Genomic DNA, 108,661 nt, shown 5'->3' on the forward strand with positions numbered 1-108,661 from the left:
TGATGGGATGTTCACCTGTTCTGTAACATCCTTACCCAGTCCTCTGTGGCTCCAGCCACTCCTAAAGTGCTTCCAGAGCTGAGGAAACCAAAGGCACGTTGCCCTTCCCAGCGGTGTCTGTGTTGTGCCTGTCAGATCTGCAGGGGAAGCCCAAACGAGGGGCTGTGGTTCTGCATCGATGCGCAGCGGGGCTGACAGAGATTGCTTAGTAAACATATTAAATATTCATCTTTTCCTGTGCTGCAAGCCTGGTGTTTATCACTGAACTCTGCAGAGTGGTTCTGCCTCCTGCAAACCTTTCTGGTGTGAAGCAGAGTTTTCATCCACAGGTTTTATTTCTGTCGTGTTCACCTGGAGGGGGAGTTCCCTGTTCCTGTGCCGAGGTCTGGGCCCGGTTGTGTCCCCAGGGCCAGCCCTGTGCCAGGGGGGCTCAGCCAGGTGTGAGTGGTTGTGCCCCCCGAGCAGGGCACCCTGCAGCTGGATCACTGCTTCCCGTTCTGTGTCCTTATGGAAAGCACCTCATCCTATTTCCAAACGGAATGGTTTCCTGTGTGGTCTCTGCTGGGTTGTGGTGACCTCCGTGTCCCGTGGATTCTGTTCCACGCTGGAGCCCCTTGTTCTGGCAGCATCTCCCAGGCCTTGGTTTTCCCTGGAATGGCCCTCGCCTCGGTGTCACTGCTGCGCCACCCTGGATTCACTCCCTGCCATTTCTCGTTGCTTTTGGATGTGGCAGGAAGCCTGGATGTCCCAGACTGGTCTGGGAATCTCCCAGACCTCGAGTGGTGTCACAGTGAGAGGAGCCCTGAAAGTGGAGCTGAACCTCAGTGGGTGCCATGGGTGACCAGAGCCCTGCCCGGCACCGAGAGCCCTGCCCAGCACCGAGAGCCCTGCCCGGCACCGAGAGCCCTGCCCAGCACTGAGAGCCCTGCCCGGCACCGAGAGCCCTGCACAGCACCGAGAGCTCTGCTCAGCACCCAGAGCCCTGCCCGGCACCGAGAGCCCTGCCCAGCACCGAGAGCCCTGCCCGGCACCGAGAGCTCTGCTCAGCACCGAGACCTGCCCAGCGCCGAGAGCCCTGCCCAGCACCGAGACCTGCCCAGCACCGAGAGCCCTGCCCAGCACCGAGAGCCCTGCCCAGCACTGAGAGCCCTGCCCAGCACCGAGAGCCCTGCCCGGCACCGAGAGCCCTGCCCGGCACCGAGAGCCCTGCCCAGCACCGAGAGCCCTGCCCGGCACCGAGAGCCCTGCCCGGCACCGAGAGCCCTGCCCAGCACCGAGACCTGCCCAGCACCGAGAGCTCTGCCCAGCACCGAGAGCCCTGCCCGGCACCGAGAGCCCTGCCCGGCACCGAGAGCTCTGCCCAGCACCGAGAGCCCTGCCCAGCACCGAGACCTGCCCAGCACCGAGAGCTCTGCTCAGCACCGAGAGCCCTGCCCGGCACCGAGAGCCCTGCCCGGCACCGGGAGCCCTGCCCAGCACCGAGAGCCCTGCCCAGCACCGAGAGCTCTGCCCAGCACCGAGATCTCTGCCCAGCACCGAGAGCCCTTCCCCAGCACCGCGCCTCTCCCCAGCACTGCTCCGGCAGCAGTGCAGCTCCGGGGCTGCAGCGGTGCCCAGGAATGCATCGAGCCCCGGGGCCGGAGGAGCAGCAGGAGCGGAGGAGGAGTTCCTGGTACTTTCAAAAATGTCATTGTACTGATGGGGCTGAATCTTGTAAAATATGATGGGGAGAGAAGTCCTGTGATGGATTTCTGTTTCTTCTGCAATTGTTTCTAGTCTACAGAAGTACAAAATTTAATTAAATACTTACGCTCTGGATTCTGTTTTCATGATTTTTAGCTGATACCGTCCTTCACTGAGCCTCTGTTTTCTGTAAGTCAAGACATTGCTCCTGTCAGTTTTCAGCCTTGAAATGGAAGGGAAAAAATCGGGCCTGTGTTTTACTGTCAAGGAAAAATTTAAATGTTCTGTGTAAATCCTTAGAATTCCAAATTACATATTCCAATATTAACATATTCCAAATTACTGCACAGTTCCTGGCAATTCTGTGATTGTCCCCAAGGCACTCTGAGCCTGTGAAACTGTACATTTGATGAGGATGTAACTCGTGACATTGTTTGATCAGTTGGTAGAGCTCTGTTATTATTTATACTGTCTGGTAAATGGAGAGCAACAGGAAAAGGATGACAAATTTGGAAGTCTCTATTTTTCCTTCCCGTTTTTCCTAGACACATATGTGTGATTTATACAGCTGTATACAGAGATCATTAATTCGTTATATGAAAGACACATCCTAAATTTATTATCTTCAGACAAAATCTAGCCTCCTTTTCCACTTACCGGAGTTCTCACAGGAATTGGGAGCTGGCAGTGAAGTGAACAATTCCAGCTTTTCTGTGTTCGATGTTCTGGACACAGAGGGAAGGAGAACCTCGCGCCCTGATGTGGAGAAACCCGAGCCCGGAGCACGGGCAGGTCCCGGTGCGGGCAGTCCCGGTGTCCCGTGTGCCCCGGCAGTCCCGGTGCGGGCAGTCCCGTGTGTGGAGCTGGGCCCGGCTGTGCCGCCGGTGCCGGGTCGGTCCCCGGTCCCTGCGCTCCGGGCTGTGCGTGCGGCGGGGCCGGGGCGGCTCCCGCGGCTGCGGCCCCGCGATAGCGCCGGGCGGGCACTGCCCGGGACAGCGCCGGGACTGCGGGTGGGGCAGCGGGATGCCGGTCCCAGTGCCGGTCCGGGTCCGTGCCCGGGTCCGGGTGCCGATCCCGTTCCCGATCCCGATCCCGTTCCCGATCCCGTTCCCGTTCCCGATCCCGATTCCCTATCCCGATCCCGCTCCCGTTCCCGCTCCCGTTCCCGATCCCGTTCCCTATCCCGATCCCGTTCCCGATCCCGATCCCTATCCCGATCCCGCTCCCGTTCCCGCTCCCGTTCCCGCGCTGCCCTCAGGCCCCGCCTCCCGGGGGCGTGGCCGGGGGCGTGGCGGGGTCGGTCCGCCGCCGTCCCGGCGTGCCCCGCGCGGCGCTGCCCGGCGGCCGCGGTCGGGGCAAGATGGCGGCGGAGGCGGCGGACTCGTGGGGTGGGTGCGGCGGGGCCGCGGGGCCCGGGGCCAGCGGGGGCCCCCCCGCGCCGCTCCCCGCCCCTCACCCGCGCTCCTCTCCCCACAGACGCCGACAGCTTCGAGGTGGTGGAGCCGGTGGCGAAGCGGCTGGTGCCGGGGGTGGCCGGGGACCGCTGGGCCGGCGAGGATGAGGAGGACGACGTGAAGGTGCGGCCGGGCGGGCCCCGCCGGGGCGCGGCGGCTCCGGGGCCCGGTGCGGGGGCGGCGGGGCCCGGTGCGGGGGCGGCGGGGCCGGGCGGGCCGCTGCCATATGGCGCCCGAGCGCGGGGCCGCGGGCCCAGACGGGGCCGGCGCTGGGGCGGGGGCGAGGGGCCCCGCCGGGCCGGGCTCGGTTCCGGGCTCCGGGCCGGCCTCGGGCCACGCCGGGCGGCAGGGCCGGGCCGGACACCCCGGGGCGCCGGCGGCTCCCGGCGCGGCAGCGACCCCGCGGTCGGTCACGGTGACAAGTGCCAGTGCCAGCAGAACCCGAGCCGGCCCTGGCCGCGGCCGCTGGGGCTGGCAGGGCAGGAGGGCTCGGACAGACGCTCCGGAGGAGGCACCTCCTGCGCTCTGGGGGAGCCACCTGCCGCCTCCCAGGCCTTAGGGCGCCTTCCCCTCACGTCCCGCCGCCTTTCGGGCCCTGAGCTGTGAGCGGGGTGTGCTGGGGAGGCGTCAGGACGGGTTTAATGACGGCGGTGCTGCGTTGGTGCTTCTGCTACTGACCAGACACTCCTGTGCTCTACCAGCACGGCTTTTCCACCTGATCTCGCTGCTTCTCCATACACAGCAGGCGGGTTTTGCCGTGTTTCAGCGCGGTGTCTGCCCAGGAGTGGGAGTAGAGCGTGTGGATGATCATTCCTGGCGCTTCTGAAGGCAGAGCTCCCTCAGGCTCTGCTCCTGCTCGGCTCCAGCTGCCCTGGCAGGGAGGAGGTGCCACAGAAACCTCCCTTTGCTCTGTATTCGTGTGGATAATGCAAAGGGGTGCCAGGGAGTGCACAAGGAACACACCAGATGGGTTTCAAGGCCAGGCTGACAGGGCTGTCCCTGCCCACGGCAGAGGGGGGATCTGGGTGGTCTCTGAGGTCCCTTCCCACCCAAACCATCCCTGATTCTGTGAGTAGAATAAGGCAACTAAAAAAGACCTTTTTGTTTCCTCCAGCGCTGGGACATTGTAACACTGGGTGAGGACTCGGGGCTGGTTTTGAGGACACTGTTACCAGAATCTCTGAAAAGCACCAGGAGTTCTTCTTGGGGCTCAGGTGGAGTTCTTCTCATAAACATTACAGAAAAAGTAGTTCATCTTCTGTCATTCTGTGTGTAATTTTCCCTCTTAAACTGAGTGGTAGCCACAGCCCAGGTCCCAGTTGTCACATTAGAGCAGCAGGACAAGGACAGCTGTGTGTGAGCAGCAGCTCCAGGCACTGGGAGTGGGTGTGGAAGTGACCCAGGTGTGTGTGACTGTCACAGGTGTGACTGGCAGCTGTGTACAGACACCTGGAGCTCAGACTGTTGTGCATTTGCTTTTCCTCCTTCCTTAGGAAGTGAGAAGCTTTCCTGCTGGAGGGAATGTGTTCAGGAGAGCTGGGCCAGAGTGGTTCTCCTGGACACACCTGAGGCCTCTCTGCCTGTTTAGTAAGGGAACAGATATTCCCACATGGAGTCCCAGAATGGTTTGGGTTGGAAGGGACCTTAAAGCCCCTCCAGTGCCACCCCAGCCAGGGCAGGGACACCTCCCACTGCTCCAAGCCTCATCCAGCCTGGCCTTGGACTCTGCCAGGGACCCAGGGGCAGCCACAACTGCTCTGGGAGTTCCATCCCGGCCCCTTCCCACCTCCCAGGGAACAATTCCTAATTCCCAGTCTCCCATCCAGCCCTGCCCTCTGGCAGTGGGAAGACATTTTGCATCTTACACGTAGTAAGGATGCAGCTGCTTAACAGTTTCCAGGGGATTATGTGTTTAGTGCCAGAGCTGCATCTAGAGAGGATCCAGCAAAGAAAGGTGTTTCATTCTGGTTTATTTTCCTTTGATTTGCTCTTCCTGCCAGATCCCCAAGGGCCCCTGCCCAGGCTCTGGATCCCTCCTTGTGAGGTCTCACCATGGGGAAATCCCCCATGAGGGAAGTGACGTGGTCTGGAGTAGCAGCACAAAGTGTTTTGTGACCATGGCGTTCTGAAGGCACCTCTCATTTTGGGATGTGCTTTGTATCTGCAGATCTGTGTTTTGGAAGATCTTTTAGTAATGAACTTGCAGTAACTGTTAATTTGGGAAACGTCAACTTCCCGGGTTTAAAATTAGCAGCTTTGGTAACAAAACTCCTCTCAGTGTTCCCCAGCACACGTTTCCCAGCAGTTGGGCCTCCTGCCAAGGAATTCTCATCTCTTGACTCAGAGCTGGCACAGCCAGAGTGGGGCAGTGCCTGTCCCCAGTGCCAGTCCCTGTCACCTCCCAGCCTGGCTGGGGCAGGATGTGCCGGAGCCCTGGGGGGGTAAGGACACAGAAACAGAGCAGAAATGCTGTAGAGTAAAGATGTGCTCTGAGAATCACTGCAAGGACAGCTCTGAGGCAGTGGGCTCTTCCTCCAAGAGAGCTCCCTGGGTTTATAAACCAGGCCTGGCTGGCAGGACTTGGAATTCCCTGGTTTAGGCCTGGCTGGCAGGATGGGGCCGGGCAGGTCCCACGGTGTGCAGTCCTTGCCCTCGTGCCCTCCCTCAGTGAATCCCCCATTCTGCAGTGCCCTGGTGAATCCCCCATGCCAGGCTGCCCTTCCTCTGCAGTTTGTGTCTGACTCCAGCCTGGCCAGGCAGGGCTGAGGCAGCTCCTCAGTGCTGAGTGGAGCTGCTTAAGCAGTGGGTGTGACAAACTTAATTAGATGGGAGCTAAAATAACGCTGCTCCAGATTCAAGTCAGCTCTGTGGAATGTGGAAGCGAAGCCGAGTCCCCTGCAAGTGCCAATTATCGGGGTGAGCTGGTGCAGGGACTCGGGTGTCTCCTTGCTGGGTCAGCACATCCCGGTGGGACGTGGGGCTCTCACCACTGCCTCTGCTGTGGGCTCCCAGGAAATCCCTGCAGCCGTGGGAATGCTTCTCCCAGCACAGGAGAGGGTCCCTGTGCTGCTGTGGGACAGGACAGGACAGGGCAGCCTGTGCTGGTGTGGGACAGGACAGGACAGCCTGTGCTGGTGTGGGACAGGACAGGACAGCCTGTGCTGCTGTGGGACAGGACAGGACAGCCTGTGCTGCTGTGGGACAGGACAGGACAGGACAGCCTGTGCTGCTGTGGGACAGGACAGGACAGCCTGTGCTGCTGTGGGACAGGACGGGACAGGACAGCCTGTGCTGGTGTGGGACAGGACAGGACAGCCTGTGCTGCTGTGGGACAGGACGGGACAGCCTGTGCTGCTGTGGCACAGGACAGGACAGGACAGCCTGTGCTGGTGTGGGACAGGACAGGACAGCCTGTGCTGGTGTGGGACAGGACAGGACAGCCTGTGCTGCTGTGGGACAGGACAGGACAGCCTGTGCTGGTGTGGGACAGGACAGGACAGAGCAGCCTGTGCTGGTGTGGGACAGGACAGGACAGCCTGTGCTGGTGTGGGACAGGACAGGACAGCCTGTGCTGGTGTGGGACAGGACAGGACAGCCTGTGCTGGTGTGGGACAGGACAGGGCAGCCTGTGCTGGTGTGGGACAGGACAGGACAGCCTGTGCTGCTGTGGGACAGGACAGGACAGCCTGTGCTGCTGTGGGACAGGACAGGACAGCCTGTGCTGCTGTGGGACAGGACAGGACAGCCTGTGCTGCTGTGGGACAGGACAGGACAGGACAGGACAGCCTGTGCTGCTGTGGGACAGGACAGAGCAGCCTGTGCTGCTGTGGGACAGGACAGAGCAGCCTGTGCTGCTGTGGGACAGGACAGGACAGGACAGCCTGTGCTGGTGTGGGACAGGACAGGACAGCCTGTGCTGGTGTGGGACAGGACAGGACAGCCTGTGCTGCTGTGGGACAGGACAGGACAGGACAGCCTGTGCTGGTGTGGGACAGGACAGGACAGCCTGTGCTGCTGTGGGACAGGACAGGACAGGACAGCCTGTGCTGCTGTGGGACAGGACAGGACAGCCTGTGCTGGTGTGGGACAGGACAGGACAGCCTGTGCTGGTGTGGGACAGGACAGGACAGCCTGTGCCTGGGCTGCTCTGTGGTTCCAGCCGGGCTGGGGGTTCCAGCAGGGCTGTGCTGTGCCCATCCCTCGGTGGTGGTCATTGTCCCGTAATACCAGAAATGAGAATGCAGTGCTGTTTGTGTGGGTGCTGTTGGACTGCTTGTGACCTGGCTGTTGTCATTATTGACACAAGCCGACAGTTTGACCAAAACCTGCCTTTTTCATGGTGATAACTGGCCCCAAGACTTTGGGTGGGCAGCCCCAAAACCCCCGAGGGAGAGCTCCCGTGGCTCCCTCACTCTGACACCAGACCAGGGCATTTGTGGGCACTGCAAGAGGCTGCAGGTGTCTGTAAAGGAACCTTCATTGTTTTGCAGGATAACTGGGATGATGAGGAGGAAGAGGAGGAGGTGAAGGAGACAGAGGTAAAACAAGGTGAGGTTTTATGATAACCCCTGGCTCTGTATCAGCCTGGGAGCAGACGCTGGTTGTGTCTGGGGGTGTGTGGGGATCAAACCTGAGCAGGGCTGGCTTTAACAGAAACCTCTGTAGCTCTGTGCTCAGGAGCTGGGCTCGGGGGCTTCCAGTGTTCCTGTGGTTGTGGGGGGAAAAATCATCAGACTTCTGAGAGCTGTTTGTTGTTCCACCTTCTACAGAACCGAAAGTTTCAGAAAAAAAGAAAATAGCAGAAAAAATCAAAGAAAAAGAAAAACTACAGAAGAAAAAGCAAGAGGAACTTAAAAAAAGGGTAACTCCTGATTTCTTCTGGGTCACAAAAAATTCAGAGGGCAGGTTTGATTTGGGTGTTTGGAGGTTGAGCAAGATCTGAAAAGATCTTGATTCATCTGATAAACCAAACTTAGGTGTTGGATGTGATCCTCTCTGGGGCTGGGAGCTTTAACTCCTGTCTAATTTAACCAGTGATTGGATCAGTGTTGTATCCCAGTTCCTTTGTGTGCAGGAGTGGGAGTTTGGTGCTCCTTCCCATTCCTTGTGAAGTGAACAATTTATTGAGGCTGCAGGGGATGGGTTCCAGGTTCCCTGGGCCGGGGCAGCAGAGGGGATCCAGGGGCTCTGGAGGAGGCAGCAGAGGGGATCCAGGGGCTCTGGAGGAGGCAGCAGAGGGGATCCAGGGGCTCTGGAGAGGGCAGCGTGTCTGACGTGTGCTCTCCCTGCAGTTAGAGGCGCCCGAGGAACAGAAGGAGCTCACACCAGAGGAACAGTTGGCAGACAAACTACGGCTAAAGAAGTTACAAGAGGAGTCAGACCTGGAGCTGGCAAAGGAAACCTTCGGTGAGCTGAGGCAGCAGGAAATAAACCCTGCAGAGCCTGAGCAGGGCTGGCTGAGCACACAGAGCTCGTGGCACTGGGAGCAGAGGAGCAGCGAGGGTGCTGATGCACAGCAGCATTCCCCAGACGTGGAAGCGTTTCCTTGGCAGTGCTGGATGATTCAGCTCGGTGCTCAGGGGGGCTGTGCTCAGTGAGCAGTGCTTGGGGGTGTGCACTGCATGCAGCTGCAGAGAACAGCTGAGTTCTGCACTCAGGGGTTTGAGGCTGGGATTGTTTATTGGAGGGAAAAAGGGGTTTGCACTCAGGGGTTTGAGGCTGGGATTGTTTATTGGAGGGAAAAAGGGGTTTCCTGGTGCAGGTTGTGCAGAGAACAGGAATAGCTGGGTCAAATTCCTGAGTTTGACTCAGCTTCAGAAATTGTTGGACAGAGACTTTGGACAAGGGTGTGGAGTGACAGAACAAGGGACAGTGGCTTTCCACTGGCAAAGGGCAGTGTTAGGTGGGACATTGGGAATTAGGAATTGTTCCTGTGAGGGTGGGCAGGCCCTGGCACAGGGTGCCCAGAGCAGCTGTGGCTGCCCCTGGATCCCTGGCAGTGCCCAAGGCCAGGTCAGATGGACTTGGAGCAGCCGTGGATAGTGGAGGGTGTCCCTGCCCTGACAGGGTGGCACTGGAGGGGCTTTTTAATCCCTTCCAATCCACACCACTCAGGGATTCTGAGACATTACTGAGTTTGCAGCAAACTCCCTTCCTTCCTGTAAGGCTGTGGATGGGCCCTGGCTGTGGGGGTAGCAGAGCACAGGGAGGTGGGAGCCGGGTCCCTTCTGGGGCTCACAGCTCTCTGTGACACCCCCGCCTGTCCCTGCAGGTGTAAATAGCACTTGTGGAATAGATGCCATGAACCCCTCCTCCAAAGATGACTTCACGGAATTTGGGAAGCTCCTCAAGGAGAAGATCACGCAGTACGAGAAGTCCTTGCACTACGCCGGGTTCTTGGAAGCGCTGCTCCGGGACATCTGCATCTCCTGTAAGTGTGCAGAGAGCCCAGCACTGCTGTGAGCTGATGGTGCTCACAGGGATCCTCTGCATCTCCTGTAAGTGCAGAGAGCCCAGCACTGCTGTGTGAGCAGCTGATGGGGCTCACAGGGATCCTCTGCATCTCCTGTAAGTGCAGAGAGCAGAGCCCCAGCACTGCTGTGTGCAGCTGGGGTGGGCACTGCTCTGGTGGTGCTCACAGGGATCCTCTGTCGGCTGCACTGAACCAAGCACTGACCTGATCCCACCCCCACAACCTCCACCAAGGAGCCTCCCCTCGTGCAAGGGCTGTTCTTACTGCACGTTGAGGCAGTCACCCAAAAAGTGGGAATTTTTATGCTGATCTAAACCCTGCATGTTCTTCTTGAAGCCATTTCTAAAATAGTAAGAGTGAATTCTCTGAGGTGGATAATTTGAGTACCTCATTTGGAGGGAAACTATCACAGACTTGAGTTGATGTAATTCTGGAACTGCAGATTAACTGTGCTGGAATTCAGCATGTGGCTGTACAGAGATGAAGTAATCGAAGCTCCTTTTCCCAGTGCCCTGGTGGCTCAGCAGGGGCTGGGATGTTCCCTGCCTGTTCCAGCTATCCTTCAGTGAGAGGTAACTCAATCCCAGTTGGAGCTGGGAACATCCCTCATCCCAGCTGGCAGCTTCCATCTCAGAGTTATTGATAAACATAATAATTTATTGTTAATCCAGTGCTCCTTTTGATAAATGTTACTGTTCGAATGTCTCAGTAAGAATCTTGTGTTCAGTTACTTTATTTGCAAGTTTTACTTTCTACAATGCTCAGGCTTCCAAGGATGCAGCAGAATCCTTGTTGGGATTGTAGGGCCCAGAACCACCCACTCTGTGTTCTGCTGATTTAAATGGAGTAATTGCCCATAGTTACACTAATGCTGATTTCTAGTTTTAGAGACTGTGGATGTTATTTAACTGCCTTATAAGAACAACATTGATCAGGAATCTTTTTTCCTTTTTTTTCCCTGATGCAGTGGAGGTGGACGATTTGAAAAAGATCACAAACACTCTGACAGTATTATGCAGTGAAAAACAAAAACAAGAGAAGGTAAGACTGGGGCTGCTCCTCGGGGACCAGAGCCCCTGCTTGGGGCTCCCCTGCGTTTATTAGTTACTTGTTGAGAGTGCAGGGGAAATAGGAGGAAAGGCAAAAGGGGGCAGGGCTGTGGTGCAGGGAGCTGGGGACAGCTGGAGCTGGCACAGCTTTCCTAGGAAGAGAAAATGCGTGGGGTGGGAACCATGGGCAGGGCCACGCTCACTGCAGGGGCTGTGCCTGCTCAGTGCCCCCGGGCTGGCCCCAGCTCCCAGCTAGGGTGATGAGAGAGCCCTGGGCCTGTCCCTGTAACCATCCTCGTCCTCTTGGCACAGAATAAAGCCAAAAAGAAGAAAAAAGGTGTTGTGCCTGGCGGGGGGCTGAAGGCGACGATGAAAGACGACCTGGCCGACTACGGCGGCTACGACGGCGAGTACGTACAAGACTTCGAAGACTTCATGTGACATTTATCTCCCTTCTGTTGTCTTTCTGTTGCCCATAATCCCTTAAACATGTAGCACAACCTTTCTTCCTCTAAATTCTGCCAAATGCTACAATCAGAATTGCAGTATCTGTGTGCTGGGGGCTGGAGGTGCCGGGGCCGGGCGGAAGCTCCGGGCGGGGGTGGAACAGAAAAGGTCTGGAAATTGCAGTTAAAAACCCAAAATTCTGATAATGGGCACTGCTGCTGTTTATAGCAACAGCCACTAAATTGGGAAGGAATTGGAACAAAGTGAAGGATTATAACCAGCACAGCTCCATGACATGGCCTTAACTGTCCCTGCTCCAGGGCCAGGGTGAGCACGAGCAGTTTGCAGCAAGGGCAGGGTGTGCACGTAGAGCTCCAGTCGCTTTGTCTTGAGTTAGAGCTTGAGGATTTCAGTATTTTGGGAAGGGAACTGCTAACCTCAGTGTGGAATACTGCACCTGGGAGCGTATCCCTGGGACAGCCACTGCTCCAGAGCCTGCCCCTGAACAGCACCTGCTGGGGCACAGCAAGGCAAAACCCACTTGTGTCTCGAGGATGACGTTTAGTCCCATTCATTTAAATTTCTACTAATGCAGCTGTCTGGGTTGGGTGTTCTTTAACAGTTAATTAAGGGGTTAAGTGTAAAAGAAAAAACCAAACCACACGACTTCCTTGGGGCTCTCCTGGGTTGTGGTGGGTGTCTCACAACTCAGCCGTTTTCTTTCATTAAAAACCAAACTTGCTTAGCAAACTGCAGCAGTTCCTACAGTTGGGCAAATTGTTATGTTAACAATTACAACATCTGCAATGTTTTATAAAGCAACTAATTTAATAAAAATCACTATTGAGGACTTCACCAGGCTGGCCTTGGAGCAGTTCTTTTGGGGCCTGGCAGGAAAAATACCTGAAGAGGGAGAGTTGCAAAGCGAGCTGTGCTGGGCCTGGAAAGGAATTTGTATTTAATAACTGTAAAAATACATTTGCACTTGGTTATCTCTTTTACTCCAAGACACAGGATTAGGAATGTGCTGTTCAAAGCTGTACAAGACTTTAGAAATCAGACTGGACTCAAAGGACACATTATTCTACTGGGTACCTGAAACCTTCAGTGATCCTGCCCATTCCACCCCCTTGGCCTGGCCTCTCTGCACACCCGTTTCAGCCTCTTTGGACACAATTCCTGGGTGCTCCCTGCCCCTGATTTAAAGAGCTGCTGGATCTCTGCTTCACCTGGGCCAGTCAATGTTTGCTGGTGACTCAGGTAATTTATAAACCATAAGATTTACAGATTTATTATACAACACAGAATTTTAGGATTTACACAGTCTCAGCATTTTAAGTACTTACAACCCTGTGCAGTTTTCTGGAGTAATTTCTGCGGAGCAGCAGCGCCCTGTGAGCAGGACACTGATAAAGCCTGTGTTAACAGCCCTGGGGCTGCCCCGGGCTGGGCTCAGCTCAGTGGGACAGGAGGTCGTGGAGGCAGCAGGCGCTCTGGGGGTCCCTGAGCAGGGAGTTCACCACGTCGTACAGCTTGTGCTCGTAGGCCAGCCTGTAGCAGGTGGAGATGTCCTCGCAGTGGGTGAGGAACCGCCTCAGGTTCCTCAGGGCAGCCTCTGCAGGGGGCTGTTGTTTGACCCTGCAACAATTGCACACGGGACTGGCACACAGAGCCTTCAGGCCCCTGGGACTCCTGCTCTGGGCCTGCAGGAATGGCATTTTCAACAACAGGTTGCACTCAACACCTGCATTTGAATCTCCTGGTTGTTATTTGCTCTGATTGCTTTTAAAGATTTGCTCTGCCCAGCCCTGAGTTCCCTCCTTGTCCAGCTCAAGGACAAGGCTGGATCAGAGGAAATTCAACGCTGTGCTCAGGAACCAAACCCACCAACAAATCCTTCCCTGGCTGCCCCTGGATCCCTGGCAGTGCCCAAGGCCAGGCTGGACAGGGCTGGGAGCAGCCTGGGGCAGTGGGAGGTGTCCCTGCCATGGCAGGGGTGGCACTGAATGGGATTTAAGGTCCCTTCCCACCAAAACCATTCTGGAGTTCTGTCTCAAGTCCCCCCCCCGTCACAGGCTGAACAGTTTAACCCTTTCCTCCCGCCCCCCTGGGGGCCCTGTGCAGGTGCAGGGTTTGCCCCGAGCCTCTCTCACCTCTTGGCCACCTCCTCGAAGAGGCCGGGCCGCAGCGGCCGCTGCTGCCTGAACTCGTCCAGGTACACGAAGTCGCCCCTGGCGATCACCTGCTGGAACAGCACCTCGGCCCAGTCCGGCACGAACTCGTAGGCCTCGGCCACGATGGCTGCCTGCAGGGAGAGCACAGCGGGACTGCACACAACACCCCAAACTCACTGCTGGGATCCTCTGTCCTGGAGAGCAGCTGTGAACAACTGTGAACAACTGTGTCCTGACACAGCCTGTGAACAACTCACACAGCCTGTGAACAACTAACACAGCCTGTGAACAACTAACACAGCCTGTGAACAACCCTCCCCGAACAGGGACACCTCCCACCGTCCCAGGCTGCTCCAGCCCCATCCAGCCTGGCCCTGGGCACTGCCAGGGGTCCAGGGGCAGCCACAGCCTGTGCCAGGGCCTGCCCACCCTGCCAGGAACAATTCCTGCCCCATACCCGATCCAGCCCTGCCCTGTGGCAGTGGGAGCCATTCCCTGGGTCCTGTCCCTCCATCCCAGGGGACACAAGGTCGGGGTGACAGTCCCAGGGCCCAGAGGCCCGGGGAAGGAGCCCAGCCCAGGCACTGCAGTGTCCAAGTGCTCCCCTGACAGAAGGGCCCCGGGGGAGCCCAGCTCACCTGGTAGAACCTGGGCAAGGCCAGGATGGCCCCCGGCAGCTCCTGCCTGCCCAGGTTGATGACCCTGGTGCTCTGGCCCGAGCCCAGGAAGTGCAGCTGCAGCGTGAGGAGCCGCGTCAGGCGGCGGCAGCGCAGCGCCTGCCGCACACACGAGTCCTGCAACAGAGCAGCAACAGCAGCCTGACAGCTTAGGGGAGCTGGGAACGTCCTGAGAGCAGCTGGGAGCTCTGCAGGGACCGACAGCGCTGCAGCGTCACAGTCAGCGCATTCCATCAGGTAAACAAAGCTCCATTCCCACTAATACCTCCATCATAATTACACTTGGGTTTAAATACTCCATTTGTTCTGTCCTTGCTAATTAAGCTCATGGTCCCTGCTCTGGGGAGCCCACCTGTAACCCCAGGGGTTAAAGCCTGAGCAGGGGCCAGCACAGCACACTCAGACACAGCCATGCTGCTGCTGCTGCTGCTCCTGGTGCTGCTGTGCTGCAGACACAGCTCCCTGCTGCACTGGGCCCTGCACACCCTCCCAGCCCAGCCCACTCCTCCTGGGCTCCCAGTGCTGCCCCCCAGTCGTTCCATTCCACCTCACTTTACCTTGGAGTAACTTTCTGCTGCATCAATGAAGAGAGTCACAGCTTTCAGCAGCAGCTTCTTTAAATTTGCAACATCCTGAAGAGACTCCTCTGGAACAGGAAAAAAGAAGGAATAACCAATCATTTATAAAGGTGACTAAGTTACAAAACTCCCTCCCAGTGCCAAGCTTGTCCCTGGTGTTGTCTCATAAAGCACCAGCAAACGAAACCAAAACTTATCCATTAAAAAATCAGGAAGGAACACAGTGCCTGTTCAGTTAGTGGATCAAAGCTTTGCTAAAGCCTGGTTGAGTGATTGGAGACTAGAAAGAAGCCCCAAGCACACATTAGTGGCAGATCCCAGCACTGACCATGGCCAGATGCACTCAGAAATCCCTGGCACAGCTCCTGGTGCCGCTGCCCTGACCGCACCGGCTGCGCATGCTGCAGAGCTCACCCCATGGGTGTCACACACAGACACACACCCAGCACCCCACAGAACCCTGAAAACCACTGTGGGCTGAGGGAACCTGCCCCTGTCTGCACCTGTGGGTGCCACGGGAATGTTCCAGCAGGAAAGAACCCCGAGTGTTACCCCGAGTGTCACCCCGAGTGTCACCCCAGAGCCTCCCTGGGCAGGGGCAGCCCCGGGGCTGTGTCAGGACCTCCCCAGGGCCCTGCTCACCCCAGGGCCGGCTCTCGATGAGTTTGAGCTGGGTGCAGGCGGCAGCCTCGTGGTTCTGGCCAATCTCCCTGCACATGCTGAAGCACAGCACGATCATGTTGTGCTTCTCGCTGTCGCCGGGCCGGCAGCGCTTGGTGTAGTCCAGCAGTGCCGCCTTCAGCGTCCCGCTCTGGGCACAGGGGACAGTGACACGGCCTCTGCCACCCCCTGCACCTGCACTGCACCCACCCTGCCCCTCGAGTGACCACTGCACCCCAACCCAACAGCACCCTCACCTCCCAGCTGGGTATGAAAATCCACCCACCCTGCCCCTAGAGTGACCACTTCACCCCAAACCAACAGCAGCCTCACCCAGCTGGGCAGGAAAATCCAGCACCTGTGCGTTTCTTTACATACAAATGTCAAAATGTGGCATTTCTTTGTCACATTATGACTTACATAAACAAAGCTATAATATTTATGACTTTTAAAACCCCCACAAAATCTTAACTGCAAATAAAAGCAAAGCAGGACGTGAAAACTCTGACAATGCCAAGTCTGAGTTTCAATGCTGCTCCTGTTGTAGCCCTGAACTAGGGTTAGTCCTGAATTAGGAAAAAATGGTTCAACTAAAATGAGAATAAACCCCAGCATTAATTTATGTCTATGAAACCTGACTCGATTCCTGCACTCAGGAAGTAAAACCCAGACAATTTCACCCTGTGGAAAGGCTTCTGATGCAGCCACAGAGCTCCCTGCACCCCTCCCATACCTGGTCCAGGTTCTTCCTCATGAGCACCTCGAAGTAGTGCTTGTGGTGCAGCAGCTCGAAGATGTAGGTCATCTCCTTGTACCTGCCAATGCCCGTCAGCAGGCGCACCTGGGGATAGCCAGGCCCTCAGGGGACAGGGACAATGCCCTGCAGGGCAGCCAGGGCCGTGCCAGGCACCCCGGGCTGCACACCCCCCCTGGAGCCACGGGGGCACTCCTAAACCAACCCAAACTGCCTCTTTTCCACAGGGGAGTGAACGGGCATCGTTTCAGCACATAAAAATGATAAAAATGGCAGTGAAGCTTTTAGCACCAGCCCCATTCACTGGGCACGTCCCAGGCTCCAGGAGCTCCTTCAAGGCACGAATTAAAGATGCCCAGGGACACAGAGCAGCACATTCCCAGCAGCTGAAGCAGCCCTGGCAGCCCCCCTGGCCCACAGACACTCACCAGCAGCCCGTACTCCTCCCTGGGGGCCAGGTGCTCCTCGGTGAGCAGCCTGGCCGCCTGCAGCACCCGCGTGATCCCCTCCATGTGGCACGTCAGGCTGAAGCAGCTGTGGGCCAGGATCAGCAGCTCTGTGACTGAGGAGCACAAGAATTGTGGTATCTCAGTCAAGGGGCTGAGGAAATGAAGTACTGCCTCTCTCCAGAAGAGAAAACACAAAACGCACAGAAATCACAGAATTTCCAGGCTCCTCCAGCAAAAGCTGACAAATGTGTGACACATCATCACTGCACTGCCTGCCAGCTCTGCACTTGGGAAAGGAAGGGCACGAGTTTTGCATCTGGGTTTGAAAAATTCAGTGTCTAACTGTGATGAACATGAACAAAGTCACACTGCCCCAGGTAACAACAACCACGACAGCTCAGGTCACCCCCCTGGCTGCACAAAAGTCTGAATTTTGTTTGGAAAATAAACCCTGAAGCAACACCATTATCTACTGTGCATATCCTCAGCCTGACTAATTGAAATCCAGTTTGAGATCAGCAGCAGAGCCCTCCCTTCGAGCTGTGGGGTGAAGCCAACGTTAGTTACACACAGGTTACACCAGGCAGGATTTGCCATTTACTCACTGCACGACAGCTCCCCACAGGGCACAGAGGAGATTTTATCCAGTAACTTCATCCCCACCAGGGTGTGATCCTGGCACAGCTTGGCAAGCTGCAGCAGGGCCTGGCTCTCCACTGCAGGGTTCCAGGCCTGCTTCTGCCCTGTGAGAGAGAATCATGGCACCGCTACTAAATGTGCAGGACAGGACTCCTGTTATTTTTATCATTAATTAACAAACCCCAAACAAAGCAAGCTGACGTCACCCAGACTGAGGGAGGACTGGGGACTACAATCCTAAAGACACTTTAGGTGTTCTTGCTTAAATTTAACCATCAGAAAATGCTTTTTTGGCAGTTCAACGCAACAAAATCCTGGACAACCATACAGCTGCCCCTCATTTCCCAAAGGAAAAAAGAAAGGGGAAAACCTTTAGTCATGTTTTACACAGGGAAATGCCCATGATATTCCCAAGTCAGATGATGTGCGGCAGCAAAGACCACGGTTAAAAATCTTTTTTTTAAAAAAATATTGAATTTATGCCCATAAAAACACAGCCTTAACTACTGCAACCCCACACTGGGCAGAGGAATAATGACAGATGAACTCTGTACAGAACTTTACAGAGAGCAGAGCTGCTCAGACACCCCTGGCTGTGCTGAGCCCCCGGGACTGAGTGCAGGGGCAGCTTTGGGACACACAAATCCTACCCAGGGACCAAAGCCAGGCCTGTCCCCACTGTATCCCTGTGCAGGGACCAAAGCCAGGCCTGTCCCCACTGTATCCCTGTGCAGGGACCAAAGCCAGGCCTGTCCCCACTGTATCCCTGTGCAGGGACCAAAGCCAGGCCTGTCCCCACTGTATCCCTGTGCAGGGACCAAAGCCAGGCGTGTCCCCACCTCCTCCCTGTGCAGGGACCAAACCCCAGCAGAGCCCAGGCGTGTCCCCACCTCCTCCCTGTGCAAGGACCAAACCCCAGCAGAGCCCAGGCGTGTCCCCACCTGTTCCCTGTGCCAAAGCCAGCAGCTCGTGGGTGATCTGCTGTGCCAGCAGCGGGGCCACGGTGTCGGGGCCCAGCCCGTGGCAGGCGATGAAGGCCTGGGCCCTGCGGCCGCGCTCGGGCCCGCGCCGCGCCAGGACGGCCCCCAGCACCTCCCGCGGCTCCCGCGCTGACACCTCCGCAAAGGAGCAGCCCAGGTCCTGCAGGGCACCCAAAAACCTGTCAGAGCACCCCTGGGACACGGCACATCCCTGCAGGGCACCCAAACCCCTGTCAGAGCACCCCTGGGCCATGGCACATCCCTGCAGGGCACCCAAAAACCTGTCAGAGCACCCCATGGACACGGCACATTCCCGAAGGAGCAGGCCAGGTCCTGCAGGGCACCCAAACCCCTGTCAGAGCACCCCTGGGCCATGGCACATCCCCAAAAGAGCAGCTCAGGTCCTGCAGGGCACCCAAAAACCCCGTCAGAACACCCCTGGGCCATGGCACCTCCCTGCAGGGCACCCAAAAACCCCGTCAGAGCACCCCTGGGCCATGGCACATCCCCAAAAGAGCAGCTCAGGTCCTGCAGGGCACCCAAACCCCTGTCAGAGCACCCCTGGGACACGGCACATCCCTGCAGGGCACCCAAACCCTGTCAGAGCACCCCCGAGCACCCCTGACCCTGGCCAGGCTGGCAGTGGAGCTCCTCTCAGCACCCCATGCCCAGGACACCTCTTGCCTTTTCCCACACAAAGGGTTGGAATTCCACCCTCTGCAGCTCCTTGAGGGTCCCTGCTGAGGATCCTCCCCCCTGCCCAGCCCAGCTCTGTGCCCCAAGGCTGACCTTGGAGAGCTCGTAGAGGCACAGGACCTGCCTGCAGTAGCCCCTGCCATGGACACACTCCTCTGCCAGAGCCTTCAGTGCTGCCACCACGGGATCCTCCTCACACGGGGCCCCCAGAGGGGTCCAGTCCTCCAGGCTGGATGCTGCGAACAAAAAACCATCAATTCCTATCTCACAAAGGCAGGCAGCTCCCAAACACCTGGGCAAGACTCCCAAGTCTGCAGCAATTCCATAAACTTTCTCAGGCTTTGAAAACTGAGCTCTTAACACTTCTGACTTAAAATTTTACATTTGTTTCGGGGTACAAACAATGTAACAGAACACCAATATCCTCAGTAATGTCTCAGATATAAAACTTCTAAGCATAAGATTGAGCAAGGGTCCTGCAGCCCTCCTGCTGGGTTAGGATCCATTTATGCTCTTCTGTGTCTATTCAGCTTTACACAGCACTATCAGAAAGGGATGTTCCAGCTGAAACTCACTCAGAGTGCACAGACTGCAGAGAACTCTACAGAAAATCATTCTCAGCCTCAGCCTTGCTATTAAACAAGAAACACTAAACCCTTCATAATGCACAAATGAGTCAGAAAAATATATTAAAATTAAATAAAATTAAATAAAATATATAATTAAATATATTAATTAAAGCATTTCCTTGCTTCAGCTATAGGACAAAAAAATTGCAGAGAGTGCTTTCTAAAAGCAGGACCAGGGACTAAAGCCCAGAGCTGCTTTGCTGGGCCAGAATTGAGAGGTGCAACAAATGCAAGGTTCAGGATGTGTGGCAATTGTACGCAGAACAAACACCCTGCAGAGCACAGGGGAAATGTGCACTGCAAGGCTTCAAACCCCTCTCACAGGAGCACTAACAAACCAGGGAGAGAAAACAGGGAGAGAAACCAGGGAGACAAACCAGGGAGACAAACCGGGGAGAGCCTGACTTGTGCAGAGGTTCTGGGGAGGTGCAGAGGGAGGCAGAGCAGGTGAATTCAGGGGGCACTCACTGCTGGGGGCTCCGCTGGCCGCGCCGCCCTCGCCGCCCGCCCTGGCCGCCAGCAGGGCCCGCACCTCGGGCTGCAGCTGCTCCAGGCCAGCCTCCCCCGAGGCCAGGGCTCTGCAGTGCAGCACCAGGGACACGTCCCTGTGCCACAGCTGGAAGTAGTGGCACACGCGGGTGGCCTCCAGCACGCTGCCCTCGTCCAGCAGGGCCCCCAGGAGCGCGGCCAGCGCCTCCCGCTCGGCGCGGCCCAGCGGCGCCCGCGGCTCGGCGGCGGCCGGGGCCTGCAGCCCGCAGTGCCGGGCCGTGTTCAGGGCTGGCAGCCTGGCAAAGGAGAACTGCTGGGCCAGGCTGCCGAAGGACAGGGCCCTGCCCAGCCCAGCGGGGCCCTGCCCCGCGCCCTCGGGCGGCAGCGCTCGCTGGGCCACGCGGCACTGCCAGATCTGCTTCTCCACCTCCTCCAGCTCCTGCACGGCCACCTCGGGCTCCTTGGCCAGCCAGTGCCCGGCCAGGGTGAGCAGCAGCTGTCTCTCCATGATGCTGGTTGTCTTCTCCTGCCCCGAGGAGCTCCACACGTCGTCGGCCTGCTGCAGGAAGAAGCCCGCTGCGGCTCGGCTGCAGACGGAATGTTTGGTGAAGGTGTCGTTGCACTTTGCCCAGAACTCAGCTCTTGTCTGGGGCTGATGCCACTGTCCAGAGTCTCTTAAGTGATGCAGATCTCTCAGAACCTGTTAAATCCACAGAGGTTTATCACAATTACCTTTCCAAGAAAGAAAACTCCAACTCTCACAGAAGGGCCAGCACTGAAACATTGGATTTAGGTAAGTGCCCCAACATGCAACAAGTCACAGAATTGGTTTGGGCTGGAAGGGACCTTAGAGATCATCTTGTTCCACCCCTTGATGGACAAACCCATCTATTTTCCCCCTAAATAAAACTGATTGCATACAAATAAAAACAGTGAGAGAACTGGGACAGTTGTACTGTACCCTGCACCTCAGCTCTTACAGTTTGGTGCACTGGCATGTAAAATAAAAGATTACTTAACAAAACATTAACATTTCAGGAAGGCTGAGAAGCTGCACCCTCAGTGCTGGCAGCAGCAGGAAGAAGAGGTGCCTGTCACTGTACCTCGTGTGTGACAACGCTGTCCACGGGCAGCCCGGCCAGGGCCGCCACCTCCCGAGCCAGGCTGAACATCCCCTGCTCCTGCAGCTGGCCCAGGATGGAGCTGCACTCCCCCTGGAACGCCTGCAGGCTGCAGGGGCTCAGCAGGGAGCGGCTGATGGAGATGGAGGAGCCCCTCAGGGCCTCGCTGAGGGCACAGAGTCTCCTCACATGGGGGCCTGGGGTAGAGAGGACAGGCAGCTCAGAAAGCTGGGTCTAACCCCAGGGAAGGCCGAGCCTCCCTCAGGACTCAGAGGGGCTGGGATTCCTCCTGTCCTCACCATCCAGCAGCAGGTTCTCTGCTGCAGCAAGGAGCTGCAGGAGCTTCCCCAGCTCATACTGGGTCTGGCACTGCTGCAGCATCAGCTCCAGCAGGAACAGTGCCTGCGCCTCCAGCCACGGCAGCGGCACCTCGGGGGCTGCCCCTGCAGCTGCCAGCTGTGGGAATGAAGGGGTTAACGCTCGGGGGGTCCCTGTCCTGGGGGTGGGAATGGAGGGGCTGCAGCCCTGACCCCTCAGGGAACAAGGAGCTGCCACTCCCCAGGAGCACTGAGACATCCCGAGGGGGCTGCACCTGGGAGTGAACATTTCACAGCAGGGGACACCAGGGAACAGCAGGGACAGCCATCAGAGGACACCCAGCGGGGTGACAGCAGGGACACCCAGCAGGGGACACCCAGCGGGGTGACAGCAGGGACACCCAGCAGGGGACACCCAGCAGGGACTGCTGAGAGCCAAGGGGCAGAGGAGAGATGTGAGCAGGGTCAGCAGTGGTCAGACAGAATGACCTGTCAGACAAACAGCCCCTGTCGCTGCTGGAGCCCTCCCAAGCTCATCTGCTCATGAAGGGAAAGGGGCCTGAGCTGCCTGAGCCCCAGCCCAGGCAGGAAAAGCACTCCTGACAGGGAGTGTCAGCCAGCAGCGTGCCCAGGAACCACAACACTGGGATGGGAAGAACTGTAAAACATCAGCACTGAGAGACAAGGAGCAGAGTGTGAACAGCCCAGCTGCTAAACCCCAGCAACGACAGCCAGAGAAAATCCATTTCCTTACTTCTGTGAGGCTTTCCTGAAATTTGTCCAGTTTGGTTTTAGCTTCGTTGTACTTTTTACAGTTCATGCACAGTTCATACATCTCCAGGATGTGCAGCAAAGGGGAATCCTTTAAGACACAAAACCTGATGATAATAAATTCCCAAAAGTACCTCAACAAATATATCATATTTTATAAAATCATCTATTATGTCATTCAGTAAATGTAGAATTTGTCTTCCTCAGCAGAACAATGAAGTTTTGATTTATTAAAATTGCATGCACGATTGATGTAGGGTCTACAAATCTGTGATCATTGGAAGAATTTCCAATTTGACTGGGAATTTCAGTGGACAGCCAGGTTATCCTTGGCACAAAGCAGGACAGAGGGGGATTTACAGGCCCAGAAGGTGAGACACATCAAAAACACCCCTGAAACCACATTCCCTCACCTTTAGAAAGAGCTGGAAGCCATTCAGAAGCGTTTTACTCTTTTGCTTCCTCAAGAAGACTCTCCAGATGACAGCCAGGTCCTGCAGGTCCCACTGGGCACTCTCCTCCCAGCCCCGGGCGTGGGCGGCTGCCTCAGCCCTGGTGGCCTCATCCACAGAGGTGATGATCCAAACACAGAGGCAGGAGATGGGGTCTGCACCCTGGAAACGCCAAAGGGATGGGTTCACCCCTCACCCCGCTGGTGGAGGGGTCAGACTGTGCTCAGGCAGCACAGGAACACGAGAGCAGACTGAGTGCACTGCAGGGCACCCTGGCACAGCGCTGGCACAGAGCATCACTCATCCCCAGGGCACTGATCCCAAACACGCAGACTCACCGGGCAGCAGGCTGCCAGCACGCTCAGCACGGGCGCCCGTGCCCGCAGCCCCTCGGCCAGCAGGAAGCAGCAGGGGCTGCGCTGCTCCTGGCACTGCAGCAGCACCTGGAACAGGCTCCCTGCGCCGGCCCTGCCGCGCTCAGCGCACGGGAACCGCCCCAGGGCCAGCGCCAGGTGATCCCGGACCACGGCAGGGAAAGCCTGCAGCAGGGGCAGCACCTGGGGAAACAGCACCACAACCTCGTGAGGCCCAGAGAGAAGGGGCAGGAGGATGGAAGCACTGAAAACACAAAACACTCCTCAAATTCGGTTTTTAGAACAACTTTGGAGGGGAAAATGGGTTCTGCAGGTGGGAATTATTCTAATGGAAGACAAGCTCATCCTTTTCCACAAAGCTCAAATGTGTCCTAGAGAGCCTCAGTTCTGTTCTCTCTTGTGTGCAGGAACAGAGCATGAAAATGCCCTGCTCAGGTGCTTTTGTGGAGTTACATATTCTACAAAACACCAAGGAGATGCAAGCTAAAATCCTAGGCCTGCTAAACGTCATCTTACCTGCAATTACCCAGTGAGCTTCCTCACATGACTTTTCCCAATTGCTTTTACTGGAGTATTTTATTCATTTTTAAATCACGTTCAAAACCAAAGGTGGAAAATCTGGATTCTCAGAAGTTTAACTGTCTTTACCAAAAAATCAATTTGAGCTTTGAAAGGAAAGATAACTGGCTTCACTGTAATTTACACTGAACATCTGGCAACTCTTCAATTAAAAAAGAGCAGTAACTAACAGAGTTTAAATTAAATTTACAAGTGTAGCTGCAAGGGGAGGGCTAGCCCAGTCCAAGGGCACAGATATCCTGAGAGAACAAAAAGCCAGAAGCTGAGGCTCCTGTTGTCTCCACTCTGGGACAGGCTCACACAGCTCACACACACACACAGCTCACCTGGGCTGGCTGGTGCCCGTGGAGCTGGCTCTGGATCAGGAACTGCAGCCACTCGTTGGATTTGGCACATTCCCGCAGGAAGGACGTGCTCAGCTCCAGGTTATGGAGTTTGCAGAACTGCATGACCAAGGACCACTGCCTTCTGGAGTCACTGGATGTCCTGCACGGGATTCAGAGAGCTGCAGATGCACTGAACTGCAACATCTGCAGCAGGTGTGAAGTGACCCTGTGACCCAGAGCCACTGCAAACAGCACCAGGACACTGCCAGGGTCACTGCAGAGGGGCCACATCCCCCTAGGAGCTTCCAGCAAGGCAGGCACTGCCCTGTCCTGCCCTCTTGGTACCCTCTGACACACAAATAACAAAGGCCAGTGCTCAGTCTCCATTTCCCAGATAACCCCTCAAACCTGTGCTCACCTCTTTACTCCCTGGTGCTCGATGGCAGCCCAGAAGGCCTCTTCCAAGGAGGTCAGCACTGCTGCTGCTGCTGCTTGGTCACCATCAGCCAGCCTTGTTAACTTCTCAGCTGTTGGAAAGAGCACATTCCTGAGGGGCTGCCTGGGATTAGAGCATTTCCAAGAGCACCGGGAGCTTCCCAGTGGGGAAAGCAGACACCTGTGGCCCTGGAGTTAGCAATTCAACTTTCTGAAGTTATTTCTAGGATAAAGTTAACTTCCCCACAGCTTCCAACACCTGATCCTCTGCAGATGTGGGACAGTTTTCAAACAGGAAGGAGAAGGGAGATGTGGCAATGGACTTTAACTCTGTAATATTATTACAATATCAGCCTTAGGCAGCTGCTGGGCAGTGTCTGTTAGATCCTGATAGAGGCTGTATCACTCCTCCTGCCTTATTTGACATGACAGGATAAAATAGGCACTTCCAAATTACTACAACAACAGGAGCAAAAGAACAGCGAAGCCCTCAGATGCTGTTACTGCACTGCTGAGGCCCCGGCAGCACCCCTGCAGCCCTCCCCAGAGCCCCAGGGCAGAGAGGAGCCCTCACCCAGGCAGTCCCTGGCGGGGCGCTGCTGCAAGGCCTCGCTGCCCAGGATCATCGCCGCGGCGCCGAGCTGCACGCGCAGCCCCAGGCTGTCCTGCCCCAGCAGCTCCAGGAAGCACACGCAGGCTGCTGCCACCGCGGGGGCACCGGCGCAGCGCAGCGCCAGCGCCCGCGCATCCCGCGCCGCCCGCCGCATCCTGCAACGACAACGCACGGCTGTGTCACTGCATCCTGCAACGAGCAACGCACAGCTGTGTCACTGCATCCTGCAATGAGCAATGCACGGCTGTGTCACTGCATCCTGCAACGACAACGCACGGCTGTGCCACTGCATCCTGCAACGAGCAATGCACGGCTGTGTCACTGCATCCTGCAACGAGCAATGCACGGCTGTGCCACTGCATCCTGCAACGACAACGCACGGCTGTGCCACTGCATCCTGCAACGACAACGCACGGCTGTGTCACTGCATCCTGCAACGACAACGCACGGCTGTGTCACTGCATCCTGCAACGACAACGCACGGCTGTGTCACTGCATCCTGCAACGAGCAATGCACGGCTGTGTCGCTGCATCCTGCAACGACAACGCACGGCTGTGTCTGTGCCCGCCGCATCCTGCAACGAGCAATGCACGGCTGTGTCACTGCATCCTGCAATGACAATGCACGGCTGTGTCACTGCATCCTGCAACGAGCAATGCACGGCTGTGCCTATGCCCGCTGCATCCTGCAACGAGCAGTGCCCGCACCGCTCACTGGATCCTGCAACGCGTGGCTGTGCCTGCTGAATCCTGCAATGCGCAGCTGTGGTGCTGGGGAGGATGAAGCCCCTCCCCGAGCTCAGCTCTGGCCCTGCTGAGGACACTCACAGCTGCCGGGGGGTTTTGCTCCTGGCCAGCTGCTGCCCCAGGAAGGTGCCGAAGGCGAAGGCGGGGCGGCCGTGCAGCAGGTAGAAGAGGAAATCCAGCCTCTCCAGCACGGCGTGCCTGCTCACCAGCTCGGCGCTGGAGAAGTGGGGCAGCTCGCTCCAGGCATCTGCAACAGGAGAGCAGCACCGTGAGACACAGCAGAGCCCACACAGCAGCAGCCCCGAGCTGCACAAGGAGCTGAGACCCAAACACGGCTCCTCTGGCCCTAATTCACACCTTGGCACGCCCCAATCCACACTGAACATCAGAGCTCTGCTTGCTTTAAAAGAAAACATTGGGTTTTCTACCTTATATTTGGAAAAAGTTCTGCCTGTGAAAAGCTTAATGCAAAATTCCAGAATTCTAGTTCAAACCCCAATTTTAGTAAATCACACTATTTTCTTGTGAAAGAAACGGCCTTTTAAGTAAGTTTATCTGCCAAATAATTCCCCTGGAACGTATTTCACTTGAGGTGCCCAGGCTAGGAAAGCACATGAACCTTGGCAAGAGACGTACCTGACACAGCGAGAGTGTTTGCTGACTGCCAGCCAAATAACTTCGTGGGGTCAAAGGGCATCAGTGACTGAAAGATCACAAACAAAATATATTGTGGCAGCTTAAGAATTTCACATCACTGTCCTTTAACTCTCAATTTCTAACTCTCTTACTGCTACAAACATTTTTAAATTTAAATGTTGTGATTCCTGCAATATTAAACACCTTGCCCACTGAACACTGCAGGAATATCCCTCCCTGACACTCCTGCACTGCAAACTCACAGGGTCTGAGGACCACTTGAAAAAGCAGCTCAGGACGAAGCTATGAACTTCAGCTCCACATCAAGAACCCAAAGAAACAGCCCCTGGCCCCCAGCCCCAGGCTTTAGCTGCAAACTTCTCTTCCCTCGTGCCCTTTGGCCCTCGTGCCAAAAGCGCTTTGTGTACCTGCAGAAGGTGGTAGAGAGAGATGTCAGGAGGCAAAATTCCATGAGCAGTGCAGGAGGGAAAGAGAGCAGCCTTGAGCTTGGGGTAAGGGGTCAAGGCCATTTTTAAGAGCTGTGGATCAACTTTCTTCAGAGGTTTCTCTGTGTCTTCGTTCTGAAGGACCTACATTGCAAGCAAGCAAAATTAATTAGAGAAAACTGCATTAAATAACAACAAAACAACTTTGGGGTGTGCCAGTCTACCCCACGGGAATTTGACATGCAGAGACAACAACATCTTTTGGGCTGTAAAATGCTTTTAAGTTGTATCAGACCCCTCTTTCCCTGCATAGATGCTGCAGATGACTGTGCTGTGGATCAGGACACTCTGGTCATTCCAGCAGGACTGGGGGGACAGCAGGGCTGGGGGGACAGCAGGGCTGGGGGGGACAGCAGGGCTGGGGGGGACAGCAGGGCTGGGGGGGACAGCAGGGCTGGGGGGGACAGCAGGGCTGGGGGGGGACAGCAGGACAGGGGGGAGAGCAGGACAGGGGGAACAGGGGTGCCCCAGGCAGTACCTGGTCGATGCCCCCAGGCCCATACACCGTGGTGGCCAGGGCCAGCAGGGTCCTGCCCTCCAGCAGGATGCTGCTCACACCCCCCTGGCTGCTGGGAATCAGCATCTGAGCGTTGGCCAGACTCGCCTGGAAAATCATCTTGGGATCTTAAAGGAAAAAAGTGACATTTAATTCCATGCCAAACCAGGATTAAATCATCTTAATGACTGGGATTCCTACCTCGGGGATTGCTGGCAACCCCTCGGCACTGCACCAGGAACTCAAACCAGGGGTGAGCTTCGTGCAGCTCCTTCTTGTCCAGGATAGGGCAGTTTGAAGGGGTTAAACTGGAAATAAATGAGCAGAGTCAAAGCACAGGACTGGTGACACTGGTGTAACACAGCACTAAAGGTCTGGAGCACCTCAGGGGTGTTATGCCAAATACAAGTGGTCAGACAAACAACCAGAAAATGATGTGCAGGCTTCTTTTCTGATCCACTTCTACATTCCTGATAATTCCACTGTTAGACTGGAGTTAGAGCTTGGAAATTTTAATTGCCAAGTACCCATTAAGTGGGAAATATCCATATAAGCTCCAATGCCTAATATTGGCACCACTTTCAAATCCCAACTAACCCTAGTTCAGGTGGGAACCAGCAATTCCTGATCTGTGAACATATCAGGAGTCAACTCACACTTGTGCTTAAGAAAGGTTCTCAATTCTGTGTATTCTGAATTTCTGAAGAGCAACTTGTCTTGCTCATTTAGGATTGTATTGCTTATGGCATTACACTAATTACAGCTGGAATTGTTTCATGACTGACACACAAATTAATATTAAGACAATCTGAATAAAGCTCCAAAATACAGCTTAAAATCTCACACACTGCCCCAGAGTTTCTGTTCAATGACACTGCCAGAGCTGAGGAAAACTCTCCCCACCAGCTGCTCCAGTTGTGTTTCCCTCTTTGACTCTGGGATCCCTCCTGGGATTTTGGGGATGGGAAGCTTTCCCACCTGTAGTAGTCCAGGTAAGTGTACAGCAGGTACTGCAGGCTGTGCTCCAGGCAGTGCAGGACAAACTGAGCATGGAAATCCAGGCCACTGGCAGTGCTGTATTTTGGAACAGGGTGAGGGTTCTGCAGGACTCCTCCAAGGCACGACAACCTCTGAAGCAGGAGCTCAAAATCTTCCAGCTCAGAACAGACAAAAATTCCCTTTCTGTCAGAAAAAAGCAGACACTGAGCACACTTTGACACAGAACTCTTTGACAAGTTCTGATGGGTGTTTTCAGCTCAGAATTAGAGCAGACCTTTCCCTCCCAGGAAACAATTCCCCTGATTCTGTGCCAGACTCCCTCTGCCTGTGTCCCAACAACGCTGTGGTCACTGCAGGCCATTGCACAGAGCGAGGTGTGAGCAGTGAAATGCTCAGAATTTCCTCCCTTGCTTTAAAGCTGGAGTCAGGAATATAACACTGGGAAACTTCCAGGGGCTGAGGGAGGAGTGCTCTTGCTCTCATGGCTCTTACTGTTTTCAATAACTGAAAGCAGAAGACTCAAATCACACTTATCACTGGATTCGTGCTGTTTCCAAAAGGAGCAGTATAAAAATCAGTATGTATCATGGATTTTATTTCTAATTTGGCTTCATACAGGAAGGAGAGAGAGTGTGAAGCCCTGGGGCCCTACCTGGCCAGCTTGTTCAGGATGTCCTGTCTCATGTAGGTACTGCACAGGGTGCTCCTGTCCACGATGTCAGGGCTCAGGGGGGGCCAGGCAGCACCCGGGGCCTGGCTGGGCTCTGACTCCTCAATCCAGGAACAAATGCTGAACCAGTCATGCTGGGCTGTCAGGTGCATCCAGAGAGCCTCAGCACTGCAGCTCTTCAGTTCTGTGTTCCAAAAAGGCAAATGGATGAAACCAGCACACACAAACTCTTCTGAGGGAAATACTGATATTTTCTTACACAGAATTGTGGAGTGGTTTGGGCTTAAAGAGCACCCAGTTCCTTGGGCAGGGACACCTTCCACCACCCCAGGGTGCTCCAATCCCCATCCAGCCTGGCCTTGGGCACTGCCAGGGATCCAGGGTTGCTCTGGGCACCTGTGCCAGGGCCTGCCCACCCTCCCAGGAACAATCCCTTCCCAATGTCCCACCCATCCCTGCCCTCTGGCAGTGGGAGCCATTCCCTGTGTCCTGTCCCTCCCTATTTTTAATGAACAGTTGCCAATGTGATGCTGAGATCAAGGATGTTGTTCCAGCTTTTGGAGCCTCCAGTTGGCAGAGCTGGAAGGGATCCCCCAGTGCAGGGAGTGGGACAGGATGTGGCACAGGGTGGCACAGGGTGGCACAGGGTGGCATTCACACGTGGCCATGCCCCAGGCAAGTCCCTTCCAGCCACTTCCAAACCCTCCTCTACAGGAACAGCCCAGACCCAGGATGGAAGAGATGAAACCCATCCTTCCCCACTTTCACTGACAAAAAGTGCCCTCTGTGACTGTGCCCATGGCACCCCCACACAGGGGCTGTGTGCTGTGCCAGAGAGATCTTCACTCCCTTCACTCCCAGTCCAAGCCCTCAGTACTTGCCTTGGCGTGGTTTCCTGGGGAGCAGAATCATCTCCTGCAGCAGCTCATCCCACCAGAGAGCCCAGTTCAACATCACCCTGAGCCTGCTGCTGCTGGGGCTGCCCAGCAGGGCCTGCTGCCTGCACAGCTCCTGCTGCCTGCACGGCTCCTGCTGCCTCCTGCAGCTGCTGAAACTGGAACTGCAGAAGGGGCAGGGGTTAGCAGGGCTCAGCAGGGCTCACAGCCCCCAGCCCCACAAACAGCAGCTGAGCAGGGCTCAGCAAAGCTCCCAGCCTGGGCTGCCACAGGGACTGACTTCAGCTCAGGGGCTGAGAGCTCAAGAACTGCCTCGTTTTTCCAAAGCTGACACATCAAATTGTGAGTATCACAACAGTTTCACCATTATTTAACTGTAAAATGATTTTTCTGGGTTATTTAGTTTGCTGTTACAGACATCATAGATCAAAAACAGAGCAAACATCTGAACACGAATAACTGACCAGTAATTCTATTATTATTATTAAAAAGCTTCATTTGAAGCAGCAGAACTCTGTCACCCTCACAATAGTTTGTCATGACTCACACGACAGTTTGTCATGAGAGAACACAACAGCAAGTGCTACATTAATGAGAAAATTACTCAGTCCCCACACTGACTCTGATTTCTGCAAACAGAGACCAGTGTGAAATTAATGGAATTAAAGACTGTATTTGTTAGTGCAATAAATCTCACAGGATGTAGAATCCAGCACATTTTAAAACCTATTAATGGTATTAATTATTAATTAAAAGTAATAACCCACATTACCTGCAAAGAGACTGGGTCTCTTCATTTTCCTGGAAGGATTCTGAGTAGAAGCTTTCAACCTGATGCACAAAGTCTATAATTTTCTTCTCTTTTTCAGAAAAATAATTTTCTTCTTGTAAGACTTTCACCTTTAATTCAAATTAAAGTGTTACCTCCAACTGTTAAAGTATTGCCCCCAATTGCCCCCGGTTTTCATCTATCTTTAATATATTCAAGTTGTAAATGATCCTGCAAGTGCAAACAACCAACCAACAGTAGGAAAAAAATGCTGGAAGCAGAGGGCCATACACTTAAATGACAAGAGGACTCCAGACCAGAGCCAGGACAAATAAATGACATTTTAACAGCTCTGTGCTTTAACTGCAAATGCAAAGGGACAGGGATGTTCCAGAGCTGCACTGGGAAGACGCAGGCACAAGCCCTGGCTGTGTCTGCTCTGGGGGTCAGGCCAGCCCAGGGGTTTCTCCAAGCACAGCAAGGCTCTGGGACTCGAGCAGGCTGTGCTGCACTCACCAGCAGCTCTCTGACATGTCTGTCCTCTGTGTGGAAGCAGATCTTGTGCAGCTCCTGCTTCACGTCAAAGCCCTGGCACAGAGAAGACACTCACTGTAAAATGTGCCCACAGAATACACCAGAAAGATCAAACACAGAATAAACCCAGCTACTTTCCCTCCAAAGCACACAGCCCTGTTACAGGCTCGTGACAGCCCCTGCACCAGCTCCTCCAGGGGTGTCCCTGATGGGACAAACCCCGGGACACGTCCCAGGCAGGGCCAGCCTCGCCCTGCTGCTCAGCACCTCAGGCAGCACACAGCCACAGCCCTGCTGCCCAGCACCTCAGGCAGCACACAGCCACAGCCCTGCTGCCCAGCAGCTCCTCAGGCAGCACACAGCCACAGCCCTGCTGCCCAGCACCTCAGGCAGCACACAGCCACAGCCCTGCTGCCCAGCAGCTCCTCAGGCAGCACACAGCCACAGCCCTGCTGCTCAGCACCTCAGGCAGCACACAGCCACAGCCCTGCTGCCCAGCACCTCAGGCAGCACACAGCCACAGCCCTGCTGCCCAGCAGCTCCTCAGGCAGCACACAGCCACAGCCCTGCTGCCCAGCACCTCAGGCAGCACACAGCCACAGCCCTGCTGCCCAGCAGCTCCTCAGGCAGCACACAGCCACAGCCCTGCTGCTCAGCACCTCAGGCAGCACACAGCCACAGCCCTGCTGCCCAGCACCTCAGGCAGCACACAGCCACAGCCCTGCTGCTCAGCACCTCAGGCAGCACACAGCCACAGCCCTGCTGCCCAGCAGCTCCTCAGGCAGCACACAGCCACAGCCCTGCTGCTCAGCACCTCAGGCAGCACACAGCCACAGCCCTGCTGCCCAGCACCTCAGGCAGCACACAGCCACAGCCCTGCTGCTCAGCAGCTCAGGCAGCACACAGCCACAGCCCTGCTGCTCAGCACCTCAGGCAGCACACAGCCACAGCCCTGCTGCCCAGCAGCTCCTCAGGCAGGACAGCTTCCACTGCAATTCCCCCTGCTCTGGTGGAACAAACACCCCCCAGAGCCGGGGAGCTCCCGCCTCGCCAGCCCCAGAGCAGCACCCTGAACCCCTCTCACCATGTTCCTCAGCAGCCCTGAGGCCTCCCTGGCGCTGCCCCTCAGCAGGCAGGCATAGACCACGTTCAGCCCTGTCTGGATAAACTCCTGCAGGCTCTCTGCAGGATGCTGCTGCCTTCGGAAGAAGATTTGGGCCTCTGGGATTTTGTTGTTTAGGATGGCCTCAGCAACGACTTCCTGAGGGGAAAAACATGGAACTGACTGATCTGCATCATCCTAACTTTGATTTTCCTCCCCAGCACTTTAAGATATTCCCACATAAATGATCTCTTTATATAAACTTCACCACAGAGGTGAAATCTGGGTTGCCCATGCTCACCTCTGGTGTCAGCTTTTCCCACTCCTGGCTCTCCTCTATCTCAGGCAGGTCCTCATCCAGCTCAGCTCCCGTGGGCCCTGCAGGGAGCGCTGGCCGAGGGTATTTCCTCAGGAATTTCCTCAGTTTGATGATGTAATCAGTTAAAATATCTGCAGCCTTCTGCAGGAACTCATCAGGTTCTGCCAACAGCACCCAAGACATCAGTTAAATGAAGAGACAGGATTTTAATGTTTGGCAAGGCTGAGTTAATAAATGTGCTGATTAATAAACAGAAACCCCTCAGAGGGAGGAGCACATCAGCTCTGTCCCCTGCAGAGGCAGTGACAGCCCAGCACTCCCAGCACCCTGCCAGGACACAGCCACAGCCCCACACTGCCCTCACTGAGGGGTTTTCCAGGAAGCAGGAATAGAGAACTGAAATTTCGTATTAATCCAACCAATTATTACTCAGTTAAGTCCAATCTAAAACACACGGATTAATATCTTTCATGCACTTAATTCTAGTATCTTTATGTTAATTCCAGGCAAATTTAAGCTTTTAATTAGAAGAATTAGCTGTTCTTACATACTTAAGCAATGACACATTACTAGATATGACCCAGCAGGAGTGATCTTACCCTCTGTGTGCACAAAGATTTCCTCCAGCTGCCTGGTAAGGAAGGTCAGGGTGAGGTTCAGGAGCTGCTCAGAGAAGGGTTTGCTGTGAGGCTCCATATCATTGTCTTGGATTGCTGAGCAGAGCAAGTTCAAGGCTGGCCTGAGCTCCTCCAAATCTGCAATGGTTCCAAAAAGAGCTCACACATCTGCATCCCACACACAGCACAGGGAGAAAGGGAATGGAATAAACCCTGGGCAGGTTCTTCACTCACTTCTCAGGTAGGACTGGGAGGCCTCACCCGCAGGGTGCTCAGGGCAGGGTGCACACAGACTGAAAACACTTTCTTTGCTTTTCAAAAACAAGTCCACTGTGTCCAGTTGGCGATTCTCCAAACCTGCCTGGACAAACATGAAACAGAACAATTAAGCACGGATTCTAAACCCACACATTGTGCACGTGCTGCTGGGATTCTTCCTCCATCCTCAGTGACAAACTAGACATGCAGAAAACCAGAAGAGATTTAAGCTCCTGGAATAACAAGGTGACCTGCACAGTACCTGCCAGGCTCTGCTCAAACCCTGCCCTGTATCTTCACACACAAAATGTTATTGCAGCAATACGAAGTAAATACCATGAGAATCAGGATTCTGAATAAGCTTACAGCAATTTTATGAGAACAATACAACAAACCCAGAAATCTAGTTCCAAGGATTTCTTTTCATATTAAACATTTTGCTAGAGGACAAAAACTGCTGCAGAAACTGGCAAAGTTGCTTTTGGACCCAATTAAGAGAGAATTTGGACCACTGTTTTATTCTCTTTTATTTTATTAATGTGCATTCACTTTGCTGCTGGATTTCTTCCTTCGGGTTACTCATCTGCTTGGGGTTTTACTGTTCATTTAATAATTAAACCACTTCCTTTTGCCCCCAGGTTTGAGGCACACTTTTAATTGTGTCTAAACCCGCACTGACATTGCCAAACTGCATTCAACACTTGAAATACAGAGTTTATTATTTGCAGGACAGGAGCCAGCTCTCCTTACCTGGAGGGCGTGGATGGGGATGGAGCACCTCTCCCACCCATTGAGGCGACACACGGAGTCCACGGCGCCGGCGCTGCCGAACATCATCAGCCTGCTCAGAAACTCCTCCTGAGTTAATCCAAACAGGACCAGGCACAGGCCACGCTCTGAATGATAGAAACAACCCACAACTAAAGACAGAGCAGCCATTTCTTGGGCAGCAGCATTTCTACCCACTGCTGCTTCCGAGAGTGAGGCAAGGCTGCAGCGGCTCCGGCTGGTTTCACCCGAGCAGGAATGCCATGGAAGCCACCCAACAGCAGCCAGGTAAAACACCACAAACCCCCCCAGCAGCTGTCTCAGGACAGCTCATGGCCCCTCACCCGTGAGCAGCAGACACAGCGGCACCTCTGCACTGCTCTCCACATAGACACTGCCTCTGCCAAAGTGGGAACACGTCACGTCCTGGGACTCAAAATCCCAGAGCACCAGAGACAGCCCCGTGTCCTGTGCCAGCACCACGAACACAGCTTTAGCTGCAGTCACCACTTTACACTCCAGCTTCGCCCCTTCCTGGGCTGCTCCCACAGGGATTTGTGCCCACTGCTGTCCTGCACCCCCAGGGGCTGCACCCTGGCTTTGGAGCGCTCGCGACGCCGCCCACGTCACAGCCCGGGGAACAAAGGCCACCATCCTCTCGGGATCCTCACAGATTTCAGGATCGTGGTCTTCAAGATGGGTAAAAAACTGATACCAAGGCAAATTTGAGTCATCCACCAAGTCTGGAGAAGCTGGCGTTCTTCTTCTCCTTACTCTGTCCCACAGTGAGGACAAATGTGCCTTCCAGGACCTGCGGAGGGGACAGAGGCACCTGTAACACCAGGTACTACTCCAAGAACAAGGCAGGTAAAGCCTTCTCAGTAAAATAAAATGCACTTTGAGCTTATAAAACCCATCCAGCATCCTGCATTTTAACCTTACCATGGCCTCTCTATTGGCATTTAAATACTCCCTGCAGCCAAGCTGAGTGACCACAGCTGCATCAGCTGACAACGTCCATGTTCAGCATTTTTAGTAAAAAGTTTCTTTTCCTCATAGAAAATGCCCCATCAATTAAAAAACAGTAGAACAGAATTAATTCCAGAACTGAATCTCTCTTATCTGTAGATCAAGTTACAATTGACATGTTTTATTAGTATCAGTACTCTAAGACATAAAGGTAACCCCTAAGTAGCAATTCCTGTCTGCCTGCTGTTCAATGCCATATGTAAGGATGTCTTGGTCTACCCTAAATTCAAAAGGTTTACAGCAGAATGGGCTGATTTTACCTGTCACAACTACAACTGAAAAAACAAACCAGCAGTTTATTATCAGTGATCCAAGGGAGGCAAAGCCCAGCCTGAGCAGGAGGCTCTTCCCTTCTGTACCTGTCTGTGCGGAAAGGCGACGACAGGAGCTCCATGCTGTGCTCAGAACTGACCAGGTCATCCTCATCCACACCCTCTGGAGGCTTCACTGGAAGATTTTCAGGGTCCCTCTTACAGAACAAATGTTCAGGGAACCGTCTGTAAAGAAATAAATACGAAGTTTCACTTTGCTCAGATGATTGAAGATGTTTTTTCATGTTTAACTCCTCCAGGAGCTCTCGCTGCAGTTTTCTCTCAGGATAACAGGTGAGCCATCAAAACCTGATGTTCTTTCCTCTGAGGTGGACACCACCACTTAATTACCACCTGTACCTAATTTATCAAGCTAAATCAGTACAGCTGTACCTGTAGAGTTTGAAAATTCCATGCCCCACAGTATTTCTGAAAGGTGCCACCACCCACCCCTGGCACTGCCAGCACCTAATCCTCCTGGAAAAAACATGAAGGGCAAGCAAAGTTTATCTGCTTGTTACCGATTAAAATAAAGAGATGTGATAGTTTCCTTTGTGAAAGTGACAGAGAATAGATTAGAGCAATGAAAGGACAGTGTCTAAACAAAGAGGGAATTTCTGCTCCAGCACAGAACTCAGAGTGGAGAGCTGCCAGCCCCCTGATGAGTGCAGCCCCCAGGCTGGGCACTGTGAGGGTCAGCTCAGCCCCAAGCCCTCCCCAGAGCTGTACCTGAAGTAGGAGTTGAGCTGCACAGCCAGGGCACGGTGGCAGCTGTTGGTCACCACGGCCGTGCTGAGGTCAGGGGACACTGCCAGGCCAGCCAGGGGGGACACAGGGCCTTCCCCCTGCCCAGCTGCCAGGGCCACACTGACCTTCCCGAGGGTGGCACCGTCACAGCAGTCAAATATGTCTGCAAACAGCATCAAGGAAAAGCCCCTGGAGTGCCCAGCAGAGGAGTTAATCACAGGAAGGTGCTGGATTCTGCCTCCAAGAGGAGGGAAAGGCAATCTGGCTTTATTGCACTTTAATGTGCCAGGGAAGATCACCAGGAACAGCTTAAATCCAGCTGAGCCCCCACAGCACACAACCCTGCCTCCCAAGCTCTGATTCCCTGTGTGCCTGCAGATCATTTCTGTTCCATTCAGCACTGAGGTGACAGTAGAAGTCAGCCTGTTAACCAGAAAAATGAATCAAACCCCTTAATGAAGCCCAGGAATGCAGTGGGGAGCTGGGAAACCCTGGACACAGCTATGGCACTTCATTGCAGTCACCAGGATCTGGCTGCACGACCTTCTTTGCAGGCATCACTTCAATGCTTTGAAAACATTTCTGCTCAGCCCCCCACAGCAAAGAAAAGCAACTTTGTTCTCCCAGGCGATTTTCCCTCCTGCAAAGGATACAGATGCAGCCAGCACTGTCCAACAGGAACAGGATCCCCCTGCAGAACTGGGAGTCTGCAACTCTCCCCGCAGCCTCTGGAGGCAGAGCCAGGGGGAAGCACTCACAGGACTCCAGGGGTGAGTCCTCCGCAGGAAAGCTCAGGTGCATCAGGATAAACTGGTTGAGCAGCAGTTTGCACTTGTTGTTTCCAAAAGACAGAATCTTCACAGAGAAAATTGAAGGCAGACCTGTAAATTTAAAGATGTTTAAATTTCAGGCTACAGCCAGCTGGGACTTTTGATTTGTAAAGGAATCCCAAGAAAATGACAGCTCAGATTCATTGCCCCAGTTACCATCCTAACAGAAGCTGGGGTGCTTGGTTTTAAACCTCACTTTCTGTGCCAGGGCCACTAATTCTAGAGCAATTTCCCCAAACTTTTAATGTGGCTTTTTCAGTGGACAATAATATGAGGAACATAACAATCCAGCACAAAATAGGATTTCAGTCAGCACTGAGAAGAAAAGCTACAAACTTTGGAAATAAAATCTAGGAAGGAAGACTGTTTAAGAACATGTCAAACACCAAATGCTCATTCTTACTATGTTTGCTAATCATAAAATACAAGGTTAAATGTTTAATTAGTCTTTGCAGGGTTATTGATGAGCTTGTCTCTCTTTCCTTCCCATCAGTCCCAATATTAAAGTTAAAATTTGAGAGAGCGGGGTTACATATATTTTATTAAAATTTACTTTTAACTTCGTGTCACTCAAACATGACCCTACAAGAGTTTAATTATTTCTAACAATGTCACCTTTGGGTACAGAAATGTCCCCATTATTTGTCAAACCCATGAATCCTGCTGATCACATTGGATCAGTGTGGAGGTACCTGAAATTCCCTAGAGCTCAGCCCCACTGCCTGATCCATCCCAGCAGGAGCAGCAGAACCAGAACTGCAATATTTCACACATGCAACACACTGAAATTTACTCACTAATGCTTTTTGCTTCCAGGAGTTTTTTGAGTGTCTCTTCCTTACAGCTGTGCAGGGAATTGGGGTTGTGTTTTCCATCCTCTACACTGAATTCGTAGACAAACAGGTCATGGCTTTGACCAAGAGCCAGGAGCCTTCTCTTGTTTGATTGCAAACCATCATCTTCCGTGCTGTCCCACATGAAGCTGAAGATAAAACGTTCAGGAGGGTTACTGGCTTTATTCCCTTTCCCCATCCCCATGCTGAGCAGTTCTGGATGTGCACTGATGATGGACAGCACCTTCCATCAGCACCTCCCCTCCAGCACTGCGGGCTCTGCAGAACACACTGCCCATTCCCAGATTTCCCGGTTTTTGGTGTGTCACACCCGCTCCGCGGTGACGGGGAGGGGACAGAGCGGGGCCAGCTCAGCCCGGGGCAGAGCCGAGCAGCGAGCAGAGCCCTGCCACAGCACCGGAGCACTGCCAGCCCTGGAACGAGCCCGGCACAGGGCAGGGGTCCCTGCCCGCCCAGGGAGGAGCGGGACGGGCTCTGCGGTCCCCCAAGCCGAGGGGGTTCGGGACTGTGCGAGCCTGAACAGCGCCGGCGGCGCCGGGCACCGCACACGCTCGAACCAAGGCGTGCCCGCGGCTCCGGCTCTGCAGGAAGCTGCCAGAGCTGATGTGAAAGGCACCGTGTGACCGAGCGTCACCGCGGGCTGCCGGCTCTGCAGGAAGCTGCCAGAGCTGATGTGAAAGGCACCGTGTGACCGAGCGTCACCGCGGGCTGCCCCGGGGGGCTCCGGGCACGGGGCAGCGACACCAACAGCGACACAAACCCCGCTTGTCTGCGCTGCCTTTCCTTCCGTGCGCACACCCCGTGAACGGGCACACAGCACCCCGCACCGGGGCCCCGGGAGCGCTCCCCCGCCCTGCCCGGCCCGACCCGCACTCACTCGGCCCAGGCTCCCGGCAGGACGCTGCCCCGGGCCCGCCCGGGCCCGCCCGACCCCAGCGCCTCCAGGCGGATCCCGCCGGGGAGCAGCACGGTGCCCAGGGCGTCCCGGGCTCTGCTCAGCCGCACCCGCGCCCATCCCCGCGGCTCCGCCGAGCGGGGCACCAGCAGCACTCGCAGCTCGGCCGGGGCCCCCGCCGCCGCCATCCTCCTCCTCCTCCTCCCCGTTCTCAGCGCCGCCCGCCCCGAGCCGCCGCCAGCTCGGCGGGGCCGCCCCTCGTTCCGGTCAGCCGGGCCCGAGCCGCGACTACAGCCCCCAGCAGGCACCGCGGCCGGCAATGCGCGCTGGGAGCTGTAGTCCCCGCTGGCCCGCCACGGCCCTGCGGGTCTTTAAGCAGAATTCTTCTTAAGCAGAATTCTCTGTAACTTTTCTCTGTCCCTGTCCTTTCCTCTGATCTCTGTTGCAGATGGATCCCCACGGCATTTCTGTGTGGTCACCCTGGACTAGCCCAGGAGGTCCCTCTGTGTCCCCACTCTGTGACCCGGAGCTGTCCCGGGGGTTCCTCCGTGTCAGGGGGGTTCCTCCGTGTCAGGGGGGTTTCTCCGTGTCCTCACTTTGTGTCCCTCTGTGTCCTAGGGGTCCCTCCGTGTCCTGGGGAGCTTTCCCAGGGTCTATCTATGTCCCGATTTCCCTCCGTGTCCCCACTCCGTGTCTCGGGGTCTCTTTCTGTCCCCACTTTGTGTCACCCCTCCGCGCGGGGACACCGAGGAGCAGGCGGCGGCGAGGCCCCGCCCCCGCATGTGGGCGTGGTTTCCCGTCCTCAGCCCATTGGTCCCCCCTGTCCCCGCCCCGTATGTGGGCGTGGTTTCCCGTCCCCCCAGCCCATTGGTCCCCCGGCCCGGCCCCGCCCCGCGCGGAGGTGCCGCGGCCGCGGGCCCATGGCGGAGCGCGGCCATGGCGCTGGTGTTGGCGCTGCTGTCGCAGGCGCTGGGCCGGGTGTGGCGGAGCCCCGGCAGTAGCGCCCGCCATGCGCCCCCGAGCCGCGCCATGGAGCACGACAGGGCCATGGAGGTCTACGGTGACTGCCGGGGGCGCGAGGGCCGCGGGGGCTGGTCCCGGTTTGCCCTTGGGGGCTGAGGGGGGGAACCGCGGCGGGTCCTGAGGGGCTCGGAGCCGTGAGGGGGCCCCGAGGGGCTGGGGCGGGGGGAAAGGGCCGGGCTTGGCTTCTTGGGCGCGTTCCTGGTGGCTCCAAAGAGGAGCAACATCACAGCGCTGGGAAGGGTGTGCTGGTGAAAATACCTCTGGTGAAACCCGGGAAGATTCCTTACCTTGCTCGCTGTCTCGTACTCAGACATAATCCGGACCATCCGGGACCCGGAGAAGCCCAACACTTTGGAAGAACTGGAAGTGGTGACGGAAAACTGCGTGGAAGTGCAGGAGATAGGGGAGGAGGAATATCTGGTCATCATCAGGTTTACACCAACAGTACCTCATTGCTCCTTGGCCACTCTCATCGGTGAGAGTCCTACAATTAAATCAGGAACAAAGAGCACCAGGTTAACTGGAGGCTGTCTGGGTGCCCTCAGTCCCAGTTCAGAGCCAGTCTGGCCTGGCTGTGTTGGTTTGACCAGGAATTGCAGCCTGAGAACCCAACCACCAATGCAACCAAACCAAACACCAAACCAAGCAAAAAACCCCAAATCCAGGGAAATGGGGACACCCATCTGTTTGTGCCATGATAGGGAAGCTCTTCCAAGAGAACCTCTCAGAACTCTGCTGGGAAGTTGGACAGAATTCCTTCTTTGTATTCTCTAAGTTACTTCTTTAATGTTATTAACTGACAATTTGTCAGCTCTTAAATTAAAAAGAAAATACAGCTTTCTGCTTGTCCCCTTTCCTCTGTGGCTTGTGCTGCTCAGAATACAAAAGCACATTGCCAGTTACACTGATTGTTAAACATGGATTCTCTGAAAATGCACCTCAGACCTTGAGTTTTACTGGAAGATCTCTTTTGTGTTCTGTTTTAACAGGCCTTTGTTTAAGAATAAAACTTCAGAGATGTTTGCCTTTTAGACACAAGGTAAAGTGGTTTGAAGCCTACTCTAAATTCCATGAATGAATGGGAAGCTCTCTAAATTAACACAGTTATTCACAGACCTTTAGAGACTTGACCAAAACAATTTAAAGAATACATCAACTACCTCAGGATTTCTGCCGTTGATTTTTGGGCGGTTGTTCTGTTTTTGTAGCTCCCAGCTGAACACTTTAAGGGGGGTTTCCTGCCACCAGTGCCCGGGTGTGGCAGCAGGGGTGACAGGTGACAGGTTGTGGGTGTGGGGACAGGTTTTCCTTGCAGGAAGGAACTGTTCCACTGCCCTGGTGCTCCTAACGCTGCTGCTCTCCCCCCAGCTGGAAATCTACATTTCTGAGGGCACACATTCCACGGAGGAGGACAGTGAGTAGAGCTGTGCATGCTGCTGCTTCTGCCCCTCTGTGCTCTGCCCTCTCCTCCCCTGCCTTCCCAGGAATTAATCCCTGTGAGAGCCTGAAAACCAAATGGCATCAAGGTGTTCCCAGGGCTGTGGTGATCCCCTGCTCGTTGCTGGTGGGGTTTTGTAACAAACCCCCCTCAGTTCTGCCAGGTGTTGTTTTTGTATAAAAGGAGGTGCTGCTGAGTAATTGCCATGAGGAGCTGCCTGTCTGGTTGATCCCACTGTCCTGAGACCAAACCTGGATCTTTCCAGGTCAGGTTTTGCAGGACATGGGTGTTGTTTCAGAGCCAGGCACTGCCCCAGAGTCCCAGCAGTGCCCTGGGCTTGAGCCTTCAGTCTCTGCCAAAAATGGGATATTTTAGTTAAATAGCTACAAACTGAACCTGGAGAACCTGGGCTACTAATTTATCCTGAATTCCACTCCTGATTTCAGGACATGTCACCAGAACACCTTTCATCCTTTTCCTGAACCAGGAAAGTGACAAAAATCCCAATTTCCGAGGGTTGTTTGGGTGTGACTGCGCTTTCCTTTGCCTGTTCCCTGTTTCCCAGTACCCCTCCTGGCAATGCCCTTTTCTCCTGAGCACCCTGGGCCTGGGGTGTCCCTGGGAGCCCCTGAGCCCTGCCCTGGGTGTTTTGCAGTCAACAAACAGATCAACGACAAGGAGAGGGTGGCGGCGGCCATGGAGAACCCCAACCTGCGGGAGATCGTGGAGCAGTGCGTGACTGAGCCCGACTAGGGAGCCTGCCCTGCTGCACCTGAGCTCAGTAATAATAATCAAGGCCTTGAGTTGAATACTTGAGTTCTTTTTACCTTCTTTGTGTTTTTTTTTTAAAGAGAAATTGTTTATAAGATAGATTTAAATTATGAGCGATCTGTCTCAAAAGAAAGTCCAGTGTATAGTGCTGGAATTTGTAATTTTTGATGTCCAGAGGAATATTTTGTGATTCAGAGCAACACATCTGCATTGCCTTCTGAGAGACGTTGTGAAATAAATTGTTTTGCAAGTTAAATTTCTACATTGTTTCAATCACTGCACTGTAAAAATAAAACAGATTCTTGTACTGAAATGCTGCTTTCTGGGTCCTGAATTTGTTTTGTTTTTTTTTTCTCAAGGATTAAGTTTAGATTTCTATCAGAGAAATAAATTCCATTGAGCTTCTTCAGTGTTGATAAATATTAAAGCTGAAATTAATTCAGAAAAAGAATTTGGAGCTGAAGGACTGGACTAGAACAAGGAGATTTTTAGTGGGACACAATTCCTGCTAAATACTTGTGCTGTTTTTGCTGTTAATGTTAGACATTTTTGCCTCTGGAAGCTTTGCTTTATAACCAGCCTGAGGTGAAGTTTCCCTGTGGATGAGAACTTGATCCTGCTCTTCCTTCTGCCTTGGCTGCAGTGTGGGAGGTGAAAACATTCCCCAGCCCGTCCTGCTGCTGCTCCCTTTGTCCTGTCCCTGCTCCCTCACTGATCTCCCCGGAGCATCCCAAACCTTTCCAGCTGTCCCGCCTTCCTCCCTGGGGACATCCCCAGGGTTCCTTTCCTGCATCTCTGGGTCTGAGCATGGATTTACCTTCCCTGGGATCCAGGCAGCTCCTCCCAGGTGTTCAGGATCTGCTGCGGTGGCTCCTGAGGATTTCGGGAGTGCTCCTCCCTGGAGTGCTCCAGTGCTTTGTGGCTGACTCCGTGCTGAGAGGTCCCTGGAGCAGGGCAAACATCTGTTGGGATTTCAGGGATTTGTGGCCGTTTTAATAATCCTCATAAAGCTTCCCTGGGGGCATGGAATGATGGACGGGACTCAGCATTATAAACAGGGGGAATATTCCCCCTGATAAACCAGTGAACTGCTCTGTGGCACAGCAAGGCCCCTCCCCTCAAGGGCCAAATTAGCTGAAAAAATTAATTAGAGGAGGGGCAGAAGGGGGAGGAGAACAATCCCCTGTTTTCCACAGGTGCAGGTGTGAAAAAATACTCCTAACTCCAGTTACTCAGCTTCAATCAAATTTCAGTTAAATTTCAAACTCCTTTGTACCCCCATGGACAAATGTGCCTCATGTGCCAGCACAGGGGACACGTCCTGCGTCCCACCCTGCTGCTGGGAGGGGGCCCAGGCAGGTCCCTGCTGCAGGGATGGACCGAATGCTCCAGGCAGCCTCAGCTGCCATTACTTCTTGGCTTCTTTCCTGGAATTTGACTCTTTTTTTTTTTTTTTGTCCTCCGGCAGGGGGGTTGGTGTTTTCTTTTCAGAGTGCAGATATCTCTGCCAGCAAGGAGGTTCTGTGGGTCCTGGGGCCACGAGATAGCAGCTCCTCTCCTTGGATGGGCTCCCTGTGCCTGCTGCCCCTGCACAGCCCAGTGGCACCACCAGAACGGCAATCCCAGCTCTGGAAAAGCCTGGGGGACAGGGAATGGGGTGCTCTGGTGACAGTAAGGTGACTCTCCTTGCTCCTGCAGTGCCCTGGGCTCCTTGGCCCAGGCACCGAGGCTAGAAGTTCTTCTCCAGAGCAACAATTCAGGGAAATGGCCAGATCCCAAACCAGGCCTCTGAAACCCTGGAATATTCCCAGTTCCTGGGCAGTGGATCATTGCTGGGGCACTGGGACGTGGCTCCCCAGGAGCTGCTGCACTTCCCAGAGTTTCCATTTTAACTGGGCTCGGGATCTTTGTCCATCCCCGTGGCTGCTGCCCCACAGGCCGGGGTGGGCAGAGGCCTTGGTGGGCTCTGGGGACACCGGGGGTGACACAGGAACAGGCAGGGAGCAGCAGGCACCGGGAGCTGGGGACAGGCAGGGCAGGGTTGGAGGTGCTGGAGGAACTGGGGATGGTCCTGGAGAAACACGGGATGTTCCTGCAAACCCGGGGAGACACACACGGGCTCACCTGGATCAAAAAGTACCAAAGTTGCTCCTTCGGATTATGAATCCTCTGCATTTACAGCAGGGAGGGACAACTGCAGAGGGCAGCAGCGACCCACGGCACTGCTGTGCCGGGAGGAGCCTCCGCGCCCGCCGGGCTCCATCCCGGGCACCGGGAGAGCCCCGGGGCCGTCCCGGGAACCCCGAGAGCCCCGGGGCCGTCCCCGGAACCCGCGGGCTCCCCTGAGCCCGGCACCAGCAGCCCTGCGGCTGCGGAGCCAGCCGGGTGTTTGCTGGAGAAGCTGCGGCCGAGCTGGGAAGGAACGGACGGGCGAGGTTTGGGCTGAGCTGTGGAGGTTCTGCTGTTTCCTGGGGTAAATCGCGGAATACCCTGCTGGAATACCCTGCTCTGGAAGCGGCTGCAGCCTGTCCCCGCAGCGCTGTCCCGGCAGAAGGGTGCGCCCCTGGGCTTGCTCCTCTGCAGAGGCTCGGAGCAGCCCGGGAGGAGCAGAGAGCACAGCGAGCCCCCAAACCCGGAGCCGGGGTAATTCAGCCAGGGCAGCTCTGGCGGGCACCTTCCTCCCCATCAGACGGCCCCCGAGCAGGGGGGAGCTCCCCGGGCCCAGCTCAGCTCCTCAAACCTCAGCGCAGAGGCCGTGCCCGCTCCGCTCCCCCGGCACAGCCGGCGCCGTCCCTCGGCCCCTTTGCCAAGGCATCACAGCAGCCTCGGCACTCCCAGCTGGCGTTCCCAGGGCTGGAATCTCGTCACCATCCCCGATCCAGGCTGCGAGTGCGGAGGAAGAGGCTCCGGGCTGTTCCCCTGCCCCAGCGCCGTGCACAGGGCTCGTGTTTGCACACACTTTACTCGGGGTGTAGCTACTCACCGCAGATGGCAGCGGAGCAGTCGAGCGTAGAGAAGAGCTATTCTTAGCCCGTGGACAATTCTGAATGTTTACACCCGGCCCAGCCTTCCCTCGGTGCGGCCCGGGGACCGGGGCTGCGGGTTCGTGTGGTTTGTTCCCCTGCCTCCCACAGCACACGGGAACAGCCTGACCGCGTTTCCCAAGCCAGGGGCTGCTCCGGGGAGCAAACACGGCGTGTCCCGGTACCAGCTGAGGAGGGGGCAGCTCCTTCCCTGCTCCCTTCCTTTCTGTGCCTCACTTCCCACCGGGAATGCCCCTCTGGAACACGGTGAGCTGCTGGAGCAGGGCCCGGGCTGCAGCCCCCCGAGGTGGGTGGGTGAGGGCTGTTCCCTACCGGAGCAGCTGCCAGGGATCAGCTGCCAATTAAACCCCAAACAAAAAGATAAACCAGTGACATTTTTCAAATCCTTCCCTTGTTGTCCTGGCTTTGCCTCCCCTCTGTGCTGTGCCTGTGAGCCCTTTCTGTGCAGCACAGGGAGGATTTAAGAGCAAGAGGAAATAAACCCATTTGTTATTACTCTCTGAAAGGGCAGGAGGGAGCTGAGCTGCTCCTGGCCCCGCTGGGTTCGCTGCCCTCTCGCCTGCCCCGGCTGGGGCCGTGCCCGTCCCCGGTCCTGCAGCTGCTGAAGGACCGCTGAGCCCTCCGGCTCCCCGGGAATTAAAGCTTCCAGCCCAGCCCTCGGGCCATGTAGCCCATTAAGGACCGCTGAGCCCTCCGGCTCCCCGGGAATTAAACCCTCCAGCCGAGCCCTCGGGCCGGGCACAGCCCCTGGGTGGGCGCTGGGAGCTGCCCGGCACAGGCGCTCTCTCGGCAGGGCGCTGGGAGCGCTCCGAGGATCAGAGACACAAAAGAGCTCCTCCAGCTGCTGCTGCCCGCTCAGCGAGCTCCTTTTCCTTCCTGCCTCCAGCCTGGAAAAGTCCGGAGGGACCGAGGCAGGCACAAAGGTCTGACTGCTGGTCTGCAGCCAAAAGAGCCTCTCAGAGTCCTCCAGGAGCCCACGGAATCACGGAATGGTTTGGGTGGGAAGGGCCCTTCCTCCCTGCCACGGGGAGGAGGAGCAGGACGGCTTTGAGGGCCCTCCCCACCCAAACCATTCCATGAGCCCATTTCAAACATCTTTTGATCCACGAGCCCTTTCCTCCTTTCGCCCCACTGCAGCAGCTCTGTCTGAACAACATCCTGCTTGTGTTGAGACAATAAAAGCATCTTCAGAAGAAAAAAGGCATTTCTCCATCCCATCCACCCTGCCCTGTGTCCGTGGGAAGCCATTCCCCTCCTCCTGTCACGCCAGGCCCTTGTGAAGAGCCTCTTTCCAGAGACACTCACTGGAGGTGTCTCACTGAAAGAAAATACTGCAGATATTTAAGCCAGCTGTGTTTTATTGTCACTGATAATGCAGTTTTTGTGCTGGTGGGAGGCCTGGCTTGTTGTGTGGCTAAGAATGGCCTGGTGTCCCACAGGAGGGATCATCCTGTGCACAGCCACATGTGGAAAGGCACCCCTGGAGGGGTCACCAGATCCCGTACCCCAAATAAATTGATTTACAGAACTGATTTACCCCATCCACCCAGCTCATGTTTTAATCAACAAATCCCCGTTGCAAAGGCAGCTGTGAATGATTTTCGGGTGCAAACTGATCGTTCCTTCCTGCTGCCAGTGCCTGGACCATCTCCAAATAACTGAAAACCTTTGGAATTCCCCCAGGGAAGAGAAAATGGGAAACCCACCTGTTTCCTTTGGTAACTGTTTAATTTAACACACTCATGAGCTGTGGCCATGAGACCCCAACACGAGGGTTGTCCCTCTGCAGTCCTGGGAGGGTGACAGGGGGTGGGACAGATGGTGCTGGGGGCAAGGAAACCAGGACTGGACACAGGTTCTTGGACATAAAAACTTTACAGCACCTCGGAATGGAATAAAGCACAAACGGTGAAGTCATGGCTTGTGTTTTACATACAAATCACACACAGGAATTTCCCCTCTTGGACCGAGCGCTGCTCCCTGGATGCACCTGGAGCTCTGCAGCCCGGGATGGGCTCCAGCTCACTCTGCCCAGTGCAGGGAGGTCAAGGTCCCCCAGGTTTTGGGCATCCTCCACAGCCTGCAGAGTAATAGGGAAAGGAATTCCTACCTAAATGCTCCTGTCCTCCTCCAGAGACCAACCTGGCAGCAAACCCTCCCTGGGACAGGGGTTCATTCCCTCACCGCTCCGGGAGCAGGCAGGAGGGGCTGTGCCTCGGAGTAAATTGGATATTCTAGTTAAAAATCAGCTAACCTTAACAGAGGAGAATCTAGATAAGCAGGGAAAAAAAGGTTCAGCCTGTCAGGCCGCAGAAAAACACCTTAACCAAGCATTACACTGCTACACATGCAGAGCTCCAGGGACTGAGCACCCGGCTGCCCACAGGGAGGGGAGGTGCCCCCTCTGCCAGGGCAGCTCCCCTCTCCTGCCCAAAGCACGCAAGGGAACGAGCTGGGGCTCCAAACCTCGGCGTCCCTGGAGGTGCCCTCTGCCCCAGAGGGACACAGCAATGGGGAGATGGGGTCTGGAGCCCTGCACAGCCCCAGCTGAAGCTGAAACTTTATTCCTCCTGTCTCCACTTCTTAAATTAAATCTATTTAGCTTCAGTGCGTAAACATTTTAATGAAAATTACAGGAATGGGGTGCCAGCTTCAAGTCCCTTAAAAGAAAAACAAAAACCTCTACCCTATAGGGTCGGCAGGGCTGGTGGAATGCTGGATGCTCACCTCAGAGATATAAAAATAATAATAAAAGTCGAGGTTTGTGCTGGCCAGCCAACACCTGTGAGAGGCTGCACATGTCAAAGGATAGCACCATAAGCGTTTCTGAGAGCTCTTCCCCGAATTATTGCTGCTTTCAGTTCCCCTTCCCCCTCTGCCTCCCCGCGGCTCTCCCAGGGCAGGGCGGCCCCGGCAGGTCCTGGAAGGTCGGTGGGAGCCGCGGGATGGTTTCAGCACCGTTAGAGATTGGCACGAGTCGGAGCCCACGGGCACCCCCGGGCTGTGCCACAGCCACAGTCCCGGCCGCCACACGGGTCCCGGCGCCTGGGGACAGCCGTGTCACCTCCGGGAGAGGCGCTGGTGGCCGCGGGGCGGGCCGGGCAGCCCGTGCTGGCCGCAGCTCCGGCAGCACTGGGCGCGCACCGTGGGCAGGGCGCACCTGCCCAGCAGCCGCAGCGTCCGGCAGAAGGCGAAGGTCAGGCGGTCGCGCTCGCAGGGGACACCTGGGGGGAGCAGCGACACGAGGGGTCAGTGCCAGCGTCCTCAGAGCCCCCGCACGGCTGGGAGGGGGCGGTCCTGGGGGTCCCCTCCACCCAAACCACCCCGGGGTCCTGTGGAAGCTGGACCGGCTGCAGGGACACGGCCGGTGGGACAGGGCACCCCCGGCACAGAGCCCTCCTGCCCCCGGGCACAGGGAGTGTGTGCTGGGATAGCACCTCCACACATAAAAACAAACAAATACAAACAAATTCCACCTCCACACATAAAAACAAATAAAAACAAACAAATTCCACCTCCACAAATAAAAACAAATAAAAACAAACAAATTCCACCTCCACACATAAAAACAAATAAAAACAAACAAATAAAAAACCTAACAAATTCCACCTTCACAAATAAAAAACATTCCTTGAGGCAATGGATAGGAAACATTACTGAAAGCAGACTGCACTAATTGCAATGATTATACCAAAGAATCTGATTGTTATATACAGTGTGATGAGGAGGAACATCCTCAACTAAAGCTTGATCTTCTCCTGTGTAATTAAATTTGGCACAAAAGGTCATTTTTACAGAGCTGAGGATTTCTAATTCTTGGGGTTCAAAGGATGCCTTGGAAGGTGAGGTGCCATGTCCCACCCTCAGCAGAAGCCTATGCTGTGCCAGCAGCTCCAGAGCATCCTCCCAGGGCAGGGACACTCCCAGGGAGCACAGGGGGGTGCAGGGGACAACCCCCCCCTGCTGACACCTCCTGCCAGTCCCCAGCCCCCAGTGCCAGCAGAGCGGCGCCAAGGCCACCATTCCTTCTTCTCTGAATTGTCTGGGTTATTTTGAGAACCTGCATCATCTGCTTCTCTTCCTGCAGGTGTCCTGCAGCCCTGAAAACAACTCTGGTTCTGAGGACGGGCTTTGTCTTGGGAATGGCTGCTCCAGAGGCAGCCCAGGCTCCAGCAGGCCCCACCTGGGCTCGGTCCAGCAGCACAGACCCTTCACCAAACACACAGGGTTTATAGGAACACAGGGTTTGTTTGAATTTTTGGTTTCCTCCTTCTCTACTTTATCTCAGAGCAAGGCACAACTCCCTGAGCCTGGGAGTGTAGGACTCAGTTAAATTACATCAACTCAGAAACGAGCCTAAGCTTAAAATCTGTGATCCTGCAATTCCCAGATTACCTCCTGTACCAGCAATTAAAACAAATGTCAGATTTCTCTGGAAAAGGGCAGAGTGGACGCAGGATTGCTTCTCTCCCTGGGCACCCTCCCCCAGCACCATGCAGGGCAGGAACAGGAACGGGGCAGGCAAACGGGCTTTTCTCTTCCTCAGGACACTCCTCTGCAGGGAAACACCGTGAGGGAGCTCTGGCTGGCCACTGTCCCCTCTGGGGACAAGGGCAGTGCCAGGGAGCGGCTGCTGCCCCCATTCCCACAGGACGAGCAGAGGATGAGGCAGATGAGGAGCAGACTTTTCCCCCGGTTTGGGATGTCAGTCACAGCCCCCTCCCCCAGCCCAGCAGAGAGGAGGTCACTACACTGCTCCCAAATTCATTTTGTGTTTCAGCTGAGGTGTTCCCTCCCTGCCTCCCGAGCTGCAGCTCTTTGTGCCTGGCCAGAGCGTCCCTGTGCCCCAAAAAGTGATTTATCACTAAATCCAGCCCTGCTGGGTCCACCAGTGCTGACAGAGCGGGATCCAGGGGGTCCCAGCCCACATCACAGCCCCAGGCTGGGGCTCGCTCCAGCCCCTGCCTGCTGGGACCCCGTGGGTTTCCCTGCTGGGTGAGCAGGGCAGGTCAGAAACCCCTGCAGAGCCCAGCCAGGGCTGGGCCAGGAGTGCAGCACAGCCCAGACCTGCTGTGAGAGCACCAGAGCCACAGAAAATGGGAATTGTTTGTGGTGCTCTGCTCCACGGGGCTGTCAGGATAAAATTCCCTGGGAGCATCCCCTGAGCCCCCAGGGCCGTGTTGCACTGGGACACTGGAGCACAGAACACAGGGATTCCCATTTGCTGCAGGACAGGGGTGGCTCAGCAGGGCTCCTGGAGCACCTCAGGGTGTCCCATGAGAGTGGGAATGAGCCTGGATGCCCATGGATGGGTGGGAATGTCCTGGGCGGGGGATGCTCTGCCCGGGCAGACCCTCCCAGCCCCTCAGTGTTTTTAGCACTCACAGCTTCCTAGAAAGTTATTTATGGATCACAACCAAGCTGCCTGCTGCCTTCCTTAGAAAGAGCAGGGAGGGCTCACACTGGGAGCTGCTTTCCAGCCTTTTCCCTGGTTTGGCTCTTTCCTGATCCCTTTGCAGCGGGTCAGCACCCCGGGCCCGTCAGGAGATTCCTGTCCCTGCCCCTGCCCAGGCAGCACCGAGCCCACCCTGCCGGGGGTCCCTGAACCCTCCTCCCCCATCCCACACAGGGTGGGACTGCTGAAAACAGCAGGGATGGGCCTGGGGAGGGGGAGAAGGGCCCCCAGCCCCGGCTGGAGGCTCTGCTGACCTTGCAGGAGACCCTGGCAGGACCCCAGGGCTCCAAAGCCAAATGAGCTCACACACCATAATTAATCCAAACTGGAAGGGACCCACAGGGATCATCCAGTGCAGGGCCTGGCCCTGCTCAGGACACCCCCACGACCCCACCCTGTGCCTGAGAGAGGTTCCCAAGGCTCCCTGAACCCAGTGAAGCCAATGGGAGCCGTGGAGGGGTTGAGTTCCCAGCACTTCCCCAGATCCTGCTGCAGTCTCAGGGTGGATCCGTGCGGGGTCAGGCTCAGGTCTGAAAGTCTTGGCTGAGCTTGTGATTCCTCCCCGGAATTTGGTCTTGGGCAAGGGAAGCTGTAATAAGCACTTAATTTGTCAGCTCTTCAGAGAGGCACCCACAGAACCCACCCAATTTTCATTTAATCCTTCTACTGCTATTTCTTTCTATTAACTTTTTTTATATAATCCTTGCACTTCATTTGGAAACACGTTCCATAAGTCCATGCCAAATTTTAGGCTAAAGAAATAGCTCAGAGCAGGGCTTTAAAAATCCAGGCTAAGTCAGCACATCAGAGACTGAAAAGCCCTACTTTTTTTTGGGCTGTTTTTTTAGGTCGGTGTGGAAGTCGCTTTAAATTTCATTTAAGCTTCTGCCAGCCAGACCTAAGCTTTTACTTTTATTCCTGGGAAAAACAAACTTCCTGGAACACGTTTTGTAAAAACAAGGAAAGGTTGAGCTTGGAGCTGAGCTAGCAAATCCAGGGAATTAGGCTGCTGACCTCTGGCCCTGGGGATGCTCTCGGAGCCAGGGCCGAATTTAACACGTAAATTATCCCAGCGTCCTGCCCAGGGCTGAGCTGCTCCCTGCGGTCTCTGGTCGGGATGGGATGGGATGCAGGGGATGCAGGGGATGCAGGGGATGCAGGGGATGCATCCCCAGCTGCCAGCCTGGCCTGCACAGGCTGCCACTGACATGGCCACAGCTGGGAATACTGGGAGAAACCCACAAACCCCACAGTTTTCAGGTGTCAGCCTGACTGCAGGCAACACCTTTCTCCTACATTTGATCAAAACAGGGAGTCCTTTCCAGAGCATCTCCTTCCCACTGACTCTTGTTGTTAATTAGCAGTTAATTAATTGCTCTCCATGCCTCACTCAGCAGCATCTCCTGGCCTCACTACTTGGATAGGGCCTTACATGCTCAAATGACTGAGAAATTGGGATTTGCTGCAATTATTTCCCACATGGATCCCTTGTGGGTGAACTCTGTGACTTGCAGAGCCACGAAGAATTTCATTTCCTTGCTCAGAGCAAGCAGGAGCACCACGTTTAATTGCCAATTAATCCTGTGGTGACTGGAAATGCAGCCAGGCCTGGATAATGAGCCGGCAGATGGGAGCAGTGGGCAGTGAGGGGTGTCTGGGCTGGCCCCAGGTGAGCAGAGCCCCCACTCCTGGGACCCCAGCACGGGCTCCCACAGCCCCAGCAGGACCCCCTGGGCTGGGCTCCATCCTGCTGCTGTGTCCCAGGGGAATGCACCACGTCACACACTCCTGTCCTTGAGCCACTGAAGCCTTTACCTCACCCCTCTGGAATGCCAAGCCCACCTTGGAACAGCCCTGTCTGCTGCTGGAGCCAAGAACGGCCCCACCACCTGCCTGGGGCAGTCTGGGGAATTCAGCTCTCCCTGGATGGAGAAAGGGCCATGAGGGAACGGATTCATCCCATGGCATGGCCACGATGAGCCCTGGGGCTGCCCTGCTCTGCCCTGGGCAGGGATTGTCACCTCCACCAGGATGTGCCCAAAGCTGTGCCCAGCACGGCCCCCACCCTGCACTGACCAGCTCTGCTCACCCTCCTCCAGCACACAGCAACTCCCACTTGTCTGCTGTAAATCTGTCTCATCTGCTGGGTAAACTGCTGCAGCTTTCTCCAGGCCCTCACGCACACCTGGGGCTCAGCTCCTTCCCAAGACAGCCCAAACAATTCCCAGACAAATGTCCCCAGCCTCTGGAGCATCTCTGGGGTGCCCACGGCTCTGCAGCTCCCAGGAGCCATCTAAGGACACACTCACAGCTGGCTGCAGCTGTAAGAAAACAGCCACATTCAAAAATAACCTTGGTGGAATCTTCAATTAATTTATAACCTGGCAACGGCCCAGGACTCTGGTTCTAATTAATCCCAACCTCCTTTAATTGAGGAGCCGATGGCTGTGAGATGTTTGTTTGTGCTTCATCTGTTCCATCTCTGCTCAAAATCCATCTGATAATGGTTTGAACATTTAAACCCTGCTGGGGTTGTGGGCACTTCTGTGTCCAGTGAAGACATGACCCCTCCCATCCCCAGCCCTGGTTCTGCTGGTACCAGAGCACCTCATGCCACAGCAGGGAGAGGCTCCTCACAGAAACGTGGATCGCTCAGCCCGAATCCCTCTGCTGCAGCAGAGATCCCCTAAAGCACAGGAAGGGGTTGGAATTACATTTGTGTCTTTCTGGGAGCCTTTGCCTGTGCATTTACACATCTGGGATTTCCTGCCATGTGAAAGTTTTATTCCCCTTCATGCTTTGGCTGGAAACGTTTGTGTTTCCAAGAGGCGTTTCCTGTGCTGGGCTGCAGCCAGAGCATTTATGTCATTTTTGATCCAGGGTTTTACCATTTATTTGTGTGCTTCCTACACATCTCTGTGGTTATTCTGGTCCAGCCTTGGCTCCACAGCTCTCATCCCCAAGCCTGGCACGGAAATTTTCCCCTGACCAAAACAGCCGGAACCGCGCATCGCTTCTTAAGCAGGGCTGACTCATCATTTCCTAAATGCTGGAGTGCCCCACGGCCCTGCAAATGCTCCAACAAGGAGCAGATTAAAGGCTAAAAACATCCTAATGGCCAACAGTGCCAGTGCCAAACCCCGCCTCACCAAAGGCGGCGCTCCTGCCTGCTCTGGAATAGTGTCAGGAGGAACACACCGGGCACGGATAAACAAAAGGAGCTGGAAGGGTGGAATGGGTGTCCCAGGCTGCAGAGGAGCCCTCAGGGGTGTGTTGGGCATCCACAGATCCGGCTCCTCCTCCTCCACCAACTGCTGCTGCCCCCCTGCCCCATCTCTCAGCCCTCCCTTTGTCCAGCAAACCTCCTGGAGGTCCAACAATGCTTTCTGGGCAGAGAGCTTTTCTTTGCACAGACACATTAAAAAGATAAAGCTGATAAGTGACTGACATGCTGATATCAGTGACATCTAATCCCTCATTATATTGCTCCTCTGTGAGTGCTGTTAACCCTTGCAGTCCCCAGATTCCTGTCTCCCAGGGAACTGCCTCGTGCTTGGGATGTGAGTGGAGGAGGGAGAAGAAGCCGAGTGAGTGCCCGTGGTGTGGCCAAGCACTGTGGCTGCAGCTGGGGCAGGTAAATGACAAGCAGGTTAAAATGGGGCTGGCTCCCTGGAGCATTCCTGAAGATGCTGGAGAACTGCTCCTTTATTCCATTTTCTGATGCTGGGCCCAGCTTGTTTCACAAGCCCTGTGTTCTGGGACTTCACCACTAAACAGCCTATGAGACCTCCATCACCGGGTATCGCCTCTGCCCTCCTTTTCCTGAACCCCTGTTCCCTCTGGATGGGCTCCCTGGGGTGTCCCTGTGCCGGGTGACACTGCTGACCCCAAGCAGCACATCCCAGCTCATACCCGCGCCAGCAGAACCCTGCTTGGCCCCTTGAGGGACGGAGGCTTCAGACATTTACAGAGGGTTACAACATTCCCACTTCATTACCGATCGGCCAAGCCAGCCTTGCACAGCCCCCGCAGGAGACACCGGCTCCCCTTGCCCGCACCGCTCCCCTGCCTGCATCGCTCCCCTGCCTGCATCGCTCCCCTGCCCGCACCGCTCCCCTGCCCGCACCGCTCCCCGGGCCGGTCCTCCAGCATCGCTCCCAGTGCCTGCACCGCTCCCGGGCCGGCTCTGCCCGCACCGCTCACCCTGCTCGCTGCTGTCCTCGCAGTCCTGCGGGTTGCACTTCTGGGTGCTGTCGGGCCAGGGCTGGTGCTGGCACAGGCTCCCGTCCTCCTGGGCCGCGCCCGTCCTGGTGTCGATGCACTTCACCTGGCGCCGCTGGATGCCGCCTCCGCAGGGCGCCGAGCACTGCGGGGCCGCGGGTCAGGGCGGGCACAGCCCCGGGACCACCCCGGGCACAGCCCCGGTCCCCCCGGCCGCTCCCGCGGGTCCCCGCTCACCTGGCCCCAGGAGCCCACCAGCCAGGTGGTGCAGGGCTGGCTGTTGCAGGGCCGGGTGCTGTTGGGCCGCGCTGCCTCCTCGCAGCGCCCCGGCTCCGGGCACGTCACCAGCCGCGCCTGCTCCCCGCCGCCGCACGGCTCCGAGCACTGCGGGACAAACGCGCGGGGGCTGCAGCCCCTCTGCCCACAGAGAGCTGGGGGGGCTCACCTGGAGAGGAGAGGGCTCCAGGGAGAGCTCAGAGCCCCTGCCAGCACCTAAAGGGACCCCTGGAGAGGGACTGGGGACAAGGGATGGAGGGACAGGACACAGGGAATGGGTTCCCCTGCCAGAGGGCAGGGATGGGTGGGAGATTGGGAAGGGATTGTTCCCTGTGAGGGCGGTGAGGAGCTGGGATGGAATTCCCAGAGCAGCTGTGCCTGCCCCATCCCTGGAAGTGTCCCAGGCCAGGCTGGACAGGACTTGGAGCCACCTGGGACAGGGGAAGGTGTCCCTGCCTGTGGTGGTGCCTTCAGTTTTCTCTTCCCTGTATTGCAGGCTCTGTGCTGCCCAGGGTGCAGCTCTGAGCTCACACTCAGGGTCACTCAGCTCTGCACACAGCAGGGACACAAAACAAATCCTTTCCTGCTGCACACCAAGGACAACTTTCAGCCCCAAAGCACAAACAAGGGGGGCTGCAGGGAGGAACAAGGATGGGACCTCCCAACCTGCAGCTGCAATTGGACAATTAAACCCCAATATGCAAATAGACCAAAACTTATAGAAATGTAAGACCTTGTGACCGGTCAGCCATTTAGTGATCATTGTGGGTCCACCTTAGGTGTAGCCCTGGCCAGGCCCTGTCCTACCCAAGGTGGATCCTGGACACCTTTCAATAAACCCCTGCTCTGTTCTCCAGCTCTACCCAGTCAGTTCCAGCTCAGCCTCCCCAGCTCTCCCTGGCGGGTCGGGAGGGCAGTGCCCCGTACCTCTCTCCAGGAGGACGTGTACCAGCGCAGGCACGGCGCGCCGTGGCACGGCAGCTGCGCCGGCGGCTGCGCCCGCGCCGCCCGGCAGTGGAAGGGCCGCAGCAGCCGCTGCTCCCGGGTATCGATGCAGTGCACATCCCGCATCTTGGTGCCCCCGCCGCAGCTCCGCGAGCACTGGGGAGGGACACAGCACCGCGGTGGGAAGGGCAGCACGGCCGGAGCACCTGCGGGGCTGGAGCTGACCCCAGGGACACGCTGTGCCTGGGGCGGGGTTCAGCTGACACCCCACCTCCACCTCCTTTCCCCTCTTGCTCCAGGCCAAGCTGGAGCAGAGTCTGTGCAGCTCTCTGTCAGTGCCAGCCCTCTGAAACCAGCTGGCTTCCAGCTGTAACAGGAACAGCCTTTACTCCTTGAAGAACTGATGGCACCAGGGAACAGCGACCACTGAGAGCAAGGAGGGCTGTTCCCTATCACCAAACCTACCGAATTCACTCACTGAGAGCACAGAGGGCTGTTCCCCACCACCAAACCTACCAAATTCACTCACTGAGAGCAAGGAGGGCTGTTCCCTATCACCAAACCTACCGAATCCACCCAACCCAGCTGCAAACACCCCCTGGCAGTGCAGAGTGGCCAGAACGTTGTCCAGAGACAATCACAGAACCACAGAATGGTTTGGGATGGCCCTCAAAGACCTCGTTCTGAGCCCCTGCCATGGGATGACACCCACTAGACCAGGCTGTGCAGCCCCACCCAACCTGGCCTTTCACCAAATCACTTTGTTTAGCTTTTGCCAATTCCTGACTTTTTTACCAGCCCAAGAGCAGGGAAAACGGAAACCCTGTGGGATGAGCAGTTTAAACCCGTGGCAAACGCAAACCTTTACCTATGTGAGCCACGGGGCAAGAGCCATCCCCAAGGGCTTTGTGTTAACCCCTCCCTTGACCCAAACCCTGAAACTCCACCCCCAGTATGCCCTGTAAAACCCCATGACCCTGCCTTTGATGAGCCTTTCGTCTTTACCTCCCCTCCCTGGCAGTAAATAAATGGATTCTCCAGCTCAAATAAAGGCAGACCCGTCTCGTTCTTTCCCCTGCTGGTGCCAGCAGCTGCACCCCCCGGACACGATGACCCCCCTGTCCCCACGGGTTTGGGGACCCTCTGTCCCCGCAGGGCGCTCACCTTGCTCCAGCTGCCCACACGCCAGGCCGAGCAGGGTCTGAGGGAGCACCTCCGGGCAGGGACCGGCCTGTCGGCCGCGGCACAGGCACCGTCGCTGCCGCCGCTGCAGTGCACCGGCCTCCACACCGCGCCCACGCCGCACGTGGCCGAGCACTGCAACACAGAGAGCTCCTGCTGCTGCTGTCCATCCCTGCAGCACAGCCCTGCAGCACAGAGACCTGCTGATGCTGCTGTCCACTCCTGCAGCACAGCACTGCAGCACAGAGACCTGTTGCTGCTGCTGCTGCTGCTCACCCCTGCAGCACAGCCCTGCAGCCTGCCACTGCAACACAGAGACCTGCTGCTGCTGCTGCTGCTGCCCACCCCTGCAGCACAGCCCTGCAGCCTGGCCACTGCAACACAGAGACCTGCTGCTGCTGCTGTCCATTCCCTCAGCACAGCCCTGCAGCCTGCCACGGAGCCGGGTCAAACGCCCCTGGGCACTCAGCTGCTGCCCGTCCCCTCAGCCCCCACGCCAAGGGTGCTGCTGACCCACCAAAGGCCCCTGGGCACCCAGCTCCTGCCTCTCCCGTGGGCACTGGGGGGTGTGGGGTGCACTGGGCTGTGGGGTGGTGTGGGGACAGGACCCTTCCCCTCCCAGGGGGGGTCATCAGGCAGCGCTCAGCCCAGGGAAGGAGGAGGAGGAGGAGGAACACGCTCCTCCATGGCACATTGCAGTTGTTTCTGTCCTGGGTGGGACTAACCCTTCCTCTCCCTGCTCAGTGTTTGCTCCCAGAAGGATTCTCATGGGAGCATCCTCACCCCATAAGGGGAAAAAAGGGGCAGCACCCAGGGGCTGGGGGTGCCTTTAGCTTTTGGTTACCAGTTGTTTCTTAATTAGCACTAACGACCCCAGCCACTGACTGCTGCCAAGAGCCAGCCAGGACAGGGAAAGGTCTCACATCCATCCTGGCCATGTCACCCCTTCAATGGGATCACCACGTACCTCACTCCAGTTCCCGACCTCCCAGCTGGGCTCGGCAGTGGCTGCTGCACTGGTCGATGGTGGAACCAGAGCCTCCTCTTCTTCCTCTTCCTCCTCCTCCTCCTCCTCCTCCAGCCTCCTCTCCCAGACCAAGGAGGGCAAAGGGGTGGGCTGGGACAACTCGTGTCCCCTGGCACTGGAGACAGGTGTCCCTGGGGGTGCCCATGGTGAGGGGTCCCTCAGGGGTGTCTCTGGGGGTGTCCTTGGGGCTGTCCATGGTGAGGGGTCCCTCAGGGGTGTCTCTGGGGGTGTCCCTGGGGGTGTCCCTGGGGGTGCCCATGGTGAGGGGTCCCTCAGGGGTGTCCCTGGGGGTGTCTCTGGGGGTGCCCCTGGTGAGGGCTCCCTCGGTGCAGTGACGCTGAGTGGGGTCCCATGGGAGGTCAGCTGGGTGTGGGGTGATGCTGGACCTGGGTGCTGGGACAGCCCCTCTGTCCCCCATTCCAGGGGGGACCCTGCTGTGTGGGCAGGTGGGCCATGGGCTGGGGCAGTGGGCATGGCTGGCACCAGGGCATCCTGCTGGCTGAGGCCGCCGGAGGTGAGCTGGGAGGCTGGCCCGGGTACGGCAGGGGACAAGGACACTGGAGGGGCTGTTGTGGCCACCCAGAGGGTTGAGGTGGGTGCCGTGGGGGTGTGGAGCCCTGGCTGGTGCCCTCCCTGTCCCACGGGAGCCCCATCAGCACCCGCAGGAGGGGGACTCCTGGCAGGGTGGGGGCTGCCAGCACTCCCTGCCACCTCCTGGCTGGGGACCCACAGGGTGGGCATGGCAAGCCCTGTCCTCTCCATCCCTTGGGACTGCCCCCCTGCCTGTGTGCCCAACACCCCCCCTGCCACCCCTGCCCGCCCGTGCTGCTCCGTGGGCTGTGGGGCTGCACCATCAATGTCACTGCTGGTGGCCACAGCCACTTCCCTGGGGTCCTGGTGGCCTGTCCCTGCAGACCTGGCTGTGCCGTGCCCCTCTGTGCTCACACGGCCCTGTGCACCCCCACTGGCACTGCCCCAGCCCGTGGGCACTGCCGCGGCTCCGTGGGCACCCCAGGGCGCGGGGCCACCCTGCGCGAGGCTGCTCCAGGTGGGCACAGCTGCGGGGGGCTCACCCCGGGGTGGGTGGCCGTGGCTTGCAGAGTCATGGCTCACAGAGCCCTGGGCGGGCGGGCGGTGCTCAGAGGGGGGCACCAGCGCTGTGTCCTCCTGCTCCTCACCCGAAAAGCCTGGGGTGCTGTGTCTGCCAGTGGCAGGTCCCACATCCTCGGGGACCACGCCCAGGAGGTCATTGGTGGCTGAATCCCCGGGCTCTGTGTCCTGCTCGTGCACAGGGGCAGAAGTGTTTTCCTCCTCGGTGCCTGGGTGCTCCCGGCTTTCTCCTGCCTTGGTGGTGAGCAGGGCCTCGGTGGGCACCTCCCAGGGCCCCTCCGTGCCCTCAGTGCCCGGCTCTGGCGTTGGCTCCTCGCCTTTGGGCTCCTTCTCCGTGAAGGGGTAGTAAGACAGATCCTCGTGGAAGTTGATAAAGTTATAATCGTAGTAAAAATCATCAACAAAGACATTTCCTTTCCTGGCTGAGAAATCCTCCTCGGTGATGACGTTGACGTCGTTGGACTCTGGGATGTTTGGGACCATGGGGTTAAATTTTGGGATGTGGTTCGGGATGTAGTGGATTTCATTCAGGATCTCCCTGCTGGAGGAGCCGCTGCCGGACCAGTCGGCGTTGGTGTCCCAGTCCTGGTGGCACCGGGGCAGGGAGCAGGGCCTGTCGGGGCTGGGCCTCTGGGCAGGGTCGCAGGCGGCCCCGCTGCTGTTGCTGCAGAGGACAGGGCGCCTCTGGGTCCCGTTGCCACAGGTCACGGAGCACTGCAGGGGACAAAGAGGGACAGGGCTGTGGGGCAGGGCTGGCAGCAGTGCCTGTGCCCTCCCTCTGTGGGAGCTCCACTGTCCCCTGTGCCACAGGGCTCAGTGTCACTCTGCCAGCTGCCACCACCCACCCGGGCCCCTGGACAGCTCCTGTGCCAGTCCCAGCCGTGCTGGGGTGCTGCTCACCCTGTGGGCAGAGCTTTAGTGCCCAAATCCCCCTCTGGAGCTGCCCTGGACACTGTCCCAGGGCAGGGCTGGCGCCGTGGGGACTCTGCTCAGGGTGAGCCCTTGCCCGCACTCCAGGCAGGAACAGTTTTCCCGGGAGATAGAGGCTGGGCAGGGCAGGGGTAAGATGAGCTAATGGGCCCTTCCTGTGGCCTCTGGCCATGAATTGCATCTCTCCTTCTAGAAGGAGGGAGCAACAACATGGGTGTTGTCCGAGTAGGGAAAAAGCAAAGGTCAGGGAGGAGCTGTGCTGGGGACACCCCATCCCCCCCACAATGGGCTCTTTGAGATGGCTCAGCACAAAGGAAACAGAGGGGCTGGAAAGGAGAAAAGCAGCATTTTCTGCTGCATGTGGGGCTTGGGGCAATCTGGGCTTGTGAAAGGTGTCCCTGCCCATGGCAGGGGGCTGGAACCAGGTGAGCTCTGAGGTCCCTTCCAGCCCAGAGCATTCCAGGATTCTCTGGTGACACCACCTGGCATTTCCAGGGGCTGGAATCACACACCAACACCTGTGAGAGGCTGCAAGGAGCTGCTCCTCCCCCGGGCATGGCACTGCCAGACCAGGGAAAACAGAGATCAACCCCCAGCAGGCTGGAACTGCCCAGCAAAGGCCTCCAGCTCCATGCAGGAGATAACTCCAGCTACCACAGCGCTTGCAGGGGCAGGGAGGGAGGTTATTTACCAAGGCTGGGCTATCAGGGACACAGATAAGGAGTGAGGGCTGCCAGGAGCCCTGTGTGGGAACACACCGGGCTCGATGGAGGGCTCAGCCTTGAGCAGGAGGCATCAGGGCTGGCTGGCACGGCGGGATGGGCTCCTGCCAGCACACAGCCACCCCGATTGGGAGCTAAAGAACAACAAGGCAGCCTTCTGACTGCACCAGCTGCTTTGGAAAGTCCTTACACTGATGTACAGTGCTTTGGGGCAGGCACTGAGCCCCTCTGGGTGGCAGTGCCAGGTGCTGCAGTGCCAGCTGGGCACACGGGCTCCTGCCTGGGCTCTGCAGGGACACAGCTGCCCCACCCTGCTGCTACTGCTGACAGAAGGACCACGGGAAGCTTCCAAGCCCCTCCAATGCCCCTACTTATGGTGGTGGTGGAAATGGAAAAGAAAGAGGGCTCTGCCTTTAAATTAAGGGACAGAAAAATTACAGAACCTCAAAATCCCAAACACATTTCTCCTGGGATCACAAATCCGTCGGTGCCAACACCACAGAGGATTGCTGTGAGGGCTGGGGCTGGCCCTGCCCAGCACTGACCCACCAGCCATTTCCCACCAGTCATTTTCCTGTTAAACCATTCCATCCATCTTTCTCAGCCCTTAATTGTGGCTTTTGTGGGCCCCTAGAAAAATATTTCCAACTCTCTCTCATCTAGCCTTCAAATTCTCAGTTCACATTTGATTCCATTTGTTCCTTAGCAACAAGCTCTGTTCCCAGGCTCTCTCCTTTCTCTCCTGATATTTGTCTTCACTCTGGACACTTTTGGAAGGGCTGCTTAAATTAGGAGTTATCATTTTCTGGTTGAAACCCTGAGCCTGTGGCTAAGCTGATTCACACAAGCACAAAAATAAATCCAGGTTACAGAGAGTGTCACCATCAGTCACCCCCTGGAGTCATTCGGGTTGGAAGGGACCTTGAAGATGACCCAGCTCCACGCCCTGCCATGGGCAGGGACACCCTCCACTACCCCAGGCTGTTCTGAGCCACGTCCAGCTGGAAATCTCATCCCTGCCCTCCTTGTGCCAAGCACGGGGCAGGGCCTCACCCTGTGAGGGAGCTGCAAGCTCAGAGATGGGGCAGAGTTCAGCTCCTTCCTCCCCCCCAGACCTCCCCAGGCAATGGAATTCCTGTCTGTGGGCGCTGCCAGAGACATCCCTGGAGTTGTGTGAGCAGGAGCACACCCACGGCTCAGCTCCCACCCTCTGCAGACCCCGGGGCGTCCCCCTCACCTCAGACCAGTTGCCCACGGCCCACGGGGAGGGGCAGGGCACCTGTGGGTGGCAGGGCGCGGTGGCAGCGGGCCTGGGCAGGTGCTGGCACTCTGCCGGCTGCAGGGCCCGCTGCTCGTCCAGCCCCACGCTCTGGATGCACAGCACCGTCCTCTTCATCAGCCCCCGCCGTGCCGCACGGGGACGAGCAGGGCTGCCACTCGCCCCACCCACCACCTGTGAGGAGAGGGGAGAGAGTGGAGAGGGGAGAGGAGAGGGGAATGGGGAGATGCGGAGATGGGGGGAAGGGGAAAGGGAGAAGAAAAGAGAAAAGAGAAAAGAGAAAAGAGAAAAGAGAAAAGAGAAAAGAGAAAAGAGAAAAGAGAAAAGAGAAAAGAGAAAAGAGAAAAGAGAAAGAGAGAAAAGAGAAAAGAGAAAAGAGAAAAGAGAAAAGAGAAAAGAGAAAAGAGAAAAGAGAAAAGAGAAAAGAGAAAAGAGAAAAGAGAAAAAAGAGACCTCAGCCAGAGCAAGCAGCTGTGCCCCAGGATCCATCCCACTGCCCATCATGTAGGGGAAAGGAGGATCCCAAATGTGCCAGCCCAAGGTCTGGGAGCTCGGACAGAGGGGCAGGGATGGGGCAGTCCCTGAGCTGTGCCAGGGTTGTGTGCACAGAGGCACAGAGGCGCATCCTGCCAGGATGGCACCTCCCTTGAGGCTCAGCTGTGGGCAGGCAATGCCCTGGGGCTGTCAGGGATGCTGCCGGGGCCCAAGAGAGGGCCTGGCACCATGCCCGGGCTGAGGGCAGGGCAGGGCAGGGTGGGCACACCTGGCGGGGCAGGGCTCCTCGCTGCAGGGGCGCTGCTGGTCATCGGGGCGCGTGAGCGCGTCGCAGAACCGCTCCTCCACCAGGCCCGCCAGCCTCTCCACGCAGTGCACCACCTGCCGCTGCATCCCTGCGGGGGAGGGACGTGAGGGCACCCCGGGGCACCCCCGGGCACCCCCGGGCACCCCCGGGCACTGCCAGGCACCCCCGGGCACCCCCGGGAACTGCCAGGCACCCCCGGGCACCCCCGGGCACCCCCGGGCACTGCCAGCATGCGGCACCAGCACGGCGCTGGAAACCTGTACCCCCCAGCACCCAGCCGGTGACGGGAGGCCCTTGGTGAACCTGAGCCACCACGACAGCAGCACAAAAATGACACCACCACTGGGAGCCGCGAGTTCATCTGTGCAGAGGGTGCAGCGCCCTCACAGAGCCCCACGGCACCCGTGCAGCTGGGGCAGGAGGGCAGCTGGAGGTGCTGCAGCCATGGAGCTGCACTGTCGTGGCACCACTGCATCCTGCAGTGCTGCAGCCCCTGTGCCCTGCGAGTTCTGGAGCTGTGGGGGGCCGAGGGGCAGCACTCAGCTCCTCCGGCAGCCCTGCCCCAGCCCTGCCCCAGGGACAGAACACTGCCCCGAGCCTCGTGTCCCCAGGCTGCCCACAGGGGTTTGAGGGTGACCCCCCCCACACTGCCTCGCTCCGGCCTCTGTCCCCGTTTGTGTAACACGTACTTGACCTGTGACACGCAGAGCTGTCACCACAGGCTCAGCTGAGACTGACAGAACCCTGCTGAAGCTGCGCTCTGGCTCAAGCACTCGGGAGCTTACAGGGCCCTGGGGCTCAGCAAAGGCTTGGTGTGAGCTCTCCCAAACGCACATCTCCTCTCACATCATCACTCAGTGCAGGAAGAGGGGCTCAGCCTCCTCCAGCTGCTCACCCTCACCCGACTCCTGCCTGATTCACTCCTCTATTTCCCTTCTGTTCTGGAAGCCAAGCACTCGAATCATACAAAGGAAAGCTGGTTTTAAACAAAGCCCATGTCCTGGCACTCTGTGTTACCTAGAAAGCACGAGTGTCCTTGAATTCCCCTTTTTTCCAGTGCCAGCTGCTCTCGAGGAAGTGCTGCTGCTCCCAGCCTCCCCCGGCAGAGTCCAGAAATATCCCTCTGCCCCAAAGCTGCCCTGGGCTCCCCGGGACACCCAGCCAGTGCTGCACTGGGGCAGGGTGGGGGGCAGAAATGTCCACACACAGACACTGCAGGACCCCGGTGCTCTGTAAAACCCTGGATATCCCCCCCTGGAGAGGCCCAGGCAGGCAGGAGAGCGGCCCTTCCACACTCCCCGAGTTCTCTAAAGCTCCTTTGTCTCCATCCCCTGCAGGGTAACAGGACACCGAGCCCGGAGCAAAGCGCTGATAAAGCCCTGGGGCTCCTGGCGAGCACCGCGGGGCCACCGGAGCGTGACCTCAGCAGATGTCCCTTTCTCCTTCCCCTGGGACCCCGGGAAACCCCAGAGCCAGGAATTTCCGAGGCTCCCCGGGGATGCTGCACTGCTCGGAGCGGGGCTGCCCTCACCTGTCCCGCAGGTGGCCGTGCAGGTGGTCCAGGAGCCAAAGCGCCACAGGAACTCGGGCTGCTCCACCTCGTTCTCGCTGTCGGCCGGGCGCTGGATCGTGTACTGGTACCGCACGCCGGGGTTGGTCTCCTGGAACAGCAGCTGGGGACACAGGGGACAGGCAGGGGACACAGGGGACAGGCAGGGGTGAACAGCAGCTGGCGACACAGGGGACACAGGGGACACAGGGGTGAACAGCAGCTGGGAGACACAGGGGACACAGGGGACACAGGGGACAGACAGGGGGTGAACAGCAGCTGGGGACACAGGGGACACAGGGGACAGACAGGGGGTGAACAGCAGCTGGGGACACAGGGAACAGGCAGGGGTGAACAGCAGCTGGGGACACAGGGGACACAGGGGACAGGCAGGAGGTGGCCGGGCAGGGCAGTGGGGAATGGCAGTGCCCAGCAGGGAAGGCGCTGCCCAGCAGGGCCAGAAGGACGTGGGCCTGTGCCCAGCTCCACACCAGAGCTGGATGGGGCTTGGATAACCCGGTCTGTGGAAGACCTGTCTGTCTGTCCCTGTCCCCAAACTGCCTCCCCCTCCCAACGGGCTCCTGCTGCTCCTGTGGTTGACACGAGCCCTGCTCCAAGCGCCTCCCGCACCCGCGCTCACCAGGGCCGGGAGTTCATCCCTGTTTTTCTTAGCCTAAGCACTCCCATTATTGCCAAAGCTTTGTTGTTCTTGGAGCTCTGGCGGGAGCCAGGGCGTCTTTCCAAAACCTCTCCATGAATATCGAAACATTCTTGTCCAAAGGTTTTAATTAGGTTATGAAGCCCAGGCAGTGATCTGTGGGTTCTGAGCACGCCAGCATTCCCATTAACAGCAGCCCTTGGCAGCAGCAGCCCCAGGTCCCGCTCACATCCCACCCCAGGCTGCTGCTGAAGGAAGGACAGGAGGAGATTTTGGCTGCTCGGGGTGGCCGAGCTCTGTCGAGCCCGTGCAAAGGCAGGGATGCTCCGGGGACTGCCTCGGGCTGCCAGGGCAGGGGGTCCTGGGGGTCCCCGGGATGCAGCTCCGTGGCCATCACCACCTCTGCACCACGAGGGAGCTCAGCCTGGTGCCAGCTGTGCCATCACCTGTGGGATGATGCCCACAGGATCTGTTTCTCCAGAGGAAGGCTTGCCCTCACGGTCACAGGGATATCGACTCCCACCAGCTTTGCCTGAACTGGCAGCTCCCTCCCCCCGACTGTCCCGCCCAGCCAGAGGCACTGGGGCTCTTTCCCTGCCGGTGATAAGATACGGGAGAGGAGCCTCAGGCTCCTTCTCCTCACGCTCCCTTCTCCAGTGTAAATATTTTGCAGAATGCTGCGAGGGAGATGAGGCTCAGCTGGAAGCGGTGTGGGCTGGAAACACCAGAGGAACACACCCTGAGGAGGTGCAGAGCACATCCCTGGGTGCAGGGAGGGGCCGGGAGACACATGGAGCTCAGCCCCACAGGGAAGGCAGGACCCATCCTACCTGGATCCACACGGGCTCCACGGTCGGCCCCGGAGAGGTGAGGTTCTCCCAGTTCCCTGTCCTCTTGTAGGTGAAGGTGGTCCCTGCCACCCTGTAGTCCCCGTTCCACTGGATGGTCCAGCCACCGTTCAGGAAATATTTCTCCGGGTCCTCGCTCCGCAGCGCCAGGAAATTCCCGGCTTCTGCCACTTCCTCAATCCGGATCTCCCGGGCTCCCACGGGAATAATCCCAATGTCAACGTAACCTGGGAATGGAATCGATGTCTTGGTGGGGTCAGAGGTGTCCGAGATGATTTCTGTCCTCGGGTGCTGTGTCCCCCGGGTGCCAGCACTGTGCCAATCCTTACACCTCTGCAAGGCACCAGTGGGCACCAAACCCTCCCTGAGCCTACCTGATCTCCCTGCTGCCTTATCCCCAAAAAATCAACATGCTGGAATTAAACTCCCCCTCCAAAGGAGCAGCCCAGCCCTGCTGGACCAGTCAGGAGGTGCCCTTACCCAGCCCCTCGCTGTCCTCGAAGGTCTTGTGCACGGTGTGGCAGGTGGAGCCGTCCCCGTGGCACACCCCACAGCGATCCTCCACCGCCTGCGAGTCGATCTCGTAGTCACAGCCCACGTTCTGCAAGGGAGCCCCGTCAGCCCTCACCAGCACCCCCAGTCACCCCCAGCACCGGCTGTATTGTCTGCAGGGGACTCACGGGGTCCTGCCACGGCTTGGGTTGGAAGGGACCCTAAACACAACCCAGTCCAGCCCCCGCCACGGGCAGGGACACCTTCCCTGGGACCAGGTTGCTCCAGGCCCCGTCCATGCTGGCCTGGGCTGTGCTCTGGCTCCTTGGGGCCGGCACAGAGGCTGGCACAGCCTGTTCCACTCACCCCAGGGGATCAGGAACTCTCCGAGCAGGGACTGGCCAAAGGAGCGAGCTCAGCACGAGAGGGAGGGGACGCTGAGCACCCAAGGGTGGGTCCTGCCCCCAGCCATGCTCCCCAGCCCCGGGGTGTCCCATCCCCACCTTGCAGATGCCGTTGATGCAGACATCGCGGCTGCCGTCGCTGTCATAGCAGGGCGTCCCGTCCACCACGGCGTCCCGCAGCTTCTCCGCAAAGTACTCGTGCTCGGGCCGGCAGTGCAGCTCGCAGGGGTTCACTGGGGAGCAGCGCAGGCTCAGCCCGGGGCCGGCTCCCCCAGCACAGATCAAAGCCCAGCCACGGTGTAAAACACAAACACCGCGGGAAGGGGCTGCGAGGAAACGCCGGCACAGCAACAGCCCCAGCGTGCCCAGCCTGGGGCTCTGCCCTGCACTCACTGCTGTTGGGCACCGGTGTCCACTTGTAGAGCTTCCCTTTGTAGGGCATGGGGTTGAAGTGGCTGCACTGCAGCTGGCGGAAGGACGGCCTGCCCGCGGGGCAGCGCCGCACGTTGCAGATCCGGAACCGCTTGCGCTCCCCCAGGCAGTACCGGCCCCCGTACTTGGGCCTGCGGGAGGGGAAACGGGGTCACACGGGGGCTGGGGACTCAGGATCACAGAGATGGGCACTGCTTGGGTGGGAAGGGACCCTAAAGTCCAGCCCTGTTCCACCCAAACCTGTCCAGCCTGGAGCCCATGCTGCAGCTGCTCTGGGGAGCTGCTCTCCATCCCACCCAGGGAGCCCTCCTGACTCTGCTCCTCTGCTGCCCCAGGGAATGGCAAAGCTGACACTGGACTTTTTAAAGCAAGAGAGACTTGAGAAGCATCAAGAATGATTTTCTCAGGTGCCAGCAGACCCTCACAACACGGCCACCACCTCCTGCCACGCTGCCTGCTCCTTCGGTCACATCACTGTCCATGGCCCATGGCCCAGTGACCTTGTGAAAATTCCTTCTCCTGGGCACACTTTGCTGAAGAGAATGAAGACAATGATTATTTTAGGGCTGTGTTTACATGCTCTGCCCTGAGGAATGGCTGTGGGAGGGGGGGGATGCCCAGCACACATTTTCTCACATTTCATCCCAAGGGCAGAGCTGAATATTTACCTCCCGTGGCCAAAGCAAACAACTGCCCGGGAAAGTCCCAGTGTTTGCTCTCCTGCCTGTGCACAGCTGTGTTTGGAACACTCCAGAAACCACCACAGCACCTCTGCCACAGAGTTTATGTCAAACACCAACCCAGGTCCTGATCCAGAGATGACAGAGCACTTCCCCCAAGAGCCCAAGAGCACTGGCCAGACTGACCCGAGCAAGGGGATGGGCAGAACACATCTGGCAGGGCCAGGAGCTCACTCCTGGGGCTGCCAGAGCTCCCCAGGACATGGAAAAGTGACTCCCCTAGAACACCACTACAAAGCCCTTTTTATCCCCATCCCAGGTGCTCTGACACCAGGGCAAGCCAGGGGTTTGCTAAATCCAGTGCAGCAGTGATTTGGTGAGCAAGGGGACATGTGGGGAGCAGATGGGTGAGCCCAGAAACCCCAGGATGGGGATGGCAGCTCCTCCAGCAGTGCCCAGACACTCCCAGGCAGGAGCCAGCGCTGGCTCATGGAATGCAGAGGGTGATAAACTGCAGCAGGATTATTCAAAACAACTCTGAATCAGGCTGCAAGAATGCCTGGTCTGCTGTCCTGTCACTGCAGGACACTGGATGTGTTCCACATCTCCGAGCTGGAGTCTCTGCCCTTTGTTTGAGTCACTGCAGCACTGCCAGGGCAGGGCTGGAGCGAGGTCCCCTCCCACCCATCCATCCCCGCTTTCCGTGGGCTGGTTGCAGTGCAGGGGCAGGGCAGGGGCAGTGCAGGGGCAGGGCAGGGGCAGTGCAGGGGCAGTGCAGGGGCAGTGCAGGGGCAGTGCAGGGGCAGGGCAGGGGCAGTGCAGGGGCAGTGCAGGGGCAGTGCAGGGGCAGGGCAGGGGCAGTGCAGGGGCAGTGCAGGGGCAGGGCAGGGGCAGGGCAGGGGCAGTGCAGGGGCAGGGCAGGGGCAGGGCAGGGGCAGTGCAGGGGCAGGGCAGGGGCAGGGCAGGGGCAGTGCAGGGGCAGGGCAGGGGCAGTGCAGGGGCAGGGCAGGGGCAGTGCAGGGGCAGTGCAGGGGCAGTGCAGGGGCAGGGCAGGGGCAGTGCAGGGGCAGGGCAGGGGCAGGGCTGCTTACGTGGGGTGGCTGCAGTGCCTCTCGGCGCTCTGCACGCCGGCGCCGCAGCTGCGGGAGCAGGGGGCCCAGGCGCTCCAGGGGCTCCAGGCGCCGTCGATGGGCTCCGGCCGGAATCCCACGGGAACGCACTCGCCATTGAAGCACCACTGCGGGCACGGGCAGGGGCACGGGGTCAGGGGGGAGCACCGGCCCCAGCACACGGATTCACAGCCCAGGGTCAGCCCAGGGGCTCAGAGGGGCCTCCCCTGCAGTGGGGAAAGTCCCAGGGAGGAGCACCCACGAGCTTTGTGCTCTCCATAGTCATTAACCGTGGGCTTCACCTTCCCAGGTGAGTCACGTCCCCCGAGGGCAGTCCCTGCTGGGGGCACTGGGATGAGCCCACACCTGCACTGGACCCTGCACAGCCCCCATGAGTGCAGGACTGGGGTCCCCAGGGCCACGCAGGGTGTCCCCCCTTACCTTGCTGTCCCCACACGCCGTGCCGTCCACAGCTGCGTCCAGCTTGGAGTGACACGTGTTCCCCACCGTGCACCACAGCGTGCTGCAGACACTCTGTGGGGAGCAGAGGGACACGGTTCCTGCCTGGCACAGACCAGATCTGTCCTTTGTCACAGACCAGATCTGTCCCTTGGCATAGATCAGATCTGTCCCCTCGGGCACAGATCAGATCCATCCCTCAGGCACAGATCAGATCCATTCCTCGGGCAGGGTGAGCACAACCCCAGCCAAGCCCCACCCAGCGCCCCCGGGGCCCCCCCTGCCGCCCAGGGCCCCCCTTACGTCCATGTCGTCGCAGAAGGTGGAGTAGGGGCCGTACTGCAGCCGGCACTGGTGGCTCACGTCGTACAGGACACCCGGGGGCACCAGGGGAAAGTCCAGCACCTCCCGGGCCGGGGGGTCATCCAGGCACAGCCCCCAGCCCCGGCTGCAAGAGACGGGTCACAGCAATGTCACCACGGGCACCCCGTGGGCACCCTGCACCTCTGGCAGTGTCACCGGGGCACCCCACACCCCCGGCAGTGTCACCAGGGTACCCTGCACCTCCGGCAGTGCCGGGGACAGCCGTGCTCGGTGTCCCGGTGAGGAGCAGTCAGCGCTCCCCACTGACACCACCCTGGTTCTGCAATCCCGGAGCTGCTCTGCTGTGCATGGGCACCTCTGGGTGCCTTCTCGGGGTGGGAGCCCCTCAGAGTGACCCCCCCATGTCCCCCCGGGGTGGCAGGATATGGCAAAGGTGAAGGGACAAAGACAGAGGGGGCAACAACCATCAATGTCCCGGTGGACCCACAGCCTCCAGAAAGGTCCCTGACAACAGGAATAAAGGAGATTCTCCGCAGCCAGCCTCGGTCACCCCACGGCAGTGCCCACGGCAGTGCCCACGGCAGTGCCCACGCCAGGCCGCACAGCATTTCCCCGGAGCAGGGTGGGAGCTCAGCGCTGCCTCCCTGCCCCAGCTGCTTTCCCCGGTTCCTCCCAGCACATGGAGCTGCCGGCTCGGCCCGCGGGGTTGATTCAAACTCGTTCCCAGCCAGGCCGAGCCCCTGGCAGGGCTGCCGTGGCGGATCAGATTACTCGGGCTTGTGGTTGGGAACGGCTCTGAATTAACGTGAAATGAGATTCCCTTTTAACCCAAACCAGCAGCACGGAAAGAAGGGCTGCAAGCAGTAGAGCTCCTGCTTTGGGGTGCCGGCACTGCCGCGGGGTGACGCCCAGCAGAACCAGCACCCCCCTCCTGCCCTTCCCATCCCACCCACTGCGTCCCCACCGGACACCTGCAGGCGCCTCCCGTGGCTGCAGACAGCGCCTTGAACCCCCATGCATCTCCTTAATGGAAAATCCTTCCAGTTCCCTTTGGGAAAAACCAGGAAATGGCTCTCAGGGGCTCCAAAGTCCCGTTTCCAAACCCCCCGCAGCAGGAGCATCCTGCTGCTGCCAGCCCGGAGGGAAGGGAGGGATGGCTGTGGGTGATGGTGGATGGAGCATGGACTGGGCAGCTGGACACGGGGCCTGGGGCAGCTGGACACGGGGCCTGGGACAGCTGGACATGGAGCCCTGGGACAGCTGGACACGGGGCACTGGGACAGCTGGACATGGAGCCCTGGGACAGCTGGACACGGGGCCCTGGGGCAGCCCGTGCCAGGCACACTGCATGGCACCTCACAGGTATTTCCACAGAACCCTGGCATGGTTTGGGTTGGAAGGGGCCTTGAGGCTCATCCTGTTCTGTACACTGGGAGTGTTTTCTCTGAAAACAGAAGGAATGGTTTCCTCACTGGGAAGAGTCCAGGCTCCAGCACTTCATCCTGGCTGAGCCCAGGTGTGATGCTCATGCTGCTCTGGACTCTTCACCCCCTGCCTGTTTGGCCCCACAGGTCCCCCTGTTCTGTCCCCAACCTCCTCTGAGCTCCTTGGGGCTCTCCCTGTCCTGCCCCAGCTCACAGAGGGGTCTCTCTCCAGTCTGGGGGTGATTTGGATCTGCCTCAACTTTCCAGCTTTTCCAGAATCTATTTCTTTGTTGGATATTTTACAACCATTCTCTTGATCTGTTCAATTGGCCAAAACACATCTCCAAGCAGGGAAAAGTTGGCCTGAGTTTCCCCCTGGCTTGCAGGGATCTGCAGTAAATCCCAGTCCACAGGGAAAGATGCAGGGGCCTGTTCCAGCCCGCTCCTAAACAAGCTGGAGGATGGAGGGGATGGAACAATGATTAAATCCCCATCTGTGAGCAGCCTGAGAGGATCTGCAGATACATTTGAGAGCAGGATTAAAATTCCAAAAGCTCCCAGAGAACTGGAGGAAGGGCCCAAAAAAGCCAGGACAGAATTCAACAAAAACAAAGGCAAGGTTTGGAGCTGGGGAGGAATCAGCTGCACGGGCACGGAGCTGTGGGGCTGGCAGAGGATGGCAGGGGAGGGCAGCAGGCCCTGGCAAGAGGAGGGTGATGGTAGAAAGCTCCAGCACTGTGGAAAGAGGCTGGAAATCTGCTTGTCTGGTGTAGAGCAGAGTCTGAAGGGTCCCTCCACCCCCGGAGCACCACAACGCCCTGTGCCAGCACCCTGCACCGGCCTGAGCGAGGGGACACCCTCCTTGGGGACACTGCTGCCACGGCAGGGACAGGACAGGGACAGGGCCTCTCCCAGGGTCCCCTCGTGTCCCTGAGTGAAGCCCCAGCTGCAGCCAGTGCTGACCGCAGTGCCGGGGCCGTGCTGCTGCCGGGAATCACTCACAGATTCTCCAGCACTGGGCAGTGCTTGTGAAATAATCATTATCCTGTGTAAAATAACAACCATCCTCCCAGAGCGTGGCTTTTCCAAACGTGAGGCTGTTCCAAGCACATGCAGCAAGCCCAGGCCAGCAGGGTCCCCTGTCCTGGCTCCCTACCCCCGTTCTCCTGCCAGCACCCCAACACAGCAGCTCCTGCCCGTGCTGCCCCGGGGTGCCACGGCCACTGCTCCCAAGGAAGAGCTGCTCCTTCTGGGGGAGCAAAGAGACCCAAACCCCACAGAGGAGCTCCCAGCTGCTCTGCCTCCCCCTCCCAGCTCGCAGCAGCCCAGGGTCATCACAAGCAGGAAATTCTTCATTGCCAAGTGAAGGTTAAGAGCAGAGGGCCAAGAGTACGGCGGATGCGGGACAGCTCCGTTCCTCTGCAGCCACAAATCAGCAGCAATTCCCCTGCACGGGGCCAGGCCCACGTGTCCAGGCTGGGATCTGGGGCTGGAGCCCGGCCTCAGCATCCTCCCGGCCACAGAGCGCCGGCCCCTGGCCCAGCTCTCCCCTTGTGCTCTCCAAGGGAGGAAAATGCTCCTCCAGTGCAAGCCACTGGCTGAGAAAGCAACCTCCTTGGAGCTTCCTAACAACGGGCTGGAAAATCAGCCACGGTGCTAAAAATAAACAAAGGCAGGGAAGAATTTGGCTGGGTCTGGTTTGCCAATGTCAGGCAGAGAGAGTCGAAGAGATTCTGCAGAACGTGCAGAGAGCACCGAGAGAAAACCCTCCGGTTTTATCTGTGCAACCACAGCCCCTGAAACACTCCGGCTTTATCTGTGCAACCACAGCCCCTGCACCCCCAAAAAGCTCCTGACCCCCCTTCACAGCACAGGGAGGCAACCCAGGGAGGATCCATGGAATCATGGAACAGTTTGGGGGGGAGGGACCCTAAAGCTCATCTCATCCCACCCCCTGCCATGGGCAGGGACACCTTCCAGAACCCCAGGCTGCTCCCAGTCCTGTCCAGCCTGGCCTGGGATACTCCCAGGGATGGAACAGCCACAGCTGCGCTGGGCAAAGACCCCCAACACTCTTAGAGAGGAGATCTCAGAGATAAGAGCAGCCCCTGCCTGGTCCCCGACCCCCCTCCCGTCACAGAGGAAGAAGAGGACAAGCACTCACTCGAGGAAGCGTGTGATGTACTCGCGGCTGCAGCGGGACCAGGTGAGAGGGGACGTGTCATACAGGAGCTGTGGAGACATGATGAAAGGTCTTTTCCCAACTGGCTCACAGTCATTGCTGCTTCCATCATGCTGAATCCCAAAACTGTGTAAGAGCACAGCCCACGGAGGGGAGGTGAGCCACGAGCACCAGCGCCGCCCCAGCCACCGCGCCCGGCACAGCGCGACGCTCCCAGCTCGGGGGAGGGACCTGCCCCGGGGACGTGCTGCTGGCAGCCCTCAACTTTGTCCCTCTGTGCTTTCATCTCAGCTTTCCCACTGAAAACTCAGGGTATTCAACAAGAGCGTTTTGGTGGGTGTTTTCCCACACATGGATGTCTATGGGGAACTGCAGTGTTCGAGTGACCTTGTTCAAATTTAACTGAAACTGGGGCAAGCAAAATTCTGTCACTGATATTACAGACAGATTCTACTTTAAAATTTCTCAATGGGCAACCCCTGCGCCCCAAAACCTTCCCCTGCCACCCCTGGACAATACATAAGTGCAGTTTCTCCAGGCTGCCTTGGATTATGTGGTTCTCATTAAACCTGGGACAACCCAAAACTTAACTCTGGAATGAAATCCTCAGGGAGCAGGGGAGCGTTTGCACCCGTGAGGAACCACTTGGGAACCATCTCCCAGCCTCCCCCTGTGCCTTCCCCAGCCCAGGGCGCACGCAGAGGAGCAGGAGGAGGAGGAGGGTGGTACCTGTGTCCGAGCTCGTGCGCCACGGTGAAGGCCAGGGGCAGCCCCGTGTCCTCGTTGATGTTGCAGCTCCGGTGGGGTTGGCACATCCCGGCCACGTGGGACAGCCCCAGGGTCTCACAGGGCCTGTTCATGGCAGCACAGATGTCCTTCCTTGGCCGAGGGGATGAGGCCGGGCAGACAGACAGACAGACAGAGAGCAGAGAGGGCGTTGGAAGGCGGCAGGACCCGGCACACGGACAGCGGCCAAACAGGAGTGAGAGCGGAGACGTGCAACATCCTTCCACAGGGGAAACATTTCTGACCTTTCCTTTCCCCTCTCCTCTCCCAGTATCCCCAGCCCATTATTAAGCCTGATGAATGGGGGCTGCTGGCCAGCCTGGCTGCGTTTATTCCGCTGTATAAATAAAGCTGGTGCTGAGATAATCAAGTGATGCTATGGGGAAGCACATCCCAGAGGCGCTGTGGTTTTCCAGGGCAGCTCCAGCCACCCAGGAAGAGCAGAAGAGCAGCTCCACTGAAGTACAAGGCCTGAAGTGCCTCATTTCTGCTACAAAGCAATCTCCTGGAGGAGATAAAGCTGCTGTGGGTTGTGAATCATCACCCAAACCACCACAAGAGCCAGCTCGGCAGCCTGAAAGCCTCAAACCAGGCTTTGACTGCAAGGTACACAAACGTGGCCAGAGGCAGCAATTCCTGCCAGCTCCGTGGGAGGTCAGGGGCTTCCCAGAGGCTCCTCTGCCAAGCCCAGACTCTGAGGGAAAAGGGAGAGTTAATCCTGTGTACAACTGCTGGGAGGATCCAGCCCCTGGGGCTTGGCAGCAGGGCCACGGTGAAAACCTGGTTTGGAAACCTCATCTGGGAGCTGTGTCCGGGCTTAAACCTGAGATTTGGGACCAGTCCACAGAAGCACAGACTCAGGGAATGGTTTGGGTTGGAAGGAATCCTACAGATCATTCCAGCTCCCATGGGCAGGGACACCTTCCACAGCAGCTCCAGCCATCAGGAAATATCCCAAATTTCACATTACAGATCTCACACGTGTCCAGGGAGAGTGAGATTTCAACAGCTCCCCCGGGGATGTTCCCCTGCCTGCCCCACCTGCAGCAGCTGAGGTTTGAGCTGCCACAGCAGCACCCACAGCCCCAGCCCTGGCCCCACACCTGGTGAGCAGCACGGCGACGTCGTGGTGCAGGGGGTGGGAGTCTCCCTTCACGTTGATGCTCTTCTGCCACTTGCAGAAGCTTTTCAAGGTGTTGTCTGCGTGGTGGGAGATCTTCAGGTCCTCCTGCCAACACAAAGGGGGATCTGCTGGAGCTGTTTGGGTTTTGGGATGGGGAGGGGAGAGGTCTGACCCCAGACACAACAGAGTGGATTGGGAGTGACTGCCCTGCAGATGGAATTGCTCCATGTTTATAGCTTTTAGGCTGGGTGGGAAGACAGCCCTTTTCCTGCTTTCTTCTCATCCGTGATCCAACCAAAACATTGAATCATCCAGTAACAGGGGTGAAGAACCACTGCAGGAAAACCCCCTGTGCTGGCTGAGAGTGAAGGACGTGGCTGTGGAGACCCTGAGCGGCCTCAGGACCCCCAGAGCCACCAAGACAGCCTGGACACAGCCACACAGTGACAGAGAGCCCTCTGCCACCACTCTGACTCTGTGTTACCATAAACCAGCCCAAAGCCAGGCTCAGCAGCTCCTCTGACACTGATACCATAAACCAGCCCAAAGCCAGGCTCAGCAGCTCCTCTGACACTGATACCATAAACCAGCCCAAAGCCAGGCTCAGCAGCTCCTCTGACACTGATACCATAAACCAGCCCAAAGCCAGACTCTGCAGCTCCTCTGCCCACACCATCCCTGGCTCTACCAGCCACGACAAGGAGGCAGTCGTGGGCCCCTGGATTTCTCCCCCACACTCTGGGGCAGGCCAGGAGGACAGCCCAGGAGGGTTCTGCAGCCCAGCCCAGCCCAGCCCAGCCCAGCCCAGCCCAGCCCAGCCCAGCCCAGCCCAGCCCAGCCCAGCCCAGCCCAGCCCAGCCCAGCCCAGCCTCACCTCCTCGTGCTCCAGCAGGATCAGCCGCACTATGGCGATGTTGATGGGGTTCCCGATGCTGGCGTGGTGGAACAGCCCGGCCACCTGCAGTGGGACAGCCGTGGGGACAGAGCTGGGGACACCTCAAAGGAATTCGGTGCTCTTTGGGCACCCTCACCATCCCCCAGAGATCCAGGGACGCTGCCTGGGGTCCCCTGCCCAGCTCCAGCCCTTCCTGGCCCTGGCAGCAGCAGAGGGACACACAGAGCCACCTCCTTCTCCGCTGGTTTCATGGCACCAGCAAAGCCCCCCAGCTCCCCATGGGGACAGCCTGGCTCTCAGAACCTCCTGGGACCCCCATCCCCACGGAGGGAAGGATCCACCGTGGCAGGTGACCCTGCCCGTGTTGGGGGCCCTGGAGGAGCTGTGCCACCCCCCAGAGGACCCCAAGGCTCCAGGAGCACTGACACCCCTGCCCTGCACTCACCATGTTCATGACGGTCAGCACGTACTTCTCCACGTTGTCACTGCCATGGAACTCCACCATCTTGGTGTCTGCCACCACCAGCGTCTCCACCCACTTCTCCCTGCTGACCGAGCGCTGCCGCAGCCTTCTCCTCCTGGGCTGCCTCTGCTCCCACCTGTCCCTGCGCCGCTCCCACCGCTCCAGGCTTCCCTGGGACTCTGAGGGATTCAAGGGGAAAAAAAGCACTTTCTTCCCTGATAAAAATGCCTGCAACTTTAATGTCTTCTTTTTTTTTTTTTTTTCAAAGGAATCACCTTTGATGTGGAGAAGGCTCCACACCTGGGCCCATAACTCAACAACTCACATGGATTTTGCTGTGCTCTGCTCCAAAGGACTCTGAGCTCAGCCTGCTGCACATGGGCACCACCAAAACAATAAACATGGCATTTGAAGGGATTTCTTTGACTAGAACAGGGTTTGCAATATTCCACAAGGAACAGGGGGCCTCCCAAAGCAGAGCCTTAGCGTTTGTACAGACACAGGAATTTATAGGAATATAAACATATATATATAGGAATATATCCACAGGAATATATCCACAGGAATATAGATCTCTGCTCACTGCAGAGACACTTGAGAAACAACCTGAGAAAAAACCCCGGTGGCTCAACATTTGGGGTGACCCCAAATCTGTATTTTCCAGGAAGGGACGGTTCCCATTACAATAAACTCTGTGCCCCCAAAGCCAGACCGAGGCCTGGAGCAGGCCGGGACACTGCAGAGATCCCCGGGACACGAGAGGGGACACTGCAGAGATCCCCAGGACAGGCAGAGGGGACACTGCAGAGATCCCCGAGACACGGAGAGGGGACACTGCAGAGACCCCCGGGACACGAGAGGGGACACTGCAGAGATCCCCGGGACACGAGAGGGGACACTGCAGAGATCCCCGGGACACGAGAGGGGACACGAGAGGGGACACTGCAGAGACCCCCGGGACACGAGAGGGGACACTGCAGAGATCCCCGGGACACGAGAGGGGACACGAGAGGGGACACTGCAGAGACCCCCGGGACACGAGAGGGGACACTGCAGAGATCCCCGGGACACGAGAGGGGACACGAGAGGGGACACTGCAGAGACCCCTGGGACACGAGAGGGGACACTGCAGAGACCCCCGGGACACGAGAGGGGACACTGCAGAGATCCCCAGGACACGACAGGAGCTCTGCTCTGCTCCTGCCCATGGCAGACAAGGGCGCTGCTGGCTGGGCTGAGCCGGGGGCGGAGGGAGGAGCGCTCCTCACGCACGGCAGCGCTGGGAATTCTCCAGCGGGGACTTTTCCTGTGACACGGCTCCGAGAGCAAGGTCAGGGTCAGCCCCAAGCTGGGTGAAGGCTTTACAAACCCCGTCCCACACAGTGGGAATCGCTTTCGTGGCCGGTTTGGGAGGGCTCAGCCGCACTTCCCTAACAATGGACTCCTACATTTCCTGGGCTGTACTGAACGCTAGCTGTGAAAGGGCGTTTTATCCCCCAGCCTGAAAAATCCCGACTATCTGGGGCTGTGATGAATTGCTAATACCGCTGTGACAGTTTAATCGCAGCGGCTTCCTTGGAGCTCGTTCCCATTGTGTCCTCTGAGCTCCCAGGGGACTGAGGCTGCTGCGGGGCTGGGGGTGCCCGGGGGGCTCCGGGGGGCTCCAGGGGCTCCGGGGGCCTTTCCCCTTTCCCCTTGGGGTGGTCCCTGTCAAAGCCCACCCAGCTGGGCACAGGGGCGGCCCTGGGCATTGACAGGAGACACACAGCAGCAGCATCTGCCTGTCAAAGCAAACAGCAACACAGCAGAGCTGGAGAGAGAACAGCAGCCACTGAAATCCTGCAGACCCTGGGACTCCTTTGGGATTCCTCTGCGGGGCAGGCACAGCACACCCACCCCAGTGGCTCTGATTGCAGAGGAGATCCACAGGAGTTACACACAGGCCATGCTACACCCAGGGAAATCAGGTTTCAAGAACAGACTTCAAAGTCCAGAATCGACTTGAGTCAAGAACAGACTTCAAAGCCTAGAAGAAGCCATTAAGATTATTACCACAGATGAAATAATTAATTTAGATTATCAGAAGAATGCCTGAAGATAACCTTGAAGCAACCCCCAGTTTATGAAAGCACAGAGCTCCAGGAAATGTGCAGCACATAATGCACTGCAGCTTCCTTGGGCAGTGAAGTGCCCATGAACTTCTGGGAATGCACTGAACTCCTCAGCACTTGAAATCCTGGATTTAGGAGTTCATCCAGCCCATCTGCTCTGCACAGGCAGGACCCACATGCACTCTGCCCACAGTGGGAACTGCCGGGGCAGCGACCGAACTCCACCCCCAAAGTCCAATGCCCTGGCAGGTCAAAAACAAAGTTTTCACAGAAATGAAAACAAATGCTCTGTCTCCACATCATCCCCTGCCTGCAGCAGGGCTGGGAGCAGAAGATGGGAGCGAGAGGCCCGAGGTGCAGCACTCAGTGGGTCACTGGTGTCACAGACTGTGCCCAGAGGGCAGAGGAAGGGACAGTACCTGGCACTCCGCAGGATTCCCGCGGGGCCGGGGCCCCCCTGCCCTGCTCAGCCCTGTCCTTGGGCACCTGGCGCTTGTAGATCCTGTGGGGCTGTGCTGCTCCCTCCTCCCGAGGGCTGCTGGACACGGGCTCGATGAAATAGTCCTCGTTCATGAGCTGGAACACGCCTTTCTGCCAGGGAGACACAGAGGGGCACCGTGAGGCCACCGAGGAACCTGGGACCGGGAGTGACCGTGGAACCACAGCACCACGGAGTGCTTTGGATGGAAACGGACATTAGAGTCCATCCAGTGCCACCCCGGCCATGGGCATGGGCACCTCCCACTGTCCCAGGCTGCTCCAAGCCCTGTCCAGCCTGGCCTTGGGCACTGCAGGGATCCAGGGGCAGCCACAGCTGCCTCCCCACCCTCCCAGGGAAGGATTCTTCCCAAGATCCCATCTATCGCTGCCCTCTGGATCCACGGAGGATCTGATGGAGTTGTCCTCCCTCCACAGTGAGAGACAGGAGCATGGGCCCTGCCCCACCAGTTATATGGGACCATTTCTGCAAACCCACAGGGGGTTTTAGGCCCTTTCCCCCAATGTGCCACCCCCACTGCTGCCCTAGGAAATACCCACAGTGGCACAGCCAGCAGCTTCCCTGCCCAGGAGCTGTGCTATCAGTAACACCTCCAGCTGCCAGCCCCTCGTTTCCAGATATGCTCCCCACAATCCCATTTATGCAGCAGAAGCAAAAAAATGCTCTTTTTGGGAATTTGGACACAAACACATAAACCCAGCCCCAGAGAGCTCCCAAATCACTGCAATCCATGGGAAACCAACACTCAGCTCATCCATAGCTACACCAGACCTGCGTGAGGAGATGCTGACTCTGCTGCTGCTGGGAATTTTGGTGTCACTTTTGGCAGAAAACAAGAGCTTTTCCCCCAGCTCCTGCTGTTCCCTCATGGACTGAGGTGTGGACGGGGCTGTACTCACCAGGCCATCGCAGGTGCTGAGGGCAGCCAGCCCGCCCTGCAGCGCCCGGCCCCGCACCTCCCCGATCATATGGCAGGAGTTGTAGGAGCGAGGCTGGATCTTGGCGCCGGCGATGCCCCCGAAGCGCCTCTCGCTGACAAAGCCCGGAGCCAGCAGGTGCCTGTTCAGGCTCAGGTTGAATTTCAGGGGCTGCCCCCTGTAGTGCAGCTCGTAGAAGGCGGGCAGCTTGCTCCTGGAGGCGGGAGACCTCCGGTGAAGGGCCCGGTGGGACAGGTCGTAGGACAGGAAGGATCCGCTCTCGTCCACCTTGACGGGATGGACGATGTCGCTGCCGGAGCGCGGCTCTGGGAACAGGGGGGGCAGTGATTACCTGCAGGGGTCTTCACCTTTCCTCTCACACCCCTTCCCCCGCTGGATTCCCGCGGCGGCGGCGGCAGGGACCAGGACAGCAGCTGGATCCGGTCACTGGTGCGCACCGGGACGGCAGCGACGGCAGGGACAGAAGGGACGGCAGGGACAGAAGGGACAGCAGGGATAACAGGACAGCAGGGGCGGCAGGGATAACAGGGACGGCAGGGACAGCAGGGATAGCAGGGACAGCAGGGACTCCGTCTGCCCTGCTGCCCTCGGGGGTCAGCGCTGGGCTTTGCCGGGGGACAGCGTTAAGGTCAGGGTTAGGGGGCGAGGGGGGGTCAGGCACTCCGGAGCTCGGCTCAGCCCCAGCTGGTCCCGGTTACCACGGACACGCTCCCGCTGTAAACTCCGGCTGCCAGCAAAAAACCTCACCGAACGAACAACGGAAAACACTCCCAAAAAATCAAGTCCCTACTTTGAGACGGTGTTGGGACGCCGCAAGGCACCCCCGGGCACGGAGCGCCCCGGAGCCTCCCCACCGGGGAACCGGGAGGGGACCGGAGCTGCCGGCTCCGACCGTGCCCAACCCGGGGGGCGAGCGCGGCAGCGGCGGGAGCACCGGGCTGTCCGGCCCCGGCCCCGCCGAGCGCTCCGCGAGCATCCCGCGAACACCCGGCGCTCATTTCCATGGGTATCCCCGCGAACACCCAGCGCTCATTTCCGCGGGCATCCCCGCGAACACCCAGCGCTCATTTCCGCGGGCATCCCCGCGAACACCCAGCGCTCATTTCCGCGGGCATCTCGCCCGCATCCCCGCGGGCACCCGGCGCTCATCTCGCTCAGCCCCGGGGGCACCCCGCGCTCCACGGACATCCCGCACTCATCCCCGCGGGACCCCCGCACCCCGCGGAGCCCCCGTGCGCCCCCCCCGCGGTCCCCGCCGCGCTGTCCCCGCGGACCTGTCCCCGCGGTGCCCCCGCCCGCGGCCAGCGCCAGCGCGGCGGCCACGGGGACGAGGGGCAGCAGCGGTCGCAGCGCGGCCGGGGCCGCCATGGCTGCGGCGGGCTGGGGGCTCCGCGCCGGGCCGGGGCCGGGCACAACGGGGGGCGGGGCCGGGCACAAAGGAGGGCGTGGTCATGCAGGGCAGGGGGCGGGGCTATGTACACTGGGGCGGGGTTATGTACATTAGGGGGCGGGGCGGGCACAAAGGAGGGCGTGGTCATGGACGGCAGGGGGCGGGGTTATGTAGATTAGGGGGTGGGGTTATGCACATTAGGGCGGGATATTGTGCGTCAGGCTGTTATGCACATCGGGTGGGCGTGGCTATGCATATTAATTGAGAATTTATGTATACTCGATGGGCGGGGTTATTCATATTAAGGGCGGGGTTATGCACATCAGACGGGCGTGGTTGTGTAAGATCAGAGGGGGTTGTACATATTGGGGGCGGAGCTACACACATAAGGGGCGGGGTTATGCATATTAAGGGCGGGGTTATGCACATCGGATGGGTGTGGTTGTGTAACAGCAGATGTGGGGGTTGTACACATAGGGGGCGGGGTTATGAATATTCAGGGCGGGGCTATGCATATTAAGGGCGGTGCTATTCGCATCAGGGGCGGGGCTTCTATTACTCGTTGCCGGCGCGGCCCATGGCGCCTCCTGGCGCTCCCTTGCCGGTTTGCTTCGTCTGCCCCACCGTGAAGATTAAAGATTGCGATTAAAAAAAAAAAAAAAATCACAAAAATTCAGCGAATTTTCGGTAAAAAATTAAAAATGGCTCTTGGCTGATGCCGCCATGTCCCTCCCTCTTCAGCCAGGGCTGCCCGTCGCTGTCTCCTTTTATTTTCTCTCAGGTTAAAGCGCACCGGGAGCAAACACCCGGGATTACTGGGCGCTTTTAATTGGTTAAATAGCTCCGTCGCGGGCTGCTGGCGGCCCCGGAATCCCACAGCTTTCCCGGGACGGCCACATCTCCCTGCGCCGCGCACCTGCCGGCTTTGGGATAATGTTTAATTAGGCGATAATGTTAAATATGCAAATCAGGTGGGGCTCACGCCCTCTGGCGGCCGGGGTGGGGAATGCGCGGGGCCCCTCCCGAGACCCGAGGCGGCCGCTGGGTGCCCGTGGCGCCCGGCTAGCTCAGTCGGTAGAGCATGGGACTCTTAATCCCAGGGTCGTGGGTTCGAGCCCCACGTTGGGCGCATTGCGTTTTTGTCCTTTTTATTTTTTTTTCTCGGATTTTATTAATTTTTTTTCTCCCTCCCTCCGGGGAGGGTGTCCGGCTCCTCACTCCTCGCGGCTCGGGCGGCCAACGCTCGGCAGCCGGGCCGCCCCCGCCGGCGGAGCGGGGCGGGGAGCCGCGGACTCCATGTCCCGGCATGCCCGGGCCGCGGCTGCGCGGCGGGGCCGGGCCGGGCCGGGCAGCGCCGGGGCCCCGCGGGGAGCGGCCGGGGAGCGCTCCGGCCCTCATAAATGGCGCCCAAGCAGGACCCCAAGCCCAAGTTCCAGGAGGGTGAGTGCGGGCAGGGCTCGGGGCCGCGGCGGGGCCGGGCAGGGCGGGCCCGGGCGCTGCGGGGGCCGCGGGCCGCGCCCGGCGCGGGGGGCTCGCCCCGGCGGTGCCGCTGCCGCTCCGGGGGATTCGCGTCCATCGCTCCCTGCTCAGGCAGGTGCCCGAGGTGCGACAGCGGAACCCCCGCGGGCTTTGTCCCTTCCCGTCCCTCCTCTTTGCTCCCCATAACGCGCGGGCCTTTCCCACCCCGTTATTCCAAACATCCTTCGTTCTCCTGCGCGGGCGTTCGTTGGCATTAAAACTGCTGAAAAGCCTCTGGTTTGCCGGGGTTTTTGTTTTAATGCGTTTGATAGATGGTTATTATTTATTGTCCCCTGGAAGGGAGCCCAGTGCAGGAGGATTCATGGAGGCACAGCTGGAATGCACATCTGCAGCAGAGCACCGGGGGTTAGGTCAATGACGATGAGCTTTGTAGGAGGATTTTTCTATATAGTTTGATTTTTAGGTAATGGTTGAGGTTGAGAATAATATAAGGAAGATAAATGAGAATAGCAGTGCAGTGTAAGATGGATGCCCCGTCCCTGGAATGTTCCAGGCCAGGTTGGACAGCGGGGCTGGAGCAGCCTGGGACAGGGGGAGGTGTCCCTGCCCTGGCAGGGCGGCACTGGAGGGGATTTGGTGCAGGGAGCAGCGTGTGGATCCAGGGACAGCCCGTGTGCGAGGGCGCAGGGGCCTGCCAGGTTATGGAGACAAAGAACCCTTTCTGCAGATCATCCCTGTGTTTTTATAAAAATGAAAATTCCTCAGTAGCTGTGGCCATCTCTCCTGGCAAACACTGCACACCTTCGAGGCAGAGGTGTCTTGCACCAGCACTGTGACCTGGACTGTGACAATGTCACCTCTGCTTGTCAGGCCTGTCTCTGGAGACATTTTAAATACAAGTACTGTGTGATGTATCAGTGTGGGCCCTCCTGGGAGAACCCTTCTGAGCCTTTTTCTTTGTTGACACACAGAAGCATTTCACAGTTCTGCAGCTCATCTTCCCAAAAACGTGAGGCACTGCAGCTTCCAGGAGGAAATGTGTGGCCTCAGATGTGCTGTGTTAAGTGCCCTGCAGGTCCCACAGTGGGAGCACACAGTGAGACTTGGCCCCTGAGGAGATAAAGCCGGGCTGGAGGACAATCTCACCCTGCCTAGAGCCCCCGAGTGAGGAGGTTCTGCTGCAGGCCCAGCCCTGCCCTGCCCCACCGGCGGGGTGGGGAGGCAGCTCGGGGTCTCTTCCTGACTCCCCTGAACTGGGAATGCCACGTGCTGCTCCTCCTGCAAGAAAAGGACAGGGTGACAGTGCCTTTCAGGTGCCAGGAGCTCACGGTGCAGAGCTGGCTCTGAGGAGGGTGCCCTGGACCAGTGACCCCTCCGAGGGGCAGCTGTGCCTGCCCTGGGTGAGCCCAGCCTGGCGTGGGGGCTGCAGCCTGGCCTGGGCTGGGGAGCAGCTCCTGGTGGGATCTGGGAATTGCCTGGCAGCCCAGGGAGGGGCAGGAATGTGGGGTTTGCTGCCAGGTGCTGTTTGTGTGCAGCTGGCCCTGCACGGAGATCCTCAGGGATCCTCAGGGATCCTCTGGGATCTCTGCTCTGGGATCCTCTGGGATCTCTGCTCAGGGGTCCAGGCGATCTCAGCCCTGATCCCCTTGGGAGGGAATTTGCTTCTCCAGTCAGTTCCTGCCTGGGAGCTGCTCCCTGGGCTGGCTCCGTGCTGGTGGCCCAGGCTCTGGAAATGCTCTGAGCTGTTTCTCTGTGCTTCCCTTGCAGGTGAGCGAGTGCTGTGTTTCCATGGGCCTCTCCTTTATGAAGCCAAGGTGGGTGTGTGTGGCTGCAGGCGGCTCCTGCTGCTCCCCAGGAAAACCAGGAGATGCTTTTGTCTGCTGTGCCTCTAGAGGGGACCAAGGACTGGAGCTAAAATTAACAAAAACCTGTCTGAAATCAGTTTTAAACCCTGGAGCTCCATTCCAGAACAGTTTCAGGAACCCCAGTGGCACTGTGCAGCTATTCTGGGCAGCTCCCAGAGGCTGTTAGAACGTCCCAGAACGCCGGGGAACGTCCCAGAACGCTGGGGAACGTCCCAGAACGCTGGGGAACGTCCCAGAACGCTGGGGAACGTCCCAGAACACTGGGAATGTCCCAGAACACTGGGAATGTCCCAGAACACTGGGAATGTCCCAGAACACTGGGAATGTCCCAGAACACCTTGTGCCTGCAGGATTTGGTGCCTGAGCTGCCCAGGGGGAGGTGGCTGAGTACAGCCCGTGGTCTTCCACAGCAGCAGTGGCCAGGGGAAGCTGCATTGCAGGGACAAAGGAGGTGGTGACAGTCCCAGTCCTGCTCCCCAGTGCTGGCTTTTTAACCAGGAGCCTGCACTGCAGATCAGTGGCCCTGTCACTGCAGGCACAGCTCTGGGCTGGAGTGCTCCCCTCCCTCTGCAAGGGAAGGAAGGGGCTCCTGGAGTTGTGTGAGTTGGAAGGCCTGCAGAAATTCCTGGGGCACCTCAGACAGGGATTTAAATCCTTTAGGACTTGGTGTCAGTGAATGTTAACACAGGGAGGCAGGAGAAACACTCAACTCCTCTCCTCAGGAGAAAGAGTGGTTGTAATGCTAAAATCACACCCAGAGCACTGGGAGGGTCTGGGCTGCTCCAAACCATTCCTGCTTCAGGGTCCCTACTCTGCTCCTTCCCCTCTGGAGCAGGAGGATGAGGTTGTTGGGAATGTGTGACAATTCCCACCTTTTGTTGGGAATGTGTGCTCAGGGTTGTTGTGTCTGCAGAGAGGAGGGTGATTCTGGTTTTGAGGGAATAACCTTGTGCCCCTCAAACAGCCCTGAGCTGGGCAGCAGCTGTGCCCCTCCTTTTCCAGGGTGCTGCAGGCTGTGCCAGCTGGCTGCTGGAAGGGATTTCCCAGCTCACAGTGGGGTTTGCCTGGCTGTTTGTACTGAGTGGATCCTTCTGAGTTCCTGCGCTGGCAGAATGAACTTGAAGTTTAATTTTAAAAACATTTGACTTGTTTATTTTAAAGGGGTTTAATTTGAAAAGCTGCTTTGCCGGTAGTAATGACTAACAACCTTGCCTCTCTTCCTGCTGCTTTGATCTGTTTTTCTGCCGTGGTTCTCAGCCCAGCAGTTGCTTTTTCTTGACCACATCCTTGGTGCTCAGGGCAGCTCTTTGTGCTGCAGCCCTGTGAGGGCTCGTGGCAAACAGGAGCTCTTTGTGCACCTCTCCATGCAGAGTCACAGGAGAGTCACTTCAGGCCCTTTAACCTCCAGCAGGGAGCATATTTCACTACAAAACTGTGTTTGAGTCATCTTTTGCTTGGTGCTCAGTCCCTTTATTGTCAGAACAAGCAGAGACAGGCACAGGCTGTGTGTGGCTGGCTTTGACCCAGCTGTCACAACAAGGATCCAGCAGGAGAGCCTTAGTCCTGGCTGCAGGTTCACCTGAGCCCGGGTTTAAGTTCCCTGTGTGGCGTTTTGCAGGTGTTTCCTGGAACGGGAGGTTCCTCTCTGGCAATGTTTGAAGTGGGTACAGCACAGTGGGGTGTGTACCATTGAGAAAATGCTGTGTAGCCAAAGGTTCTGCCCTCTCTAATGCTCGGAGGTGGCTCTGGGTGCCAAGGAAATACCAGTTATAACTTCTGGGAGTAGCTTTCACTTCAGTGGAAGAAAAACCCCTCTTGAGGAGACTGAAGTCTGGAGCCCTGCAGGTTTTACAGCAGCCCCATTCTCTCACTGCTGGGGGGGCAGTGGCAGCTCAATCCCAGCACCTCCAGAGCAGGACTGGGACTCCCTGGAGGAAGTGTGGAGTTGGTGGATTTGATTTGTACAGGAGAAGTTCAGGGGCAGGGAAAACTCTGCAAGCTAAAGCAGCAAAATTCCCTGAGATCTCCTTGTTTTCCCTGGGACTGACTGACCTTTCCTCTCTGTTCCAGTGTGTAAAGGTTGCCATAAAGGACAAGCAAGTGAAATACTTTATCCATTACAGTGGTTGGAATAAAAAGTAAGTACTGCATGGAATAAAAACAGGATTTCTCCTTCCTTTCCAGGGAGAAGCTTTGTCTGAGTGTGGGCTGGGTGCAGCAGCTCTGCCGTGTCCCTGCTGCTGGCAGATCCTTGGGGCTGGCCAGGATGATTTCATACCTGAGCTGCAGTTTATGTAACAGAGGGAACATTTCCACACTGCCCACTTCCTGCAGAGCTCTCGGGAGGCTGCTGGGAATGCTCTGGAACGTTCTGGTTGTTCAGGGTGGGAAACGCTGGAATTCCTCCCTGGCAGAAACATCTGCTGTGAAAACTTCCTTGTTGTGCCTTGGGAGGAAAGGCAGCTCCTCCTGGGGTGGGGCAAACCCACTCAGCTCCCCTGGCCTTGCCTCCTGCCCCAGCTCTGCGGGGATTTTGGAGCTCAGCGTTCTGAGGGCTCAGGCTGGGCTGGCAGCAGGTGTAGCCTGTGTTTCAGTTCCAGCCTCTCACAATAAAATAAACTCACAGATCACTGTTCCCTCCTGCAAAACTGGCAGGGTTCCAGGTGGGAGATGGCTGAGGGTCACAGACACCTCTGAGATAAGTGTTGAGCTCATTAAAGGTGAAAGCTGCCACGAGGTTGTTACATTGATGCACTTTTCTCCCTCTTTTTGAGTTGTTTTCTACCCCTCAGTTTGAATTTAGGAAAAGTGGAGGTTTTTTCTGAGTGATTAAAAACCTCAGCTCCTCAGAGAGCAGTTTCCTGTTTGCTTTGGTTTGATTTCAGTGCTGAGGACTCTCAGTCACAGCAGTCCTGATCCCTGTGGTGTGACTAAAAGCTGAACCTCATGTTTTGGATGTGACTGTTGTGTGTAGAAGGCAAGGATGGGATGGTTTTGAGTGATGAATTATTAATCTCTGGGTTTTTTTCCAGCTGGGATGAATGGGTTCCAGAAAGCAGAGTGCTCAAATACGTGGATACCAACCTGCAGAAACAAAAAGAACTCCAGAAGGCCAACCAGTGAGTAGTGGGGAGGAAGGGCTTGTCAGGGAGTATTTGTTTAACAGAGCTTCAGTCCAAAGTTATCAGGGGAAGTTACTGAGTTTCAAACCAAAGAAGCTTCTTTTTCCACCAGAATCTTATTTCTGAATGTGCTCTGTTTAAAGGGAACAGTATGCAGAGGGGAAGATGAGAGGAGCTGCTCCAGGAAAGAAGACTTCTGGTCTGCAGCAGAAGAATGTTGAAGTGTAAGAGTCTTTTTATTTAAAAACAAAAACCAATAAATACACAAATGGGTTTGCATCCTAAGAGACCAGAAACAAGCTCAAGCATCTACTAGAAAAACTTAATCTGAGCTGTGACTGTCAGATTTCCTTCACTCCATCCTTTGGGTGTTTCAGGCCAGATTTTCTGGTCGATTTTCAGACAATCAGTCCAGCTCTGCTCATTTGTCATCTTCTGTTTGGGCAGGGCTTCACTTACTGATGAACGTGGCCCTTGCTCACGGGATGTTTTGAATCCCTGACTCTCTTTGTGATTCTGGCCTTCAGGAGGAGGCTGCTGAGGTGCCACCAGTCCTTCAGAAGGGGATGTGGCAGCAGCCTCACGTTCTGTGTCTCATTCAGGGGCAGGTTTGGTGTGAAATGTGAATCATTTGAGCAGTGCAGCACAGCTGGGGACAGGGAATTGGGGTTTGCTCTGGATCCTGGAGCAGTTTCACCTTGGGCTTGGCCAGGGCTGGAGCTGGCTCTGGTCTGGGGAAAGGGGAGCCAGTGGATCCCCCTGGATCCCCCTGGATCAGCTGAGTTCTGCCAGCTCAGGACCAACCTGCACAGGAACCTGTCACTGCCTGTCCTCACGTGGGGTCAGACAAACCCAGCCCAGCTCTGTGTAGGCAGCTGATAATGAGCGTCATTAAAACCTAATTAAAACAGTCTAAATGATGACCATCGCTAATTTGGCTCCTTAAGGGGCTGTTTCACCTGAGTGTCTCCCTGTGAGTGTGGGAGGGAGTGATGTGGGTGTGGGTTTGACTCAGCTGTGAGTGTGTTGCTTGCACTACAGAATAATGCTGCCCAAAATCAGACCTTGGATTGTTCCCTTGCACATCTGAGCTCATTCAGATACATAAAGTGCTGGTGGTGGGGAGGGGGAGGAGCTGTTCACACCACTGTTCTCAAAGGGTAACACTGGCAGCCTCTGTGGCCTCGGGGTTTACCTTTTGTAAAGGTCAATTCCTGGAGGAGCTGAGGGAAAGGTCCTGTATATCCTAAAATTTGTTCTTCAGCTAACCAGGCAACAGTGGCACCACGTGAGGCCACCAGGGGGGCAGCGTGGGGTGCCAGGGGGGCAGTGTGGGGTGCCCAGAGCTCTGAGCTGTGTGTGCCCTGCCCGCAGGTTCTTCAGGCGGGATGGAGCCCACACCGTGTGCTGCCTGGAGACCCCGGCCATCTCCACGCGGTGAGTGAGGGTGGCACGGAGACCTGCCACCCCAGGGACCTTCCCTCCCCCCTGCCACCTCCCCCCTGCCACCTCCCCCCTGCCACCTCCCCCCTGCCACCTCCCTTCCCTCCTCCCTGTTTCCCCCTGCTTTCTGGGCCCCTGAGGATTTGCTCCCTGTGCTGAATGCTTAAAACATTTTCTGCCTTTCTGCTGTGGATTTCTTAAGTGCCACTCTCTTGACATGTGCAATAATTTGTGTTCTTCTTGCAGGAAAACAAAAAAGAACAAGCAGAAAAGTAAGTGTGTTTTATTTTGTATCTGAGTGGGTCTCTCTAGTGAAGGATTTGTAGCTGAAATGAGACCTTCAGCCTGCCCCAAGAATTCACTGACACCTTGTGCTGTCCCTGCTGGGCTCCTGGGGCTCTCCCTGCTCGGGAGGGGGAAGGTTCACACTTTGAGATTTTGGCACAAAATCTACTTGTTTCAGTCTGCAATTGAAAGGCAAAGCTGATGTGGTGAAATAATTTCATAAGTCAAACTTAAGTTTTTGTACTGAGATGGAGACGTGACACAGCTGCAAAGCTGAGCTGCTGGGTCCCAAAATTGTCCCCCAAAAATATGACAGACTGGTGTGGTCCTAGTGCAGAAACCTCCCTCGGGGAAGTGCCCTGCAGCAGTTCAGACTGGCACAAACAGGGGACTCCCAGGACACAAATAATATTTAAAACAACCAGAAAAACCCCAACAGGTGCAAAGGTGACCTGAGAAAACTCTGAGCCTTACTCTGAAATCCTCCTGCTAACTGTCCCTGCTGTTTTTGCTGCTGTGTGTGCTGTGACAGCTCCAGGCATCGGGGAGGGCAGCAGCACCAGCGAGACCCCCCAGCCTCCCAGGAAGAAGAGGGCCCGGGTGGATCCAACAGTGGAAAGTGTGAGTATTGTCCCTTCCCTCCCAGGGCTTTGGGGTGGAAAACAGAAGGGTGCTGTGCTCCCAATTAGTACCTGAGAGTGATTAGTCTGGCTTGGCTTTCCTCAGGAGGAAACGTTTATGAACAGAGTTGAAGTGAAGGTGAAGATCCCTGAAGAGCTGAAGCCGTGGCTGGTGGATGACTGGGACCTGATCACCAGGCAGAAACAGGTACCTGTGCCAATCCTGCCCAGCCCTGGGGGACACCTGCCACTGTCCCGGGCTGCCCAGCTTGGCTGGGATTTTTTAATGCCCAACTAAACCCCTGGAGGAGTTCCTTTCCTAACCTGTACCACCTTAACCTGCTGATTTCCTCCTAGAAAGGCCCTGGTGAGAAAGGGTTTCCGTTCAGCTTCCAGGTAGAAATGTCTGCAGGAATGAGACAAACTCGTATTTGTTCTGTTCTGCATTTGTAGCTCTTCTACCTCCCTGCCAAGAAGAACGTGGACTCCATTTTAGAGGATTATGCAAACTACAAAAAGTCCCGAGGAAATACTGATAACAAGTGAGTGGTGCTCACTGCCAGCCTGGAACACCTCCTTGGCTGTTGTTGTTGGATGTGGATTCCATGGAAAATGGAATAAGGCTGTGAAACCTGGCCCAGCCCCATGTCCAGTGCCCTATTCCATCAGGAGGCAGGATGATGGTGGTGGTCAGAAATCCCGAGGGAGTCATTCCAAACTGCATCTTCTGCTTTCTGGAGATGATTACTGCTTCCCCACTTGCCCTAAGCCTTTCCTGAGGGAAACTTCCCAGAAAGGCTGTGTGGGGTGAGCTCAGTGCCCCTGGGCTCCCTCACAGGCCCGGGGCCAGGGAGGTGCACGAGGCCTTGTGAATACTCTGATGGACAAAGCCAATTATTGTTTGTAATTACCCCAGCAATCAGCCCTGAGCAAAACAAGGTGTGTTTGCTCTGCAGGAGACTTTCCTGTTTGAAAGGGAGAACAGAAAGGGGAAGTAATTTTCTTCCATTCAAGAGGAAGCAGATTATTGACTTGTCAGGGTGTTTTAACCTCCTCTGATGTAATTGTCCTGATGCCTGTTCTAAATTTGTTGGCAGGGTGGGGTGAGGGTTGTGCTCCTCTGTCACTGCCAGGTCCTGGACAGGCAGGGTGAGCTGGAGGTCTGCAGGAATCTGGCAGGAGAGGCCTGGGAGGGAGCAGGTGCCTGAAATACTGAGGGCTGTCCCCCTGTTCAGTGCAATTCATTCAGCATTGTCCTTTGAAGCTGGAGTGAGCTGGGGTGAGCTTTGGGTGACAGCAGAAAGCTGCTCCATGTCCCCAGTGCTGCCTGTGGTTTCAGAAGGGCTGCTCCAAGTCCATCTCTGGGACAGGATGACAAAGCTGCTGCTCCTGGTTTGCCTGGATCCTGGCTCAGTTCAGAGCAGCCCATTTCCCAGGGAGATCTGGAATTGCATCCCTCCCGTGCCTGTAGATTTTAAGGTCTCCAGATAAATTTCCTTGCAAGATGGGAGTGCCTGTGAAAGACCCTCCTGATTTTGGTGGTGTCCCCAAGCCAGGCCTCGGCTGTGTCCTTGGACAGGCCTTGCAGAGCTCTCTGTCCCCAGGGAATACGCTGTCAACGAGGTGGTGGCAGGGATCAAGGAGTATTTCAATGTCATGCTGGGCACTCAGCTGCTCTACAAGTTCGAGAGGCCGCAGTACGCCGAGATCCTGGCGGATCACCCCGATGCTCCCATGTCCCAGGTCTACGGGGCCCCACACCTCCTGAGGCTCTTCGGTGAGTGTGGGGGGAATGAAGAGCACTGGGAAGGATTCAAGTGCTTGTTTCCCTCTCTCCAGCTGTGACAGGCAGCTCTAAAGTGGGGGTTCATTCCCTGTCCGTGTATCCAAACGGCTCAGAGCCATTGTGGGGTTTGGGATGGAAATGAATTTTTGAAGTGTGGTTGGTTTGGGTGAAATTGTGTACACTGGAATAGAATCCTGGGACATTGGAATAGAATCCTGGGCTGCTGTGCTGTGCTGCTGTGGAGCTGTGGGCTCACACAAGGACCTGAGGCAGTGTTTGTGACAAGTGTCCTTCCTTTGGGCAGTGCGGATCGGAGCCATGCTGGCCTACACGCCCCTGGATGAGAAGAGTCTGGCTTTGCTCTTGAACTACTTGCATGACTTCTTAAAGTGAGTACTTGTGAGGTCTTCCAGCAGAAGGAGAAAGGTCGGGCTGCTGCGAGGCTGCCCCTTTCCAGTGAATTGTTGTGTGACTGGGGCTGTGTGTGGGATCTTCCCCACGGCTGCACTGAAGCCTCTCAGACTCCACTTCTCTGCTTCTGTTAATCTGCACTCCTACCCTGTCCCATCTGCTCCTTGTTGCAAAATAAATGCTTCAACATTTATTTATAGCTGCTAAAAAAGGCAGATGATAATCCCAGCAAGCTATTAAATTATGCAACAGTTACTCAACAACAATTGAGCAAATGTTTAAAAACCGATGAACTTTAGGAATGTTATTTCTGGGACAGACTGTCACCAGGGCTTTAGTGTGCTATGGTACCCTGTAGCCATGGGATGTTTAGGAGGAAAACATCTTGATAATAATAAAACACTTCAGTGTGAAATGAGGTGAGCTTTAAGGTCCCTTCCAACCCAAACCATTCCATGGTTCTGTGATTAGGAGCTACTGGAAGCTGAAAGAAAACCCTTCCTTACTTACTGGAAACTAAATCCAGGATGGTTATGCAGCAGAGCTTGACAGGACTCAGCCTGGTAGCCAAGGAAAACCTGTCCTGGGATAGCCCTGTTCTTTGGGGGCAGTCTGAGGTAAATGCAGGTGCTGAAGAGCTCTGGCTGTGAGGTAGGAATGTGAACCCAGTGGCCAGAAATCCTGAACCCATTCCATGAGAATTAATGGCTCACAAGCCTTACCTTTGCCATTCCTTGTTCTGCCATCCTTCACTCAGCCTTGAGGGTCCCTGGTGGTGCAGACAGAGCTTCCTGCTGTCCTGTTCTCTGTCCCTGCTTCTCTGATAGAGCAGTACCAAATCGATTCTTGGTACAGCAGAACCTGAACCTCAAATATCAACGGCTTCTTCCTGTTGATGCTGAGCTGCTGGAGCTCACCTGCAGCCAGAGGTGCTTGGCAGCTCGTTTGGAATGGATTTTTTGGCTGAGCTGTCAGTGCTTGGCAGAGCTGAGTGTGCTCACGTGTGGGACTGGTGCTGCTCAAACCCTGCTGAGTGTCTGGGCAAACACCTCCTGATCCCCTGAACAGCAGAGCATTTGGGCAGGAAGCATTGTTATGGTTTTTGTTGTCTCTGTAGGTATTTAGCAAAGAACTCCTCGGCGTTGTTCAGTGCCAGTGACTACGAGGTGGCGCCTCCGGAGTACCACCGCAAGGCGGTGTAACCCCGCTCCTCCTCGGAGCAGGGCCTGGCTCTGCACCCTCCCACTCCTGCATCCTTCACCTCCCCGTCACACAGCTCCTGCACCGCTCCTGCAAACACAGAGTGAATAAAGTTGTGTGTGTGCAGCGGAACTGCCACGTAAGCCCGGAAGGTTTCGTGTTCTCCAGTGGAGTTTCTTGTTCTGAAGTGGAAACTGGGGCTCGCGGGAGCCCCGTGGTGTTTCTGCCTTGGTGTTTGCATCGCTGGGATGTAAAGGAATGTTCTGGTGTGTCATTGTCTGAACCCAGTGCTCGTAGGGCTGCTCTCCCCAGAGGCTCTGCCTCACTAACCCGCTTTGTTCCATAGCAATCACAGACCCACGAGGGCTGTGTCACCTGTGTTGGTGCTATTGACTGTCTCACTCACCCCAGTGACTTGTTGGTGTTGGAAGTTCAATGTTTGGTTCATAAATGTCTGCTTTTCATGGGGTAGTTGAAGGACTGTGACTTTTTTTTATATTCTAATGATAGGAAAATGCATTCTCATCTCGTAGTGTTTGGAAATGTTGGTCTTGCGCAGAGCTGTTTTACAGATCTGCAAATAAACTTTTTTAGTTTCAGCTGTGGTTTCTGCTGTTTGTGTTTGCCTCAGTCGCTGCCGTGTGAGTGTTCTGGCCAGGCTGATTGAGGGAATGAGGGGTTTGGATCTCGTGAAGGCATTGCATGACTTGGCTCGGAGTGGCTGCTCTCTGCAGGCCAAATACCAGGTTTGAATCACAGATGTTACTGCAGGGAGCCACAGTGGGCAGAGGGACCTGGGACTGTCCTGCCCCAGGGCTGCTCCGGGGGTGGGACTGAGCCTTTCCTGCAGGGGCTGAGGGGCAGGAGGGTCCCACACGTGTCCCCAGCATGGGCTGAGGGCAGGTGTGACCACATTCCCTGCACAGGAATTCCCTGCACAGGAATTCCCTGCACAGGAACCCTGCAGGGTCGTGTCCTACCCTGCCCTGGTGCTCTCCTGTGCCGAGCACAGCCCCCAGCACTGCTGGGGCTGGGATGGTCCTGCTGGATAAGGAGCTGTTTGAAAAAGCAGCAGGATCTGCTGTTAATGGAAAAAGAACAATATTGAGCAATGGGAGTGAGGGGAAGTTGCCATGGAAACTGAGGCAGGGCTGGGAGCAGCTGTGGCACTTCCAAGGCGGGTTCCCACTCAGAATTGTGCCCAGGGCAGGCAGGGAGCAGGGAAGGGGCACTGTGGGTTCCCTGTCCAGCTCTGGGCTGGAGCCATGGGGGAAGGTGGGTGCTCCTCTGGCTGCTGGTGCTGTTCCAATCACTGCCTGCTCGCCTCAGCACTGTTAATTAGCCACTTCTCCTTATTTATCCTGGCCATTACTCGGAGCCAGGATCGTGTTCCAATCTGAACAATGGATTTATCCTTTGCCAACTACTCCAAGAGTGAAAATGGCCTTTTGCTGTCAGTGCTGGTGTTCACAGAGCAGGGTTTGTACCGAGGCCTGTTGGGATCCTCTGGTGATTCTGTTCTCTGTGAAAAGGTCGCTGGGCTCCTGCTGGCAAACCCAGGTTCCCAGGGAGAGGACACCTGGTGCTTTGTTGCCTCTCTGAGCTGGGAGCCTCTGCTCCTTCCAGCTCTCCCTGGAAAGGCTGAGCTCTTCCTGGCTGGCCTGAGGCAGGAATCGTTGCCTTCCCTCGTTTGCTCCTTTGGTACCCTTGGCCCCCACAGAGGCTGGGTGTGCTCATGGTTGTGGCTCCTCAGACAGGGCCGTACCCCCTGGAGAAGCTGAGGAGTTTGTAGGGCAGGAAATTAAATCTTTGCAAGGATGGAGTGCTGGAGGCCAAGTCCGGTGCCCAGGAAGGGAGGCTCTTGAAAGTGAAGTCCCTGGCACAGCACGATGTGACAGAGCCTGGGGGAGCTCAGCTGGCCAAGCTCCCTCCTGGAAAAGGAGATTTTACACATGGAAAAGGATTGGAGGGGGAGGCTGTGGGGAGCTGTCCCTGTTGGGGTGACCCCAGCAGGAGGGTGGGGCCGTGCCTTTATTGGCATTCCAGCTGTGCCATCCTCAGCGTTCCAGCTGTGCCACTTATGGTGTTCCAACTGTGCCACTCCCAGTGTTCCAGGTGTGCCATTCTCAGCATTCCAGCTGTGCCATTCCCCATGTTCCAGCTGCGCCGTTCCCAGTGTTCCAGCTGCGCCGTTCCCAGTGTTCCAGCTGCACTGTTCCCAGTGTTCTGGCTGTGCCATTCCCGATGTTCCAGCTGTGCCATTCCCAGTGTTCCAGCTGCGCCGTTCCCAGTGTTCCAGCTGTGCCATTCCCCATGTTCCAGCTGTACTGTTCCCAGTGTTCTGGCCGTGCATCCTGCCCCCTGCTCTTTTCCTTCCTTTGCTTTGGTTTCCTGTGCTGCGGGGTGCGCAGGGCTGGGCCCATCCTCGCCCTGTTTTCCTGCTGCCCTTTGCAGCCTGCCCGGCACAGCAGCGCTGTGCCAGATGCGATCCCAGCGCTGCTGCGTCCCCGGGCTGCTCCCTGCCCTGCCGGCTGGAGGGGAGGGAGCAGAGCCCTCCCTGTGGCACTGCCCGAGCTCAGCCATGGCATCTGCACAGGTGAGTGCCCGTACCCCCATCCCGGTGTCCTCCTGGCTGTGTCCTGGCTGTGTCCTGCATGTGCCGTGTCCGTGTGCCCCGGGATGTGCTGGGGCTGTGCCCTGCCCGGGGGTGTGCTGGGGGTGCATCCATCACTGTGTGTGACCCGGGGCTGGCCCGGGGTGAGGCTGTGGGAGCTGCCGGGGCTCTGGAGCTCCCTGAGATAAGGAGCTTACAGCGGGGGATAAGGAGCTCAGGGCTCCCAAAGCCCATTAAGGCTCCATGGGGCTCCCTGTTACCTGCAGCAGGCACGTGCTCACCGGGCTTTCCACCCACTCTAATGCCCCACCAGGGTTATGCCAAGGCCTTGCCCTACTCTCTCCTGTTAATTATTAACTGGAATTAATGAGGTGAAGAGTGGAGAGATGCAGGGAGCACCGCAGAGGATGCTCCCCTGGCCCATCACCCCAAGGACCCGCTGGTGCCCCCAGAGCAAAGGCGGCACCAAAGCCTCCAGCAAAGCCTGCAGCCCCAGCGTGGGTTCTGCTGTCTGCACACCTTCCGGGGTGCCAGGGAGCTGTAATCAGCTTCTCTGGAGTAAAGCAGCTTTCTGCAGCTGCCCTGGGCCATGAGCAGGGGGTGCCAGGGGCAGCCAGGAGCTGTGTGCCCCTCTAGGACCCTGCTGCTGGGTGGCACTGTTAGACTTCCATTCCATGGTATTCCCATGGCTTCACCAGCTGCTGGAGGGTCTGGAAGGCCTTGGCTGGGCAGCACCACTGGCGACAGGAGTGGGTGGAGGGTGGGAATCCCACAGGATCCAGTCCCTGTCCTTGGCAGGAGCAGCCAGGGCAGCAGGGCCAGGGAGCAGCTCTGGCTCAGCCGCTGCTCTCATCTGTAATTGGCACTGAGGGGTTGCTAAAAGGCTGCTGGCTAATTAGTTTATTCTCTGAAGCAGCCTTCCAGGAGCAGCTCGGTGATCCGGGAAAGGCCAGGGCTGGACAGGGGTGTCATTACCTCGTTAGGGCAGCTCATGGGGCTGGGAAGCACAGGCCTGTGCAGCTCCACTGGCACAGCAGCTGCAGGTCTTTGAGTCCTGGTGTGCTACGGGCCCACCTGAACCTGCGAAACCTTCCCGGGAGACAGCGCCGAGCACCCACCCCGGCTCCCGGCCCTGCGACATCCCGCGGGCACCCCGAGGACAGGGGGAAGGGGCTTTTCCAGGGGCCATGCGGGGGTGACGTGCTCGGGACACCCTCCCTGCGGAGCTGCGGCCGCGCTATCAGCCGGGCGCTCCCGCCGCCACAATCGCTGCTTTTGTTTCTGAACTGGGTGGGGAGTGGAAACCCGGCGGCCTTTCTCGTATAAAACACCGGCGATTCGTTATCTAGGGCCGCAGTGCTCGGAATGGCACTGGTGGAGCTCCCACCCCTCTTCATCGCTTCTGATCTCTATCGAGCTCTCCATGGAAACGGCAACAGCATCATCCCCGCGAGTCCCACAGCCACGCTGCCAGTGTGAGGGCTGGGGCTCCGGGCTGTCACCAAAACAGCTGTGCCCTCCCCGGACTGAGAGGATGCCCCGCTCCCTGTGCCCTCCCCGGACTGAGAGGATGCCCCTATCCCTGTGCCCTCCCCGGACTGGGAGAATGCCCCGCTCCCTGTGCCCTCCCCGGACTGAGAGGATGCCCCGCTCCCTGTGCCCTCCCCGGACTGAGAGGATGCCCCTATCCCTGTGCCCTCCCCGGACTGGGAGAATGCCCCGCTCCCTGTGCCCTCCCTGGACTGAGAGGATGCCCGGATCCCTGTGCCCTCCCTGGATTGAGAGGATGCCGATTTCCCCTGTTCCCTCCGTGGCTTGCTCAGTACTTGAGTGATGCCGGGAGCGAGGAATGCAGGCTGGCCGAGCTCCTCCTGCCTTTGCCAGCCCAGCCCAGGGCAGGTATCGCCACCACACCCAAACCTGTGCGGGGAGCCCTGACCCCGACACCCCCGAGCGTGCCCTTGAGCCCGGCCGCAGGCGGGGGCGATGCTCCGAGGAGGAGGAGGAGGGATAATTACTGTCCTGGGCCATCCTTGCGTGCTTCGTGGTCCAGCGGCTCAGCAATTAGCGCGTGGGAGCGGCCGGGAGGAGCTCCTCGTGATCCTTTGTCTCTCGGAGTTTCCCAGCAGAAGCTGCTCCCCGTGATTTGCTCTGAAGTGTCGCTGCCCCAGCTGAACCTGTGCGGCAGCTGCTGCCTCACCTGCCCGCAGGTCTGGGCAAAGAAAGCCTGGGTCCCTCCATAAAGTCAACAGCACAGTAGGCTCTGATTGTATCTTGCAAACAGGTGCAGTCACACCTATCTATTATATTTGATTTCACCCCTGGGGAATTAATGATAGAGAAAAAATAATTTTGATTGACAACTGGTGTGTCACCAAAAGGGATTTTTTTTTATGAGCAAAAAAACAGTTATGCCAGAATAATCCCAAACTGGTGCCTCAGCCAGTCCTCTGAGGAGATGGGATCAGTACTCCAGGAGCAGGGAAAACTGAGGCAGATGGAGGTGAGGGTAGGTGGAGCAGGCTGGTGCTGGAAGGAGAAGGTGCAGTAGGACACAGATCTGTCAGTGGTTGGCTTGGGGACCCTGTCGACTCCCTCTGCTCCAAGCTCAGCTCCTGCAGCCCGAGCCCGGGGCTGTGCCAGAGGCTGCCGGAGTGCCGGGGGCTGCAGGAGTGCCAGAGGCTGCAGGAGTGCCGGGGGCTGCAGGAGTGCCAGCAGGCTGCAGGAGTGCCAGGGGCTGCAGGAGTGCTGGGGGCTGCAGGAGTGCCAGAGGCTGCAGGAGTGCTGGGGGCTGCAGGAGTGCCAGAGGCTGCAGGAGTGCCAGCAGGCTGCAGGAGTGCTGGGGGCTGCAGGAGTGCCAGAGGCTGCAGGAGTGCCAGGGGCTGCAGGAGTGCCAGGGGCTGCAGGAGTGCCAGCAGGCTGCAGGAGTGCCAGGGGCTGCAGGAGTGCCAGAGGCTGCAGGAGTGCCAGCAGGCTGCAGGAGTGCTGGGGGCTGCAGGAGTGCCAGAGGCTGCAGGAGTGCCAGGGGCTGCAGGAGTGCCAGGGGCTGCAGGAGTGCCAGCAGGCTGCAGGAGTGCCAGGGGCTGCAGGAGTGCTGGGGGCTGCAGGAGTGCCAGAGGCTGCAGGAGTGCCAGCAGGCTGCAGGAGTGCTGGGGGCTGCAGGAGTGCCAGAGGCTGCAGGAGTGCCAGGGGCTGCAGGAGTGCCAGCAGGCTGCAGGAGTGCCAGGGGCTGCAGGAGTGCCAGGGGCTGCAGGAGTGCCAGCAGGCTGCAGGAGTGCCGGGGGCTGCAGGAGTGCCGGCAGGCTGCAGGAGTGCTGGCAGGCTGCAGGAGTGCCAGAGGCTGCAGGAGTGCCGGAGGCTGCAGGAGTGCTGGCAGGCTGCAGGAGTGCTGGCAGGCGGCAGGAGTGCCGGGGGCTGCAGGAGTGCTGGCAGGCTGCAGGAGTGCCAGGGGCTGCAGGAGTGCTGGCAGGCTGCAGGAGTGCCAGGGGCTCCAGGAGTGCCGGGGGCTGCAGGAGTGCCGGGGGCTGCAGGAGTGCCAGAGGCTGCAGAAGTGCCAGAGGCTGCAGGAGTGCCGGCAGGCTGCAGGAGTGCCAGGGGCTGCAGGAGTGCCAGAGGCTGCAGGAGTGCTGGCAGGCTGCAGGAGTGCCAGAGGCTGCAGGAGTGCCAGGGGCTGCAGGAGTGCCGGCAGGCTGCAGGAGTGCCAGGGGCTGCAGGAGTGCTGGCAGGCTGGGGCTGGGGCAGGAGCACGGCAGGTCTGCCTGGCACAGCCGGCTGTGACACCGGTGACTGAAGTTTCCATGGCTGACCTGCAGAGCCTGGGCACCTTCCTGTGCCACCCCAGTGCCTCCTGTGCCACCCCCTGTGGCAGCCGGAGTGTCCCGGCAGAGCCCTGTAACCAAAGGCGGGAGGTGCCCGAGGGGTGTCTGGGGTGTTCCCGTGGCCCCAGTGGGAAGCGGCTGGAGCAGAGGGATGAGAGCACTGCGTCCACTGGAATGTTTCTACTTTGAACGTGTTAAGGATCGTGTCTGTAACCTGCCCTAATTTTAGGCATTGGTCTCTGGCGCTGAATTCCCGCAGGGAAGAATGAGTGCAGGTGTAAAATTAGCTGGATTATTTCTGGGCTGGCGGTTACCAGCGCTCCATCACGGAAATGTCCGGCTCAGTCCTGTCCCCACCTCAGGACTGGCCTGCAATCACAATCCTGTTATCCAGCTGGAGCTTTAGAGGGAAAGGACACCATTCCTGCATTTAGGATTGATCCATGTCAGGGGCAGCTAAACAGAGTAGCCTTTCAGTCCCATGGTTTGGCTGGGAGCGCTTGGGAAGCAGAGACTGAACAGGGATAAATGGGGCGTTTCTAGGCTCTGCCACAGCTGCAGAGGAGATTATGTGAAATAACTAACATGGAAATGTTAATCAGCATTAGCTGTAGTCCAAATTCCACTAGAGGAATGCTAAACAAAGAGAAGGAAAAGGCTGGGATTAGGGTGGCTTGGCAACAGGCTGTCCTCCCCAAAGTTTGGGTCTCGTGCTCCAGGATTTAAGCTGTTATTTAAAATAAAAGTCATTTTCTTTCCCTCCTCGGTGCAAACACCAGAATGTCCAAGTGCAGAGCAGCTGGAACCAGCACACGGAGTGTGCAGCAGCCTGGAACGCTCTGCTGAGGACACAGAGAGCAGCTCCTCATTAGTGTGAGCACAAACATCCCTGCCCAGGCTGCTCGTGGCACTGCACTGCCAGGGCCCGGTGTCACCGAGAGGCCGTGACCGTGTGGGGCTGCAGGGGACATGGCCAGGCTCAGCTGAGGGGACTCTGAAAGGACATTCCTTGGGGTTTTGGTTTTTCATGCCTGGACATGGTCTCCCGAGCTTTTGGGTTTTTAATACTTAATGTTACCTTGTGTTTGACTGCTCACTCCCTGGTTTCAGTACTTTTCCCTGCTTGCTTTGTCCTGATCCTTTTTTACCAAGTTTTCAGAGCTAATATTTCTGAAGTAACTCAGGTTCTTCCTGTTCTTGTCCTAAGGAGCCAGGCTGGGAGAGCTGGGGGAGCTCAGCCTGGAGAACAGAAGGCTCCAGGAAGATCTTCGAGCCCCTTCCAGTGCCTAAAGGGGCTCCAAGAGGCCTTTGGAGAGGGACTTTGCACAGGGGCTGGAGGTACGGGACAAGGGGGAATGCCTTCACACAGCTTTAAGGCCCCTTCCAACCCAAACCAGCCTGGGATTCTGTGATCCTGTGCTCTCATTTGAGCTGGAAGTGCAGGAGGATGGGAGCTGTGGAGTCTGACACACGGGAAACCCCTAGGGCAGAGTTCACCCCAGTCCAGCAGAACTGGAACTGGTTTGGATTCAGCTGTGCCTCTTCCCCCACTTGCACACTCCTGGAGGGCTGCAGGGGATGGAGAGGGAGCGAAGTTGTGCAATCACACACGCTGTGATCTCTGCGTACAGCTGATTGTTTGAGAGGCTCTTGAGGCACAGACCACTCTGGAATGCATCCCAGGCTGGATGTGAGGTGGCATCTGAGTGTGGGAGCTGCCCTGTAGCAGGACAGAGGTTATTTTCTGTGTGGAGCTTGCAGATTGCTCACTGCACTTGAGAGACTGAGCAGACAAGTGTGTTCGAACAACAATCCAAGAGTGATGGGCACTGTCTAGCAGGGCTGGAGTCTCACCAGCTAAAAGCAGGGCTGAAATGAGGAGCAGGAGTTGCCCACTGGAGCAGCCAGGGAAGCATTCCCAGGTGGGATGCCCTGCTGCAGGCGCCATCCCAGCACGCTGGAGGGGCTGATGTCGGGACAGTGTCTGGTGTTTGCTCCAGGCACTCACCACACCAAAAGGGCACAGCACAGCGCTCCCCGACACTTCCCAGGCTGTTTGGGTGCTCTGCCCACGGGTATTTTTTCCTCCTCTTGAAATGACAAGACTCTGAGAAAGCCCATCCTTGAATAGCTGGGGAGTGCAGGTCTGCAGGGAGCCGGCTCGGGTTTCCTGGCTGCCGGACCCATCCAGCAGGTATTTCGGGCAGCCTCTTTGTCCAGCAAGCTGTGGGGTGCCACTGGAATTAGGGCACAGTGTGCCTGCCCCTTCCTCCGGGACTGCTCCGAGGGCTGAGGCCTCTGTTCCACAGCGAGCTCAGCTCCCGGATTTGCACAGATTGGTGCCCAGCAGGAGCTGAAGCTCCTTTCCAGAATGAATCCCATTCACAGGAAATTCAGCCCCTGTTTGCCATCGGCCATCGTCCAAGAGGGAGCAGTACCAGCAGAAACAGGATTTATTTTGCAGGAGTACCATGGACTCGGGGTGCAGTCACCGCTGTGAGTGACAGTCATGTGGCAGCCTCAGGTCCCCCTGTTCTCCTGTGCCACCCCGGGGTTGTTCACGCCCCAGCCTCTCTCTGCTCTGTGAGCCTGGGCTGGTTTGGCTGCTGCAGGTTCAGCTGCTCCCTCCGAGCAGGCAGGAGTTCAAACCCCGCTGGTTTCCCGCTGTTCAGAGCAGATGGAGAGCAGGGAAGGCACAGCCAAGATAATGGAGCTAATTTGCGAGGCTCGGGGAGCTGTGTGGGGTTTCTCTGGCTTCAGGAGACGCTGCTGGTTGGGATTACTGTGGGAGACGCTGGGGTTGCTATTTTTACACTGCAAATCCTGCATGCCTGCATGGTTGCTAACCTGGGACCCTGCTTGCTTTGCTCCTCATCAACCTAAAAATGAAACCAGGATCTCTCCGGTGCTGACAGGAGTTCCCAAGAAGAGACAGAGTGTGAGGGAGCTACTGAAGGTCACGGGGCTCCAGTTTCACTCTTGATCCATTTGAGCTTAAACAAGGCTCCGAGCTGCTGATGGTCAACCCCAGACATCACACACACACAAGGACAAGGAGCTCAGGAAGAGCTTTGCCTTTGCTGCTGACTCTAAAGCTTTGGAAAGTGCCTGTGGTTGCCTGGGAGCTCTGGTTTCCAGTGCAGCCAGCCCATCCATGAGGAAGCTGTGCTGATGGCAGCAGCTATTTAAGATGTTTTTCCCTGAGCTGTGCTGGCTCCCCACAGCTAGAGCATTGTCTCTCTGAAGACCTGTCTGCACCTCAGCCAGTGCTCTGATGGATTTGCACGCTCTGTTGCTGCAGAGTGCTGTTTTTCTCTCTCTTTTGCTGCAAATGAAACAGTTAAACTGCAGCATGGTCACTCCCTGGCCAGACTGCTCCTGCAGGAAGGCATTCAGCTCTGGTTAAGTCCCTTTTGATCTTTACATTCCTGTGACTCCTTATCACTTCTCCTTATCCCTGCTGTTTGTCTGTCCTCCCATTTACAATAGTCCATGGTAAGACTTTATCTCCAGGATCAAAAAAGTCCCGGGGAGATGGGGATTTCTCCTGCCATTGCTCTGGCCCCTGCTGCAGCCCCAGGAGCCCTGGCCCGAGATCCCTTTTGCCTCTGTTCCTGTGTTGCAGGAGTTGCATAATCCCACTGAAAGCCTGCCTGCTCATGCTGATAAACCAAGGCAGCAGCAAACCCCAGATCTGTTTGGGGTGAGGGCAACCAGAGCCCATTGGCAACAATGTCCTGATGGGAACATGAGGAGTTTTTGGCATGTCCCCTGCACCCACTTCTGCTTCTAATTCCACTTCCCACCCTCGGGTATGACCACAGCAAGTGTGACACGGTTCAGTCTGTGTGGGACACGCTGCCTTCGGTTCACTTGGGAACTCAGCTCCCTTACACTTGCTGGAATGTGCTGCTTAATTAACACCATTTATCACACAGATACTGCAACTACAGTGAACTCGGGTTTGCTGGCTGTCTCTCCATGCCTCAGACAATGATTCCACTTCTCTGAGAGTGAATTTGCTTTCTCTCAGCAGCTGAGGTGCTCAGCAAGGCTTGGAGCCCCAAGAAAAGATGCCTTCACTGTTCACCTTCCCCAGTGACATTCCAGAACTTTCTCTTGGCATCTGGAACAAGAGTTCACTGCACTCATGAAAATTAAATTCACCACTCCACGTGTGAGTGGGGAAAAACTGAGGAGCTGTTTTCAGTCCTCATCCACAACCTGAACTTTTCCCTCTTTTGCTGCCAAAACAGATTCCCTTCCTTCGGGGTGTTTTCTTCTTTTGGGATGTGTTTTAATCCGCAGTGAATCCTCAGGACAGTCTGTTCTGCTGGCTCTCTCGGCAGCAGGCAGCAGCCCTGGTTTCTACACCCACTTGTGGCCTGACGTACGGCCCTGGAGGGCCTTTCCCACCTGTTCCATTCGCAGCGCTGCCCCGCTGGCTGCACTCCGCAGCTCCGGGAGCTGCTGCCAGGCACGGCCCGGCGCTGGCTCTGGGCACGGCCCGGCGCTGGCTCTGTGCTGTGCGAGCGCTCCCTGTGCCTGTCGGGCACTGCTCTGGAGCAGCCCGAGGAGCGAGGGACAGCAGCCAAGTTGGCACCAGGTGCCCGTGGCGCTCGGCTCCCGGGAGGTTGGCACACGCTTTGTTTTCCCCAGCTCGGCCGCAGGCCAGGCGGGCTCGGTGCTCAGTGTGCAAACACTGCTGGGCGCAGGTTGCCGTCCAAACATGTTCCCTTCCTGCTCCCTTTCTGGGAACCCAGGACGAGATGGGGGTGAAAGGAGTAAGAAGAAAGGAGGTTGCAGTGATGTGCTGTCAGGCTCCTGTCCCAAGGAACAAGGATCCCACAGGATAAGAGCAAACAGCCTCAGGTTGTGCCAGCAGGGGTTTAGGTTGGATATTAAGAAAAATTTCTTCACTGAAAGGGTTATCAAGCTTTGGAAGAGGCTGCCCAGGGAAGTGGTGAAGTCATCATCCCTGGAAGTGTTCAAAAAACCACGTGGATATGACACTCAAGAACAAGGTTTAGTGCTGAGCATGTCATGATTGACAGCTGGACTTGATGAACTCAGAGGTCTTTTCCAGCCTTAACAATTCCATAATTCCATGATTCTCAAGAGCTTGGACACTGGTTTGCTTTGGCTGTGTGTTGTTAAACTGAGGGACTGGGTCTGACTGGACAGATGTGTGCCCAGCTGGGGACACTGCACCTGCACTGTCAGACACTCCACAGCAACACAGCCCCACTCTGTCCTTGCAGTGGAGACTGGGACCCTTCTGGGCTCAAGAGCAAATTGAGATAAAATTATATCCCCCTCCGTGTGTGTGCCTGGCATGGGGATTCATTTATCCAGATGATTAAGGCAGCAAGCGATGCCGGAGGTGGCTGGGTAATTTAATGACCCAGGTGGAAATAGAAAGCCAAGAGCGTGTTTCTCTTTCAGTCGTGCTGGGATTTGATTTTTATGTCTTGTTATGAATGGATTGATGAATGAATCCCCTGGAGAAGGGGAATATATTCACACTGATCTGCTTCTCTGTCATGAGGAACTGCTGAGAACCAGAGCTTGCTGAGCCTCTTTTTGGGGCCAGATGTTGGCTTGTGCAGAGGGGGCTCCCCAGCTCCTGTGTGGCTGCAGGGAGTGTCACTGAGCACAGCTGGAGCTCCTGGGGTCACATCCCTGGGGGTGTGGGCCTCACCCACTCAGACAGAACCACCTCCTTTTGTGGAGAGCGTGACCACCCAGCTCTGTGCTTTTGTGACTGATTCAAAAGCTCTCTGAGCTCTGGCTGGAGTAAGAGAGTGGCACAAATACCCTTCCAAAGGAGCACAAACCCAGGCTCTGGCACTGTACCTCTGGAAATGCCTCCGTGCTGCAGCAATTCCCTCCTCCTGCCTGGCTGTACAGTTTGGCTCCAATTAGTTGGTCTCGACTGCTACATGTGCAGGCCAACACTGCTTCTATTTCAGGGGGACTTGCCAGAGATTAATTAGATCCCAGGCTTGCAGAGGACCAGCCAGCACATTTCGTGTGCCATTAACTCGGCACTTATCAGGCAAACATTGTCGGGCTAAATCTCCCCTTTGTTGTGCTGCTGTAAGCGAAGGCTGTCACAAAAATGAGCCGTTTGAGCAGACACGGGGTGATGGGTTGGGAGCTGCAGAAGCTGCTGGCCGGGCTCAGCGTGTGGCAGCGGCCCCGCGGACACGGCGTCCCTGCCCACGGAACTGCTGAGGCACAGCATCCACCGGGCCCTGAGTCAGTGCACAGGGATGTGCAGTGTCAGCCTCTGCCCCAAGGAAACCTGTGCTTTGAAGGGTAAAATCACACCCTGAGAAATCATGGAGCTGGGGAGAGCGGGGAACAAATCTCCAGCAGGAGCTCCAGACTTCTGTTTGGAAAGCGTGAGGTGACCTTATCTCACCAGCCTCAGGTTGTGCCCTGCTCTTGGTGCCCACGCACTGGGAACACAAACCACAGCGGGCTGGCTTGTCCCGGCTCGTCTCACTTCCAAGAGAGCTGGGAGAATGTCTGGCCAGACAATGAGGGACAGGAGCCAAGAACCAGGAATGGAGTGATGGTGACAGCGAAACAAAATCAGGGACGAGAAACAAAAAAGAGGCTTGGAGCAACCTGGTCTGTGGAAGTTGTCCCTGCCCATGGCAGGGGCTGGAGCTGGATGGTCTTTAAGGTCCTTTCCAACCCAAAGCACTCCAGGATTTTATGATTCCATGATACATCATCTAGCTAATCATCTAGAGGGGAGCTAATCGTGTGCAGAGGGGTGATGTAGTGGGAACCACATGCCAAGAACCTTAACAGCAGCAGCCTGAACTAATTTGAAGAGTAAAGTGAGAAGTCTGGAGAAAAAGCCTGTAGAAGTGTCCAGAATGAGGGAATGGTCCTGGCAGTGTGGTCAGGGAAGGGCCAGACGTGGAATCTGCCCGGACTGCACTGGAACAGCCCTGGGGACTGTGAGGTGAGGTGAGGTTGGGCTCCCAGGGCTGCCACTCACACTGACAAGTCAGGCTCCAGTGATTCAACATGAAACATCTTGTTCTGGTGCTGACACATCGGGCTGCGAGATGGTGTTCAGATAGGGAACTTCCTGCTTTGACAGCGGGGGAAAAATGGGAAGGCTCTGCTCCAGCTGCTCTGGCTGAAAGCTGTACCCTGCACAGAGCTGGCCAGAGAGAACCGCGGTGTGCCCGGGCCACGATTCCCCCCAGGAATTCTCCAGGGCTCCAGCAGCTGGATCACGAGGCTGGGAGCCATCCTCCAGTGCAGCACTGGCAGAGCAGAGGCTCCTCTGGCTCGGCAAACGCCGGGATGTGTGTGATTATCAGGGGACGTGTGGATGTGTGTGATTATCAGGGGATGTGTGGACGTGTGTGATTGATTATCAGGGGACACGGAACGGTGCTGGAATTGGCCCAGCACTTGGAACTGCTCCGTGCAGCTTCTCGGCACTGACTCGAGAGCAAGGAGTTATTTTTAAGATTCTGCTTTCCCTCGTACTGGAATGACTCAGAAGGAGCTTCCTTTAAGCAGCACAGATTTGGTGGGAAAAGGTGAAAGCTACTGGTGTTAGCTGGGTCCTGAGAATGTGACAATATTTTTGTAAAGCTGAAACTTTTGGTAAACTTCTGGTGAGAGGTGTCCGGAGCTGTGCCTTTTGCTCCAGGACGTGCTGGGGTTCTGTTGGTGCCCTGGAAGCTTCCACGAGGGAATGAAAGGAGAGACGCTGCCTGAAACGTGGCTCTTCAGGGAGAAAACCACCACGAACTTTGAACGGCGTTTGGGGCATGACCAGTGTGTCTCTAGAGAGCCCAAATCTGGGACTAACCCGTGCTGGATGAGGGGTCAGAGCGCCCAGGGGAGGGTTCCCATTTTGGAGCTCGCTGGACTCCCCGGCCACCCTGCCATGCACAAAACGAGTTTGTATTTAATGGAACCATTTTCTTTCCTTCTAAACAGGCCACCTATAGAGTGACCCAACTGTTTGAACAGGGTTTGGCCAGATTGATTAAATGGCAGTGACATTTACCTCCAGCCTTGCTTATATTAGACATCCATTGATCAAACAGCCCTGTTCCAGCTCTGATAAGCGAGGTCTTAAACCCAACCCATGGGCTGTAATTAAATAAGTCTCAAACAAGCTTTAAAGCCTTCTGTCATCAGTGTAGTGTGATGGGGTTGTGAGGAAAATGGGGTGAGAAGGGG

At 57.1% G+C, this 108,661-nt stretch overlaps 5 protein-coding genes and 1 non-coding gene across 11 annotated transcripts; 4 read left to right on the plus strand and 2 right to left on the minus strand.

Moving 5' to 3' along the window:
* Nucleotides 1-2,970: 2,970 nt before the first annotated feature.
* On the plus strand, nucleotides 2,971-11,960 carry EIF3J (eukaryotic translation initiation factor 3 subunit J). The gene is made up of 8 exons (XM_063412513.1): nucleotides 2,971-3,071; nucleotides 3,160-3,260; nucleotides 7,628-7,685; nucleotides 7,907-7,998; nucleotides 8,429-8,543; nucleotides 9,409-9,567; nucleotides 10,577-10,650; nucleotides 10,971-11,960. The coding sequence occupies exons 1-8, from the start codon at nucleotides 3,044-3,046 to the stop codon at nucleotides 11,097-11,099; spliced, it is 756 nt and encodes a 251-aa protein (XP_063268583.1). The 5' UTR covers nucleotides 2,971-3,043; the 3' UTR covers nucleotides 11,100-11,960.
* SPG11 (SPG11 vesicle trafficking associated, spatacsin) lies at nucleotides 11,521-44,171 on the minus strand. Of its 6 annotated transcripts, none has more exons than XR_010082370.1 (41): nucleotides 38,784-39,052; nucleotides 37,850-38,034; nucleotides 36,876-37,103; nucleotides 36,205-36,385; nucleotides 35,524-35,661; nucleotides 34,480-34,946; nucleotides 34,118-34,263; nucleotides 33,344-33,470; nucleotides 33,092-33,247; nucleotides 32,475-32,653; nucleotides 32,156-32,332; nucleotides 31,054-31,125; nucleotides 30,541-30,668; nucleotides 29,754-29,932; nucleotides 28,855-29,056; nucleotides 28,182-28,385; nucleotides 27,405-27,511; nucleotides 27,186-27,331; nucleotides 26,630-26,791; nucleotides 26,202-26,268; nucleotides 25,647-25,812; nucleotides 24,780-24,973; nucleotides 24,189-24,297; nucleotides 23,771-23,930; nucleotides 22,830-23,048; nucleotides 22,453-22,653; nucleotides 22,023-22,130; nucleotides 21,251-21,407; nucleotides 20,934-21,148; nucleotides 19,810-20,530; nucleotides 18,806-18,948; nucleotides 17,978-18,176; nucleotides 17,003-17,140; nucleotides 16,377-16,510; nucleotides 15,928-16,035; nucleotides 15,177-15,345; nucleotides 14,514-14,602; nucleotides 13,918-14,073; nucleotides 13,259-13,410; nucleotides 12,452-12,743; nucleotides 11,521-12,045 (listed from the first exon to the last, which is right to left on the minus strand). XR_010082370.1 is itself a non-coding variant. In XM_063412510.1 (41 exons), exons 3-41 carry the CDS (start codon nucleotides 38,028-38,030, stop codon nucleotides 12,563-12,565), a joined length of 6,966 nt encoding a protein of 2,321 aa, XP_063268580.1. In that variant the 5' UTR covers nucleotides 38,031-38,034; nucleotides 42,851-42,977; nucleotides 44,158-44,171; the 3' UTR covers nucleotides 11,521-12,562. The 6 variants fall into 6 exon arrangements, 5 of the variants coding, with proteins under 5 accessions (XP_063268580.1, XP_063268578.1, XP_063268577.1 ...); XM_063412510.1 differs by lacking the exon at nucleotides 38,784-39,052 and adding exons at nucleotides 42,851-42,977; nucleotides 44,158-44,171 and having other exon boundaries at nucleotides 11,521-12,743; XM_063412508.1 differs by lacking the exon at nucleotides 38,784-39,052 and adding an exon at nucleotides 40,112-40,236 and having other exon boundaries at nucleotides 11,521-12,743.
* On the plus strand, nucleotides 39,678-42,346 carry CIAO2A (cytosolic iron-sulfur assembly component 2A). Its single transcript, XM_063412515.1, has 5 exons — nucleotides 39,678-39,861; nucleotides 40,135-40,299; nucleotides 40,814-40,863; nucleotides 41,193-41,238; nucleotides 41,918-42,346. Exons 1-5 carry the CDS (start codon nucleotides 39,738-39,740, stop codon nucleotides 42,013-42,015), a joined length of 483 nt encoding a protein of 160 aa, XP_063268585.1. The 5' UTR covers nucleotides 39,678-39,737; the 3' UTR covers nucleotides 42,016-42,346.
* A 2,615-nt stretch (nucleotides 44,172-46,786) lies between the features above and the next one.
* ADAMTS7 (ADAM metallopeptidase with thrombospondin type 1 motif 7) lies at nucleotides 46,787-81,812 on the minus strand. The gene is given in 26 exon segments (XM_063412512.1): nucleotides 46,787-48,301; nucleotides 54,736-54,898; nucleotides 54,991-55,137; nucleotides 55,957-56,130; nucleotides 57,139-57,291; nucleotides 58,124-60,007; nucleotides 62,183-62,347; nucleotides 62,349-62,387; nucleotides 62,389-62,398; nucleotides 62,988-63,114; nucleotides 64,558-64,699; nucleotides 66,064-66,308; nucleotides 66,562-66,682; nucleotides 67,077-67,210; nucleotides 67,371-67,540; nucleotides 69,181-69,326; nucleotides 69,640-69,732; nucleotides 69,961-70,105; nucleotides 73,570-73,713; nucleotides 74,317-74,466; nucleotides 75,477-75,601; nucleotides 76,371-76,454; nucleotides 76,837-77,033; nucleotides 79,385-79,556; nucleotides 80,364-80,707; nucleotides 81,677-81,812. Coding segments are annotated over 26 exon segments (5,532 nt in total). The 5' UTR covers nucleotides 81,771-81,812; the 3' UTR covers nucleotides 46,787-48,137.
* A 1,036-nt stretch (nucleotides 81,813-82,848) lies between these two features.
* TRNAK-CUU (transfer RNA lysine (anticodon CUU)) lies at nucleotides 82,849-82,921 on the plus strand. Its single transcript has one exon. It is a non-coding gene; the product is annotated as a tRNA-Lys (tRNA).
* Nucleotides 82,922-83,083: 162 nt separating this feature from the next.
* MORF4L1 (mortality factor 4 like 1) lies at nucleotides 83,084-94,602 on the plus strand. The gene is made up of 13 exons (XM_063412607.1): nucleotides 83,084-83,232; nucleotides 85,039-85,085; nucleotides 87,207-87,274; nucleotides 88,169-88,255; nucleotides 88,402-88,482; nucleotides 89,633-89,695; nucleotides 89,948-89,973; nucleotides 90,519-90,607; nucleotides 90,713-90,814; nucleotides 91,060-91,148; nucleotides 92,211-92,383; nucleotides 92,697-92,781; nucleotides 93,921-94,602. The coding sequence occupies exons 1-13, from the start codon at nucleotides 83,193-83,195 to the stop codon at nucleotides 94,003-94,005; spliced, it is 1,035 nt and encodes a 344-aa protein (XP_063268677.1). The 5' UTR covers nucleotides 83,084-83,192; the 3' UTR covers nucleotides 94,006-94,602.
* Nucleotides 94,603-108,661: the final 14,059 nt, after the last annotated feature.

Source organism: Prinia subflava, chromosome 15 (genome assembly GCF_021018805.1).
Source record: "Prinia subflava isolate CZ2003 ecotype Zambia chromosome 15, Cam_Psub_1.2, whole genome shotgun sequence".
Taxonomy (NCBI): Eukaryota; Metazoa; Chordata; class Aves; order Passeriformes; family Cisticolidae; genus Prinia; species Prinia subflava.

Excerpts from the sequence above, each read along its gene's own strand:
- CIAO2A (XM_063412515.1), top strand. The coding sequence starts at position 39,738 with ATGGCGCTGGTGTTGGCGCTGCTGTCGCAGGCGCTGGGCCGGGTGTGG. Across the intron at positions 40,300-40,813 it reads CTCCTTGGCCACTCTCATCG|GCCTTTGTTTAAGAATAAAA; the intron begins GTGAGAGTCCTA and ends CTGTTTTAACAG. Across the intron at positions 41,239-41,917 it reads ACATTCCACGGAGGAGGACA|TCAACAAACAGATCAACGAC; the intron begins GTGAGTAGAGCT and ends GGTGTTTTGCAG.
- EIF3J (XM_063412513.1), top strand. The coding sequence starts at position 3,044 with ATGGCGGCGGAGGCGGCGGACTCGTGGG. Across the intron at positions 7,686-7,906 it reads GGAGACAGAGGTAAAACAAG|AACCGAAAGTTTCAGAAAAA; the intron begins GTGAGGTTTTAT and ends CACCTTCTACAG. Across the intron at positions 7,999-8,428 it reads AAGAGGAACTTAAAAAAAGG|TTAGAGGCGCCCGAGGAACA; the intron begins GTAACTCCTGAT and ends CTCTCCCTGCAG.
- MORF4L1 (XM_063412607.1), top strand. The coding sequence starts at position 83,193 with ATGGCGCCCAAGCAGGACCCCAAGCCCAAGTTCCAGGAGG. Across the intron at positions 92,384-92,696 it reads ACACCTCCTGAGGCTCTTCG|TGCGGATCGGAGCCATGCTG; the intron begins GTGAGTGTGGGG and ends TCCTTTGGGCAG. Across the intron at positions 92,782-93,920 it reads TACTTGCATGACTTCTTAAA|GTATTTAGCAAAGAACTCCT; the intron begins GTGAGTACTTGT and ends TTGTCTCTGTAG.
- SPG11 (XM_063412507.1), bottom strand. The coding sequence starts at position 38,989 with ATGGCGGCGGCGGGGGCCCCGGCCGAGCTGCGAGTGCTGCTGGTGCCC. Across the intron at positions 29,057-29,753 it reads CCCCAGGAAACCACGCCAAG|AACTGAAGAGCTGCAGTGCT; the intron begins GCAAGTACTGAG and ends TTTGGAACACAG. Across the intron at positions 22,654-22,829 it reads TGCTGGCAGCCTGCTGCCCG|GGTGCAGACCCCATCTCCTG; the intron begins GTGAGTCTGCGT and ends TGGCGTTTCCAG.